This window comes from Patagioenas fasciata, chromosome 9, assembly GCF_037038585.1.
Source record: "Patagioenas fasciata isolate bPatFas1 chromosome 9, bPatFas1.hap1, whole genome shotgun sequence".
In the NCBI taxonomy this organism is placed as follows: Eukaryota; Metazoa; Chordata; class Aves; order Columbiformes; family Columbidae; genus Patagioenas; species Patagioenas fasciata.
The window spans coordinates 6,652,446-6,769,241 of NC_092528.1; the positions used below are offsets into that span (position 1 = coordinate 6,652,446).

The following is a 116,796-nucleotide window of genomic DNA, read 5'->3' on the forward strand; positions in this document are numbered from 1 at the left end:
AATGCTATCACGTTCCACAGTGGTGGCAGATTCTGCATCCCCCAGCTCTGCCTGGAGTGATGACATTAATTGAACCGGCTGCAGAGCTGCCAGGGCTGAGATCCAGGCCCCAGCTCCTCTGGACCTGCTGCTGACATGTTCCTCTCTGCTATTAAATATTCTCCCTCCTGCTCATTCCTTTCCATTCCTTCCACCCCATCACCACTAATCCAGGACCAGGGGGGCTGCCAGGCAGGAGCATCTTGCCCACTGTCCAATTTGGGGACGTGCCAGACCGAAGTATAAGATTCCTACCAACAGCACACATGCAAATCAGGTCTCCTTCTGCAGCCTTTAATAGCCCAAACCTGATTTAACTCTTCAAACACAAAGAGCAAAAATCCCTTTAAAAAACGTGCGCTACTGTTCCAAAAATTCTGGCTACTTTTGATATGCAAATACCGACCCAGCCTCCTTACAAACCTTGCCAAGTTCTTGATTTCATTTTCTTAATTTCATCCAGTAGCACCATGTTGCACGGAAAGATGCGAAGGGTTTCCTTCTAATTAATTCAACAACTGGTCCCTTCTGTTCTTTGTTTTCTGTCCTACTCCGTTTCAACCTGGTCGGTTGTTGGAGGTATCTAAGGTATCCATGAAAGGTAACGAGGCAGTAAAGCCACCGTGATGATTCTTCAATTAGCTGGACAAGGATGTGCACCATCGCAGAAAAATGTTTCTTCTGCTAATGAGAACTAACGATCCCATACCTGGGGGATTCTGCACTCTGATCAAAAGAGTCCAATCAAAACCTCTGCATATTTCCCATTAAACCAGACAAAGGAGGGGAGGAAGGCACCGAGTCAGATGCCAAAGAGATAATAAAATTCGCTTCCACTTTTCCTTCCCAGAAAACGGTAAATCTAATAGGCATGACTAAGCAGCTATGAGGGGAGACATGAACAAATTTGTAAAGCAAAGGGGAGTTTAAAGTTCATCTCATTTTCCCCTTCTGCAGCATCGCCTGCAATCTTATTATGATTTAAAGGCCACCTTTCCCCCAGCGGGAAGCGGGTGAGAAGGGTGGGATTCAATTTTGCATACCAAATGCGATGGGAGAAGGAGAAAGGCCAGGAGGCACAAGCAGAACAGCCACATCCCTTTGGCACTGTTAAATATGTGTTGCTTTTTCCAGTTCTTCAACATACAGGGAAAGAAATAATGGCACAGTGGCATTTTCTAAGTTTGTACATGGAAAGACCGCACCTTTCACTGCTGGGAACAAAGCCAGAACAAATCCTGATTCAACCAACACCAACCCCGTGAGAGCCTGGTCCGCCTTGAGAAGCCTCCTGGAAACCAAATTATGATCCCGCGCTTCTCCAGGAGCTGTGGCCATTCCCTGCAGCGTTCCCAGCTCAACAGAAAATGCTCCTGCTGCCGCTGGTTCACACCTTCCTCGCTTGAGGATTAACTCCTCTCCATGTTACAGGATGTTCCCATTTGAGGACATAGAATCACGGGATGGTTGGGGTTGAAGGGACGTTCCCAGCTCCCCCAGTGCCACCCCTGCCATGAGCAGGGGCATCTTCACCAGCTCAGGTTGCTCAGAGCCCCGTCCAGCCTGGCCTGGGATGTCTCCAGGGATGGATTATCCCAGAGGCTGCAGAGGAATGAAAACAAGCAGCATATCCCACTGCCTAGGGATGCTCTGTCTGCCCCTCTTGGCCCCCCCATCCCTTGATAAATCACTTTTTTCAAGTAATGTCCACTCATAAAGAAGGCTTCACATCAGTGAATGGCCATGGTGGTGTTGACCCATAAGAAGGGAGGTATAAATGGAGCAATGGAGTTGTTTGTGGCAGGGGAAAGGCTTGGAGGATTGTCACCAGCCAGATACAGCAATAAAAGTGCCAGTGAAAGGGATTCAAGAGTCAGTTGCCCCATTTAAGAGCAGCGCAGATCTGGATGCTGCTCCCTCCTCTGCCACTGACCTTCTGCAAGTCCATGGGCACATCACTTTGCCAGGCTCCACTTTTCCTGTGTGGGTTTGTCTTACGAGTAGCATGGCCCAAGGCAGGGGATGTCTCATCATGCCCAGGAACAGCTCAATTTATGCAGATGTGCGATGCTCAGAGTCCCCAGCGCCCGCCATCCTGCTGGGCTTTCCTCCAAGGGATGCTCGGAGGAGTCACCGCTGCGCCACCAAGAAAGCAACACCAAGAGCCAGGCGTGGGAGGAAGCAGCTCACACTCCCTGGCTCCACACACCTGTATCCTCCAGTTCAATAAAATGTCATAACAGCAGAGAAATTCCATGATAAACACAAATAGATCAATAGCATTAGAGCTACTCTTAATAGCTGCCTCAGGCTTTTCATACTACACCTTCAAAAATGTCCAGTAGCGAGTAATTAATGACCAAGCCAAGTAATTACTTTCTTGATTTTTCTCAAAACTAGAATTCACTGAAAGAACCTTGAGCTTTACCAGTGCTACATAGCAAATTAATTCAGTTAAGTGCTGATATTACACATCTGGGCTGCCTGTTAAAAACCAGCAGTGCTGCAAAGCCTGTCTTTCCTTGCTGGCTGCTGTAACCCTTCGTGTGCTTCTGCACCTGCCCAGGGGAAAGCAACTCAACCCTTGATTGCTCTGCACGTCAACCTTCACAAGTTGTGCTACAGCAGTCTTGGGCCAGGTAGGAGGGAGGTAGTTTGTGTTAGAGGAGCAGGGAATTGATCAGAGATGCCATCTGTGAAGGCAAGGACCTCTCTGTCTCCAACACATCACTCCTGGAGTCAGAGGACGGTTGTATGTCCAGTTTCTTGCCACCTCTCCTCTTCCATATGCTTGATTTCTGCTAAGGGTGAGGTGTCACCTCAAGCCTATCCATGGCTTGTCATCTGTGTCTGCTGCCCCACCCAAGAAAATCAGGACACAGCCATGGCACACCTGAAATAACCTTCACAAGGTATTTCAACAAGTCCGCTTTTACTCTCATAAATATATGTGGCTTCATTCACCAACTAACCCAACACCACGGGAGGAATTGCACGTAGGGCTCTTCCACAGGTAAACGGAGACACAAGAACTTGGGGCTATATTCAGCCTACCTGCTTGAGATGCTGGCACCACATTGGGTACCATCACAGCAACTCAGAGGAAGAGGATAATGAGCAAGGCGGGCAACCCATTACCCACAGCTGTCAGACAAACCCCAGAGAGAAACACACACAAAACTACAGGACCTCGGGTGGGAGGAGGGATGTGAGTCTGGGTCTTCCGAGACCTCTGGCCTTCCTCACTTGGCCCGTCCTTGTCCCTGCAGGGCATCTCAGACAGCAAACTATCTAAACAATCCTCGATTTCAATCATCTGCAGCACGAGATGCTGATAAAATGAGCATTGCAACTGCTTGTACGTGCCCACGTGAGAAAGAATACAAGTCAATGAGCAAATTACTGAAGTAATCTTTCCATCCCTACTGGTAATGAATTATTGTTTCCCTGCTCCCAAGAGCATGGTTGTAGCTTGGGAGCTTAACATGCAATCTGACACGGACCTCCAGCATGCACTTTTAATCCCTCTAAGCTCAGTGACAGCTCACAACGAACCCCTCGAGCAGGGGAAGCGCCGCGTTTCTTCCCCATCTTCCCATTACCATATTTTTAATTGGCTGGGAACATCCTTTGCTTTTGTCAAAACAAATTCTGCTATACTGGCACTTCAGATTTAAGCGAAGGAGCCAGGAACTGAGAGAGGGAAGCCAAGAAAATCCCCCTGCAGATGAAGAACTGGGGTGGTTGAGACAGGGCAGGGTCTGCTCACCCCTGGTTGCATGGCTGGTCTTATGAACCATCCCCGGTCCTGCAGCTGCTTCCGAGCCTTTAATGCAGGGTGGATGATGAAGAGCTGCCAACACAGATGGATCTGCTGACTTGAGAGGAACAGAAATGATTACGGTAAAAAAGGTATTAAAAGGAAAATACGGTGGTAAAAGCCCATCTAGAAGTTCAGAGGCCAACAGCTGAGCCAGACAGAGCTTGGAGTACGATGGACAAATAGCCAGCTATGGAGAAACCAATTTTCAGAACATGAGAACCAGAAGGCTCTGGGATATCCTGGTGAGAGGAGAAAGCAAAGGGAAATAGCATACAAATTATGCTCATACACACAAGTACGTGACGCAAGTTATATGCTTCTTCCCCCTTGCCTGGTTTCCTCTCTCCCCCCATATCAAGGGAAAATGGGGTTTTGACAAAGGCTAAAGTTTGTGAAAACTCTTCCAGTTCCCTGTTGCTTGCTTTGGGTTTTAAAGAAAACCCTCTCCTTTTTGACCATGAGAAAAAGGCTAAGCTCTTTCTTCCTAGGTAAAACATTTTTCAGAAGGATGCGATGGAAGACAAACAAAACTGAAGCTGCTGGAGCGGGGTGGGAGGCAGGTTTCTACCCAGCACCGTCTTCCCCAGGTCTTGGATCCCTCAGGCTGACTGCTCAGCAGGGCCAGCACAAACTGAGCAATTGTATTTCACCCACCTTCACAGCTGAGCTCAATAAGCAAAAATCTACTCATTCTTGCAGACAGAGAAGCTGGGACAGGGGAGAAGTTGTTTAAATACCTTCCAAGCTGTGAGCACACAACAAATTCCATTGCAGTCGGTGAGACAAGAGATGTATCCTAGATTAGTTCGTGCTGAAGGGACGTTCCCAGCACCCCCAGTGCCACCCCTGCCATGAGCAGGGACATCTTCACCAGCTCAGGTTGCTCTGAGCCCCGTCCAGCCTGGCCTGGGAAACCTCTCCCATGCCTCAGCATCCCACTGAGCACTTCCCTTGGGATGGGAGCAAGGATGGGATGCACTTGGTCTAAACAGGCTCATCACATTTTGGGAAGAGCCAAGATGGGAAGGTCAGAGCTCACCATGTTCCTCCCAGGATGGATGGACAGCATTGGACCGTGTCTTCGTTTGACTTCCATCCTCAATGCATCAACCAAAGCAGAGTCAAGTGGGGATTATATAATTTTCCTCAATGAATGCACTGTCCCCAGGGACAAGGGGGGACTTACAGCCCCTAATTTGTCTCCTGCTCTGCTCAAGACGCCTTGGTGCAGCAGAGGTTGTTGGATCAGATCCTAATCTAGGAAAGCGAATCCTGTCTTCAATCACACTGTGAAATGGGGAAAAAAAAACACACAAAGAACCAGACAACACAAGTGGAAGAATTATCATCAAGCCCAGGTTTCCAGGAGCTTCAGTGTATCAGCTTTAAGTCCGGGGAGGCTTGGCTTTGTTGTGTTGGAGTGGCCCTATTTTTGTTCATGCTTTGTTTAGTATAAAATGAAATCTAAATAAATCAGCAACGTACACGATGCGTACGAACCAAGCAGCAGAGCCTGTTCCACAAAGGTGCTGAATGGCTCCAGCTCCCCAGGGAAATGCCAAACAAGCTGCTTCGCCAGCCTGTTCCATCAAGTTAATTTTTCTGCCCTTTTATTACGGTGGGCAGTCCCTGCGCTCATTTGCAGCATCACACATCAAGGGCTATCCACAATAAGCTGAGTTTGGAGAATACTCAGTATCCCTCCCCTGGAATTAGGCAGCCTCGTGCAGTAATACGGGAAAGACCTCAGGATCTGTCCCTGCTCCAGGCGTCGTACCCAGCATCTTGCATCTGCGCTGCACCAAAACACTCGTCAGAGAGCTATAAAATACGGACATAATTCCCCTAATGTCTCCAGCATTTAAAGGCTGATGAGCGCTGCTTCTAAAAGAGCTGGGCCAGGGACTAAAGTGGCACGAGACATCTGGCCCAGAGTTTAAGTGCGGGTGTCAAAGGAGATGCCAATAGCACAGGCTCCATCCTCCTCCCTCTTCTCTTGGTTTCCACCCCAAGCCACCAGCAGACCCAGGGATGCCCGAGACACGAATCCTGCCCCTGCAGACCAGCTCTTGGACTCCTGCCGTGCCCAACAGGGTCCTGCTGAGACCATTTTGCACAAGGCTCAGTCATACAGCCCCGTATCAATGCCTCTGGATGTGCAGAACGCTCATACTTATAGATGGCTTGTTGTTTGGGGTTTTTTCTGTGGGGTTTGGTTGGTTTTGTTTGTGTGGGGTTTTTTGTTTGCCCCCTCATTTTATTTTTTCCGCCCTCTGTGTGTGTTGGGTTTTTGCTTGTTTTTTCCTCTTCAGGTAAGCCCAGGAAAACCATAAAACACACAGGGCAAGAAACACAACCGAGCCAGTTCATGGAAACTGCTGCAGAGCCCCAGAACACACCTCCAGCGACTACGACACAGAGGAATAACAAAACCTCCCAGCACAGCACAGAGGATACTTGCCATCCACTGACAAATCGCCCAGACAAGTTTCTTATCCAGGTTGCAAGAATGAAAACAGATAAGCTGGTATGTTATTAGACAGAGGAGAAAAAAAGCCAGATCTGCCTCTTCCCAGAGTTCCCCGAAATAAGGACATGACTTCATCAGCAGCTGAGTTACAAAGTGGACATTTGCCCTGCAGCAAAAAACTTAATACCCCCTCATCGGGACGGCAGACTTGTCTTTGGAGGGTCCTTGTGTCCCGGAACCACGTGCAGTTGAGGTTGGCAGGCGTCCCATCCCGTCCCACACCTGCACAAACGCACATCTGCTCTGCATCAGGGCAGCACAGAGCTCCACAGGTGGGTTTGGTTTGCATCTCAGTGACTGCCTGGGGGGGATTTCATCCTCCTACCCCCACCCCATTGAAAGCCAAGGAGTTGATGGAGCTGGGGTGGTTGCACCTCTTGGGGTGCCATTCGTAGGACAGCAGAACCTGAGCTTGAAGGACAAAAAGCCCGCGCTCAAGGTTTCTTGTCAATATTTTTCCTATCAAATCCAACGCTCAGCTGCTAATGCCGAGAGTTCAAGTACTTGGAAATTTAATCCTTCAGTTGAAGCTGAACACTGAGGAAAAGCAGCCAAACCCACTAACCTGGATTTTCAGAGTATGGGAAGCAAATCCTCTCCACCACCTCCAGAACTGGAGAGCACAGCCCGCCCTGCTTTGGCCGCCACCAACAAGGAGCTGCTCTGCCAACCCACACAACGTCATTTCCGACCATCCCCATCCTCTGCTATAGCCAACCTTGAGCAACCAGGGCTTGAATCACACACTCGGCTACATCCCAGCACTTCTCACTGTGCTGGGACCCCTCTGAGCATCCCACCACCAGCTGACAAAGCTCATGCGAGCCACTCACTGGTTCTCTGTGGTATCCTGTCATAGGACACCTGGGAATGCTTCAAACCTGCTCCAGAGAAGGATCTTTACCAAGAGGGTGGTCAGACACTGTAACGAGCTTCCTGGAGAGGTGGTCAACGCCCCAAACCTGTCGGTGTTTAAGGGGCATTTGGACAATGCCTTTAACAGCATGCTTTAACTTTTGGGCAGCCCTGAAGCAGTCAGGCAGTTGGACAAGATGATCATTGCAGGTCCCTTCCAACAGAAATATCCTATTCCATTCCACAACCACCACTTCAGGGTAACGAGCATTGCCAGGGAATGTAGTAGGAACCCAGTAGAACAGTCAGTGAGGCCAACCAAGCAAAACCCAAGATGTTCCAGGTTTGCTTTATTCTGAGTAAGCACCCAAGGTCTTAGTACCTACCTGGACCTTACAGGGGAGCATACAGACAGAAGAGATGGTCCTCAGCACTCTATGTACACCAGGTTTTAAATGGTTCCTGGGTTTAGCTTAGCAAAGCTGCAACAAGTCTGAAAACCAAGCAAAAAGAATGGGCCACAGATCAAGCCCAGTAGGTAGAGGATGGAATGAAATCCAGAGATACCATCCCATTCACTGCCACATAAGGTGAGCATACCCCAATTCACCAAGGTACAACCGGGTGAAAACCAACTACCAAAAGACCCAAGGAACAATCATAGAGGGAGGTTCTGCATTTTGTAACCCACAGGTTTTCGCTTTGGATTTTATTCAACTGTGTTAGATATTCCTATTCCTTGCTCACTTCTGCTATGAAAGGCTCCTAAATGGCTTTAAGCATGAATTTTTCTTTCTCTGGAAGACACTGGGTTGACTGCCTTAGAGAGAAATTCCCTGTGCACAGGAGGACCAGAGGAATCCCACGTCAGCCTAACACATGTTATTTTAGCCCCATTGTAGAGATTCAGGTCTCAGAGAAAAAAGATTGATGCCCAAATAGGCCTTGGGATCTCAACTGAGACCCCTCCAGAGTTTGAGAGATGCTGCACACGAAATCTCTTACCACAGCTGAGCTCTGTCCCCTCTTGCTGTCACAGGCTTTTCCATCACTTCTCCATCTCCTTTTTTTCAAGCCAAAACTACAGCTTCAGTTTTCTGCCTTCTGTAGCTCAAAGATTTGGCTCCTGACCCTACATCTTGCATTTCCAAACTCCAGTCACCTCCTGTCTTGATCTCGACTTCCCAAGCCATTTGGGAACTAGTCTGTGCTCTGACAGCAGCAATCTTGCACCGTTTGCTTTCCTGAATCTATCTTTGAGTCCTTTCTTTTTATTTGCTCTTCTGAGAATCAAATTCCTCCTTTTCCTTCTCTCAACAGCTATTCCTGTCTGCTTCAGAGACCACATCCACCCGTTCTGCTCTGCCGTCACAATGTCCCCAAATCCCAGCAGTTCACCCCAGGGAGCCCCTTTCTGCTCTCCAAACCCAGCACCCTGCAGAGCCAGGGCAGCTATAAAATTGATTTCTACAGTCCCTGCCTAAAAAAATAAAGCAAATCACACTTACCCACCTCACTTTAAGCACCTACCCAAAGGCTTCCTATATATCACTGATGGAGATGGGCAGCACCTGCCCACAATCCAGCCCCCTCAGGCTTAAATCACCAGGGCTGGGAGACCCTGGAGCAACCAGCTCCTCATTCCAGGTGCTGCAAGACTGAGTTGTATAAACCGCCAGGAAACAGTGACCCAAATGTCCCCAGCTGTGCTCAAGTCCCAAAGGACCCAACCTACCATTTGTCCTTAAAACCAATTCTTCCTTTCCAACCGCAGAGGTTTCAATCCACACTGCGATGACCAAGGTGGCAGCTGCCACCACCATCTTGCAGCCACTTAAAATGAAATGCATATGTATATAAAAATAAATATATAAATAAAGCTAAAATGAATAACTCTCTCAAGTGAGACAGGCTCCTCTCCTTCTCCAAAGTGCTAAATCTTCCCCTGTCCGCCGTGTCCATCACGCAGACCGTGGGATTCGGCAGCTGGAGATCTGTTTCCTATAAATTTTCCGCACGGTGCCTACAACACTTGTAGTTTCTCTGAAAAATAACGATTGGAGGGTGGATAGAAGAGAACAAACAGTTCGGATGAACAGTTTATCTGATGAATTCAGCCTCTTCTCCCGTTCCTGCAATATCAGGTGGACAAATCCAATTTCCGCAAACGCATTTGTTGTTTGAGTTTATTTGACAAATACTTCCCCAAACAATTGCCTCTACATTCACTTAGCAAATATTTAAAATATGAATTGTGCTGCTTAGTGAATCCCCTGCCATCGCACTGATCTCTAGTGGAGTGAGAAAGTTAGTTTTTTCCCCCCAATATTAGTTATTTCTGCATTTCAAATTGAATTTTTTTTGGCCGGTTCTCATTCTTTTTGCTGATAACACCAGATGATTTGGTGGTGCTTATTAGGAAAGGAGTTGGGCAGTTGGCTTCTGATGAAATAGAGTTTCAGGGAAAGCAATAACCCGTTGAAGCAGAGGCATTTCATCAGAAACAGCCCCCAATCCAAGGACTTGCAGCGGATAAGCCAGGACTGTGCAAAGCCAGCGCTCGGGAAGCTCTGCTGGTTGTTGTCCCAGGCTGTGGACCAAGTGAACAAGAATGATGGCTATACAGAGCGCCAGCAGAATTTGAGGGATATAACATCATACCTTGGCTAAAGTTTGCTTCTAGAATCGCCTGCTCATAGCAAAATTTGGGGGAAAAAAATCATTTTGTGTCCAAACTGGACCAAACCCGACATTTGAAGAAATACTGAGGGACCAACATGTGCATTTCAGCAAACTCAGCTGCAAAGATGCATCGTTTCAGGCCTAGAAAACAATAAATTTCTAGGCCCCACGATTACGAAGGAAAACTCAAGAGCCTTAAGAGTTCAGCCAGAACCAGAAGACAAATAAAAAGCAATCACAATTCATTATTCATCAAAATCTTCTCCCATCTGTTTGAAGACCATGTCAGGATATTTTAGCGCTGCAGGTATCAATAGAGGTAAAAAAAAAAAACAAACCTGCAACTGTGACTTTGAAATTTGCTTTTCACGATTTTTTTCTGCCAGTAAAAACCTCATTGCCTGAACATTACTGGAAAGGTACCAGGGAAAGGTTGGGAATATCGCCCAAGCAAATTCACTTAAGAATTCAAACAAACGCATCGGGACGGGATTTTGCTTTTGTCGCCTGGCTCTGGAGAAGAGCTGAGCAGTTAGGAAGAGGGCACTAAAAGAACAAATACTTCATTAAACCTGGTTTTGGGCAGAAGAACATCACGCAACCGGTTACTGGAAACAGCCTTTCCCGCTCTTTAGTCAACCGGGAGCCTTGGAACGCAACATTGATTTGGACAGCAGCTCTTCGTCTCCCCATTATTTATTTTGCCACCCAGAGGGATGCAGCCAGGACAACCCATCCTTCCGAGCTGCCACCAACACGGGAGAGGAGAAATGTCACGTTATAACTCCAAAAGCTCCCAACCACTGCGAAGAGCAGCAAACGACACACGGGCACATCGCGGAGGCAACAAGAATGAAACGGGAGACACAGTGAATTCCTTCCCTGACCACCAGAATGCTTTTTTCATTCCAGGAAAAGCCCCAAATGAAAACAAAAAGCATCAGGTGGTGGCCCTGGCAGGTGTTTTTTCCGTTTTGTGTTGGGTTTTTTTAACCTTCAGCCCAACGCTGTCAAACTTCCACAGGATAGGACTGGGTAAGGAGATGATGGTTGGGGTTTTAACTTGGATCTGTGGCTGGGGCTTGCTTTTGGATGCAGGTCCAAACCCCTTCCCTGCCTCGAGGGGGAGTAAAACACCAGCAAGCCTTCAAGAACCACCAGGTTTTGCTGGGCTGGGTTACCTGGCAGGTCTCCTACTGAAAGTTGCGTTGTCAGCCAGGTATGGAGCAGCACCGTAGAATCATAGAATGGTTTGTGTTGAAGGAACCTTCCCAGCTCCCCCAGTGCCCCCCCTGCCATGATCAGGGACATCTTCACCAGCTCAGGTTGCTCAGAGCCCCATTCAGCCTGGCCTGGGATGTCTCCAGGGATGCTTCATCCACCACCTCTCTGGCCAACCTGGGCCAGGCTCTCACCACCCTCAGGGACAACAATTTCCCTTTATCCAGCCTGAATCTCCCTCCTTTAGTTTAAAACCATCACCCCTTGTTCTCTTGAACCCATGTGAGCACCCAGATCTTCAGCTGAGCGCTCCTCATCTCCAGGGAGATATTAATTGGAAAAGCTCTTCTCTGGGTCTCACTGAATTAAAATAAATGAGACCTATAGCTCTGAGAAGAGATTATTTCCCGCTTCTCTGTCCCTGGGAATGACAGTTTTCATTAGGTGCCTTGGAGAATCCATGCTTTGTTCCAAGGGGCTGCTGTTGCTCCTGGATGTCCTCTAATTCCCCGCTCCATCCATGACTCAGCCTGCTCTCCAGAACACTCCTTAATGGACTGGCTCACTCCAGCCAAATGCTTTATATCTCTTTAGCTCCAGGAGCAGATGGAGTCAAGGGACGGCAGGATTTATATTTCTTGCTCGAGTTGCAGCTTGGCTCAGTGGAAATAAAAAAAAACCCACCAACACAGGAAAGAATGAGGAAATGGCATCATAACAGCATTTACCTCACGGGCTTTGGAGCCTATATATTCTACCTGGGTAGTGTTTGCTGTTGTCAGTGTTAATCCCATGCCTTCCTCCCCGGCTGAGGAGGAGGAGGAGGCCCGCAGGGATATTTCTGCTCTCCAACCCATCTGATGGATGGGATGGAGCTTCCAGAAGTGCAGCCAGATTCTCAGCTGGCGAAGTCTGTACATCAGCGCTGATTTAATGCCGGTGGATAATCTGGCCCGGAGCGTTTCCTTCGGGGCACGCAGAAGAAAACCAGGAAACGCCCCTGACCTCCGAGGGCTTCAACCAGAGAGAAAAGGAGGCAGAGGCAGGAAAGCGAGCGAGGAGATTGACGGGGGAAAAGGCAGCACAACAGGCTCACAGACTCCTCGCCTTTCTCTGCGTTTCGTGCAAGCCGAGGGGAAAAGAAAAAGCGAGAGGAGGAGGCAATTATAACGAACGCAAAAGCTTAATTACCCCCTTTTTTTTGTTTGTTTTGTGAAAAGGAGACTAGAAATATCCACGTCTGCTCTGCTTGGAAGGCAGCCCCGGCGCTTGCTCCGATCATCCCCCCCGCCCCGCCTGTGCGCAGGGATAATTAATCCATTACGGGGTGGAACATACCGCGCCGCCGCGAAAAAAATAATAATGAAAAAAAAGATCTATTTCTCCTTTGCTTTCCCCCTCCTCCCCAAAGAGACATCTGAAACGTATCATGTAATAAATGTTTCTTGGATGGAAGGAGAGGTATTGTTCTCTCGCCGTGGAAACAATCCGGGCGGTGGGGCCGGCCAGGAGGGACCGGGGCCGGATACTTCACTCAGTGGCTCCAGCTACATCCCGTACGGCAGGGCTGCCTCCGACAGACACACGTCATGATATTCCCCACGAAAAGCAGCACCCGGCTCAACACCAACCTCTGATCCACGGGACCTAGAGATGAGACGCAGCAGACTTGGGGTTTCCACCTATAATAGACTTCATTATCCTCCAACAAGTATCATATTGGGTTGGTGTGGTTGGTTTTCTATTCCTGGCCAGCCACGATCATTATTTCTTCACTGAAACTGGGGTGAGATATTTCCCCTTTACATACTTTTTCTGCTGCTCAGAATGGCAGGAGGTCCGTTTTGTTGTGCTCAATGCTCACACGGCACAGGAGATGGATTTTTCACGTCCTCTCTAATTAAAAAAACCCGCATGCCGTGCTCTTCGTGCCCCTTCGCTGGTATTTATATGGAGCACGCCAAGCTATTGCATTAAAGGTTTCTGGAAGAGGATGGGGGAGGCTGTTACCCACCCCAGACCCTTTGCTCGGCAGGGGTTTGGTACCCAAAAAGCATGGAAATCGCCCGAGATCAGAACTACCCGCCACTGATCTCACCCTCATCCCAGCATCCCATTTGCCTCAGTTCGCCAGAAACGTTTCTTCTTTCCGCTGACATTCAAATATTCTTGGCATGAAGGAGCTGCTGACATTTATTCCTGCGTTGCCACGTCGCAGGAGTTTTGGCTAAGACATCGGAAGAGCGAAGGGACCTTGTTACTTGGTGAGGAGATGTCTTCTGCAGTCTATCAGTCTAGATTAGGCTTGGGTCACTTCCTCCGTTCATTTCCCCAGCTGATTTGTTTTTTAAAGGCTCTTCCACAGAAACACTTAAGCTCAGTACAATGTTCTTGATTGCGACCAGAACTGAATGAAAAATGCTGAACTAATTGGAAGAAATTTTCTTTTTCAGTCCTCCCCCAAAGCATTTTCAGGGTGTTTGGTCAGTAGTTGGAACTGCAAAAGCCCTCCCTGGGCCTCCCTGTGCAGCAGCAACAGCTTTTTGCACAGTGTCAGCAGCATTTTGAAAGCCTGCAAGTTGATCTTAGGGCTGCAAAGTGACTCCTCTGTCTGTCAAAGACGGGGGGATGTCATAACATCTCTATTTTTTCCCCAAGACATCTCTCACACTGACCTTCAGGTCACAGAGAACAGTGTCCCCTGCCTCTCCATCCGCACATGCTCTGAGCAGATACCAGGAGAACATCATTACTATCTGCCACGTGGGGAAACTGAGGCACAGGTGGCAGCGGCTCCCACACCTGCCGCCTCCCAAGTCCCCATGCAGAACCCCACACGTTAAACCATCCTACAAAGCTTCACATCCACCTTCAAACACATGCCAGTCACCCCCACCCCAAAGCCACTACAGAGCCCAGTGACACCAGCCATCCCTCCACCCCATCGCACCTTCCTCCCCACCAGCACCTTCCTCTGCACCTCGCAGGAATATTTCACCTCAAACAAGCAGCAAAACAACCACCCGCCCACCCAAGATGCCCATTCTCTCTGACACGGGGAAAGTTTTCCGCCTCACTCGTTTTCTTCCTTGTTGAATTAACGCAAGCCAAACAATCTCCTTTCTTCCCCGTGCGTTTCTCCTCCAGGCAGCTCCCCCTGTTCTTTCTTTTCCATTTCAACCACCTCCAGCAGAAGGCCCTTGGAGGCACTAGCGACTTCAAAGGCACCAGGTCCAATGTGCGGCAAGTGATAAAAACCTACACAGCATGTGTTGGGCAAATTAATATCCCCTCCAGAGCCAGCGGCTCCTCGGTCCCAGCAGCACCATAATGAGATGTTCTGCTGAAGGGGAGGGGGGGCTGGATGCAGGAGGGGAGATGTATTTAATGTATGCAAATTGACTGGCATGCAAATTGCCATCGAGTTAAAAATAACACATTGCATAAGGAGTCCGTCTTTTAAACCATTTGTTTATTCATTAGGGTAATATCTATTATCAGGCTTCTCGTTTCCTTCCACATCAAGTGCTCGCTTTCAGGGAATTTTGTGTTTTGCACTTTTGGGGGGTAACTGTGATTTCCCACTGACCTCAGCCACCCCACAGCAACACTCGTTCCTTGCCCTTTGCTTCCTTCCTTCCTGCTCAGATTAAAGGGATTAAAGTCACCTTTCCTCATAGGGGAGATGCTCAAAGCAAAGCAACCAACTTCAAGGACCAAAGTCACTCCAGCCACCCACCTGGGCTCCCACAAGCCAGGACATTCTCCAGGGCTGGACCAGAGCACCTGTCCAGGCTGGGTTCAGGGCATCCAAAGTAGATTTAATTAGGGCTGGAACAGCTCTGCTGTGGGACAGGCTGAGACACTTGCGGTTGTTCAGCCTGGAGAAGAGAAGCTCCAGGGACACCTTATTGTGGCCTTTCTGGACTTAAAAGGGGATGATTAGAAAGATGGGGACAGACTTTTTTGCAGGGCTTGTTGCGACAGGACAAGGGGTGGTGGTTTTAAACTAAAGGAGGGAGAGTCAGCCTGGATAAATGGAATTATGGAAGGGGTGGTGAGAGCCTGGCCCGGGTTGGGCAGAGAGGTGGTGGCTGAACCATCCCTGGAGACATCCCAGGCCAGGCTGGACGGGGCTCTGAGCAACCTGAGCTGGTGAAGATGTCCCTGCTCATGGCAGGGGGGGCACTGGGGGAGCTGGGAACGTCCCTTCAACACAAACCTTCCTGTGATTTGATATTTTGATACCAAGACTTTCTGTTTGCAGTAGGTTTAGGAAGTGTCCCAAGTAGGAACTACTTGTCTCTTAGACCCTTCTAGAGAAGTTCTTCATCCAGCCTCACTGAAGTATGGTAACACCTTGCAGTCTTTAGACATTCAACGCCTTGGGAGACAGAGGTATGAGGTATTTCCACTGGACCGAAGCACAGAGACAGAGGGAGCCCTGGCAAGATGTGATGGTCTAACATGCAGTTAGTGATGTAGAAGAGGACCAGCAACTGGACAGAAGTTCCAGCCATCCCCAAGCAGGAGAGAAAAAACCAGCAAACCTCTGCTTTAGCTGTAACAAAGGGTCAGAGCTACCACAGCTGCACCATTTCCATGTCCCAGAGGAGCATGTTCTGAGTTCCTTTTTTGATCATTTATTATTACTCACACAAAGACCAACACAGCTACAGTGTTAGTACAACCCTCCAGCACCTGCCAATAAGCAGATTTATTACTTCACTAGTTAACTCTGCCCCTCACATTCTTCCACCTTGTGCACGTTAGTAGCTGTGAAAATCTTATAGAGACTAAAAGGAGTCTAACTACAGCAATTAGTGTTACTCATTTTATTTCAGCTAGAATCCTAAATCAGCATATAAACAGATATTCAGACTCCTCTGCCACACCAAGGGACAGACCTGTGCAGGGACAGGGGTGGAAATCCACCCACTTAGCAGTGAGGGTAGATTTAGAGAGATTAGGTTGAGCTGCATTAACCTCTGTGTGGACATGGTCACTCCAGATTCGAGTGGCCATTGCTCAGTTTAATGCCAGCCACTTCAATTTGAGCTAATTCGCTACCTGAGTAAATAAGCCCAAGCAAATAAAGGTTAATGAGTGAGCAACTGCCTCCCCAGAGGGGAGCAATGCACTCGGAGCTCACCTATTGAGTCACCGTGGATTAACAGCAGCCACTGGCAGGGACAATCCCTCATCCCACCACTTGAGCTCCGTCTTGGAAAAGCTGGGCTGTCAGGTGCCCCATTGTCACCAGCTCAGGTTGCTCAGAGCCCCGTCCAGCCTGGCCTGGGATGTCTCCAGGGATGGTTCATCCACCACCTCTCTGGCCAACCTGGGCCAGGCTCTCAGCACCCTCAGGGACAAGAATTCCTTCCTCATTTCTAGTTTGAAAGGAAGATGGAGGTAACACTGCAATGCTGGCCACCACCACTGCAACACCCGATCTCCTTTGCTGCAGAAAGCTGGAAGAGACAGGGTCTTCAACCCTTGTACAGATGTGACGGTACAACAACAACCATCACCTCATCTGGGATGGTGAATCAGGATAAAAACACAGGGCCACCAGGCAGCAAAATGGGATTAAGCACATTCATGGATGGGAGATGAAAAAAACCCCAACCAAACAAAAGAAAAAAAGCAACAAACCCAACAACCAGACTACAGGGACAAGGCAAAGAGATATCATATCTTCTAATCCCTCTCTTCTGATGGTGGCAGATGCTGGGCACAAGGGGAACAGACAGCAAGAGGGGCTGACAACGTGCTTTCTCCACAGGGCACCTGCTAATGACACACCAGTCCAGATAAACAACTGGTTTGGCTCAGCAAGGCCTTGCTTATGTCCCAAATGGTCCAGCGTGCGGGCTGCTCCTCCCCACACCGCTCCATCCATCTCCGAGCCCTCTGCCCCCCATGCAGCTCACCTCCGCTGCTGTGGCAGGCAGGAGCCTCTCGCATGTCTATTCAGAAGAGGATGGAGACCGGTACTTATGTGACAGCAGCTGCTCTTTCAAATTTCCATCAGCTCATCCCGGTCAGATGTTTGTTCCCTGCACTCCCCAGGCAATTCCCTTTCCCTACCCCATGCTCCTTCCCCCCCAGTTTGTCACATCCAGTGACGTGGCCCCGGTGGTGACCGAGAGCTGGTGGCCATCTCCTCCCATCCCTGCGGGTTGAGGTGAATGATCCTGCCAGGTGGTGCATTTTTCAGAGGATGCACCGTGACTGAGCAATGAGCAGCCCTGAATCCCAATGAGCTGCCACCCTACCACAAAGGTTCCCTGATGTTTCCCCAGTGTCAGTCACACAGAAATAGATCACCCTTCCCAGCCTGACGCACGCAGGCCACCTCGCTTTCCCATTCATTAATCCCCAGCAGCTGTCGGTGAGAAGATGCAGAATAAGGAGGACGCTTGGACATTGCGTGATGCTACACCTGCACCCTCGGGTTGGAGGTTCCTCCAGGAGGTGCAAGGAACAGCCTAATCCCACCACAGAGCTCATCTAATCCCAAAAGGTCATTGAATACAGTTTGCTCTCTGAGGTACCCGATTACTTTGTTTAGCCAACATCTAGCAGCAAGGGCTGCTCTTGACCTGTTTGTTGTGTGAAGATCACTTGGAGCTGCTAAGCAATTTGTTTCTCCATTAACTCAGTGTCCTCCATCAGCTAAGTCCTGCTTCAATTCCTTGACCTAACGCACAGCCAGCTGTCCCAGGCCAAGGACAGACCAACTTCTGCTCTTAGATTAATATTATTTTCTTTTTTTCCATGCACTAGTGCCAACGATTGCAGTAGGGGCTGCAATCTTGAGACTTAAAGGTCACAGCATGTTGACTGGTGAATTTAAGCTCATCCCAAATTAGGTAGCGGTATCAGGAGTTGCTACTTTTCTCCGTGAGGTCTGTTCCCTGCTAGAATTGCTGAACAGCCTGGATACGTTCCCCACCAAACGGCGCAAACTGGAATGCTTCCTAATTAACTGCACAGGAGAAGATTAAAATTCCCCAATCCTGCAAAAGTCAGAGATTAAAAAAAAAAATGGAAAAGCTGCCGCACAAGCCTGATACCAGGGCACGGGAGATGGAGCAGCTGTGGCGAAACGCGTACTCACCATCGCGATAATTTTAGCTTAATCATCCAGGGCACGTTAGGTGGCAATTTTCATAAGGTGGAGCATGCCCACAGGACCAAATAGCAGGGCCTGAAAACGAGGAGCGTCACAGCTCGAAGCACAGGGACACGCTCCGCGGAACTCTAATTGCACGACGCCGGGCAGCAGGCAGGATGGTCCAACAGCTGGTGGAGCAAACCCGGTCACCTCCAGGCCCGCTGGGACCCGACCCAGGCGCTGCAACCACGGCGTGCTGCTCCAGACCCATCCATTCCTGCCAAAAACCGCAGTTCTGAAGAATGGCAGAAAGGAAACAACGCGGCTTGCTAATGCCCAGCACATCCCACAGCCTGAAGCTCTCCACCAGCCCCATGCCTAACTCGCAGCTGCTACATTCAGAGAGGATCTTATTTTTTAAAGGATCTGCTGCAGCCCATGACCCTGTGCTTGGGATCACAAAGCTCACAGCTAAAGGAGACCAGGGCTCCTCACGCCGTTCCATCGCGGCCGCTCTGGTTGCAGGACTTGTTCCTGGGTTCAGCCCCAGCTTTGCTTCCCGCTGCACGGCCGCTGCGATGGGGAAATCAAGGCACCGCAGCAGGGGTGAATTATTGCTCACAAAGAGTGAATCGCGCCCCGAAGCTCCAGGGCGAAGTCACCTCCATGAACACCTTCACTTTGAGGAGTCGGTGCCTGAGCACCAAGGCTGCACAGTAAACCCAAGATTAAGCAGAGCAGAACAGAGTATTCCTGGGTGAGAACACAATGCAGAACAAAAGGTTACCTTGTCATGCCTTCAGCTCCTTTCCCATGCTTTTATTTATTTTAGGGAAAAAAACTTCCTGTGCCCAACTCCCAGCTTTCAACCCCAACTTTGCAGAATGTAAGAACACTATCGTAGCCTCCATGCTTTGCAGGAGACCAAAGGTCCTGGAGAGCCAAGGCCTCAGCAGACTTTCCAGGCAACCAACATGCTTTCCTGCATGGTAGTTCCAGAAGATGGAGCCGGGCAGAGTCACTTGGGAAAGCTACCCCTTAATGCTGGTCATCTGCACCTGGGTTTAGAAATCCCTTCAACTACTCCGACCCTCAGCAGGAGCCAGGGAAGATATTTTGGGATCACTGTTCCACCTGGTTTCAAAATGCAGCCAGAGAAGCGGGAAAGCAGAGCGGAGTGGTGGGTTTCACCTTCCATCTCAGTGAAGAACATTTATGCAAGTCCTTCTCAAGTATCCGCATTGCCTTACTCTGCTTGTAAAACACTGAAGGCCAGTCACAAGCCGTTGCTAGAGAATATTGTTTTACTTTCTGAATAACGTTTTCAAGGTCTTCCCCTTGCATCCACATGGAATTATCTCCCAGAAACCACTGGCAGATCTTCACACGCGCTGTCATGTGCCACAGCAGGAGCTACCACCACACCGTGGGGGCCAAGCCAAGAACTGGCACTAACAGGGGTAGCTGAGGATGTGCTGCCCAAAAACTTCGTTTTATTGAGCGTCCCTCATCCGTGTTTCACAGCCAAGCACGCTGCAGAGCACCTATGGCAAAGATAACACAGATTTTTAAGCTTTTTTGTCCGTTTTAATGGAGAAGAAGTGAGGTGCAACTTGCACTGGACAGGCTGTGGAAGGTGGAGCATCCCTGGTCCATGTGAGGAGGAACCAAGGTGAACCCAGGAGGATGTGGAGCTGCAAGGCAGCCTGGCTGCAGCACACGTTGAGCACTGGAGAGATGATAAACCAAGGGCAACACAGAAACACAAAAGCACTTGTATCTATTTTTTAAGTTACAGCAAAGGGTAGAAAGCGTTCTCATGGACTTCAGCATCGGAGGAGTTCGCATACCAATACAGAGGTTGGTTCTGACCTACTGACATTTCTGCAGGTCCACGATTCATACGTGGGACTGTCACTTTAAATTTGAATTGTCGGCTTTATCCATCACAACAGCCTGGGTTTTGGTGGGTTTTTTTCGCTAGTGGAGAATAAATATTTACAAACCTTAACTCTCGCCAACAAAGACATCCTGTTCCAGAATTTTCGAGGGGTTTTGTTCTGTTTTTAAACAGTTTCAGAAATCATCGCTTCAATTTCTGTTATTAAAACAAGCAACACGGTAGAAAGATATATGAAAGAGGGGATGGGCCACGAAAGTTCACTGTTAACATTCAAGGGTTTTCAGCGGCGCGTTGGAAAACGTCTGAGAGCATTTGCAGGGAACACGGATGATAATAGCACAGTAACTCCAGACAAGGACAGGTCACCAATCTGCGGGAAGCGCTCAACTAATGGGGGCTCAACAATTCCATGCAAGAAAATGTGAGGTTGTAAACAGGCAGAAAATGAAAAGATTCAGGGCAAACAGTCAGTGGAGGCGGCAGCACCTCTCCTCCAGCCACAGGAGCTGACTCGGCGCTCCTCCAGCATCTGGAGAGCTGCAAACAAAACCCCCGAGCCCAGGGAAGAAGCCACCAGCTCGTCATCGAACGAGTGTTTGTTGTCCCCAAGTGCTTGACAACCCACGTGTGTGCGACATCGTCTCCAAGTGCAACGCACTTCACTGGGATGGAGAGGAGGGTTGAGCGAGCCCTGCTTGGGGCAGCGAGCAAGGGTCAGGGTAGACATCCGACTAAACACGAGCTTCCAGCGTCACGCTGAGGCCAATCACGCTTTACTAGTGGAGTATAAAGAGATACGTATTTCACATTGCTACCCGGAACACCGTGTCCAGCTTTTGTATTCACACTTAGAAAAAACCTGTCAAGAAACGGAGAGTTCGGGTAATAGCTACAATAATAATTTAGGGTGTGAAAAACCAGCCTTAAGGTGACAACCCTCAGGAGTTGCGTCAATTCGGTTTCCTAAGGTTAAAAAGCGACTTGACTCTGGTCCGTGCAGTCCTACACAAAACAATTTCTGGTATTAGTGGCTCTTTAATCTTGCTAACTGTGATCCGCTAGCCTGAGCTGGAGCTTGGAACATCCAAAACCAGACCTGAGGTGAAAATGATTACCATCTGAGTCCATGAGATATAGATGTCTTTCCAGAAGAGATGTTCCAGTTTGATTACAAGTGGTTGTCCACACGACCAGAATTTAGAGGGTCACATCGTCCTGCCTGAGTTATGCTGAAAGCAAAGCAGGTCTCCGTGATTTCCCATCCCAGCTCCAGAGGTGACGGTGGAAACCAGTTCAGCCCCTACCCAGCCTGCCCAAAGCGGGGCGAGAAGGTCTGGCACGTTTGCATGACAGTCACCGCAGAAAGGAGCAGCCAAAAGGCACAACCTGACAGCTCCTGCGGACAGAGAGATGGAGAGACCGGGCTGGAAGCAGAGAGATAAATACTGGAGATAGATGATGCATTGCGTACCCCCCACACAATATACAGCTGCTTGACTCTCTTAGGTAGATGGATGGCAGGGAATTTAAGAGGAGAAATAGATTTTTATTCTTTTTAACTAAGCTAATTAACTAAAAAGGCTTGTCTGGAAACACAGGGCCCATTGTCTGCTGACACACGGCTCAGAGCAACATTTTTCTTCCCTGTTATTGCTCTGCCTCCCAGAGCATCCCTCGCAGGCACAGAGTGGGTGGTGGTCCCTGCAGCAAACCTCAGGCACCCAAACCACCCCACGAGATGCTCAAGTGACACTGGAAATACACATATGTGTGTATACCTACACAGAGGCATACACTTGCATGTATATACATGCATTTACATATATACACAAACATATATTACTGATATATTCATACAGGGTGTATCAGAGTATATAAAAAAATAAAAACCACAAAAGAGCAAAGTTTGCAACCAAAACCAGCTGGCTGCTCCACACCAGCCCGCCCCTTAATTTAAAAGCAAAACAGGGGGTGTACTTGCTGAAACAGAAAGGCTGTAGATTTGAGAGAAATAAAAGAAAAATACGACTTGACCCAGCACGGTCACTTCTGGAATCCACTACCCCAGGAAGTCATGGAGACGCACACCGGTGGAACAGACGTTTTAAAGGACTGGATAATTTTATGAGCATTAATAACATTTGCAGCTATGCAAGCTAATAAAATGTTACAAGGGTAATCAAACTTCATGCTTCAATGTGTAAGTTGATCACCTGTGAGCATTGGGAAGGAATTTCCTCTCTGGTGCTGTTGCACTGAGCAAGTAGCCAGCTGCGCCACAGGGGTGCTTCTTAAAAACAAAATTAAAAATAAAAGAAAATAATATATAAAAAAGTCAGTGTCGTTCCTGACGCTAAATCTTTGATTTGGTTTTCTCCTGCAGCAGCTGGCACCCACCAAAACAGACTAAGCTCCCAACATCAGTGAGAATTTTGCTGTCGTCTTCCTAAGGTGCAGTTTAGGGACAACGTATCTGCCACATTTTGAAAATAATGTCACTTTACCCTTGGAGGGTTGTTCCTATGTGGCTTACACCAAGCTTAACCTGTCGTTCCAGGACCACGGATCCCACATTTACTCTTTAGTGCTTCCATGTGGCACAAGTTGCGATGGCCAGTGAAGCACTGGCTCTTCCATTGACGTTGCTCAGCCCCACCATGGCAGAGCTCCAGGTATTACCAGGTAAGCTTGGCAGTTTGAGCTGTCTCCACCAATTCAGAACTACCCGGTATGTTATTTATAATGGCTGAGATGCGACCTTGGTGTTTCCACTGTTTGCTAGTCACGGAAGTTAATGCCCTTGTAATTAATGAACTGACAGAAAATGCTGCAATCTGCTGCCACAGGCTTCGCAAAAAAAAATATATTAAAAAAATGAATAAATGACAGACTTTGCTCCTGTGCCTAACCTTCTGTTCAAGGGAACGCAGCCACGGTTCAGCCAGCTGGGGAGGAGGCTGCAGGGAGGATGGAACAAAGCAGAAGCATCACGATAATCCTTCCAGTTAAAAATAACCAGCAGAGGGGTTTACAGGTGGAAGCCCAAGGGGTTGAAGAGGACTGCTGTGTGCTGCCAGGTGTTGGTGACAGAACACCAAAGGCATGACAGTGCCAGCAATCAAGCAAGAGGCCTGTTCCAGGCACTTTCTCTCTCCAAAACAAAAAGAGGTGGAGTATATTAGTGTATTATTTAGAGAGCAGTGTAGGGAAAAAGGGACCTGGGGGTCCTGGGGACAGCAGGGTGACCATGAGCCAGCACTGGGCCCTTGTGGCCAGGAAGGCCAATGGTACCTGGGGTGGGTTAGAAGGGGGTGGTCAGTAGGTCAGAGAGGTTCTCCTGCCCCTCTGCTCCGCCCTGGGGAGACCACACCTGGAATATTGTGTCCAGTTGTGGCCCCTCAGTTCCAGAAGGACAGGGAACTGCTGCAGAGAGTCCAGCGCAGCCACCAAGATGCTGAAGGGAGTGGAGCATCTGCCGTGTGAGGAAAGGCTGAGGGAGCTGGGGCTCTGGAGCTGGAGAAGAGGAGACTGAGGGGGGACTCATTCCTGGGGATCAATATGGAAAGGGGCAGTGTCAGGAGGATGGAGCCAGGCTCTTCTCGGTGACAGCCAGTGACAGGACAAGGGGTAATGGGTGCAAACTGGATCACAGGAGGTTCCGCTTAAATTTGAGAAGAAACTTGTTTGGGGTGAGGGTGTCAGAGCCTGGCCCAGGCTGCCCAGGGAGGCTGTGGAGTCTCCTTCTCTGCAGACATTCAAACCCGCCTGGACACCTTCCTGTGGAACCTCAGCTGGGTGTTCCTGCTCCATGGGGGGATTGCACTGGATGAGCTTTCCAGGGCCCTTCCAGTCCCTGACACTCTGGGATTCTGTGATATTGGCAAGGCACCCACTCCGAGCTCACCATGGTCAGACCACGATGGGTCTGGTGTGTTCTCCAGTCAGGTATGGTCCTTGGAAGGCAGGATCCATCCCCGTGCATCCATCCATCATGGGTTTTTAAAAAAAAAAAAAAAAAAGTGCTTATCACCATGGTAACCACGTACCAACCTGCATCATTCAGTACACACGAGCAGCCAGCACCCAGGCCTGGCTTTGCTGCCTGTGTTCCACCTGCCCTTGGCAGCACATCTCCTTGGGTCCAAGAGCTGGGGGTCTTCCCTTTGGTGGAAGAGGCAACACACTTCCCCGGGATAGGAGGAAAATTATTTTATTAGAATTAAGAGGTAATCACTCATCACCCGGGGTCTTTTTTATTCACAAGATGCCTCGTTTGAGCAGAAGGTACATTCCAAGGAGAACCATGAAGTTCCATCAACCAACCATGCCCATATTTCCTCTCCTTCCTATTTGTCCTTAAACAACACCAGTTCAATATTCCTTTGGGAGAGGAGACCACGGATGAGAGGATTACATGCATCAATCGCCCTTTCATCCCTTAACAATCATTCTCACCCTGATGGTGACCTCCAGGCCACAAACCCAATATTTTTCTGAACACACAGCATATGAGAACTGCACTCACTGCCCTCCAAAGACCCTTCCAAATTATGCTCTCTCCTCAGCAGCAGTTGGCCCAGAACATGATATGCCCCAAGAAAGCAATAACTTACCCCATCAGGGCAGGGAAGCGCTTTAAATCACAATTAGCAGCGCGGTGTCATCAGAGACCAGAGCTGACACCACATGCAATGTCACGCACATGAACCCCAGCACGGTGACAACAGCCGTGGGCCCAGAAAGATTTTAAAATTATAGGCAATAAAGTATGACATCATGATGACATCATGGAAGGAGGAATTTAATTCCCAGCTCGGAGGCTATCAGTTACTCTTCTGTTCTAAAACCCGTCATTATCCGCGTGAGCAATGAGCAGAATCAATCATTTTCACGGGTCTTTATGGCCACCATAAATTCTGAACACTTATGTCTCAGCCACTTTCCCATATACGTACGAGCCCATCTGTCGGCTCTCGCGATGCTCCCGCCGCATCTCGGCACTACAACACCCACAAGCGCGTTTCAGGCGTAATCACGGCAAATAAAAGAAATTCACGGTCGGTATGGGATCACACACGTTTGGTTTCAGGGTGTTCAGGTACCTGTCAATTCCACGCGTGTTTTCCTTCCATCTGCGCTGACACAGATGGGTACACCCTAGGATAACCCTCTGACACTCGCATGACCTTAAAAAGCCACTTAAAAACCTGTTTTGACAAGCCAGATGCTTCAAGATCGCCTGTCGCAGACTGCCTGTCTCACCCCCGCTCTACTGAAGCACACAGTGATGTATGCTAATAAAATGGTATTTTCACCTATAGATAGAGCACGCAGCGCAGCAGGTCGCGGCAGAGGCAGAGGTGAACGTGCTCTGCCGCACAGCTGAAGCAGGGGGAATATTTGGGCATGTTTTTATGAGTAGATGATACTCATCTGGCGACTCTCACAGACACGATGTGGCTCATGTGGCCTTACAGACAGTTAACTCGCTCTTCATAAGACCTCCAGCAGTGATAAGGGATGGATTTCTCATAAGATTCTTGATATAGAAGAGATGCCCCTTGCCTCTGCCTCCTTTTTTTTTAGTATTTTTTTATTTTATGCATTCCTGCGAAAAACAAAACAGTGATACAACCCGATAGATATCTCCTGGAGTATCAAAGAATATCAGAGACCCTTTGACTCCGTTATTTCCAGTCATAAGCTTGGAAACTCCTCCATCGCGGTGAACTGCCATTTCTAATTTCCTGACCTCCACAGTATTAGATTAGGCCAAACAGCCTGATCTTTGCCAGATACCTTGGAAATACAGAAATATCCCCTCGTTCACTCCCACCAAGTTGCAAGATACCATTCACCGTATGTATTAAAATCGCAGGACTGGCTCGTTTTCATCAATTGCAACTGCACGCATCCTGCTAATTGCTTATACATCTCACGCAGAAAACTCATCATGTACAAAAGCGATTCCATGATGTTATTGGTGTGATGAGGAAATGATTGCCAGCTGCTTGGGACCATCAAGATAGCCTGGACCTATTCGCAAAGCCCCTGACAAGGATGCTTAATAGTGGTGCCTTTAAGGGAGTTCAGTTGCTAGGCAAACGTGATATCAAGTTTTGACACGTTTTTGGCTCTTTGTTGATATACGGAATAAACTTGTCAAGGTATAATCCCTGGAAAAAAAACCCAAATCACGGTGATAGTTGGGCACAAGACATTAGCTTCTGCTAAGGGAAACCTCAGTAGCAGTATCAGCTGGATCACAACTCAGTGCAGAGTTCACTTGGTTTTCAAGGTATTTCCTAAGATAGCCTTTACACAACCTCAATTCATTACTTCTGCGGAAAGATCAAGGATAAAACTGGGGTTTTGAGATGAAAGAACTCTGCGCATCGCCTTCTCCTTTCTCACAGGCAATGAATAACCCGAAGAACAAAGCACCCTCATTTAAGAAGGGCTGTTGGACAAGTCACTTTTGTGGGAATTTGAGGGAGGTTCTTGGTATTCAGGGAGGGCAAAGAGCTGCTAAAATTCCCCACTTCAATTCGCAGGTCTCGCAGTCACAAAAAATCACTGTATCATTTCAGATCCGCACCTCCGATTACTTGGAGGCTTTCTGGAAGTGTGACTTCGCACTAATACCCAGCATGGAGAACGATTTTCTAAAAGCCAGCGAGTTTTTCTTAACCCAATTTCCACAGCCCTCATCAGTAACACACGATTAGCAGGCAATTTTAGGCAACTTCTGAGACAGCAGCCTGTGTGCAACCCTCTCCATGCACGACATGCCTAACAAACCGTACAGCTACACATATTCCAACCAGGAGATGTAAAAATGGGCAAGGGATTGACTGTATTACCTAAAAGCTGCTGTATAAATGTAGCTCGGAGTTAAACATTCAGAGCTTATGCAGGGCTAGCAATTACTGAATTTGTTACTGCTTCAACTGTCATGACAGGCATTGAAATAAATCTCATTTATATGACATTCAGTCATCTAAAAATGCCTATTTTTTATTTTTTTTAAAGAAATTATTCTAGGATGTCAATGTGCTACACATGGCTCTGCTTTGAGACCTCTCCAGACTGGAGATCAGGCAAGATATACAAACCTTTCAGCCTGCCAAGCTTCATGCTTAAGATTAAGCCTAAATTCTGAACGTGTTCTATACGGGGCCTCCATGAATGAGATTAAGCAACCCCTCTTGCCATTAAATGTTGGCTGAGCACATGCAACACAAAAACCTCTCAATTGCTGCTGCAACCTTTGAATTCAGTGCGAGCAGGTCCCTGCCCGCCGCAGTGAGCAGAATACATGTGGGGAGAGGGTAAGATTAAATCAAATCTCCTTCCCTGGGTGCAGGGATTCAGAACCAGGTCTCACATCATCCCGCGGCGTTCCCTAAAGGTTGCGTTTGTCCCCTAGAATTGAATAGTTTGGGTTGGAAGGGACCTTTCTTTGGAGCCTAAGCCAGAGCCCAGGCGTTTCTCCATCACGAGCGGTGAGGGAAACCACCTGTTATGTTCCTCCATTTGAGCATCACGCTACCGCAAATTACAGCTCAATTAGTCTCTCCTGGAATCCATCACACGTCTCCATAGGAGCGCAGTCCCAGCTATCGCGCTATCCAGACAAGTTGAGACAGTAAACAGAAAAGTCTAATTGGGGAAGGGGAGGGGGAAAGATGCTTTTTCCTGATGTTAAAAATATCTGACACTTCCAGGAAATAATGGTATAAATAGAAAATGAAACCATTCCTCCTCCAAAAATATTTCATAATTACATGTCATAAAAATAATTAGGTTATGGCGAATTAGTACAAATGTTTACAAGAAAATTGCCATGCAAAACATTATGGGTAATAACATGCTAATTGCTGTAGAAGCAAAAGCTGATTATGTTTCAGCAATATTAAAAGTTGCCAACTCGGCGCTTCTCTCCAAGCTTCGATATCTCTCGACGGTATCTAGGGACACAAGGAAAACTGGTGACGAGTGGAGATGGCAGGTAGGCATGTCCATGCCCTCCTCACGGTTCTGATGTCCCTGCTGGGTGGGTTACTCAGGCTCTACACCAGCTCCCTCAGCACATCGCACTCCACCAAATATCTGCTCAACGGCTCTCCCAGTTGCTTCAGGTGTAGGACATGTTCCTCCTGCTCCAGCCCACCTGCCCAGAAGGGACCAGACCATGGATGGATGCTCTTAGCCCTTTGCTCAGCCTACTTCTACTTCTGCCGCCCAGCATAGCACCATGGTCCTATTTTGGGGCAAAGCTACAGCTGAGTAAGAGCAGAGGAGCACGCACGGATCTGCACGATGAGGAATGTTTTGCACAGAGGTGCCCTCAGCTCGATGGAGCACGCTGGCTGTTTGCTCAGGTGCGTATCTGGAGCTTTTGGACATGAGGACGAGCAACAGCACCTCATCTACACACAACCCAAAGCATTCCCCCTCCTGCTTTTGGGAAGAGGGGGATTGCCACAGGTTTGCTCCCACCAGCCACCACACGCCGAGGCCAAGAGGCAGCAGCAAACCCTTGTCCGCTCCTTCTCGCAGGTGCTCCTGTGCTGGCCACATCAGAGCAACCCCCTTAGTCACCTCCAGGCAGCCAGAGGAGTGACCTCTACCCATCGAGGGCTCAGGAGCTGCTTTTTCAGCCCACAAAAGCCCCACACCATGGAGCTCCTGCCATGCAGGACCGCACGTCTCCAAGGTGTCACCGAGTTCACGTGCTAGAAGGTTGTGATACGGTTTGCAGCAGCTGCTGCCTGAAGGTCTATTTTTGTGGGGCGTACATGTCCTCCTAGGAGCTGAACTGTCTGGAACCCACACTCCAACCTGCTGCTCAGCCAGCTCATGTGCCCAATGCACTTGATCCAAGTTACCTCAGAAGATAAGCAAAATCCTAGAATAATTTCGGTTGGAGGAGACCCTTAAGATCATCAAGTCCAACCATAACCTAGACCTAGCGCTAAACCATGTCCCTAAGAGCCTCATCTATACATCTTTTGAACCCCTCCAGTATTTCTAGAGCATGGGCAGAGACCTGTCACACATCCAAATAAATCTGTCACGCTCCTTAAGGGCCCGTTTTCTTGTCACCAGATGTGGTTAACCGCTGTGTCACAAGGAACGCCGGGTAAGGTTTGGACATGTTAGCTGAAGGTGTGAATCTAAAGCAGATTACTTCAAAGTTAGCAAATCTCTACAGGGTGTTCTCATTCAGAATTGGAGTGACATTAATTGGGTTTACCAAACTCATTTCCAAAGCAAATTGCGATAAACCGGATTACATTTGAATGAGGGCGTTCACATAGAAATTTAACATAGTTCAACTAATCCTCTTTAAGAACAAATTTAGCTTAAACCTTCTAAGTGCCCCATATTCCAGTTTCTCCTTCAGGGGAAGTGCTGAGTTTTAACTTTGAAAACTTTATCATCTTGGTCCCTTTTCTTTTTAGGTTGGAAATGGAGTGCTTTCCAAATGGCAGAAAAAAATCCTCGTCACCCTTTTACCAGCGCCCAGAGCCAATGCAAGTCTCAGACCATTCCAGTGGAGACACGACTTGAGTCAACGCTCCCAAAAGCAGGCAGAACCCATCTCCTCCGAGGAGCTGGGGACCACCCTGACACCCAACCCAAACCCCGCGCATCTCCGCGGCCTTTGGTTGTGCCCCTTGCACCGAAGCTGCTAAAGCATCTCATCCCAGCCTCCCAAGTTTGCAAATACTGAATGAAAGCAGCCATGGAAATGATTTTTTTTTTTAACAAAGCATCATTTCAGATGTTAATTCCAATGCTGGCTAATGAGAGGCTTTGCTGTGAATAGACTCAGCCTCCCGCTCAGCTCCGCGGTGTTAAACGTGTTTGGCCGCGCCGGAGCTCCACCATCTGCTGTGGCCCCTTCATTATGCACCGAGTCACACTGGGCAGCTCCCGGCAGAAAGCGAAGACGGAGGTAAACTCCTATTTGGAAACAAAGGAGGGCTCTCTCCATCCTAATTAGCGGCGGGTTGCGGGGAGCAGCGGCGGGAGGCGAAGGTCACTTCCCACAAGGCTCAGCTCGGGATGCCGAAACACCCACTTAATTCAAGCGGCTCAGCGGGCAGAGTCAGACCAGAGCAATTACGCTCCTGGGATTTCCCTAAGGGAGGTTTTAACAATGCAAGTCTTGGGAAAAGAAAAAAAATAGAAGAAAAAGAAAAGATGACTGCAGGAGCTCTTTATTCTGCCACCTTGGAGTGGATGGAAGCGCAGTCTGCGCTGCTACTGACTCTGCGAATGGCTCTTTGTGCAAGCTGGGAGGGTTGGCTTTTTATTGTTCCCCCTTAAAAAATGAATAAGAGCAAATTTTAACATTAAAAAAAAAAGCCTAAACCTCAAAAACCCACAAACATGAAGACGCTTTGTAGCAGGTTGGGTTCCCTCTGAGCACTCCAGGTTTCCTTCCAGATGCTGCCAGTGAGAATTAACCTTTAAAGGCACCGCAGCTCCTCTGCTGGGATAAACGCTGCCCGGCTCAGCCCAGGAATTCAGCTGTTGTGTTAAACGATTCCCTGCACCGCAGCCACCTCACACACACAGATCTTCCAGAAGGTTGAAGCAGCATTTTTAACCCCAGCTGGTATTTCCCCTTTGCACACACCCAGCGACCCTCCCTGCGAAAGGATCCGCGCGGCCCCTGACATCTGCCAATGGCAGGAACGTTTTCCAGGGATGCTCCACAGGGCGCCGAAGGAGTTGGGTTCATCCCTCCATCCATTCCAAAGGCTCCAGCAAGGGAAATTCATGGTGGTTTTCAGTGGGAAGTCAGAGATATATCTATTTTTTAAATTATTTTTACTCTGGATAACCAAGAGATAAAGACACCATCCGGATCCCTCCTCAGGGGCTTCAGATACAAAACGTTGCCCAGCTAAGAGCAACCGGTCACCATCACAAGCCATGCAGGACCCAGCCCAGCCTGCTCTCGGATGGGAACCTCCTTCAGCCAGCGGCTCCGCAGGAGGCAGAGCAGCCGTGGGCTCAGCGCAGTTTTCTTTAAATCGTTTGTAAAACGCTTTCCAGAAGACGACCTGCAGCGCTTTCCCTCTGCCGGTGCACACGCTGCTCAGCAATCAGCTCCAGCACCAAGGTGTCCGGCAGACCCGCTGTGTCCCAAGCACAGCTGACTCGTGCTGCATAAAGCCGCCCTCTGTGTGGTACCAGCAGCCCCAACAACCCAGGAAAAATCCTTCAGAGATGCAGTTTGCCCTTATTTCCTCCCCCAGCTACATCAACAGTAACTAATACTCAGCGCTGGCACTGAGGAGGCTTCCAACTGTTCGTAAGCAGCCCATAAAATAGCCAGCAGTGCTCGATGAGGCTCCGGTGTTTGTGCATCATGGCTTTGCCCGCTGTTTCCAGCAAACAGAGCTGGTGCGTGTTTGCCCTGGCACAAAGATGGGGACACCAGAGCGATGGGTTCGTGGCACTGGTCTCTGCGTGCCCCTCCTGCGTGCTCACAGGCTGCAAAACCTTCATCTGTCCCAGCATATCCCTTGGCATCAGATTGACTTTGCAGATATGGAGGCTGGAGGTGAAAAGTGGTTTTCTTTTTGCTCAGAGGTTTGCCAGGTCAGTTCTGACAGCACTAAGAGATGGTTTGAAGTGGAGGTTCAGCGGGGCCTGCCAGAAACAGCGATGTTCTGGGGTGTGGGGGTGCCACCAGGGATGTACAGCTCTCCACCAAGCTGGTGACCCCATTGTGCCTCCATCATCCGTATTAAAACGCTGCAGCATCCCGTTTGCTCTCTGGCTGCGCTCCCAGTCACCCCAACCACCGCTCTACTGGTGGATCCCATTGAGATGTCAGCTCCTGCCTCTTTTTCTGCTGCTCAGGTTTGCTCTGCACACACTTGCTAAGGGATAAAACCTACATCAGCACCACCTCCGTGCCACCCCAGCACACGGGGCACACATGTCATTACCTCCTGGGTTCATGGTGGTCAAAAAATCAACACTCACAACCAAAACCACAACGAGGGCACCCACGTGCTTGGCTGTTTGTGCCTTCTTGGTGTTAAACGCAAACTCATAAACACAGTAAGGGTCTTGAACCAGCAATTCAGCTGCCAAAGTCACTCTCTCCATCCTTCTTTCTCCTGACGCTCTCTGTCTGCAGAGAGCAGATAAAGTTTTAGCTGCTCCCTCTTTCTGCACAGAGTGGTTCTTTGCCCATTTTGTTCCTGGTCTGATGGTTTTTCAGGATATCACTCAAGGGATAAGCAGCTGCTCTGCTCACCAAACCTCCTCCAAGCATTCGGCAGAGCATCTGCTGAGTGCAACAGCCAGTCCCAGCACGGCTCACGCTGTTGTTTTTAAGGAGCACACCTCTCGCACCTGCCAGGCTGAAGGAGATGGTGCAGATGGAGCAGTGCAGTCCAGCTCGCTCCCTTTGCACACTGCCAGAGCCAGGGACAGAGGGTGCTGGCAGGACATGAGCTCCAGCAAGGAGAAACAGGTGCTGGCGTGTCCCCATGGCACCGAGCAGCACCACCAGCCTGGGGATATAGAAACGCAGAATAGTTTGGGGTGAAGGGACCTTAAAGCTCCCCCAGCGCCCCCCCTGCCATGAGCAGGGACATCTTCACCAGCTCAGGTTGCTCAGAGCCCCGTCCAGCCTGGCCTGGGATGTCTCCAGGGATGGTTCATCCACCACCTCTCTGGCCAACCTGGGCCAGGCTCTCACCACCCTCAGGGCCAACAATTTCTTCCTCATGTCCAGCCTGAATCTCCCTCCTTTAGTTTGAAACCATCACCCCTTGTCCTATCGCAACAGGCCCTGCTCAAAAGTCCGTCCCCACCTTTCTTATCGCCCCTGTTTAAGTACAGAAAGGCCACAATGAGGTTTCCCTGGAGTCTTCTCTTCTCCAGGCTGAACAACCCAACTCTCCCATCTATCTCAGCAGGATCTTCCTGCTCCAAAGCCACTGGCAACCACCCAGGACAGCAACTTGTGCTCCCACGGAAAACACTCTGACTGTGGTCTCCAGTATCTTCAGTGTTCTGCTGCCCAACACAACCCTCCACCCTGATGGACCCTCAGAAATGCCCCTTTACACCCCCAGCTATTAAGCTTTAGCTGCCTGGGCTGGGCAAGACAAACGGTGTTTGTTGGGATCACTTTCCTGCGTGCCAAGCATAAAGCAAAATGCCAATCGATGCAGCTGCCTCACCTGATGGTTTTATTTCTCTTATTCCCCCACCCCCACTTTTAATTTTGCTGTACGCCGGAGCTCTCGGTGGGGCTTGCACCGCGGTGATAAACCAACACATCCCCATTAACCCGCGGCCCGTGGGCGAGAGCAAGAATTCGCCTTTTCTCTCTCTTTCCCCCCCACACCCTTTTTTTTTTAACTCTCCCTCTATCAATATTTGATGAGGGCAATTTCAAAGACTTGTTTAGTATGATCTCCGCATAAGGAGTCCTTCGGAGTGTTTATCACGTTCGAGGTATAATTACATTCAAATCCTGAGACGCAGTTGCCAGGGTTACAGCTGCTGGCGGCTCCTCCAGCTTTTGTGTCTCAGGAGGTTCTCGCCGCCCCCCGCTCACACCTCCCTTTGCTGCTGGGGTAGGGGAGGAGGAGGATGATGATGGGCAGGTTGTGGACCGGGTCACCCCGAGCATCTCCCAGGCTGCAGGAGAATTCGGCATCACCACGCAGAGCATGTGGAGGGTCTTTGACGCCACCTGGGGTGGGTTGGGGTAGAACTGAGCAGAGGGTTGAACATTGCTGACAAAAATATTATAGTAAGAACATCAATGGCTGTAGAAGCTCCATGGAAGGAGAGATGCCAACACCTGTCCTTCAAGCCTTCAAGTCTAAAGAGGAAAGACATGAATTGCCAAGGGTAGAGGGTTCAATAATCCCAAGGGAGGGGGCCAAGACCTGTTGCCATGCCAGCCCAGGACCTCCTCGCACCCTCTGCATCCCCACCATGAGGGGTGGGACAACCACCCAGCCCTGGCACAAGCTCCTCTGCTCTAACCAGGCCAGGAGAAGCATCGATGTCCAGGAACAGCAGGTCTACATGCACCAAGAGGAGGACAAACTCCGTCTAACATGTTCTTGCAAGCATTCCTGGCATGAGCCTGGCTTAAAGCATATAGAATCATAGAATGGTTTGTGTTGAAGGGACCTTCACAGCTCATCTATTCCAACCCCCTGCCATGAGCAGGGACATCTTCACCAGCTCTGGTTGCTCAGAGCCCCGTCCAGCCTGGCCTGGGATGGCTCCAGGGATGGGGTGTGTATATATGTATATATGTTTATATACACCTCATGTAGTATCTGCTGGAGACCTGGGCTTGTGGAACTGGCCGTGCAGAAGTTTTTATCAAGTCAGGAAGATAAATAAAACCCTGAGCTTTTGCACTGCAACACCACGTCCCCTTCCTGCTCCACCAGCAGATCTATAGGTCAACAGCAGCACTTAGCGGGGCATTAATCACAACCGTCATTAAACAGGCAACCCCAAGAAAAGCCCTTCTCCCCTCCTACCCAAGCTCTGATGCTAAACCAAGGCTGTCCAGCCATATTTAATATATTTAACTCCTTTCCCTGGCCCTGAGATGGGCAGAAACTCAGCTCATACCTTACATTTCCTGGACAGTGTCTATAAATGCTATTTTACCCATACAGAGAGGAACTGGAATTGAATTGCCTTTGTTCTAGTTCCGATTTTAAATAATATGAACCTTCGTACAATAGGCAGTGTTATCGCTAATCCCCACAGTTGAGCCCGAAATAAGCTTACAAACCATGCAGCAGGCACTGTGGGAAGAACAATTATTCTAACAAAGGATGGAGAGGGGGGAAACAACCATGTGCTCCTTGGGTTATACGGAGGGTGAACACAATTGTTGTCAATTCACAACAAATAAATACTAAAATTTAAAAGAAAAAAAAAAGCAACTGCGATGCGAAGGCCTGGTAAAATATTTACAAATATTTCAATAACGGAAAAAGCTACCTTCTACAGGCAATAGGTTGTAAAACGAATTCAGATGGAAGCTACTGTTTACCCCTAAATCAGCTCTAATGCGCCAGCAAATGTGATTATCAGCATTCTGTGGGGAGAAGCAGCAGCATCAGCATTCATTACAGGTGTGCTCCGTAAAGGCTCTTTTGGCCACAGGTTCATTTGTAATTATTAAAATGCATCTTGTTAGCCTGCACCGAGCATGCAGCAAGTTCCAAGTTCCCAGGCACCGGCATGCAGTATTTGCTTTAATTTATTATGTGTATTTTAGGTATTATTTTACTGTGTCAATGCCACAGCACAAATGAGAAACCCCATCTCAAAGGCACCGAATGGAAAATACCTTAGCACTTTCTGTCACCCATGCACTCGGAGTTGGCACGTCCTCTGTTCCTAAGGGAAAGCTTTTACATCAAGGACAAGCAGCAGAAAGCTGGCAGCCGCGGTGGCTATTCCACTGCCAGGCGTGGGACAGGGACCAGCACAACCCCTGGGGGTACACCCAGGGGAAAATAATAATACAGAGGCAGGGAAGCCTTGTTATCTCCCTAAAGGCACAAACCAAACCATTGCTGGGCCACCCTGAGCAGTGTTGTTATCCAAAATAACAGCAAATACAGAGAATTTATAGAAAAACAGGAAGGCGGAGAAGCCCCAGGAGAGTTTGCAGCATCGGATGGTGATGCAGCACACCTCATCTCACTTATCCGGGAGAAAAGCGAGGACAAAACCACCCGAGGAAGCCTGGAGCAGGAGTGGGGTGGCTGGAGGATGGGGCTCTTGAGGAGCAGCTCTCCATGGGGCACACTGCGAGGGCAGCCTTGGCTCTGATGGGTAAAGGGACCAGCACAGGAAACATCGGGGATCCCATCACCTCACCCAAAACCCATGTGCCCATCCCTAAAGCAGATGGCCAGGCACAGATCCGATCCCGAGTGTTACCCCACACCAGGATGAGGACATTGGGATGAAGGTCCAGAGCGGCACGAGGAGCCTTGTTCTGTGTCTGACCTTCAGATATGGTGGTACAATGGATGCTGATATCAGAGGAAGGGAACGGGCATGAGATGACCACCGAGCATGTCTGAGTACTCAGGTGACAAGCAGGGCTTGTAAGGGACAGGATCTGACATTTAACGCCTCTGTTTGCAAAGTGCTTGACATTCACGATAAGAGGAGCGGCGCAGATCGGCTGCTGCCTGTCTGGGAAAGCACGTGCGCTGCTAAAACCAGCCTGGCTTTCCCCGTTCGGGTCCCTGCGAGATGCGGACGTGGGGAGCTGCATCTTACACAAGCGCCTGCCGCACCCCTGGGACGGGCTGACTCCAACCTCATGGAAAAGTCCCCTTGTGCCTTTGCTTTCCCCCCCAGAAGATGGATCATCTCTTCTGCATGACACATCGCGCTTGGGGAGCACACAGCCCAAAAGAGACGGGTTTTGATCTTCCCTGGGGCTCTGAGGAGCCATTTGAAGAAAACTAAAGCAGAGCACTCTCTCCTCTGCTGGAAAGCTGTGCGTTTCAGCGGGCTGGATGGAAATAACTTACTTAAAAAGTGCCTCGCCCGATAGCGGCAGAGGGGGAAGGAAACAATTAGTAGTTGATGTCTCAGGAAAGCCTGTGCTCGGCAGAACCCAGAGCCCTAGAACTAGATTTAAAGCAGGACGCAGCTTGGAGCAATGTAGTTGCCACCACTGGTGTGGGGTGCAAGGGGTCCCCAAGTCCCAGGAGGTGTCTGCTCCCCAAGGGGGTCTCAGTTTGAAAAACAAGATGAACCTGGTGAGCAAAATAGAGTAACAGAGACTGTTTATCAAGTAGGTTGAGCATCGCCAGTGCTCTCAGTTTCCTGTCCCACCTGATGTTGCTCTGAGGACTGCAAAACGCAAGATTTCCACCCAGAGCCGATGCTGCCCTGAGAGCTGGCTCGTCCTTCCTCATTCTCATCCTCACCCTCACCCTCATCCTTCACCAGTAGAGCTCTCAATCCCACGCTGATCTCCAGAAGCTCTGCTGAGATGTGGCTGGAGAGCGATCAGGTCTCAGGGGTGGTCCTCCAATGGTCCCAGGCTTTACAAGGCAGGTCCTGGCAAGGCTGGGCTCAGGAAGGCCAATAAAACTAATTAGTATTGCCACATAATACTAATGTCACAACACATAAATAAAAACGTATTACCACAGTGTTAATACCTTGCCCAGTGAGGAGACAGGAAACGGGTGGGGACAGAGAAGGGAGCAGATCCCAAGGTCCCCAGGGCACAGCAGAGATCCCTGCCCTCCATCCCATCCATCCAGCTGTATCTTCTCTTAATTACATTAAAGTAACACTCTCCCACCTCATTTTTTTTATTATTAGAAACGAACAGATTTAAAGCTTTTCCCCTCAAATTATGCTTCACCTGAGTAGATAATTAAAAGACTGTAAAGGAGATACATTTTTATATGCAATTACGCCTACTTCTGCTGCTGTATTAGGGCTTCAAAAATATTTGCAAAACAACTCAAAACTTTTATTTTGTCAGCGCGATAATTGCCGCTTGTCACGGCCATCCGCGCCCGTGTCTCTGCTCTAATGAGAGCGGCGTCTCGCGGGCAGCTTTGCTGGGAAAGGGGGGTGGGCGCTGGGCATATGGAGCATCATGGCCGTGGTGCCGGTGGGACAGCTGTGCCCGGTGTGACACTGAGATGGGCTGGCCCGGAGCTCAGCCAGGGCTCAGGTACCAGCTGCAGAAAGGAGAAGGATGTCTGTTCGCATGTTATGTGGGATGGAGAGCAGGATGCTCAGAGCCTTCCCATGGATGGTGCAAGGTTTCTTCTCTGTCCATCATGGTGGGGACACACATGACCCCGTGCTGCTGGATGCACCTGAAGGCTCAGGATAGAATCACAGAACAGTTTGGGTTGAAGGGCCCTTCCCAGCTCCCCCAGTGCCCCCCCTGCCATGAGCAGGGACATCTTCACCAGCTCAGGTTGCTCAGAGCCCCGTCCAGCCTGGCCTGGGATGTCTCCAGTGATGGTTCAGCCACCACCTCTCTGCCCAACCCGGGCCAGGCTCTCACCACCCTCAGGGACAACAATTTCCCTTTATCCAGCCTTAATCTTCCCTCCTTTAATTTAAAACCACCACCCCTTGCCCTATGGCTACAGACACCGCCGCACCACAGCCCGGCAACACTAATTACAGAATCACAGGATCCCAGAATGTCAGGGGTTGGAAGGGCCCTGGAAAGCTCATCCAGTGCAATCCCCCCATGGAGCAGGAACACCCAGCTGAGGTTCCACAGGAAGGTGTCCAGGCGGGTTTGAATGTCTGCACAGAAGGAGACTCCACAGCCTCCCTGGGCAGCCTGGGCCAGGCTCTGGGAAGAAGTTTCCTCTCATATTTAAGCGGAACGTCCTGTGTTCCAGTTTGCACCCATTGCCCCTTGTCCTGTCACTGGTTGTCACCCAGAAGAGCCTGGCTCCATCCTCCTGACACTGCCCCTTTCCATATTGATCCCCAGGAATGAGTCCCCCCTCAGTCTCCTCTTCTCCAGCTCCAGAGCCCCAGCTCCCTCAGCCTTTCCTCACACGGGAGATGCTCCACTCCCTTCAGCATCTTCGTTGCCCTAATTACTTGGGGCTCACAGACCTTTCCTGTCACTTAAGCTTATTAAACCCACCTGAGCAGGGTCCAGCGCTCCCAGCCCCGAGCTGGTTTCTGGCTACACCAGCATCCCACCGCAGGTAATAAACCCTCCCTGAGCTAAAACTGGTGCTGAGCTGACACCTCCTGCCATGGTACCCACATGGTGCTCCCCTCCACAGGTCACTTGGGACTCAGCAGGAGGGAAAAACTCAAATAAATGGGTCTGGCAGAGAGACATGCACAGCGAAGCCAACAAGAACAGAACGTGGCAAAAAAAATGCTGACTCAGCACACTGAGGTTTGTCCTGGGTCAAACCAAAAAAAATCCCACAGTGGTGGACGAAGCTGCTGAGTTGGTTTTACGCTTCATGTGGTTGTGCTTGTTTTATGGAATGGCGTGTGGGTTGTCTGGTGACCCTGGGAATTGTCCTCCCCGTGCTGGGACAGCTGGAGCTGGCTGGGTGCTCATAGGGTGCATGGGACACGCTGGGTGACAAATACAACCTCTCCACGGCAAACCAGTCCTCATGGCTTTGAAGTCCCCGAATCCGTGCTAGAACTCGCTGTGTATAAAGAAGATATAATACCCCATCTCCCTTGTAAGGGCATCGGGAAATAAATTCATTAGTCTTTATAAAGAACTAAGAAACTCTGATTAGAGAGCCATGGAAAAAGCCCACGGGGGAAATGAATAATTTGGCGTGCAGCGCGGTGCTGGGGAGACACAGGGTAAATAATGCATGGGCTGTGCGTGGAGATGGGGGATAAGGGACTGGGGAGCAGCTCCAGCATCATGTGCTGCTGGTGGTGGGGCCCCAGGGGGGCAAAACCTCCCCTGGGCTGGGGTGTTAAGGGCTCTGGAGCCAGGCACTGTGGGTATTTGGGGGTTTTGGGAGCCCAGGTTTGCACTTTGCATGTTCCTTTAGTGCTGGTTGACTGGGGAGCAGGCAGCAGCCTGTGCTGGGGGTGCTGCAGCCTGACAGACCCCTTGCTGCCGCCCCAGGCTTTCAGCTCTCCTGCTTGTGCATCACCAGAAATAAAGGCTTCCACATGTTTCTCCTACACAGAACCACTTCAGTTGGAAAAGATCACTGAGTCCAACCGTTCCCCCACCCCTGGCACTGCCCCATGTCCTGAGAACCTCATGTCCGTCTGTCCAACCCTCCAGGGATGGTGACTCCAGCACTGCCCTGGGCAGCCTGTTCCAATGCCCCACAGCCCTTTGGGGAAGAAATTGTTCCCCACATCCAACCTCAACCTCCCCTGGCGCAACTTGAGGCCGTTTCCTCTGCTCCTGGCACTTGTTCCTGGGGAGCAGAGCCCGACCTCCCTGGCTCCAAGCTCCTTTCAGGCAGTTCAGAGATCAGAAGGTCTTCCCTCAGCTCCTGTTCTCCAGCTGAACCCCCAGGTCCCTCAGCCGCTCCCATCACACTCGTGTTCCAGCCCAAACCACGCCATGAGCACCAGTCAGACTGGTGACTGCTACTGGGAGCTTCATGCAAAATCCCCAGAGACACGCTCTGCAGAGGAGCGGTGCTGCAAGGTGAAGGTGTTGCTAACGATTTGCTCATTCCATGCTCATCATGCCCAGGGTGCCAGCAGAGAAGATGCTGTGGGTGATCCCATCGCTTGGAGGAGGTAACTGGAAACCAGCTAAAAGCAATGGATTGGGGTAAATTCTGTTGTGTCCCAAGCACTCTGGGGTGCAAGCTGGTGCACGTTGCTTCAGGGGCGCACGCGGTGTGACCTGATAAACAAGCAGTTTGGCTGAGGACAGGGGGTGACTTTCTTGGGAGCATCCCCCAAAACCTGTCCCACGGGGCCTGGGGGGATTTCACCCCATCAGCAGCCTCAACCTTGCCCCATCCCAGCCCTCCCGGCTCCAACACCTGCCCGGCTCGTCCTCCAGGAAAAAAAATCCACTTTTAATAGGCGCTGAGGCACCTCCAGTAATTCCAGCAGATGCTGCCACTTAACACGGGTTGGCACATAACTTTATAATCAGCCCATATTGCTCCAATTACAATTTAGCCTATAGTCCCCTTGGGCTTGGCTTTTATTTGTGTTTCATTGCCAAGCGCGGGAGGGAGGGGAGGTGGGAGAGGACGGGGATGTGCGTGTCTATGACCTCCCTGTCCCTCGCTGCCACGTCTCTTTGTGCAGCCGACACTGTCCCGGCCACCTCCTTGTCCTGTGCCCTGTTTGCAGGGAGCATCTTACCCCTCTACGATCAAGTGTCTCCCATGGGTAAGCACCCCATGGAGCATCCTGCTGTCTCAACAGCCGTCCCAGCTCAATTTTCTGCTTGCAGTGGGGTAAATCAGGAGTTACTCTACTCGCCGCCGATTGAGTCAGGCTGGCATCAAGCCGGAGTATCAGGTATATTGAAATTTCTGCGAGCTGCTGCAGAGTAATTGGAGCCAACACGCTGCTTCCATTTTTCAAACCTGATAGCCATGAAGGAAAGATTTTTCATTCTGAGAGGTCGTCTCTGTTCCAGCTGTGACAGCTGCCTGTATCTATATTCAAAGCTCGGGGAAAGTTTTGCGGCTCTGTGTGGCCTTGGTAAATGACAGCTTGTTTGCACCGGGGGGTGGGCGAAACTGCTGGCTGGTTACCCTTGGGGAAAGAAGAAATAGTAACACAGAGCTGTATAAACCCGGATCAGTGAGGGCAGGACCACTGCTGTGCTCCAGATGTGCTCAGGCCCCCGCACATCTGCCCAGGCTTCTCAGCCCCCATGGAAAGGCTGTTCCCAGCTTTGGGAACACCAAACACTGGCTGCAAACGCTCCTTAAAGGCAAAACCCTGGACGTACCAAATCCCATTAAATCCCAGTGGCCCATTAAATCCATTATCTCCTCAATTAAGGACGCACACAGAACTTCAGCTCTGCCCCATCAGCTGCTGCCCATTTGCATCTAGCACATCCAAAATCCCGGATTTTATGGCAGAGGTGCTCCAGTTTCCTTTGGCATGATGGGATTGGCCAAAAAAAACCTGGAATAACAGTTACTTTGGGTTTGCCATCTGTGTACAAAGAGAGGCAAACCCCACTGTGTGTATGTGAGTCCGGCCTGCAGGGACCTGGAGCGTCATGAGCACATTGAGCTTGCTCAAAAACCCCTATCGCAAACAAAATAAATAAAACGGGTCTTTGTGATGCTGGAGACATAGGGAGAATTCAGAAAGATCTCACACCAAACCCCACACCAAGAATCACAGGGCAGCAAAGACCTTGGGGATGTGCCAGCCCCACCTGCAACACCCAGGGGACGCTCCATCGCTATAAGATCACCCCAAAACCACAGGGCGTGGGGAGCCCATACCCCCCTTCCTTAAAAGCTCTCCTTTTTCTGAGCCCAAAAATACAAGGCTGATGGTTGCTAAAGCTATCCATTTACAAAACTTCCTATGTTTAGCCATCCCCATGGTTGCTCAAGGCTGCAGGGTCATGTCCCCTTGGGTCCCATCACCCGGACGGGCCGTGTGGTCCCGGCTGGATAAAACGCGGCCGATGCAAAAGGAAAACTCCATTTTCCTACAATCATATACCAAAATCCTTCAGGTGAGCAGGTTCAGCACTTCCAGCCTGGCTTCCCCCAGTGATCCCTTCGAAAAAAACATACCCGTGCCAAGAAAATCCCTTCTCCCGATAATAAAGTCGCTCCGTTTACAAACCGGAGAGCCAAATCTGATAGACAGCAAAATGCGAGGGAAGTCAAGGAGGGCTGGAGCGCTGCCAGCTCCCCACATGAATATTCATGGCAAATATTCACCCGGCTCCGAGCCGGAGCCGCAAGGAAGGGGAAGGAGAGGGATCAGGCTCATTTCATCATTTTTATTGAGTGCAATTTTCCCTTTAGTACAATATTCTCTGAAAGTTACTGTTACAAACTCCGACAATTTCAACACAATCAACAAATCAGGGAACTGGGGGAAAAAAGAAAAATTACAAGGGGTAGAATCTTTTACAGACATGTCACTGGTTATGTACAGGACAGGGGACAAGCACGGCGGGGACACGGGGCTCCCGGATCATCGTCTGGTGGGTGGCGGGGGGACGGTCCCCAGGGACCGGTGTCTGTCCCCTCTTGGTCACTGCGACGCTGGACCCGACGTCCCTGCAGAACAAGAGGGAGGGAAAGGAAAAGAGGGTGAGAATGAGGATGTGCCAGGTTGGGAGATGCAGAGTCTCCCCAAAAACACAGGCTGTAGCAAAGATGCTTTTATCTTCCCCCCTCCCATTGCAATATGAGCACCCTCGGGTCTAAAGCAGGAGCAAACTATGAAATCACTATTTCCAACGTAACAAAAAACACCTGTTTTCTCCTCTGCTAGAAGGTCTCTGAACCAAAAGAGCATCTCCTTTCTCAGCCCGCAACCACCCAGTGCCGCGCAGCAGCATAACCCTGTTATTCAACCGCTTCGGAGAGGCAAAGATGCTTTAAATATACAATTGCACCTTGGAAACGTGAAGGCAGCACATTAAATAACAAAGCCATTGACCGCTGCGTCCCTTCACTGGGCCACCAATAACTGGGTGTAATTATTGCCGGGTGTCCCTGTGCCGCTCCGAACGTAGCGATGCTTCCAAAGAACAACCCCGGCTGTGTCTGACATTTCACTCCGATTAAAATTCATCATCCTCCTGAATGAAAAATATCGTGGTGTTTTTTTTAGCAAATCCAGGTAGTAATGAAACTTTTATTTCGTAATTTAGAGTTTGGAAGAAAAAGGGGCACGGGAGAAAGGGTAAGAGAAATCAAGATTATCTTTAAAAAGTAAAAAAAGAAGAGCATTAGCTAAGGGAAAATGTATCACTGCATAAATCTTACGCACCAGGGTCCATTTTTGGTGCTGCATGGGGACGTTTATTCCCCTGCAGCCCTTCCCTTTGTCCCGGCAAAAGCAATCTGGCCAACCTGAATGGTTTGGGCTGAGCCCAATGGATCGATCCCAAAGGACCCAAGGGATGGGGTGCTCGAGCATCCCCCAGGTCTGCAGCCACCGCATCACCCCCTGATCATCCTCCTCCTCGAGCCCCTGCGAAGCAGCACGGAGGGCTTTGATCTCAGCCCCGGAGTGCTGGCGTGACACAAACAGCGATAAAAAGGTCGCGCTGGTGAGATGAGAAGGTGTCTTGTAAGGGGAGGTGAGATCCCCTCAGTTCCAGAAGGACAGGGAACTGCTGCAGAGAGTCCAGCACAGCCACCAAGATGCTGAAGGGAGTGGAGCATCTCCCGTGTGAGGAAAGGCTGAGGGAGCTGGGGCTCTGGAGCTGGAGAAGAGGAGACTGAGGGGGGACTCATTCCTGGGGATCAATATGGAAAGGGGCAGTGTCAGGAGGATGGAGCCAGGCTCTTCTGGGTGACAACCAGTGACAGGACAAGGGGCAATGGGTTCAAACCGGAACACAGGAGGTTCCACTTAAATATGAGAAGAAACTTGTTTGGGGTGAGGGTGTCAGAGCCTGGCCCAGGCTGCCCAGGGAGGCTGTGGAGTCTCCTTCTGTGCAGACATTCAAACCCGCCTGGACACCTTCCTGTGGAACCTCAGCTGGGTGTTCCTGCTCCATGGGGGGATTGCACTGGATGAGCTTTCCAGGGCCCTTCCAGCCCCTGACGTTCTGGGATTCTGTGATTCTGTGATCAGCATCGGCGCGGCCGCGGTGGCTGAGCGGTGTGTGTGGGATGCGGGCAGTGCTGGCCTCACAGCATCCTCCCTGCCTGCAGCTGTGGGAACGGGGCAGCCCGGCCGAAATGGCAAATACCCCAAGGATGGATGGTCCTGCTGCTGTTCCTGAGCGCTGCTGTGGGAAAGGGGAGAAGAGATGGGAGCGGGGAAGGGATGGAGGCACACACGGATCTGCTCCCAGTGCTGGGAACATCCCAAAACCATCGCTGTGTCACCAGCCACTCCCAGCTGCTGTCCTCACCCAACCAAGCCTTTCACAAAGGGGAGTCACATCTCACCCCCAGGACATCGGAGCAGGAGCATCCCAGCACCTCATCCCCGTCTGGGATGAGGACACGGAGCTGCTGCTCCAGCCAAACCCGCAGAGCCCAGTCCCTGGCTGTGGGCACCTCCCCAAAATACTTACACTGGGGAACACAAAAAGAGTTTACCCAAAGCCTGGTGAGGAAAAATAAGCAAATAACCCACTGTGCACGTGTTTCACGGCCCGTGGAAGCCCCCGCGAGGCTGCAGCCCGTGATTCCAACACGAAGCTCACCTGGCTCCTTAGGCAGCGCTTGGTGCAGGCTGCGCCTCCCGTCAGTCCCGCTTAGCACTAATTAGCATGGATAATTGCATTGATGGTGACCATAATTTCCCTGCACTCTCTCCCCTATCTCCGCACGGGTTCAATTACCTAATGAGACCCCTGAGGATAATTGTCTAGAGAGGAGCGAGGTCACCCCCAGTGCGGTCTCAGCACTAGGGACACATGTGGGGACAGGAGAGCAAAGTGAAAGCCACAGCCTGGGCGGACGGGGAAAGCCGCCCACCCTTCTTTACGTGGGGACACAGGGAAAAGTTTGCTCCAATTAATTTTTTTAAGTGGATAGGCATTAATCCCTTTAACACTTATCTAGAATTAGCGCAGCCTTAAGGAGATTTTTGCCTAATCCACTTCCACGCTGCCCCAAAAGGGCGCATCTGTTTTGGGAACGAGCAGATTTCTGCTAATCCACTTAAAACTCAGGCCGCTGGTTTGTTCAGATTAACCTCCTCCAGCGCTTTCCCTCCCGAGACCTCGGTACCATCGCGCCTCTGCCACCGTCGGGCAGCGCATCCATGGTCACCTCACCTAGCAATGGCCCTGGTTTCTCCTCCACTTTCTGTCTGTGTGCTCAGGGGCATTCAGACCCAGTGATGACCTCGAAATGGCCACTAAAGCTGACCGCACAGCCCTGGGATGACAACACCACCTGCCAGCCTGCAAGGACAGACAGAAGCCAGCAGACCTCCCTGAGGTGTGCATGCAGAGCCAAAACTCAAGGGCATCAAACATGGGAGAGAGACGGGTTTTGGAGGAGGCTGAGATCAGCAGAGACACGTGCTGGATCTTTAAGGGTTTAAGACCCGCCCGGATCTTTAAGGATTCCTTCCAACCCAAAATAATTCTAAGAAAAATATAAGCCGACATGGGCTTGAAGCATCCCCGGTGTGGACTTCGCCTCTTCTCCATCATTGTTCTGGAAGCTTCTGGCTTTTCCAAAATCAGGAGGAACCTCACTGGGAACCACTGGAGAAGGTCTCCTTCAAGCTCTATGAAAAGAATTTGGAAGGCACCCAAGTTGTGATTAGACCACCATTCATCCCCGCATGATCTTCCATTCGAGAGACACCAAAGCAGATGATGACGCAGGCGTTAAACAACCCCCTGTGGCTCCTCGGGCAGCGGGGACATCATGGGAACCTGGATGGACGTGAAACCCTGACCCAACCACCTGCCTTTCATCCAGTGTCATGAGGACGGGTGGCCTTGCAGCCACCTTCCTGAGAGCTTGAAGATCCACCGCAGGGTCTGTAAATCCATCCCTCATCTTAGAAACTCATTGATCCTTCTTCTTTTCTTAGCAGTCAAATTCAACATTTAAGAGTAATCATTTCCAAGTGAACACAGAGCGGCTCAAATGTATCAGCAGCTTTTATGGCTCAGAGGCCAAAGCCTTAATTCAGGCTTTAACGAACACAAATGTGTAATCTCATCTGTGCGTGTAACCTCATCTGGGTGTTCCTGCTCCATGGGGGGATTGCACTGGATGAGCTTTCCAGGTCCCTTCCAGTCTCTGACGTTCTGGGATTCTGTGATTCTGTGTTTGTCCCCACTGGAGCCAAAAAACCTTCATGGGTGATGCCCGGTGACCTATCCCAGGCCAGTTGGGATGCTCCCATAGGGATGTCCTCCGGCAGGCAGGGATGCAGGCAGCTTTTTAAATGAAAACTCTGCAAACCAACCTCAAAACAAACCAATAACAAACCAAACACCCCGGGGCAGCATCCTCTCCACGTGGGGAAGATGCTGTCACTCCACGGCAGAGCAGAGGGACAATCCCATGGGATGTCCAAGCGTGGGGATGGATTAGCAGCCCCGTTCCCTCCCAGGGAACAGAGCACCAAAGGCTGCCAGGCTCAGAAATAATGGCCTGAACTCGCTCTTATTTAAAAACCAGCTGCCTGCTGTTTTCATCGCAAGCCCCGCTCTGACTCGCAGCAACATTTAAAATTAAATATACATAAGTGCTTTCAAAGAACTGTTAATTTGAAGGTCATTAAATGGCGCAAAACACATTCCTTTTTTTCCCTTCTTTTTTCTAGAAAGAGGCACATAATAACGCTATTAATACACGCTCCTCTTCCCCGCTCAAAAGCTCGCCCTGGATGTGCGAGCGGCTGAGCTCACCTTCGCTTGCAGCGGCACCGCGGCTCGTTTTAATTACCGCTATTGAGAGAGCTGCCGCCTCCTCCACCGCGCTCCACGGCGAGGGGCTTGCACAAAAGACATGGCAAAGCCTGGGGGAAATGGTGCAGATGAATTACCAACGGGGATTTTTCATTTGGAGGGGGGGACAAGAGGAGTAACACAGCGGGGATGCTGATGGGAGGGGACAACCTGAATTTAGTTGGCAATACCCACTCTGGACACAAGCGACTTGCCCACCAAGCTAGGAGCAAGGGCTTTGTAGCAAAAAGTCCCTTTTTTGATGGAACGCTACACGCGAAAAGACAAAGCCAACACAGATGCATTAAAAAAAAACCCCTACAAAAGACACAAAAGGGCTGAGATTTTTGCAGTTGCCATAGAAATGCCGAGAAGGAGCTGACAACTGCAAAGTGTTTCTGCGACAGGACGGGATCGGGCGAGCGCGAGGTGGGATCAGCCACATCCATCCATTGCTGCTCCCTGCAGACGTGGGACACAGCATGGGAGCCACCAAGGACCTTCTGTGGTGGTTGGGGGGCCAGGACCCTCCCCAGAGGGCTCCAGCAGCCAAGACCACCTCCCGGCACCAGCACGTGGTGGATGAAGCCACCAGGACCTTGTGTGATGGATGGATCCCAAGCCTGGAGGAAAGATCTGTGGAGTTGGTTCAACTGTGATCAGAAACACGTTTTTCCTCCTCATATTCCTGTGCCAACCAGAACCTTGGGGCGGAAAACTAATTTTTGAGCCATCCCTTCCCCTCCGGGATCAAAGAAAGGAACGCCAACGCGGACCACAACATGGATCAGAAGAAGGCATGAAATGGGAGCTTTCTTATTCAAACCACACTCAGTGGTTTCATTTTTCTTCTTTTTCCACTGTTTTTTTCCCCATGTTTGGCAAAGCCCCTCTATGTTGGCAAAGCATCCAATGGACCCAAACCTGCATCACAGCTTGGTCCACAAAACGAGCACAGGAACTGAGGCAGAACCTCCTGCACAAGGCAATGCTGGAGCATTCAAACAGCTTCTCCATCACGTCACCCATGGAAGGGACTTCTGGAGTGACCTGAGCATCCAAACAGCTTCTCCATCACGTCACCCATGGAAGGGACTTCTGGAGTGACCTGAGCATCCAAACAGCTTCTCCATCACGTCGCCCATGGAAGGGACTTCTGAATTGGCCTGGAGGGCTACAGCCAAGAGCCCAGGAGGCTCCTGTTGATGCCAAAAAGCCAACACTGGCAGCAAGTCTTGACTTGGATGTTTTCAATGGTGCCCTGCACCTCCTCCTCCTGGGCATCTGATGAAGGTGAAGAGCCAGTCCAAGGACACACAATACTACCGTCATGGCCAGGCAGGGATAACACGGCCACGCCTGGATGGAAAGGCTTTGCAATCTGGAAAACTTATTTTCGTTGAAAGAAATTGCCCTAAAGAAACAAAACAGTCCAACAGAAGTCATCTGAATTTTTCATGTTCTGGTTTTTCAATTAAAAAAAAAAAACCAAACCTGGCTATTTTGCACTTTGCCCCTGGTTTTCCATTATCAGATCAGATTCCCACCCCAGGAAATCAAACCAAGCAGGACTCAGCATCTCTGAGAGCATCCGAGCAGCCGGTTCATCCACTCAGTCTGCTGGGTTGGACAGGCAGGACCAAACGCTTCATATTAGAGTGTTTTACATTAAAAAAGGGCTGTGGTGCCACCGCAACATCCCTCCAGCCCCGGCACGAGCAGGACCAGCTGCCTGGCAGGTGCTGGCACAGCCAGGGACTCATAAAGGCAGAGGTTTGATATTTAGCCCGTGTCACTGTCTTTCATTTCTTTAAGCGCCTTTAGCTCCCTTCTAATAAAAGAGAAATCATAAAACAACAAAAAAAAAGCCCCACAAAGAATCCTTCACTGCCGGTGAATATCAATGCGGCGAGGCAGTGGATTAGTATGCACGGCGCCCGCTCCATCTGCATGTTGTGTTTGGTGCGGCAACATCCCGGAATGCAGATTTGGGGCGCGAGGATCCCGAGGGGCAGCAGCAACGGGCTATCAGACAGGGCTCGGAGCAGTCCCTGCTGTTGTAAACACCGGGTGTTTTTCTCTGCCTCTTTCTCCGAGGGGAGCTCAGTGATTCGAAACAAGCTCATTCCTGCATCTTGTTCGCTCCTGTTCTCCAGCGGAGTGGTGGGTCGGCTTCCTTAGATGATTAAAGGAATAAAGTGGGAGGTGGAAAGAGCATCCTGTCCCCATCCGGTGAGGCGCATGGATGGACGTGGGGTAATCCCAAGGTGCAGAGTGATGTCGGGCAATCCCATGGTCAGGATAGATGTGGGAGGTTGAGGTTGGATCTGGGGAACAATTTCTTCCCCAAAGGGCTGTGGGGCATTGGAACAGGCTGCCCAGGGCAGTGCTGGAGTCACCATCCCTGGAGGGCTGGACAGACGGACATGAGGTTCTCAGGACATGGAGCAGTGCCAGGGGTGGGTTAGCAATTGGACTTGACGATCTTGAGGGTCTTTCCAAGCAAAATGATTCTATACAGGGCAATCCCACGGTGAGGATGGATGTGGGGCAATCCCACGGCAAGGACGGACAAGGGGAAAACCCACAGCACAGGTGGACGCGATGCATCCTCGTGGCATCGATGGACACAGGGCATCCCCATGGCACACACAGACACAAGTCACCCCCATGGCACAGCTGAGCGTGGGTTATCCCCATGGGCATCCCCATGGCACAGCTGGATGTGGGGCATCCCCAGGGCAGGTACAGGTAATTGAAGAGGACACCTGTGAGCCACCACACCACCGAATGACAACAGGCCAGCGCAGTGCCTGCGAGAGCGCGGTGATGGATCGTTACAACTCGCACACAACCGCCTAAGTAAAAGCCTTATTAAGAGTTCATTCATTTTATAAACTCTCGGCGCGATCCGCAGAGGGAAGTTAGATTGCCCGGTCTTACAATATTCTGTGTAAACACTGACAAGCGTCTTGTAATTTTAACTAGATCAATTTGCAAAGGAGACCAGCGGTGGAACAAAAAAAAATAAATGAAATTAAACACAGGGAAAAATTCACTGGGAGAAGCTTTAAGGAAGGGAAATGAAAATAAAAAAGGAGCAGGATGAATAGATGGATGGTTGGATGGATGGATGGATGGATGGATGGATGGATGGATGGATGGACAGAAAGGCAAATGGACACAAAACAAATGGACCTACCTCCAAAGCCACGAAACCTAAGTCCGTAATTCAATATCAAAATCCTTAGGTCCACAAGATGGGGAAATAAAAGTCCTCCACAGCCATCTCCACAGCTCCGGGGGCTTTAGCAGTCTGTTTCCCAGAGCACCTCTCCTCTTCCAGCATCATCAAGCGGTCACAGCCCCACGGCAGCTCCTCCGCTCCATCCCGTCCCCACCGCGGGATGCTGAGCCCTTGTGTCACCATCCCCGGGGCTGCAGGGACACCCCCTGGTCCCCCCATCTTCAGTGCCGGACAAGCAGTGAGTCCACGGGAGGGTGACAGGGTACACACGCGCACGAGCGCACACACACACACACGGGAAACACCTCTTCTCCATTTTCCAGGATGGATTGTTAGTTTTTTTTCTTTTTGCAAAAAAAATGCAAGCAAAAGAGAAAAGCAAAAAAAAAAACCAAAACCCAAGGTTTTTCTATTGAAGGTACATCTCTTCTTCAATATGAAGACATTAACTGGATTGAGTCGGATCCCCCATGCAGTGGTCAGCCAAGTCCTTTGGTAGTCGCCGGAGCGGCAGCCGGGTGGGATGGCGGGGAGCTGTGGGGACATCTGGGGACACTGCCACCGGTCCAGGAGCAGAGAGGGTGAGCAGGAAGGGCCAGGAAGAAGAAAAGAAAAGGAAGGTGGTTTCTCCAGCCAGGATGCTCCATTACGTGCCTCTCCCTTCCCCAACAGCCCCTTCCTCCTCCTCAGTTGCGACCACTGCTCACGTGGTGGGATTGGAGTCTGGTCTCTAGGGTTTGGGTTTGCTTCCCCAACACACATTGGTTTGTCTTCATTGTTTTTCGTCTTTTTTTTTTTCTTTTTTTTAAATATATGATTTGTACATATTTATACGTATTTATAAGCAGTTCCCCATGACATCAGTAAGTGTGCTTCTGTTGGTGAGGAACGGAAGTCACCGGTTAATGAGTCCCAGGGACATCCTTGGCCTGCGATGACAGTCCCCGGGCAGCGGTGGCACCTCTCCAGTCGCTGCCCCCCGGCGTCTGTCAGCTCGTCCCCTCCTGCCTCTGCCCTCCCGGTCCAGCAAGGGACGTCACGCCATTGAGGTCGGAGACTGGCTCATCTGGACTCGCATGGACTGGACGCTGTTCAGGATCTTCTTCTGGTGCCCAGCCAGAGTCACCCCTATTCTCAGGAGGTCTCTGCAAGACAGACAGACAGACAGAGGGTTGGTGTAGCTGTTCGGCTGGCTCCATGCAAGGCGAGGCAGAAGAACAGCCTCAAAGCCCAAGCGCAGCTCCCTGAGCATCATTGGGGCGAGAGGGGCACCAAGAGCAGGTGACAGCCACACGCTGATCCAGATGGTGAACCAGCTCCAGGCTGAGGGTGCTGCTGCGGGCCGGGGTGATGGATGCTCACACCCTTCCTCGCCTCACACCCACCTTCCCACCCCCAGCACAGCACCCAACTCACTCAGATGTCATCTGGGCAACCAGCTGCAGGGAGGTGAAGCCGGCGGTCAGGAAGCTGTCCCGGTACTGGCTCATCTTCACGGCGCTCAGCCAGTCGTCTACTGAGGTAAAGGCAGTGAAGTCGGGGATGGAGCGGTCAAGGAGGGGCTGAGAAGGCCTGCAATGGGACACAGCGCTGGGGACAAGCCCGGCTCATGCACAGCTACGTCCCAAATCCAACCCCCGTGCTCCCTCTAGCACTGCCCTGCTCCCAGCACACACCTGAGAGGAGAAAGACCATGAGGAAGGCTCATCCCATGGGAGTTCAGAGAAAGAAACGGAGCTGGTGAGGGGCTGGAGCACAAGTGTGATGGGAGCGGCTGAGGGACCTGGGGGGTTCAGCTGGAGAACAGGAGCTGAGGGGAGACCTTCTGATCTCTGAACTGCCTGAAAGGAGCTTGGAGCCAGGGGGGTCGGGCTCTGCTCCCCAGGAACAAGCGCCAGGAGCAGAGGAAACGGCCTCAAGTTGCACCAGGGGAGGTTGAGGTTGGATGTGGGGAACAATTTCTTCCCCAAAGGGCTGTGGGGCATTGGAACAGGCTGACCAGGGCAGTGCTGGAGTCACCATCCCTGGAGGGTTGGACAGACGGACGTGAGGTTCTCAGGGACACAGGGCAGTGCCAGGGGTGGGGGAATGGTTGGACTCGATGATCTTGAGGATCTTTTCCAACCAAAATGATTCTGTGATTCTATGAATACAGCTCTGCCAAGCATCGCTGTGTGTTAATCCAGCTGTGGGAGCTGCAGGGACGCAAGCGCCGGCAGAGCAGTCACCGCGTCGTGTGGTCACACGCCATAAAGAATCAATAGCAAAGAATTATTGCTGTTGCTCGGCTGAAAACTACATGTTCTTTGTCTGACTGTCAGGCAGAGCAAAGACAGAAACACCCTGTGCCTGGCGAATGATTGATGAATTCCTGTCCCTCCCCCCAGCAGAACGAGCCGCTCGGGGAGCGCTTCACCGACAAATTTGGGATGTCAACACAAGAGCCTCCCCCCGTGCGCCAGGAGACTCACACAGCGGTGATGGTAGCCACAGTTTTGAGGCTTGCCGGGTTGCGGATCATCTTGTCGAGGGTGTTGACGATCTCGGTGAAGCGCGGGCGGGTGTTGCGGTCCTTCTGCCAGCAATCCAGCATCAGCTGGTGCAGGGCGGCCGGACAGTCCATGGGCGGCGGGAGCCGGTAATCCTGCTCGATGGCGTTGATGACCTGCCAGGAAGTAGGGGGGGAAGCGAAATGTGAGGACGAGAGACTCGAAGGTGTCGTACAGAAAAACATGCGGGCAAAGCCGAGCTGCCTGTGCGGGCAGTGGTGTCACGGGCAGCGCTGCCAGCCCATTTGATCACGGGCAAAGGGAGCAGGAGGAGACGCTCCCCGCTCCGACGGAGCCAGGGCTCGGGGAGGTTAATCTCCGCTCTGATGCTCGGCGGTTCCTCCCGGCAGAGAGCTGCCACTCATTATCTCGGCGGCTGGCGTTGGAGTGCAGCAGTTCAACTAACAAAGCTCTTTCCCCCGCTCAAAAACCCTCTGAACATTTTTTCAAAGGCCCTGCAGCTTCCTGAAGTCCAATTACCAGCCCACTGCCTTTTCTTCCCAGTTTCCCTCCTCGCATCCTCCCGCTCGCCTGCCTGTTTCATCTCCAAAGCCCAGCACCGCTGTGAAGGAGCTGATAGTTGTTCAGACAAGGCTTTTTTTTGGGAACGAGCCCCCCCACACCCTCTAGAGCTGACCCCAAACTCATCCCCCGTGCTCACATCTTGGTTGGACATGTCCCAGTAGGGCCTCTCCCCGAACGACATCACCTCCCACATGACGATGCCGTAGCTCCAGACGTCGCTGGCCGAGGTGAACTTGCGGTAGGCGATGGCCTCCGGCGCCGTCCACCTCACGGGGATCTTCCCCCCCTGCGGAAAAAGTGAGAAAGTAGCTGAGAAATGGCAACGGTGGCAGAGGAGCCTGGACACCCAGCATCAGACACGTCACACACCCCCAGCCACTGGTCCCCAGGAGGACCTGGGACCCAACAGGATGAGGAGGCAGGAGCCAAAAACAACTCCATGGATTTATTTTTTACCTGCAGAAAAATATCTTACAATATCTTAAAATATCTTTATATTAGCTTGTAATATCTTAAAATAACTTTAGCTGGTATCTTATATCACCTAAACAAACCCAAAGGGTTTATCCCACTCAGGTGTCACCCCCAAGCGACACCTCCTCTTTCCAGCTGCCTTGCAGGACCCAGCACATCAGTGGCTTGTCCCCAGGTCCCTTCTCGGGGAGACATCAGGTAAGAACAAGGGCTACTTGGCCTTCAACAGGAACGAGGTCTAACCCAGAGTATCCTCCATGGCACCACCTGAGCTCTCACAGCTGCTGGAAGGTCCTTCCAGCCCCACTTTTGGGGTGGGAGGCAAAAACCAAAAGACCTCTAAGGCCCAAAGGAAGTTTGGAAAGCACTGGAATAGGGAAGCGTCTTTGGCAGAGAGCCCCTGGTTTCTCCTAAAAGCTCAAATAATAGCATGAAAAAAGCCCAGGGATGAAGAAAAACCACAGCCACGCACGGTAGTTACTCCAGGCAGAATTGCGCTGTAAATCGTTTAGCGCAATTGCTTTCCGTAGCCTTTCCGACGAAGCGTCAGCTTGCTCTTGAAGGATGAATGGCAAAAACTGTGATTTGAATAACTACGAATGGAGAAATTAACTGCTAGGTTGTTTTTCCTGCCTTTTCCCCAGAGCTAAAAACCTGCTGTGGGAGGCAGAGTGATGCAATCGCAGGCACAGCATCACTTCCCAGCTGCCGGGGAGATCTATTATGGCCTAAATTAAATAAAAACAGAGATGAGATAATCTCTTTTATCTCTAAAGGTGGGGAAAGGCTAATTCATGCCACATCCCCGCAGTAGCTGCTGGGATCTTGGAATAAAAAACGAATGATGGGTGTCTGGCTCAAAGGAGGGGTGTAGGCAGGTCTAGGGAGGGGGAAAGGTCCGGCAAGCAGGGGATGAAGAATGAGGGGCTGTGGTCGGGCTCTTCTAATTAATCAATTAGGTGAGGTCAACAGGTTGCTTGTCCTCTTCTCCTCTGTTCATTCTTACACCAGTAAGGTGTGGTGGGGAGGAAGGGGAGAGCGGGGCTGCTGTTACCGATGAAGGAGTTAATTAAGGATTAGAAGGTTGTCTGGGGAACAGCGGAGCTCCCGTTAGGCTCATCTCTTTAATTAATGCCTGGAACGAGTTTCCAGCAGAGGAAGGTGCAGGAATTCTGCGAGAGGTACGTACCAAAGAGCTGGTGTAGGTGGGGTCAGATGTGTCGTCCTGCAAGTAGCGCGAGAGGCCGAAGTCAGACACTTTGCACACCAGGTTGCTGTTGACCAGGATGTTCCTGGCAGCCAGGTCTCGGTGCACATAATTCATCTCCGCAAGGTACTTCATCCCAGCAGCAATGCCTCGGAGCATCCCCACCAGCTGGATCACCGTGAACTGCCCGTCGTTTTGCTGCCATGGGAAAGAGCAGATGCTGGGGTGAGCGTGAAGACCCCACCATGGGACCAGAGCTGCTCAGCCCAACCTTGGGAAGACGCTGCACCTCCCCAGAGTGCTACAGCTGCCTGCCCTGCCTGATTGAAGCATGGAATCATAGAACGCTTTGGGTTGAAGGGACCTTGAAAGCTCACCAACACTATCATGAGCAGGGACATCTTCACCAGCTCAGGTTGCTCAGAGCCCCGTCCAGCCTGGCCTGGGATGCCTCCAGGGATGGTTCAGCCACCACCTCTCTGGCCAACCTGGGCCAGGCTCTCACCACCCTCAGGGACAATAATTCCCCTCTATCCAGCCTGAATCTCCCTCCTTTAGTTTAAACCATCACCCCTTCTCCTATCACAACAGGCCATATGGCAGCAACAAATCATGTGTGTTTTGGGGATGTTCAGCACAGCCAAGGAGCTCCTGAGCTAAGGAAGCAGACTGGGATGTACAGGATGGGATGCCACCACCTTGTCCCCAGATCCCCTGGCCTTACCCGCAGAAATGAGTCCAGGGCCCCGTTCTCCATGAACTCAGTGATGATCATGACAGGTCGGCTCTTGGTCACCACCCCTTCCAGCCGAATGATGTTGGGGTGGTCAAACTGCCCCATGATGCTGGCCTCGCTCAGGAAATCCCGGCGCTGCTTCTCCGAGTAGCCGGCCTTAAGCGTTTTGATGGCCACGTAGATCTCCCGTTTGCCGGGCAACTTCAGGCGTCCTTTATAGACTTCTCCAAACTCCCCTGCAAGTGCAAGAGCATCCGCTGCCAGCTCCTCCTCCACATGAAACATTGCAAAGAGCAACGGTACCCTGAGCTGCTCAGCCTCCAAACCAACTGGCTGAGAAATATCAGCCAGTTATCGCTTTGGCGGTCCTCACCTCTCTAAATCTACTTGCCTATCCTCTTTAAAAGGGGCTAAATCTGTTGCTGAGGACATGGTTTGGGCTTGCAACCCTTTCCAGGGTGATGGAGCCCAGCACCAACCCAAGCAGAGGCTGAGGCCGCTCTTGCAAAACAGATTTGCAGAGCAAGAGCATCAACACTTAAGGACGAACTCAAATATCAAGTGTCAGTGCAGATAATCTCAATTGCCTTTTTGCACATCACTTATCTAGGAATGGAAAATAATTGGGCTGTTTTCATTGCTGCCCTCTGATTTAAAATCCAAAGAAAGCGTCCTCTCATTTTCAGCAGAAGAGCTTTTCCTTCACCGAGGCAGAATTTGCCTGTGGAGGGATTACGTTTAAGCCGGGTTTGCGGCCGCTTTGCCTTGATGAGCAGCAAAGGGCGGCTGATACATCGCTGAGCTTGATCCCAGCCAAACCAGCTCCTTCTCATTTTCTCTTCTACGAGTACGGCACAGTTATTTAAAGATGGCAATAAAAGCAGCACAGATGACACGCAGATACGTGCACGTGTGTGTGTGTGTGTATACATATGTATGGGAATATGGTACAGACTAGAGTGAGCTCTGGCTCTTCCTTGTTATCTCATGGAAAAGCCAACTAGGAAATCCCAGGAGGCTCCGCAGTCACCCAGCAAATACGTTCATAGAGTCTTTCCCACCCTTGAAGACATTGAGAGCAGAAACCAACCTCGTGCCCACCCTCATCCATCACAAACCCAGGAAAGCCTGAGGACTCAAGGCTGCCTTGAGGGTTTTCTGCTGAAGGACCACATGTGTCCCCCAGAAAATTGCTCTGGGTGGGTGCATGGCCACGCAGGAGCGGTCAAGAGGGCAGAGAGGGATGGGCGATGAGGGATGGTGTGACCTACCTGCTCCAATGACCTCCTCAATCTTCACGAAAGACACATCGATCTCCTTGGCGAACTCTCGCACTGCCTCGTTGGGGTCCTCATAGGTGAAGGGGTCAATGTAGATCTTCATCCCTGGAGACCCTTGTTGTGGGGAAGCGACAGCAAAAGGGAGAGAAAACCAAGAGCAGTTGGGCCATGGCCAAAAACTGGAGATCCTCGTGTCCTCACGCTCTCTGTACGCCCACTGAAACATCGGTTATCACTGTGCTCACCTGAGCCACCTCCAGAGACTCTTATTGTCCGCATTGGTCCCCTCTCATCCTCCTCTTCCTCTCCATCATCCTCCCCCTGTGATGGGGAGCAGCCACAGACCTGCACTACCATTAGCTGGCTTCACAGTGAGGGCTTTACGAGGCTCCACGCATTAACGAAGAAATATTTATTTACCCAAAAAGGCCTCTGATAGTTTTGTGGTCCCTACTAAATTGACAGAGCGTGGCAATTATACCCAACAACCTGCACGGAGCCATAAAATACAGCTTTGCAGGCCTCGGTGACAATTGTCCCCTGCACGGGGGCACCGCGTTGCAGCAGGACACGGCCACGTCGCGGGGAGATGCAGCAAGTGGGCTCTTGCCCTTTTCATTTTCAAACGGGGGGAGTAAAAGAACACCAAAACAGGCCCCCAAATGTTTCAAATGGGGTTTGCAGGTACTGTGTTGGGATGTCCTGGCGGTTGCAGAGCTGCTGGGGGCTGACATGCAGATGGACGCATGGACCGCAGCATCACCTTCGCGCCAGGAACCTCCATCAGCTCCCGGCTGCTTTGTAAGTTTGTCAGCAAGGAATTCGGGAGGAGGCCAAGGGCAAAATGCTCACAGGGCCCCCGGGACTTGGGAGGGACCGGGCAGGAGCATCCTCATCCCCAAAAGGGGTGTTTTGGGGGCAAAAGCTCTGTGCCTCGGAGGCAGGTGGGGAAGGCTGCAATGAAGCCATCTGCACATCTCCCACTTCATAAATCCCTTTACGGCTCTGTCTCGTACGCTTTAACCGCCCCATAAATTTTTTTACAAGAGCAGCTGATGCTCCAGCCAGGATTACAAAGGGATTTACAGGATCGTAACCAAGACTGACTCACTGATCAAAATATCGAAGAAGTAAAGGAGACAATAATGCCCAAGTTTCCCCACCCACTCCCAATACCGGCGGGTTTTCAAACACTCTCCGATGTGCCCGCAGGCTCAGCAAACACCAGTTCAGCTCCCTGCTGACCTCCTGCATTTCCCAACCCACTGAAGGAGCGGGATGAGGGCACCTAAACCCATCGCTCAGCCCTGCAAACCTCAGCCACTGGTTCGTCACCACCACACCGGCAAAATCTGGGTGAATCACCAGGTACCGGAGCACAGCATTGAAAGCAACCTGTGCTGAGCATGCCTGAAAACGGAGCTTTGTGCTTTTAAAATCACCCCCATGCTCCCAGGAACCAGATTAGGCCATTTATCACAACGGCAGACAACGGCAAATTATTTATCACTCTTCCGAAGTCGAAGCGCTCTGCACCGCGACCCTGACTCTCGCGTCACATCCCTCCCAACATCGTTTTTCCTCGGGAATAAATATTGTCCGGGCAGAGAAAAACCCTTATCTGCTGAATCACCACTGCTCAGCAGGGCTTTCTTTGTTTGCCCTATCTCAAAGCTCCTGGCAAAGCGGCGGCAGAGTTAAAGCACAAGAAATTACAGCCTGAGAGACCCCATTTCACCCCAAAAACCCACCTGGGGCAGCCCTTGTGAGCAGCTGGCAATCCCGGGTGGGCTCCTGGGGAGGCTGCGATTGCTGTGCAGCTAAACACAGGGGCGATTTGTTCCAGCAGATGCACTTGTTACTCCATTAGTCGCTCACCACAAATTTCCCACCTGTTTTGCTCTGGCATTCGCAATAACCGAGTGCCTGGAGGCTCAATAACCTTGAAAGGGTTTCGCTGCGTGTCCCCGGCGCTCTCGGCTTTTGGACACCGATCCTCACGTCACCCAGCTTTAAAAACTTAACACAGACACCTGGTTCATTGCTTTCCTACCTGGTTTGAGCACCCTGGGGCTTGGGGTGCTTGGGGCAAGGTCGGGATGCACGCGGGGTGCGGAATGTTTCAAAACAGGGGGGAAACAGGAAAAATAAGTCCACCTGCAACCCAACATGGGTTTAGCCATCAGGCATCAAATAAATCTTCCCCTCAGCACCCACAGTGTGGAAACACAAAGAAAAGTGGGAGAAAAACACAAGTCCATTGTATTTTAGTATCACCTGGTGATGCTTGGAAAAGTTTCTGGTTTGCTGGGAGGTTTACGCCCCAGCACAGCCCTGCTATTGCATTGGGAGGGTTCCGTATGACGCTGAGAAGGTCAGAAGAGATCCAGCATGCTGCTGCCAGCTCGCTGGGCTCTCCCGGTTGCCTGAAAACCCCGTCATGCCCTGTCCGCCCTCCCATTTGCTCCATCTCCGCGAATTTATCCTGGTGTGCAGTTCCAGGTGTCTTAGGGAGAGGACACCTCTTCTCCCACCCTATGGTCCTTCTCCATCCGCCCCCTGGGGCTTTTGTTCCCCCAGCTGTGCACGTTTGATGGTGGAGGAGTGGGGCACACGCCGGGTGCAGGTTTCGGAGCGTTTCCCGCCCGCTGTTCCCCGCTCACCTCGGCCGGTGCTGTAGTGCTGCAGTTTATCGCTGTACACGGCCTCCTTGCTGTAGGCGCGTTTCCTGGGAGGACAGGGGAGAAAACAGCCAGGTGTGAGTGACCAGCGGCTGGTCACCACCCCAAACCGCACCAGTGGCATCTCAGCGCTCTCTCCAGCAACAAGATTGTCCCCCATCACTCCCCTTCCTACCCTAAATCTCTCCCAGCTGCATCTTACCCCCTCCAGCCTTCCCAGGAGGACCCACCTGCTGCAGACGATGGAGATGGCCACCAGTGACACGATGAAGACCACGCCGGCCGCCGCCGAGCCCGCGATCAAAGGCAGCTGTTCCCTCAGCTCCGACTTGTAGTCATCTGCAAGAAAACAGGGACGGGGTGAGATTTCCCCCGCACGCCCGCGGGGTACGAGCATCCTCCTGGTATGCGGAAGGGTCCCATGGTGTCCCCTCCAATTGCATGGGTGCTGCTCCCATGGGAAGGTCGTGGGACAAGGGGGATCCATGATGCTGCGTTGCAGGGATTGTCACACTCAGCTCACACATGCTTTGGGTTAAAACTATGGAAGAGGAAGCCTTGGGAATAAAGCCAAATCAGCCTGCATGGGCCCAGTTTCACAAAGAGATGAGGTTTAAAAGGTGGATTTGATTGTGTCTCTAGGGTTTCTTGTCCTTCAACAATTTTAAACCTGCTGCTCATTTCGATTACATTTAATGCGGAGTCTCGCAGCCACAAGCAAGGGTTAAAACAAAACTCCTTCCAAAAGAAAGCATTGAGCACCCTTTTATCTGTATTTTTCTACTCTGCAGCTAATTACTAGCAACTAGATTTATCTCTTAAATCCTGAGAAATTCTCATCTAACAATCAATTATTATTTAATAATCTACACTACCCATTCTTATTAGATTTCAATTAATTGCTTATTTGAGGCAGGATTTTTCTTCTCACTTCCCCAGCCCTGAATATTCGAGGCATTGCAGGGGTTTGTTACCATTTCCTTCCCTTTGGTCACCCTGCGTGGTTTTCCTGTCCCACCCTGGCTGGCACTTGAGTGCAAGCACGGGGTGAACTGCTGTTAGGAAGGAAGGAAAGGTTTCAGAGAGACAGCCAGTGGGGCTGGGACCCAGGGGTGTCACCAGAGCAGGAACTGTGCCAGCAAAGCAAAAAAAGAGGCTTCTTGCAGGGACTTCAGCTCCCCCAGTGTCTGGAGGGGTGGGAGGACCACAAAAGGAGTCTTGCTTCATTCACTGCCTTCTAGATTCCTCCCAAAGTTGGGATTAATGAAAAACCCTCCCATGAGTTATTAATCTCTAAAGGGATCTAGTGTTTTGGATGCAGGGAAGGAGCTGGGGCCAGCAAAACGCAGTATGACCTTGGCAAGGAGGCTAGAATAAGCCATGAAGGTCATGAGCTTCATACCGCCATCCAACATACCACCTCGGGGCGGAGAATCAGCTCTTGGTGATGGGTTTGGCCCTTCCAGGTTTGCCCTGATGGCTCAGATGTGGCTCTGAGCATCGCTAGAGAGCATCCCGGGTCCTTCCTCCAGTCCCTGAGCATCCCTGGTCCTTCCTCCAGTCCCTGAGCATTCCTGGAGAGCATCCCTGGGTCCTTCCTCTAATTCATGAGCATCCCTGGAGAGCATCCCTGGTCCTTCCTCCAGTCTCCTGAGCATCCTAGTAGAGCATCCCTGGTCCTTCCTCCAGTCCCTGAGCATCCCTGGAGACCATCCCTGCTCCTTCCTCCAGTCCACAAACCCCGTTCCTACCCACCACACCATGCCAGACCCACAGCCGGTGACGGGGGCTCTGCCACTACTCTCCGAGACTGGCAAGACAAAACCGCAGCTCAATAGCAGGGGAGAAAACCGAGCTAAGAGATTTAAAGCAGATTACTCCTCCAGCTGGCGATTAATAAGACACTGCTGTAAATCACCTGGCTTTTGCCACGCTGCCTGCCGGGAGAGAGGTTTGCAGAGACGAGTTTGTTTAATCCAATTAGAGCCCAAAGCTGTCACTGGAAAGACTACCAGCCCCTTCTCCCCGCTGTCCCCCCGCCCGGGCTCACCGTCCGTCAGTGTCTGGAAGCACATCTTGCCGCTGTACTTGCCGTAGCCGGCCACGGTGCGGGCGCGGACCTGCACCACGTACACCATGCCAGGGCGCAGCCCCTCGATCCTGGCCGTGTTGGTCTGGCTGCGGGCCATGGAGGAGTTGTACTCGTTGTGGTCCTGCAAGAGAAGGGACGGTCAGGGGACAAGGGACGCTGCAGCCACACCGATGGCAGGGGATATGCGGGGGGATAAAGTCCCCACACCATGTGCGCCCCCTGGTCCCACCACAGTGAGCGCGGAGGAGCAACAATAAGAGCATCCAGAACAAAACCGCTCATGAGCAGCAAATTCCTCTTGGAACCATGGATGTCCCAGAACATTCCAGAAATGTCACGCAGTTACGGAAACGCTGTAACATGTCCCACAAGACCCTGCTCGAGGGGGTTCAAGTGCAACCGAGGCCTCAGCCCCTCCAGTCCTCGCAGGGGTCCTCGTGCTAAACCCTGGTGGAAATCTCATGTCTCAAATCTCATTTTTTGCAATGTGATTTGCCATAAAGGGGCCGCTGGTGAGATCATCTAATTATTCACATTCAGAGGAATTCATTAAAGCCGGCAAGAGACGGGAGGGATAGAACAGCTTGGGCTCGGCACGGTTCACTGCAAGGGTCTGGAGCATGTCCCTGCGGGGAAGGACCGCTGCCAGCGACAGGACATGGCGTGACGCGGTGACCCGGGACAGGGACAGCCCTGATAACCTTCGCTGGTCCTCGCCATCCCCCTCATTTCCCCCTGACGCTGTCCCCATGCTCTTAACCTAGAGCCATGGTAGCAACGGGCATTGATGTGCTGGAGAAAATGCTGCCGTGGGCAAGGAATTGGTATTTGCAGCCGCAACATCGCTCCCCTACTTGTCGTTGCACATTGCTCCCACCTTTCAGAGCCAGCACAAGTGACCTGGTAGCTCTCCCACCACCCTTCCCAGCAAAGAGCCTGGTCCAGAGCTCATCAGTGTTCTGCCTCTCCCAACAAGGAGCTGAACATCCTCCCCTGCAGCGCGGTACGAAGCTCCATGTCCCCTCAGCCCACCCTCTGTCGCACGCTTTCCAGCTCAACTCACCGCTGGTGGCCTGGAGCCCACAGCGTTGCCGACGTCAGGCGTGCAGATGCGGCTCACCTTCTCGTAGTAGCGGATCTCGTAGTCCAGGATGATGCCGTTGGGCTGCTCGGGCTGAGGCCAGGACAGCGTGATGCTCCTCATGGTGGCACTCACCTGGTGCATGACGGGGACAGTGGAGGGGGCTGCCAAGGAAGCGGGGAGGGAGGGAAAATTAATGGGGAGCAACCCAAATCTCCCATGTCTGCGGCTGTTCCCCCTATGGGACAAGCTCACGTGTTAGCAGTGGGAAAAGCAGCATCTCAGCAGCGTACATGGAGCCAGAGCTGTTAGCGATGAGGGAATTCTGGTATTTAAACCAATTACTCTTTTTAATTAGGGACTTAGAAATCCTCAGCGTTGCTTCTCCCTGGGATTGCTTGCTTCGGGGATGTCTCCCACAGGGGGGCAAAGACAGCAAAGCTCTCCCCAGTGGGGACAAACCAAGGCTTGGTGACAGTCTCCAGCTTTGCTTCCTATCGTCTGCAACAACAGCCTCTCCGGGGAATCCAGCGCCCGGCTGCACCCCCGTGTGCTGTCAGCAATAGGACATGGGTGCCAAAATCCACCCACCCTGAGGACAAGGATGGGAAACCCATGGGACACCCCAGCCCAATTAAATTAGCCAGGAGCCACTTTTCCAAAGGATTTTGCCCTCCAAGTTATACTTGAAAGAGGCAGAGCCAGCCAAAGCAGCTCAATCCTGTGCTTAATCCTACCAAAAAGCCTCCGAGAAAGGAACCCTGTGCACCCAAAGTGGTGCTGGCTCCATCTGCTCACAGCACTGGGACGGTCCGGCACCGCCTCTGTTTACCTGGTGTAATTAATCCTGTATTTTTGTTTCTAAACACTCCACATCCGCTCCAGGAAGATGCTCGTGGGCTGAAATTAAACACTTAGCTTGATGGCTGCTTTGTTAATTGCCGTGTTCCCCGCCCCGTTAGCATGCAGGCGGATGGGGCTGAGGGCAGAGATGCATTAACCAGCCCGGATCCAGCCCTGTGCAGGAAAAAGAGGCAGAAAAACCCGCTGCAAAGCCAAAGGGATTTTAGAGGCAAAACAAGGGACAGCACTGATCCTGATGCATTTCCATCAGGTTACCCCACAGCTCGCTCTGCAGCACTGGGAGCACTTCCACATTGATATTCAGTCTTTCCAAGACATAGAAGGAGCACGGGGTACGGACAGACGGACACGGCTGCTCCCAGCTCCCACCACCAGGGTGGGAGATGAGCAAAGAAACACTCCAAAAATCCTACCCCAGAAAAAAAAGGCCTGGAAACAAAAGGCAGGTTTGATTGCAGGTGGTTCAGGAGACAGCGCCGCCAGCCAGGCACGAGCACAGATTTGTATTCCCTGGAGCTGGAGACTGAAATATTTACACCCGGCTTCTCTGTCGTGCTCTCCTAAGGGAGCAGTTGGCAAAGGTTGCCGGCGTTACACCAGAAATTACCGTCCCCTTTCTCTGCCCAAAGCAGATGGGTTTCCATCCCCTCTGCTCTTCACTGCACCCAGGATCAGCCCTCCCTTGCCATCCACACACATCTTGGCTCAGCCCCAAGCTACCTGTGGCTGACCAGGAAAAGAGAAAGGGGCAGGAGAGCTTGGAAAAAGGAATGAGGAAAAGGATGGGAGAGGGATGTGCCAGAGGAGACAGAGCCTGAACTCAGCCCCGGGATGCTGGTGCAGCCCAGCTGTGTTTCAAGGCTGGATTCACCCCATCCCTGTTCCCACCTGGGAAAAGGGGGAAATGGTGATGCCGCTTCATCCCCGAGCTATGTAGAAGGGGAGAAAAAGCAGATATCGGTCCTCCTTGCTTTGCCCAGGCCTCCACCTCCCCAATCCCTCTTCCTTTCTCTTTTCTTGGCCTTTCTCCCCACTTTCCTGGAGAGAAAGCCTGGGTGCAGGTTTTCTGCAACCATGGCATCCCAGGAGCTTCTTCCTCTGGGGACAGAGCTCGCAACCACAGCGTACAGCTTCAAATCCGCCGTCCCCAGACTCACCGGCTTGGTTGGTGGTGATGTTGACGGAGACGTGCTGCGGTGGGAAGGGGCTCTTGTTGGAAACCCCGTTGACGGCCTGGATCTCGAAGGTGTAGGGCGTGTGTGCCCACAGGCTGCTGATGAAGACCCGGGTCCCCGTGAGCCCCAGCTGCCTGGGGACAAAGTCCACGTTGTCATCGCAGCGGGAGCAGGCGCGTCGGTCCGAGCGGCACTTCTTGCAGACGATGTTGTAGGTGACGTCGTCCCGACCGCCCGTCTCCCGCGGCGGGTGCCACTCCAGGATGATGGACGTCTCATTGACAATGGAGATGACGTTGCGGGGACCGGATGGGACACCTGAGAGAAAGGAGAGCGATTGAGATGGAGGAGGACACCCCATGGTTCTGTCCATCAGTCTACCCATCACCTCCCACCTCAAGAGGGATTTGGTCTCCATGGCTTTGCTCAATTCAAGCTCAGCCTCTGCCCGTGGGCAATACCAACCCCAGAGAGAAGGCTTCAAGGCTTGGGACAAGGACTCCCAATGCCACAAACCCACGTAGCCTCCAAAAAAACCCCATGCGGAGCGCATGTAGATCCACCTATGAAGACAGACCCATTTTAATGATGGGGAGATGCTGAGATAGCTCCAGTGCTCACATGGAGAAGCATCTCAAATAGATTATCGCAGCAAGAGAAACACCACTTAGCCAGCACTGCGGAGAAATGGAGGAGCAGCGGGCGACAAAAGAGTAAAAAATGGAAAGTGGTTATTAATCGTTTCATAACTCGAGCCGGGAGCCCAGGTTTCTAACGGTGTGGAGGAGAGCCGGCATCGCTCGCTGGTTCGCAAGCAGCTCAGATGCTGGATGAGAGCTTAAAATCACATTAAAATCCACCATCGCAAATGCTATGGAAGATGGGAACCGAATGCAGCTCCGCTTGCACGTGCTGCTGGAGCAGGGCCGGAGTCCAGAGGGAGCGATTCAGGAGGAATCCAGGCATCATCGAGGCACAAACATGTGTCTGCCCAGGTCTGGGCAAGGATTTGGGGTTAGCCAGGCTGGCTCCACAGCCAAAACCACAAAATCTGGCTGCTGGGTTATATTAAGTAAGGAAAGCAATTAATTACTCCTGCTGGCTGGGCTCAGTGCTGCACTTCCGAGGAAGAAAAAGGACTTTGCCACCATGGGGGGAGCAATAAAAATGATGGAGGACTTGACCCGCGAGGAAAGGTTAAGAGAGCAAAGCACACTCTGTCTTGGGGAAAAGCATCCCAAAGGGAGCTCTCCACGTTTGTGTGCTGGGGAGCATCGTTAGTGCCTGCAGATAAATTAGCCCCATTAATGTCTGAGGATGGGATGGGCAAGGCGGCTTCATCTGCGTTGGGGTGACACAGGATGGGGAGGTCACCCTGCTCCCTGAGCCTGTGCTACAGATACTGCAGATAAAAGCGTTTTGTTCAAATGCCTAGAAAAAAATGCCTTTAAAAAAGAAAAAAAAAGAATAAAATTTAAAAATTCCATTCGCTTTAATTCTCCAGCTACCAGTGTGGGGTCCTCGCTTTCATGGAGTTGAGGCTCTATGGACATCCCACTGTAGGGCTGACATCCCATTGTAGGGCTCCCCAAAATTGCAGTAGCACATAGTGGAGATGTCAAAGAAGGTTTATAAAAGGGGGACACGCTGGGGGCAGGACACCAGTTCCCCAGGGAGACTCAGCCTGGAGGACTCGCACAGGCTGCGAATGAAAATCAATAAATAGCGAGTTGTTACCCCTCCAAAAAAGCTGCCACCCATCTCAAGGAACCTTAATCCAATCCCCGTCTTGGTACCTTAAGCAGACAATATATCCTCAAGATTTTTTTCAAGAAAAAGGGAGAAAACTGCCTTTTTTCCCTGGCCTAGAGGCAAATCACTGCCTCCCCAATTAATTCCCTCCCCAGGCCAGGGCTGGGGGCCAGACCCGCAGGTATCGCCCTGGGGAAGGGCTCAGGTCCAGAGCAGCATCACGCTGTGATTTAACTCCTCCGACACGGAGAAACCTTGTGGGCGAACAGCTGGCACCTCGAATTAGAGGGCTGTAAAATTAAACGTCGACGAGAAGGAATAAAAATCAGCAAATGAACTTTTTCGTGCTGTATTCCCGTAGCGCAGCGATACTGTAAATCCGCTATGTAACGAGACGTAATAAAGATATATAGATTTATCTGCAGTTGTGCTACCTGCTGACTACCTCCGCTCTGACAGCTGAAAGGATCCAGTAAAATATGCAAATCCTTCCCCTGTTTTTGACCTGCATTTTGGGCACTCCCCAGGGTGCAGAGCATCCTTGCGCTAAAGCTTCTGATGGGCTGATTCAACAGGCTGGAGCATATTTGGGGGGGCGATGCTGAGGTTGAGACTCATGTCCCCAGTGAGGTGAAAAGCACAGCAGCTCTTTATTCTCTCCTGGGCTTTTTTCTCTCCAAAAAGCCAGGTTTGAGGCCGCTGTGCCATTGACGGCGGCTCAGCAGCCAGCTGTGCAGCGATGCGTCGCACACGCCGCCGCGCTGAATATCAATGCTTAATGTAATAAACAACAAATTCAATGGGAGAGGTGGGTTGTGGGGCTGTCCCATTGCTCAGCGTTTGGGGAAAGGGACCTGGGGGTCCTGGGGACAGCAGGGTGACCATGAGCCAGCACTGGGCCCTTGTGGCCAGGAAGGCCAATGGTACCTGGGGTGGGTTAGAAGGGGGTGGTCAGTAGGTCAGAGAGGTTCTCCTGCCCCTCTGCTCTGCCCTGGGGAGACCACACCTGGAATATTGTGTCCAGTTGTGGCCCCTCAGCTCCAGAAGGACAGGGAACTGCTGCAGAGAGTCCAGCGCAGCCACCAAGATGCTGGAGGGAGTGGAGCATCTCCCGTGTGAGGAAAGGCTGAGGGAGCTGGGGCTCTGGAGCTGGAGAAGAGGACACTGAGGGGGAACTCATTCATGGGGATCAATATGGAAAGGGGGGAGTGTCAGGAGGATGGAGCCAGGCTCTTCTCGGTGACAATCAGTGATAGGACAAGAGGCAATGGGTGCAAACTGAACACAAGGCTGTGGAGTCTCCTTCTGTGCAGACATTCAAACCCGCCTGGACACCTTCCTGTGGAACCTCAGCTGGGTGTTCCTGCTCCATGGGGGGATTGCACTGGATGAGCTTTCCAGGTCCCTTCCAACCCCTGACATTCTGGGATTTTGTGAAAACCAAGGGATCGAGACTTCATTCCCCCGCAGTGGGGATGAGTGAGACCCCACCATGTCCCCCACCACCCCCGAGTTGTTACTCACTGGTGCAGGCAGCGGCCGGCGGGTCGAAATCCGCGCGGTAGTAGCCGTTGCGGCAGGTGCAGAGCGGAGAGGCCTCGGAGGTGGAGCGGCTGTTGGGGGGGCACAGCGTGCAGACCCCCGCGCCCTGGCTGGCCTTGAACGTCCCCGCCGGGCAGGCTGTGGAGAGAGGAGAGGAGAGGTGGGGGCTGTGCCCTGGGGAGGGGGCAGAGGGAAAGGGAAAAGGGGAAAAAAAGGGGAAAGAAAAGGGGAGGAAAATGGGGGAAAAAAAGGGGGGGAAAAGGGGGAAAGAAGGGGAGCAAAGGGGGAAAAAAGGGGGAAAAAGAGGAAAAATGTCCCTCTCCAACATCCCAACATCACAGCTCAGGTCTTTTTCCATGCAAAATTTAAATGCTTGAGGTAAAATTTGACGCAACACCCATGACAGTGTCTGATGGGTCCATCTCGTTAATCCCGCGCAGCCTGGGGCTGGGGTTAATCACCTTCCTGAATGGGAACGGGTTCATAAAGGAGAAGATGCTCCAGTTACAGCTTTAATCAGTGCCAGGGGGAGGTGTCATTCATCAGCTGTCTGCTCTGTGGTTAGAGGGGGAAGATGCGTTGACAACTATAGGTCCCTTGTTCCTGCCCCACCAACAAAGGGATGCTCATCCATGCTTTCACAAAACCCCAAGGAAACCCAAGGCTCCAGAAGGCCGCAGCTGTATTTTGGCACAGAGGGACCAGATGTCCCTCCATCCAGCCCCACCACCCGGTCGGGGGTGATGGCTCCTGCCCTCACACACACCATGGTCCCATCTCCGTGTGGCCCCCAGCTCTGCTGTCACCTCCAAGGCACGGCTCGCCGGAGAAACGCCCTAAGTGTCTCATAAACACAGCGATCATCGAGATAATGGAAAGTGCCTCTTAGCCCCTGTCTGCTGCATCAGGATATGAGGCATCTCCGAGCAGCCGCAAAGAGGAAATTAATAGGAGCAAGCAGGAGGAACCACTTTGATGCAATTTCCTTGGGAGATAGTGGACCATCTAATCTTTATTGGAGCCCTTTAACCTGTCATTCAAAACTCATGAAGGCCTCTTGCTCGCACAGCCTTTTCAGATATTAAAAGATGATAAAAAGGGATAAATCAAAACAATATTTTACAATTTTATTATGCAGGAGATCTGCCCCCCTCCCCACCTTAGGCACAAAACCAGCAGCGATGAACCGTCTCTTTCCAACCGCGCTAAGAGCCAGGTGGGGACATGGCATCCCAGAGGGACCAGTCACCATCTCATGCTGCCCTCCATCCTCCCCACCATGGGAGGACATCTCCATCCTTATGGAAGCACCTCATGGGCCATCACCCACTGTGTTGTGCAGACATATAGGACCACCGCACATTGCAGGACATGCGGTGGGGACATGAGGGCCTTGGGGTGACAACTTGGAGATGCCAATATAGACCCTTCCCTGAGCCCCATGGACATGCAAGTTCCCATGGACGCTGCAAACCCTGCACCCTGGAGACACCAAGTTCCACCAGACACACAAGGCAGGAGACAAAACCATATGTGGCCACCAAGACTTGTAGGCGGATCTCCATTGCTTCACCTCTCCCCACCAGCAACTCTCCACACTGTCCCAGTGGCGTTGTGGTCCCACCAGCAAGCGTTAGCATCCAAGAGACCTGCAACTTGTGGGCTCTGGAGCTGGAGAACGTGCTCAGAAACGTGCTGGGTTCTTTGGAGGAATAGGACGGAGAGGGCAGCAGTACCGGGATGGGACACAGGGGAGGACAAGGGGGTGACAGCACTACAGACACACTTAGCCCACCTGGCTGTGGTAGGATGCGGAGGACTTGTTTGTTAATGTTTAATTACAATTAATCCAAGTGATGCTTCATCAAAACACCTGAGCAAAGTACACTCTGCAACCCAGCGCCCTCAGGTTCCTTTCATCACTTCGCTTATCCGTAAATTCCTGTAATCTGCAGGCACGTGCCTCTTAATTGCTATTATTACCAATTAGCTTTTCTCTCCTGTAATTACCCCGTGCTTGCCTCAAGTCCCCCGCAGTTTCAGGGCAGGTTGATGTCCCCTCCTTCCTCCCGAAGCTGCAGCCTCCGCTCTCACCACTGCCCAGGTCCCCCCTCTTTTCGGGGGAGCTGAACTATGAACCTAAAGCCAAAACCAAAGCCAAACCCCACCAAGCCCCCATGGGATTTATGGACACCCGCGTGCTGTGGGATCCATAACCCTTTGGATGGTAAACGCGCAGTCTGGGCGTAAAGGCTCAGACAGAGGGCTCGAGCCCGGGAGGGAGCAATAAATCATGCCACTAACAGCAAGTGCAGCATCTGCTATGATTTAAGGGCCGCTGCAAAAAAGTTTCCCGGAGCTGGCAAGGTCTGGAGCCGCAATAACGCCTGGGACCAAGCGCAGGACAAGGCTCTGCCTCGGTATTCCCTGCAGGAACATGCTCCTTCTGCAACCCGCAACCCTCATCCCTTCTGCCTGGAGGAGAATTAATTGATTGTTGATTGTGTGGGCTGAGTATGATTAATGATGTGCTTAACTATCTATTTTCTCGTGTTTAAGCACCAAGGGTGAGTTTGTAAATGATGAAGCAGGAAAGCCCTTTCCCAGGGTGACGCAGGCGTTTGGAGATGAGATGGAGCATCGCTGCAGGGCTGCTTCAACCCAGGCTTCTTGCAGCGAGATGTCATCGCTGGAGGGGTTTTTTTGGGAAAAAATATAGATGCAAGTCTCTCCCATGCCTAAAGAGTGATGGTGGGGATGGCAGCAGATTTGCAGCACCCCACAGGGCTGGATAACCCCCCAAGAGCTTTGGGGTTGTGGCCAGGTCCCACCTGGCAAAGGCGCCGCAGACCTGCATCCCCATCACCACCTTGCACGGGGTTGGATGTATTATTGAACAAGCAGCGAGGCTTTTTGCTGCTGAAAACTCTGCTGTCTTAACAGCGTGTACCCCACACCCTTATATTTCAGGTGCCGGGGCTCCAAAAAGAGCCGGAGGTAAGCGGGACCTGTCTGCTCATCCAGCCCCAGGCAAACCGCCACCAACAGACCAGAGCCTCAGCACAAAGAGTGCAAGCGCGGGGGCATCCAAGCGTTTCATTTTTCAGAATAAATCCTCTCGGATAACGCCTGGAACTTGCACTTTTTAATTACTCTCTCAGGGAAGCTTCAGTCAAAAAAAAAAAGAAGAAAGAAAGAAAGAAAGGAGACATCTCTTCTGTATTAACTCGCTGTAAAGCTCCCTGGGGATGCAGAGTGGCATTTTTTCTTTACTGGGTTTTAAAATACGAGCTTCTGCAAAGAATGAAAGACTTCAGCTTGCGATTCCCCACCCCGGCTCCCTTCACTCGCAGAAACGCAAGGCTGCACCATCTCATCATTCCCATGGCCCCGACGTCACCGCTGGGGCACAGTTAAACACATTTGCTGGGTTTTCCCAAATTCATGCTCGTTTTGGGTGCCCGTTTGGGTACAACACCTTTGGAGAGCAAAACCTGTGTCTTTAAGCATGTGCCCATGGTCATGTCAGTACAGCAGGTGATGAAAAGATGGCTTAGAAGTAATAGTGCTACACAAGATGATGGCCTTAAGGAAGATGGTGGCATGGAGAGGAATGTCAGCCTCAAAGGCTCTAGAAAAGCCTAGAAAATCCAGCCTTGCTCCAAAAAGACATGTGGCTGGCACCTACCAGCACCCCTGGGAGATGGGCAGCGGGGAAGGTGCCCTCTTGGGTTTGAGGACACCGTGGGTCGCAAAAGGAGGAACCACAGCTTGTTGCACTTGCAGCCCGCTGGAAACGGATTCAGGGCCATTTCCCCACTTTCTGCAAACAATTTTTCATTAAGAGAAATAAAACTTGTCTCCTAAACCAAATACTTTGTGCACGAAGCTTACAATTTTGGATGAAAACTAAAAAAAGAGAGGAGACACTTGCTAGAAACCCCCTGTACATTCTGCAGATGCTTTTGACACAGAATATAATTATCTTTAAGCACACCAAAAAAAACCCTATCAATTTTTCATCTTTCCAAATGACGGGTATTTTAGCGGCAAGACCATGCAGGCAGCGCTGAGGGGACCGGTGGCACCGTGTCCCCGGGGGACACACGCACCAGGCTGCAGAGCCCCAGTGTCACCATGGGCTGTGACACAACCGATGCTTTTGGGTTTGCATCACTTTGATGTGCTGATGACACCAGGGGTGCAGTTTAAGGGGAAAAAACCAGCAGTATCGGGCAAACTGTCACTCTCATGTCACCGGCGGGGGCTGCGATGTCCCCATCTTCAAAGGATGACAAGGGTGCCCTCATCATCCCCTCCGCAAACATCCAAGCAGGGAGCAGGCGCTCGTTGCCAGAGATTTAATTGCATCCCTACTTGATGCTCTCCCGTCATCCCTCCTGCATCTCTCTTGGGGGTTTGTTTTGTGGGTTTTCTTCCTTTATTTTGACTTTCTAATGATCTGATTCCCTTTCACATCAAGCACATAAAGCTGTTCTCTGGAGAGGAGGGGAGGGAGGGTACCCAGAAATGCCCCATCAGCCACCAAACATCATTTTGGTGCAAATTTCACCAAACGCACAAATTCCCACCATTTCAGATCACCCAGAGCGCTCACCCAACCTAATTACAACCAGCACCGTCTCGTCGCATTGTTTCCCTATTTTGGGTTCTGTCGAGGTAGAAATCCATGAGATAAACACGAGTTTCCCAGAGCCTTGGTTCGCATCCTGCGGGAAATGGGTCTCGTCTCTCCCCAACGTGCAGAGGGAAGAGGCCCCGGCTCCTCGTTACACAGCCAGTTAATTAAACCAGCCCTTCACCTCCGGAGGAATAGGTTTAGATCTGCCTTGGGATACATGTAAATTAAAATCAGCGGCTGCCGTGCTTGGCTCGCCATGATTTATTCGTGGAGGGAAAGTCAAATTCAACGTGGTTTCTCCTTTTTCAGGGTTTTTGGGTTTGTTTTTGTTTTCTCATGGATGGGAACCAAATCGAAGCGGGAAGGTGTGGGGCAGGATTTGAAAGGCACTTGGGTTAAGAAGCAGCATTTCTCCTCCAGGAAGGTGGACTTGGGAAAATTAAGGGTCTCTGGCTGCAAAAGAGCTTTGATAACAACTCTTTAGCTGGTACCTGACCCTAAAGAGTGGGTTTAAGCCCAGATTAAGGCACGACAGAAGCTGGGTTTGGCTCCCTGCTGTGGCACCCACCTTTCCAGGCTTGCCCATTTAAGCAGCACTCTGGGCTTGGCTGTCCCTGTTTTTCACGGCTGGGGGGATTTTGGAGGTCTAAGGAGGAAATCTGTCCCAAATCTGTTTGTTGGATGACAACGGGAGCGCACAGGCCCTGGGCAGACGGTGCCGCGGGGCTGCCAGCTCGCTCCAAAACGGTCAGCAGGGCAGAAAAATTAGACAAAACAAAACAACCAACTTTCAAGGTCACTTTTGCAAATCACTTTTCACCCACTCAGGTTTTGCTTTCCTTTAGTTTCCACCTTGTACCGGGCCGAGGTTGCCCCATCTCTCACCGCAGCTCTGTCTGTCAGCAGCTGCCGCTCCTTTCCATAAACCAGACGGCAAAATAGTGATGCACACTACATAAATATATATAAAATATAAATAACAACGACCTTCTGCTCCAGCACTTTTGCACAAGAAATCGGGGTGAAACACGGCTGGTGCAGCTCATGGAGACCCCCAGCCCATCTCCATTTCTCCTCAGTGTTTCAGCTCTTCCCACTAGGAATTAAAGCATCACGACAGAAGGAGGCATTGCAGGGAAGGATGAGGCGCGCACTGCCCCTCCGAGCACCCACTTTTATTGACCAAACACTACATAATTTGATCAAACACTGACAATTCATCCATATATGCAAGGAGGCTTACAGTGGAGTGACCAGCCCCGTGTGCCCATAGCGGTGATTGGCACCAGATGCTTCTCATCATCCTAACGCTGCCCAAGCTTATTATTCTGATTCAACCAATGAAGGGGGATGGAGTTCTTGGTGATGATTTGCGGCTATTTAGCCTCCTTATACTCTTCTTTAAAAGCATATTTAGCGGCCACAGCCTCTTCCCTCTGGCGGGGCTGCCAGGATGGGGCTGGTTTTGTCACCACCGGGTTTGTCACCACTGCTCCAAATCCTGAGGGGCAGCGGGGCCGGGAGCTATCTGAATAGTAGCCACAAATTAAATGCCACGACATAACTCTCCCCAGGGATGAAAGGGGAGATTGATTTACCGCTAAACAGACACCGATGTCCAACCCCCTATCCCAGGCTTCCCCGCCCCGACTGGCGCTAGACGAACATTTACATCTCTGCTGTACATTAAAACCAGAGCTCAGGGCTGGGAGCAAGCCAAGAAATCCATCCTACACCAGTGACGAAAAGCAATTTAAGGATAGGATGAGTGAGCGGGGCAGGAGCGGTGCTGGCGAGCTGGACGGCACTGGGAGCAGAGCAGGAAAGCAGAGCTCTGCCCAGGGGTTTCAGATGCTGCCCCAGTCCCACCGCTTCACCCATTTCTGAAAACCGGGTTGGTTTATCAGAGCTGGGTGCCCTGTCTTAACCACAAGCACAGCCATAAACTGAATTTCAGGAAACCCTTGCAACCCAGGGCAGGTTTGGTTTTACTGAGGGGGATACAACTAAAGCTGAGCTTAGGTTGGCTGGCACCACTAAGGCAAGCGATGCTCACGGGCCACCTTGGCGATGCTGTTGTATCACAGTATCACAGTATCACAGTATGTTTGGGATTGGAAGGGACCTCAAAAGATCATCTAGTCCAATCCCCCTGCTGGAGCAGGAACGCCTAGGTGAGGTCGCACAGGAAGGTGTCCAGGCGGGCTTTGAAAGTCTCCAGGTAAGGAGACTCCACCAACCTCCCTGGGCAGCCTGGGCCAGTGCTCAGTGCTCAGTGCTCCAGTGTGTCAGATCACACCGGTTCTGGTCAACGGGGCCAAGCAGAGGGGACCACCAGGACAATGTCACCTGCAATGAACCTCCTGATGAGTTTGGAGCAAACAACTTGGAGGAGGGGGGATCAAAATTCAGGCATGTCCCAAAAACACAAGCTCCAGAAGATGCTCTACACCCACCCCAGGCAGCAGGCTCAACAGAGGAGACACCGAATGAGATTATTTCCCCTGTGAACCGCAGCAATGTGAGACTCCAGGGGTCGATGGACATGGGCTGGAGGTCGTACGCAAGAGTCGATACTTTCATGTACCACTTAGCACAGCGTGTTCACCCCTCAACACCCTCGATAGCTCACGCTATCGAGCCACCGACCGAGCAAGGAAAGCGAGCTGCCACCAAACTCATGGTGGGTCTATCTCAGGGAGCAGCTCTTCCCCCAGGTACAGCAGTTAGAAACCCCTTGGAAATTATGCTGAGCCATTCTGGGGATATTTCAGGAACCACCGATGTTGCTCTGCAACTCCAACGCCTCTTCTGATTGGGAAATCGGGGTGGCATCTGAAGCACAAACCCCTCCTGCCTGGGAAACAAATATCTCCCCTTCCTAAGAGCAACTAATCAAGCACTTTTTCCTCCTCATGCCACGCAGTGTCCCCTCCATCTAGAGAACATCAAGTGCTTATTAATTACGTCTGAAGCGGTTCTCATTAGTGCTGATGCTGCAAAAGGTTGAGTCACCCCTGGATGGGGCTGGGGGAGTTTTAGCTATGGGGTGGGGACGTGGACATACAGCCTCCTCGTGGCCGTGCCACGGCACTGGAGAACATCGCGCCTTGGGTGGCACTGGAGTGGTGGGATGTCCCACCATGGAGCGGGACCCTTCCCATCCCAGCAGAGATGAGCCCCAGGGGCTGCGGTTTGGCTGATTGCTTGAGGACCGTGCCAAGGAATGGATTCGGCAAGGGAGGATGGATTCGGCAAGGGGAAGACGTCCCGACCAAGGTGCAACCACTCTCCCCACATCCCTCACCGACCACAAGAGCCTCACGCATGGAATTAATTAGAAAAGTAATTAAGAGAGCTCCCCTGCGAATATTTATAACAGAACGAGGCATAATTACTATTCCTCGGAGGAAAGGCACCTCCATACCGGCCACGGTACCACCCAGGGACCGGTGGCACCGACTGCTCCCATTGTCACACATCCCAGTGATCTGCCACCATCATCCCACGAGGCCTCAGCAAAGCTCCCTTTCCACCCCGGGGTGGCACTTTCAGCAGCAAAACGTATTTTCGGCAGCCAGGTGCAATTTACTATTATTTCTATACATGAGCATCACATCCATATATTTTGTGCAATTTCTCTCTTTTAATAACACCTCCTTTCCCACCCACTGCCATTGACTTGCCCTGCTCCTGCCAAGCGGCTCTTATCAGCCCTAACCTCCGGGAGCCAGAAAACACCTAAAAAAGCAATTTCTGAAAGTTTTACCCATTTCCCTTCCACTTATTTATTTTTCCATGCCCACACTCTCCCCCTCCACTCTATTCTTGACATTTTCCAACCCAAACCATTCCGTGATTCTACGAGCCCTGCACCAGCTCAACCCCGTGCCATGGCAGGTAACCTGCTCAAAAAACACCAGACTTTGGGAAAAAACTTTCTGTAAATGGCATGACCAAGCTGGCGCTGTGTTGGTGCCACCACTGGGGACAAGACTGATGCCCAAGGCAGAGGCTGCGGGGTGGAGAGCACCCAAAATCCCAGCACTAAGAACCAGCAGTGTCTCCCCATCAACAGCAGCAACAACTGGGGAAAAAGAAATAGTAACGGTCTCCTCCATCCTCAACATCTGCTACGCATAAGTCAAAGCCACCCGAGATTGCGGGGATTTACTGTACAGAGGCAGCTCTGGAAGCTTTTCTTAGCTGGGAACTATAATTTGCACCTTGGGCTCTCTAAGAATAAGTTGTCTTAAATAATAATAATATGTGATGAAGAGCTCGGGAGCGGGTGGGATGTGGAGACGGGAGGTGTGCGATAGCTCCAGGTCTGACCCTGATGCCCCCATCCCAGCCCTGCTCACCCACCGTGTTCAAACTGATGCCTATGGCAAAATAGGGACGTTTGGGTTTAGCCAGACGATGACCGACCCCAGCAGCGCCCAGAGAACCTTCTCGCTGTGCCCAGCACCATTTCAAGCTTTTGAACAGAATCCCCATTTTACAGCAGAGCAAAACCCACAAGCACCAAAATAATCCTTGTTCCCAAGGAGGGTGACAGGCCACCAAGGAGACACATGCCAACATGCATCAACCTGTCCCAAAGCTACAGCCAAAGCAGGTTTATTGAGCTAATGGTTTGAAGCACCTTGGTGTTATCACACCTGGATGCAGGTAGGTAATATAATAAAGTAAATAATTAAAAAATCAGATCAAAATATGCCAATATCAAGTCCCACCTCACAGGCAATTTAGCATCCAGGCTGCAGACCCAGCAGAGTCAAGCTACGGTAGAAACTAAATTCCCCATTCCCCTTGTATATTAGTTCCCCAGGTCACCTCTGCTTTTACGGATGAGTTTTAGACAGCAAACCCCAGAAAGCAGCGCTGAGGTGGGAGCCTCGTGCCCTGCGCTTTGCCACCTTCACCCCAAAAAGCAAGGAGAGGGCGAAGCTTTGCCCGCACGGACCAGAGCATCACGGTCAGCGATGGCCACGGCCACACCGAGCATCAAGGTGACCAGCTCACAGTTCCCTCATCCTAAAAAACCCACTTTCACAAAACAAATATCACACAAGTAGGGCTTAATGTGAAAAGTAAGCGATGCGGTTCACAACCACTTTTAACATACTGGGGGGTGACGCCCAGGGCATCACTCCATTTGTCACCACGGGGGGAAAATTAAAACCTCAATAATTTGCACTGATCTAGCTTTCTTTTTCCCCTCCATCCTTCCTCGACTCGTCCCACCAACTCCACGGCTTTTTCACGGCTTCTATTTACACCACGCACTAAAACACCATCAGCCAAGGCCTTTTTCACAAAGCAGGAGACCCACAAAGCCCGAATGCAACCCCAGGGCACAGCTCCCAAACACTGAGGGATGCCAGTGAGTTACTGCATGGCTTGCAAGCGGGGAAAACCTCTTTTTTTCCCTTTATTACCTGCCAACCACAGTAAAAAACACTCATTTTTCTGATTATTATTATTACTAACCAGCTAGGGTAAAAAAAATCTCCATTTTTAATTATTATTGCCTGCTGCAGCACAGCCCCAAACACAACTGAGATGCCCATCCCTTGCAAACAAACAGCAGCAAAACAGCACCGGCTGGGGCTGTTCCCGAAAGAGCTCTCCTGTGACTTTAAAAAAAATAAAGGAAAAAGTTATAGAAAGGCTTTAAAACTCAGCAGGCTGAGTCAGTGGCTTTGCCAGGTGCTGGCGGTTTGCAAACAGGGCTGGAACAATGCGGGCGCCCGGATCCAGCGCTTCCTCCGGCTCTGCCATTGTCCTGGAGAACAATCCCGGCCCTGGACGTGATGCTGCTGGGGTGGGAACCCGGACTGGGGACAAAAGGGGAGGTTAAAAACCCGGGTGGGTTTTGTGGGGATGCTCGTGGCCATGGCAGCTCCTCCAAGAGCACGTTTTTCTTCCTGCTTTAGTACTGGATGATCTTTTGAGGTCCCTTCCAATCCCAATCACATTCTGTGATTCTGTGATACCGCTCAGAAATTCTCATTATAAACCAGGGAGAAATACATAAATGGCCCATGGTACAATTTGAGGAGGAAAAATATAAAACCACCATGCAGAAAAATCAAACCCTAAGCGACAGCTCAGGGGCTGCTCCGTAACCCCTCTGAGGCCCCTGCTCACCCCATCCCCGGAGCTATTTCCAGGTTTCTCCCTCCTTTCTGCTCTGGAGGGGGCTGGATGGTGGTGCTGAGCCCCTGGACCCCACTGGGGATTTGGGGGGCAGAGCCAGAGAGCAAGGCCTGGGCCTCTCCAAAGCCACAGCCAGGACAGACAGACAGACAGACAGTCCTTCCCCATCGCCGTGCTGGGGGAGAGAAAAGGGCTTGAATCCACCAGAGGAACATTTTGGCTAATAACATCTAATTAAGACTTCCATTAAAACCCAACACACTCCTTAAAAAAAAAAAAAGAAATTAACAAGGTTTTCCTGGACATTTCCCACACAAAATTATTACAGGGGTTAATGGATGCCTTCATTAAGGCATAATTTAAGAAAAATCACACTTTTTTTTCCGTTTTCTTTCCAATTTTCTTCTTTTTTTTTTTTGAGGCGTAGCTATTCAAACTCTTCTCCCCTGCAGTGTGGCCGTGGTAAAACTGGGCTGCCTGTTCCACCCAGTGGCAGAAGCGGGGAGATGGTTGCCAGGAGAAGGCAAAGCCCCTGCGACAAAGGGGAGCATCGCCCCGTCCCTCCAGCATCGCCCCGTCCCTCCAGCATCGCCCCGTCCCTCCAGCATCGCCCCGTCCCTCCAGCATCGCCTTGTCCCTCCAGCATCGCCCCATCCCTCCAGCACCGCCCCGTCCCTCCAGCATCGCCCTGTCCCTCCAGCATCACCTTGTCCCTCCAGCATCACCCCGTCCCTCCAGCACCACCCTGTCCCTCCAGCACCACCCTGTCCCTCCAGTGTCACCCCATCCCTACAGCGTCACCCTGTCCCCCCAGCATCACCTTGTACCTCTGTCATTACCCTGTCCCTCCAGCATCACCTTGTCCCTACAGCATCACCTTGTCCCTACACCATCACCCCGTCCCTCCAGCATCACCTTGTCCCTACAGCATCACGCTGTCCCTACAGCGTCACCCTGTCCCTCCAGCATCACCTTGTCCCTACAGCATCATGCTGTTCCTCCAGCATCGCCCTGTCCCTCCAGGACCAAACCCTGTCCCTTCAGTATCACACCCTTTCCCTCCAGCACCACCCCATCCCTCCAACGTCACCTTGTCCCTACAGCATCACCTTGTCCCTACAGCATCACCTTGTCCCTACAGCATCGCCCCGTCCCTCCAGGACCAAACCCTGTCCCTCCAGCATCACACCCTTTCCCTCCAGAACCACCCCGTCCCTTCAGTGTCACCTTGTCCCTACAGCATCATGCTGCCCCCACAGCATCACTCCGTCCCTCCAGCATCACCCCAGATTCGGGAAAAGCTGGGAGAGCTGTCACTTCCCAGCACAGTTCGGGAGGGAGACAGGGCAGGAAACCTGATATTGTGCAAAAACACATTAAAAAAAGAGGAAAAGGTCTGTTTTGAGCAAGGTTTTTGACTCGGCTAAACGTGGAATAAAACACCCCGTGAATGTTTCGGCTGTTGCTAAAGTGCCCCGGCTGTGTGGATGCTCTCACTTGGGGCTAAAAGCAGATTTTTGGATGGTTCTTGTGGCCCAGGCACCCAAGCGATGCCCAGGGAGGAGCAGCCCCAACACACCGGCCACCCCATCCTGTGCCACCAAACAAGCTTCTTTAAGGAGAAATACTTGAAATCCTACTTGAAATCCTACTGCCAAAACATTTTTGCTTCAAAACCAGAGAAGGATGCTCTTCCCAGCGAGCTGGGATGGCTCAGCTCCGCTAAAGCAAATCCAAGAGCAGGGGAAGTACATGGACCAGCAGCATGGAGAAAACAAACAACAAAAAAACCCCAAACAAACAAACACACACACTAAAAAACCCAAAAAAGGGCCTTTCTGCAGGCCCTGCAATACAAAGGCACAGGCAAAGAGAGCAAAGAAAGCCAGTTCCCAGCACAAGCAACAGTTTGAGTGGGAAAACTTCAAGTCTCCCTTTTTTGAAGAGTTAGCAAGTTATTCTGCTAACGATCATAAAATGCTTGTAGTTATTATTATTTTTAAAAAATCACTTTATAAATTCTGCGCTCTGCTATTGTTTGCAGCCTCCTGTGATGGATAAATGGAGGAAATGGACAATTATCACCAGGGCTGCTGGGCGGGAGGGGAGGATGACAGGGGAACCGGCACAGGGCTGCTTACTGCTGGACTTTCCACTGGTGGGACGTGTCCTCCCCGCTGCCCCCTTCCCCAAATCCAGCCCTCCACACACAAGGCAGGAGGGAGGGACAAATGGAGGAAGGAGATAAAGAAACCGAAAGGATGGACAAGGCCAAAATAAACCCCCCAGCTCTGGTGCATCAGCCAGCAGCTGAAGCAGGGCTGGGGGACTGGGATGCAGGGGATGCTCGGGATGCAGGGGATGCTCAAGATGCGGGGGACACTCGGGATGCAGGGGATGCTTGGGATGCAATGGATGTTCAGGATGCAGGGGACGCTCGGGATGCAGGGGACGCTCAAAGAGCAGCCTCTGCATTGCAGCCCAGCTTTGATCTTATTTTGTGAGGTTTTTTTCTTTAATTTTGCCATCCCCGCTAGCTCAGATTTCCAGCTGTTGCGAGCACACAGGTGGGTTCATTATCCTGACCATGCTATGGCAGAAATTTGCCAGGAGGGGAAAATGAAAGCGAGACAAGCCCGGGAAGCAGCCAGACCGCTCTCTCGCTCCTTCTCCTGTAGTTTATAAATACAAAGTAAAAATTCAGCATAACGCTGATTTAGACCCCAAAATTTTCCTTCACTTGCTTCTCTGTGAAACTGAGTTATTGCCTGGTACTGGGAAGGCCAGGTTGATTCCAGCAGACACAAACTCAGTGCCCCATCCTCAGAGTCCAAAGGGATAAAGGCTGAGAGACCCACAACTACTGTCATTGTCTAGTGAGGTGTTACCTTGCCATCATTAGGTTTCAGAGTGAAACACCAGCAGATAAAGGGTTTAATAATTTTGCTGAAGGAGACGCAGTGAAATCGACCCAGCTCATCCAAAGTCTTGAACAATTTCCTCGGCCTCCCAACGATCCCCACTCCTGCTTTTCCTCCCACCTCGATGATGCATTGAACCTTGACCACGCGAGGAAGCCATAAAGCAAGGCAGAGCAAGACGAATGGATTTAATATCAACCCGAATGGAGCACAGGCTATCGCAACCCAATGAATTATTCATTTTCGGATTCAATACCAGCCTCCATCTCGCATTGACCCACAGCTCTGACGGGCACGAGGTGATGGAGAGGACGGGGCGGGCAGTCCCGACGGGTTTTCGGATACAACGGAGAGCAACGCGGTTTCGTGCCAGCCAGGAGCTCGGCGCCAAATCCCAACCAGCAAACACATAAAGCGGCAAATCGATATAGAAAACCTCCCTCCATCTCATGGAGGGAACAATTCCCCCCGTGACTGACGGTAAAACACAGCGGCAATCTCTTCGGGCTTCGAGATGCCCCTGATGAACACCGCACTCTGTCTGCGCCTCCCGCAAGCGCCTAAGTGCCGATAAAAGCCGGGATTAATGAGTCCCCGAGCGGCCCCGAGCTCGGCTGTTAGCGCAGACCTGCTCCGGTCTAACAGCCCCATGATGGGCACAGCCGGTGTCCCAGGGGTGCAGGAGCTCAACAATCCAACCCTCTTCTTTTCCCCACTGCTGAGAAATTAAGCCCATTTTCTCAGCCTTAAAATACCGAGGGATTTTTTAATTATTTCTTTTTTTCCTTTCCTTGGTGACAATTCCTGCAGGTTCATTAAGTGGTTCATCTCAGGCTGACGAAGGCTTTGAGACAATGTCAGGAGCACGTGGCTCCCGGCAGTGTCCCAGTGAGGCAGAGCCAGCGGGAGAGCACGAGCCCTTTGACGGAGCAAAGACAAGGACGAAACCCAACAAACCATCATTTCTAAACCTCACCATGTGCCACCTCCTGCCCACAGACCTTTGGGAAGGGCTGCAATGGGCTCAGTTCTTCCCTCCTGGTCTCCAAAGTCCACGGGGATACAAGGAGAAGCTTTATGGCAAAAAGGTGCACACAAACTCCCAAGAAGCTGGAGTCCAACCCAAGGTCAGATTTTCCAAAGTCCTAACAAGGAGCGGGAACACAGCCAGAGACATCGCCACGGGACAGAAAACTCAGCAGTTGCCCAAAGCACAGGGGTCTGCTGGGTGCAGCTTTGGTGGCATGAACGCATCATGAGCAGTTTGGGTGTTGCACGAGAAGAAGAAACAAAAAAAGCCACAGGGACGGGTCTAACACCAACAGTTTTGCTCCTGTGCCTCCCGTGTCCTGCTGTCCCTGTCCATCTGTCCTGCCCAACAACAAGAGCTGGGTAAATGCATCATGCTCCTCCCGAAGCACCCAAGACCTTGGCCACATCCACCACCCCAGCCAGTGGCAGGTAGAAAGGTCAACACCACCAAAAGCTGCCGCAGTTTTACATTATCACCGTTTCCCTACATTTCTGGCAAAACATTATTTCCCAATGCCAGTCTTTAGCTAAAATGATTATTTATGTTTTTTCCATGATGAGAAAATGTCGTTTTGCCATAAAACCATGTGCGCTTTCCGTTTGTTTAGTCAACAGCAGAGGAACGTCTCGCCAGAAACGCTCTGTTTTGCGAAGAGTCCTCCCTCCAATGGAGCATCTCAAGGACAAATCACCTCCTGTGAAACTCAGAGGAACCCACTGGTGATTCTGCTCGACGTGAAATCACACAGATGCTGGTGGTTTCCCAGTTTTTGGAGCCCTGGCATGGAAGGCACCACCATCCCCACCCTGACAAGGTGGGAATGTTTATTTTCACACTGAAAACTAACACACGCTCCCAGGTTTAAAGCAAAAGAACCAACCAGTTTGTCCACAGCTTGAATCCCAGGCTTGCTATTTGCATGTGTCTGGAATTACAGGCCACCATAGTGGCCACCCCATGGAGCATCACAGCCAAGCCTGGTGCCATCTGCACCATAAGAGGTCCAAGTCAGACCTCCTCTTGACACGTCCTTCCCCAAAACCTGTGCTAAAGCACTTTAACATAACCCTTCGAGCTTCTCCTTCTTCCCAACCCTTCCTCAACCTGGTGGTGCCCATTTTCTATTTGAAAAGCGCCAACAAAATCAGGTTAGTTTCTCATGCAAAACCCCTCCCTCTTCCAAGCAGCGTGCGAAAACAACACCTTAATTTGGGAGAGGAGAAGGAACGGGCAGCAAGTCAAGATAACAGAAAAAATAAATAAAATAAAATAAAATAAAATCCTCCAATGGTATTTGGGAAATATTCATCAGAACGGCGAAAGGAGATGAAAAGCAGCAAGCGCCATTTCCATATTCATAAGCCCGCGCTGCAGAGGACTCCAGCAGGCAGCAGCACCCTGGCGGTGTGGCTGGGGAACCCAAAATAAAACAACAAAAAAAATCATTTCCAATTAATGCCAAGAAGCAGAGCAGCTCCGCTGCAGCCGGGCCCGACGGCGGCCGCCCGGCTCCCGCAGCTTGGCCGGGGAAATAACGAGGCAGATGAAAGCGGCTCGGGTGGCGCTTTGAAGGCAGCGGATCAGACGGGAGGTTCCCCACGAGCACCAGCGTCCCAGCCACGCTTTGGCTGCTTGCCGAGAAGCCACGGGTTGCCCACCGCTCCCAAATCCCGCTCCCAAAACTGCGCCAGGGCATGTTCAGAGCCAGTTTCAAAACGGTTGTTTCCCCGAAACAGCTCGTTTGAGGACCAACATTTTGTTAAGCTGTCATGATTTAACCCGAGTTAGTAATACAACCATGATAGCCGCTCACTCACCCCCTATCCCTCCCAATATGGGAGAGAATAGAAAGAGAAGGGAGAAAATCAGATTCAGATAAACACAGTTTAATAAAATAACAAAATACTAATACACTACTAGTAAATATATATATAAAATAGAAATAAAATATACTCGAGGCGATTCCTCATGAACTCCGTCCACCACTCAGCAGCCAGTCCCAGGGAGCCACACTCCAGTCCCGAAAAGAGGTAAAAAGGAAAAAGGCAGAAAGACTCAGAGGTCTCTGCAAAATGGCAAAAAGCCGAACTAAACGTCCCAAACCAAAACTCCCCTGGCACCAACAAAAAGAGCAAAGGAAAAAGTGCACGCAAGAGAAAACGCCTGAGAGAGAGAGCTGGGAAGGTCCCCACTCTTCTTACATATGGAGTATGATGCTAATGGGCTGGAATACTCTGATTGATCAGTCTGGGTGTCAGTCCAGCTCTGTCCCATCCATCCCCCCTTCCTCAATGCCTCACACCTGTGGGCAGAGTGCTCAGAACATCCTTGGCTCTCAGACATTAAAATTAAGAACATGAACTCTGTGCTGGGGTGTTACCTCTTGTTCTCAAACTAAGCCCAAATAATGAGAGTGCTAGCTATGAAAAAGAAAGGCTTCTAACTGCATGAAGAATATTAACTCATTTTCAGTCAAACCAGCACATAAGCAAAGCTTGAAGACAAACAAGAGCACCTCGTTAGCCAAGGCCAAGCTTACCTTTGCAGGCCACGTTGTTCTCCGGCTCGTAGCCAGCCTTGCAGGTGCAGCGGCCGATGGGGACCATCCACTCGCCATCCCCGTTGCAGTACAGTTTGATGGGCACGTCCACCTCCTCGGCGTTGGGGATGCAGGTGCCGCGGGCGGTCACCAGAGAGGTGCTCTCCGCTCCCGTCATCGTCTCCGGGAAGATGGCGAAGTTCTGCACCACGCTGGGGCACTTCTTGAAGAAGACCCTGACAGACAGCAGAGACATGCAAGCCCCGTAGTCCTGGAACGCCAGGTAGAAGCCGTTGCGGGTCAGGGGCCCGAAGCTTCTCACTTCTGTGTTCACCTTCATCAACCTGCCACCAAAGTCCACCTGAGAGAAGCTCTCGTCAGCAGCAATGGTGTCCACTTTGAGGTAGGGTGCCTCTGTCCAAAAGGTGGACTTCTTGGTGGCAATGACAGAGTCCGTCTCGTAGTAGTAGAGGTTGAAGGTCTCCTTGCAGGAGCCGGGGACGTTGGGGAGGCTGCTGCAGTCCCGCACCGTGAAGCGCATCTCGGTGTAGATGCGATGAGCCCCGCGCCGGTTGATGAAGGTGGTGAGGAGCCAGTTGTTCTGGTTGGGCTCGAAGACATTGCACACCTGGTAGGTACGGATGGTGTTGAGGTTTTCGTCGTAGCCGCTGACTTCTTCCCACTGGGGAAAGAAGGGAGAAGCGATGAGAGGGGGACAGAGGGACCAGTGGTGACCCATGAACTCACCCTGCACAAGGCAGGGCTGGAAGGAGAATCCCAAAGCCCCAAAGGGGACTAGGAACATCGTCAGGGACACACAACTCATGCAGAAACACCCCTTGGGCCAACATCAGAAGAAATCCTCACCCTCTTGCCCCTGCACGCCTCTCCCCACCTGATGCTAAAACATCTTTTCCATGTGGGCAACCACCTTAGTTTCCCTGAGAAGATGTAAAAATGAGATGAAAGCTGGTCCGGGCACCCCAAGATGGCAAGGAAAGCAGTACATGAGGCTATGGCTTCATTAGAGCCCGACCAGCATGTGGGCTGGAGAGCGAGCCTGACCCCGGGCTCTCGGCATGACAGGATCATTTTCCCCGGCAAAGAAAACTAACTAAATAAAACATTACCGCCACGGAGAGAGGGAATATAGATTTGCAATTCGATTTATAGAAGGGCATTAATATAATCCAGGCTACAATTTCAATTAAGGGACAGCGGCAAACTGTGAATAGTCTATGATGGCATTAGAGTCCTACAGACAGATTTACAACCTCATAATCCATTCATTTTAACTAATCCATGTTTACAGTCTCCTCATAACAGCATTATTCATATGGCAATCTTTAAGCAGCAAGCTGAATATCATGCATAATTTCCAGGAGCGATGCTATAGCAGCACTTGTGTTTATTTGTGCTTACGTGAGGACACAACGGCAGAGGGGTGACACCAATCTGCCCCGGGGTGTTGAGTCTCCCCAAAGAGCTGATGCATCACAACCAACCCTACAACCAGATCTTGCCCTCTTCCATTTTCTGTTAAACAACCACCTTCCTCACCTGGCTTCTCCCCTGGAAACCGCAGCCCTGATCGCAGGTTTTAGTTTTGTTTTCAAAGCAGGGTTCTCTACACGCTGCCAACAAGCGCAGCAGGACGTTTGCTCCCGGGTCCACCTCCTCGGCTCCGCTCAGTTTAAGCAAAGATCAGAGCTCAAGTTTGCGCGCTGTTGTTGAGCAATGTTTACCAGAGCAGCAATCAAACCTCACGCATCCAGCCGAGCGCTCTCCTTTCTCATCCCACGCTGCAAAAAAAACCCTCTCCACCCTGGGTAAGATGTGTGGATTCAATGCCCTTTCATTACCAGACGCCTTTTCACATCAGGGTCCTCCCCGAGCAAGGGGGTTGCATTGTTTCTATTCCCACTTGGGCTTTGAATTCCGGCCCTGCCATCCAATTAACGTCAGACGAGTTCTCTTCCAGCGCTCGTGAAAAGCCACTTGGAAATCTCGTGAGGGTTTGGGGCCGGATCCTGATGCCTCCTTGGGTTGAGCGCTCCTGCAACCGGGCCCTGAAGAGCAGCAGGTCCCCGTGACTGAAAGCCCCCTGGTGACATTGATGCTCTAACAGTGACAAATGCATCATTTTGACAAGATCCCGCTAAATCATTCACAGAGAGCCAGGGATTAAGACAATGTTTTCCTCCATCTCCGCTGAGATTTAAAGCACGCCCGGTGAGGAGAGCAGCAGGAGAGCTCAGGTCCCACCACGGCCAGTCCCTGGGGACCATGCCAGACATGGGTGATGATCTGCAAACCCTCCCTGGACAAGCCTCACACGAATATTGACCGTTACCACCAGACAAGCCAAGGAACAGCACAAATCTGCCCTCAAATATTTGTTGTGAACAGGACAAACCCTGAAACCCAGTGCTGCGACGGGGCCGCTTGTAAAGACCACTGCACGCCCTTCCATGGCTGGGACATGATGCCTGCAGGGGTGTTCGCTCGAGGAGTCCCAAATGCACCTTAAGATGCTCCATATCCACCCATCAAAGCACCTGGCGGTACTCAAAAAAGCCCAGTCCACAAGCAAGGGGACTTCACAGGGGAAGTCATGTACTCCAACATGCGCTACAGACTAACTCTGTCTTTAAATAAAGGACTTGGTATTTTAAAATACTTTGTCGAAGATCTAAAATATGCTCCTGTAAAGGAGAAGACTCACCAGTAACTCTGAGAGGAGCAAGAGACAGAGGATTAATGCCTGATCAGCACACGGACAGGCTTAGGTCACCCGGCAAGGCAGGGCAGGGGCAGGGATGGGGAGCTGCGGTGTGCAGAGGGATGCGGGGATGCGCAGAGGGATGCAGGGATGCATATGGAGGGATGCACAGAGGGATGCAGGGATGCATAGGGAGGGATGCGCAGAGGGATGCAGGGATGCATAGGGAGGGATGTGCAGAGGGATGCAGGGATGCATAGGGAGGGATGCGCAGAGGGATGCAGGGATGCATATGGAGGGATCCGCAGAGGGACGCAGGGATGCATATGGAGGGATGCACAGAGGGATGCAGGGAAGCACACAAAGGAATGCAGGGATGTGCAGAGAGATACAGGGATGTGCACAGAGGGATGCAGGGATGCGCACAGAGGGACGCCCAAAGGGATGCAGTGATGTGCAGAGGGATGCAGGGATGCGCAGAGGGTTACAGGGATGTGTGGACTGATGCAGGGATGTGCAGAGGGACGCAGGGATGTGCACAGAGGGACCCAGGGATGTGCAGAGGAACACGTGGATGTGCACAAAGGGATGCAGGGATGTTGGCTGGGAAGAGGCTTCGCTCTGCCGCTCCGCAGAGGACGAGACTGCTGTGGCCTTACAACACAAGCTCCCTGTCTGCCTTGCCCGGGTTTTCAGCAATAGCAGCTGCGGGCAGCTATTCACGCAGTCCCTCACATTTTGCCAGCATTTTATTTGGGCCCAGATTTTTCTCAACCAATTCAAGGGCCTCTGATGTGCCTGGAGAGGATTTTGCACCCGCTGCATGTGTGGTTCAGCTCTGGTGCCGCTGTGCAACCTCAATTCTCTGGAGGACCTGGCCAAGACAGTCATGGCCTAACAAAGCCAGGGGTTGGCATCCTTCCCCTTTTTGTGCCACGTCCTGGAGGCCACAGGGACGGTCCCTGTGGCTGTCCCCATCCCTGCCCGTCCCACCACAATGCCCATCCATCAACCCACATCCCTCCCACCACCGCTCCTCTCCACACCAACTCCATCTCTCACTTTCCCTGTCAGGGGAATGTGAGTCAGGTTATTTTATGCTTCCATTCCTCAAAGGCTCGTATTATATAAAAAAAAGATGTTTTAAGTGCCTCGGGGTGTTTTGTTCCTCATTACTTCATAAAAGTGACATTAATAGCCAGGGAAGAGCACTGCCGAGTGCAATTACAGATGATGTTCCAGGTATGAAAGCTGTTTTGAGCTTGCTAATGCTTCCTAATTACAAGCCTTTTGGCACAGGGAGAGGAAAGGCGTGAGAGAGGGGACAGAGAGCGGTGACAAGGCCGGACCCTTCACTTGGGAGAAGGACAGGCAGGGGGGAAGAGAGCATAGGGATGGAGGAAAGCTCCATTTTCACCAAGATCCCAGGACGTTGCTGCTCCTGCTGTGAATTTCCCAGCTCCCCAGCAGTGTTTCAAGAGGAATAACATGAACCTCGCGAGATGACATTTGGATCGAGGGGCACTTACCCCCGAGGGAGGGTTGGCGGTCCAGCCCAGCTCGGCCGTCGCCGTCCGCGTATCCATCAGGGTTTCTGAGGAAACACAAGAAAAGCAAAGCAGATTAGTTTCTCCCCATGTTTTTGATGACGTTATAAGCGCGGAGCCACAGAAAAACATTCGGTTGCCTTCAGGGAGCGCGCATCCGATCCTTGAAGTTGCTCAGAAATAAAGCAGCAGGTGCCCTAATGCATCTAATGAACCAAGGGCAAGACAAGAGTCGACGAGCTGTACCACAGCTGACTTTTCCCTACTTTCGTTCTTTAAAAACAAAAAAACGGAACACACAACAAGAATAATGGCTGGAGTAACAACATACAGAAACAGATGGGGAAAAATCCTCCAGGTTTTATTTATTTGTTTGCAGCAAGCAGACATGCAGATTGATTTCCTCGATTCCCGTGTCTCGACCAAACAGGGGATGTGTCACTGGCGGCTGGCACGGCCGAGCATCCCCCGTCCCTCCGTGGTCCCAGGTACTCAGGGCAGTTTTGCAGTGCCAGGAAAAGGGGCCCAACCAGAGAAATAAAGGTCAGGAAATAAAACTCAGCCCAGGAACACGAGCTGCTTTTAATCTCTCCACACCCAATCACGGTGATCACAAGCGGGAAACGAGGCTCCTATTAATCTTCCCACCCCTCCCTTTGCCGCTGCAGGAGCGTGACCGGGAACTCCCTGCCCTGGCACCAGCGATAAACCTTTCCCCCTCCCAAAATCCACCACCCAGCCTGGCTCCCTGGGGTGAGCAGAGGCCAGAGACGGAGCAAAAGGCTGCAGGGGGGGCTTGCAAAGCTTCTGCACCCCTAAATCGGTCCCGGGATGCTGCTTCAAAGCCCCCCAGCCCGTTACAGGCGTGCTTTGCGGGGTCCAAACCTCCAGTGAGCTTCTGCTCCCATCACCACCAAGCCTTCTTTCCCTTGCCAACAGCCCCGCGCCTCGTTACACAGCCATTAATTAAACCCCCTTCAAACGAGCAGGCAGGCGCGCCCATGCACAAATCAATGCAAAGGTGGAAGCGAATGGCCAGGCAAACATCTCCCGGTGGGGTTATGTGGGAGGGATGCCCGGAGAGCCCCCCAAATCCTTGGCGTTTCTCCCTGTGGAAAGCAGGGTATCCTCGTGCTTTGCAGGGGAAACTGAGGCAATAAGTAAGGATAGACCCAGCTACAGGAAAGTCCCTTCTTGCAAGGGTCGGTTCAGACAGGATTTTCGCTCCATCATCTCCCTTCCTGTCCCGTGCACTTACAGCTTCCTTCCCTGGGCGTTGTTTTTTGGCTTTTTTGGTGGGGTGATGACAGAGGAATGTTACTGTTGATAAAACACGGCTGCGGTGCGGGGCGGCGGCACGTGAGGACCGGCTCTGCTCCCAAGCGCCACCGCGCCCCTCCCAAAATCTCACCCCATCCCTCCCCAAAGGCTCCAGAATTGGGAAACAAAGCAGGAAAGCACAGCAGCAAAGCCGGCATGGCACCGACACCTCCCGAAGCAGGAGGCTTCAAAATAACAAGATAAATAGAGAAAAACATTAATAAATTGAAAAGAACCACAGAGAAGCTTTCACCACGGAGATTTCCTGAGACCGTACGGCCTGCGGCCAGGGAGGTCACAACTTGGAAAGTTTTCACTGCAGATGCATAGAAACACGTCAACAACCCCAGATGTTGCTGAAGGAGTTTGCCAAGCAAAGGAAAAAGATCCGAGAGCCACCCACCGCTAAAATCCTGACCCTCTGCAGAACAGCTCCTGCCTCGGCTCCCAAGGACTGTGCCATAAACAACAGCAGCCATAACCTGGCAAAATAGCGTGGTTTGGTTGTTTTTTTTTAATGAAATAAAACAGTTAAATCCCCCTTTCAGCTCGGCTTCCTGCTGAGCTCACCCAAACCCCCACAACTGCAGAGGTTCTGGCACTAAAAGGACTGGGCTGAGCAACTTCCCATTGATCTCCGATGTTTCCTCTTGGAGGAAACCTTGGGTTTTACTTAATTTTCTGTGTACTTTGGGGGAAACCCCGCAGGGACAATCTATAGCCAGGCCCCTCGGGGCTGAGGCTGCCGAGCACCCTCCTGCAGGAAGGGGAGGGTTTGCAGACACCGGTGTCCCTCGCCCCAAGATCCTGCAGAGAAAGTGGGGACACGATGGGACTCCCAGCACTCACATCTCCATCTAGGGGCTGCAAAACACCAGTTGGGGGACAAAGTGATCACCCCCAACTCCAGCGAGCCATCAGTTGGGAGCGGGCACATGAGTGGCAGGTAGGAACACCCCTTTGCTCTGCACGCTAACAAAGGGATTAACATGGACCAGAGCCTGAGCATCGTTAATCAAGCAGAGAAGCTGCACAGACACCTCGCACCTCTCCTACGTCCTGCTGCGAAGACCAGCCCTCATTATTTGGCGCTGGGTATTAATTAAAGCCCCCGCCTTGCCTGCTCAAGGTACCGCTCCTGCCAGGATGCCCAGGGGATGCTCTGATGGGGAAGGAGCTCAACGCATTCCCTTAGAGGAGATTTTGGGACCTGAGGCTGCACCAAAGGCAGCGGAACAGGCTGCGATGGCTGCAGCCCTTGTTAGGGAGAAGATGAGCTCTGCTACGGCGAGCTGAGCTCTCTCAGAGTGAAGAATCTTCAGCTATATACAGTAGATTTTCTTTAATGGACACATTACTTTAAACTAAGCCTTCGCCATCTGTTCCAGTCCCTAATTATCAATACAAAAACAAACGTCTACTCACAATTACACTCGTAACGAGTAAAGATGCCAGCAATTAGAATGCACCAGCACCCTCGCCGCCGAGCAGCACGCCCATCTGTGACAGCACTGGCATGATGCGGGCGGGAGGACCGGGGCACAGGGGTGCGAGATGCGGCCGATGCCCGCGGAGGGATGAGCTGCATCCCAGAGGAGCAAAGGGTGGGCTGGTATCATGCAAGCGGCGAGGGGAACGTAAGATATTTGGGGTGAGAGTAGCCAGGCGTAGAGCAAGGCAATGCAGGATCCACCACAGGAGCCATCGTTTCACACCGGATGATGCCACTTTGCCAAACACCCTTCCCAAGAGGATTTAAGGATTTCAACCATTCCAAACTACCCCAAAACAAAGCTGAGCTTGTTTCCCAAAATCCCCGCTCCGAAAGCAAGTTCCAGACCTCCCCAGCATGGAGGGCTCCTGCCGAGTCCCACCACGAGAATATGTGATTTCTCCCCAGCAAGAAGAGAGCTCTGGCTATGGGCAGAGAGAAACAGAGGCAAGGAGGCCAACCTTCTTGTCATATGGAAAGAAACAGATATAACAACAAATTTTCTGCTTGGGGAGGCCACGAAGAAACTTCTGCTCCTCAAGAGATGCCTCGGGGACATGGTCCCTCTCCCAAAGCCAGCGAGCAGCAGCTCTCGCTCCTGCAAGAAGATAACGGCAGGAGCCAGCCGCAGGCACTCGAAAGCAAATGCTTGGGCATATGTAGAGAGACGCAGGCATGCCTAAGACAACCAAGAGGAAAGAGACAGAAATTAAGCAAAATAAGGAGAGAGGAGGCTTGCTAACAACAGATGGGAAGAGGGAGATTTGGCAAGGGTGCCAGCTGCTGGAAATAAGCCCCCCCCGAGATGCATGGGGAGCGTGCGTGCTGATGGCCGAACCTTCAGAGGGAGAGGGGAGACAGGGAACTGGGGGCAGAGGATCCTCCATGGGTGGTTTCTTGAGACCGATCCCGATGAGGCTGAGCAAGCAGCGATGGGTTCAGGGCAAGGTCCAGCCCCCTAGGCAGTGAAAACCCCATAGCACAACTTTCTGAAGGCAAACAACAGCTAGACTTTTTCCCCCCATGAGCAAAGCACCGTGTTTCCCCCTGAGTTTCATGCTCAGAAACACCAAGCTTTCTCTCTACCCCCTCTTTCTCTCGCAAAAGCTTCAGCAAAAAAATCAGCCCAAGGCAAGCGCACAGCTTGGGAAGCTTCTGTCCAAGTTTGGTGACATTACCGGGGAAAGGGAACAATAGAGAAACAGAGCCAAGACGCTTTATTACAAAGACTACTGCTAAGTAACATTAACCGCTATGATGCCACAAGCTCTGCCTCCCCCCGGCTGCCGTGGCTTAAAGCCGAGCCCAGATCGCATCACGCTTTTCATCACTGCTACCCGTGGTTTGCATCACACCGCTCGATGCCAAGGGAAATAAAGTCCCGCGGGTGCCGGGGGAATAATTTCCATTTAAAATCTTATGATTGCCTATAGATGTAGGGGTCCACACACACACCAGGAGGCTGCTCGAGTAACTGCAGGTTGCTCCCCATGACCACGCTTCTGACCAAAACATCTAAGGTTTCAATAAACCCAGAACTTGGGGTTAAGCTGGGAAAAAGCAGAAACATCAGATCTGTGTGGTGATGAGCTGCTGGGCGCACATCCCACCCCAAAAATTCTCTTCTGCAGCGGTTTCCCCATCGGGTTCTTGCCTCTAAGTGGGATGGAGCGTTGCTGCTTGCCCTGGTGCCGTGAATGTCGTGACATCTCCAGAGGGTTTAATGACGGTGTTGGAGAGGCGGGTAAAGCAGGACCATCCTCTCCCTTTGATAAGTCCTGATGCTCTTCACAGTTCCCCGAGAGCTGCCAAAAGCGCCGCTGACAGTGTCTGCACGCTTTCAATCAAAAATATTACAGCAACAACTAATTACATCCCATCATTCCCACGGCTCTCTGCCTTTAATGGTGGATTTCGCTGCTACAGAACGAGGGTGAAACTGCTCTGGAAGTGCATAACAAGCTCTCCCCATCAATCTCCCGCAGGTTCGTTATGAGGAATTACCCGCCGAGTAACAAACCCGCTTGAGAAGGGAGAGGATGCGCTAAACAACAACAAAGCGAGTCAACACAAAATATGTATTTTAAAGGGAAATGCTGATGCTTTGGGGTCTGTATGAACCTTTTGGGTGAGAGGAGCAGCTGTGCCCGCTCTGCAAAGACATCTCAGGCATGACACCACCAGCCAGCGGGAGAAGATCTGCGGTGGCCAAAAAAAACACCCGCTTTCCATTGGAAAAGGAAGGAATTAATACATATATTAGCCAAGGCCAAGCGTGCTGTGTGGATCTACAAGGGGATGCATTAAGCTGTGGCCGCACAGCACAGCCCCGGCCCTCCTCCGGGATCCCCCGTCAATGCCATGGATTTCATGAAGATGCATCGCAGCAGGGCGGGCAATAACTTAATGAAGCTCAGATTTGGGGGGGGGTGTTTGCTCAGCAACTATATAACAACTTTATCAATAAGCCACTGCCTGCTGTGACTGCCAGATGAAACGTTCTAATTACAAGCGGTAAACACCATCCATATCAGGATATAGTAAATTGGAATATGTTGGGTGATGTGTCTGAAAGCGCCCAATAAAATACCTTCCTAAATTTTTGCAAGTCTACATGCAGACACGCAGCAAAGCCAGCACATCAAGTAAGAAGAAACCATTGACAAAAACCCCTCCACCGAGCCCCACGCCTAACAAAAAAAAATCGGGAGGTGATGTAAAGTGTGGATTGTAAGGACCAAGTCCCATTTAGCAACAGATGAGCCCCAACCCCAGCATCTCCCCTCGGTTTTCACGCTTGACCCAGCGCAGGTACATGGTGTCGGACGAGCTCAGCCGGAGCCACACAATCCATTTATCATAATCCTACCGAGGAGAGATACAGTAAATCAAAGAGACAACCTGCCTGCAAATAAATTACAGGGAGGAGGGTGAGGGGGAGAGGAATAGAGAGGAAAAGAGAGAGAACTGCAAAGGGAGAGATAAGAGAGAGGGAAGGAAACGACAGAGAATTACCAAAAAGAGCAGGCGTTATGGGGAAGAAAGACAAAGGGGACCAAATCAAATAGAAAGATAAGAGAGAGAAGATAGGGCTTTCAATACCTTTTGTTTTCCAAATTGTAAATGTCTTTTAGAAAATTTGGGAACAAGTTTTTAATCCACCGAGCTCAAACGAGACATCCGAGGCAATGGGGAAAATCTCAGGGTGGCATGTTAAGGGTAACCCAATATTTTCCAAACACAAAGAGCTCATTTGCTGTCACAGTGACAAAGCCAGTTGCCAATATTGCACTTTTTATACTCACACACAGGCCACGGATATAAAAAAAATCCATGCATACGATACGCACAGATAATAGTCCATACCCAACTATTTACAGGTAAGTGCAGATGTGTGTGGTAACTCAAAGTCCAGCAGCATCAAGGGCTGAGAGAGGATTTTAGTGGACACCCTGGCCCAAGACAGACCCAGCTCCTCCACTGTGCCACCTCCAGATCCAGGGCTGGAAGATAAGACTATCTTGCAGGAGAACATTTTCCAGAACAATGTCACTATCCATTTAAATCCTCATCTTTGCTTTCACAAGCCTGGGTTGCCAGCAAACACCATGGAACGCCGCAGCCTGCCCTAAAAATCACCATATGTCAAGTTTGGCAGCTGCTCGTTTCATCCTCTGGAAGATGTGGAATGGGAACTCAGCCACCCAGAGGCTTTCCCAGAAATCCTGCCCTCCAAAAAGCTTGTGAGGAGCAATCGCACCCTCCAACTCGAGGTCCAGCTACGTGGTGTGAGAAGGTCTGGCCTGAATGAGGGATTGCTGAGGTTGGGGAAGGGCAGCTGTCCACTCTTCACCATCCAACGCTGTCACCAGCCAGGAGCACTCACCAAAGCAGACGAAGGCTGAAGATGAGGAGCCTGAGGACGCTCTATCCCTTGTCACACAGCCAGGTGGCTTCGGCACGAGTTGGGCACAGCAGCTTCATGCCACTGGACATCTTGAGTGGAGACCAGTTGGCTTGGACAACCATCTCACCAGCCAAGTGAGCTAAGAGGCTCCAGTACCCCAAACCTATCGTTCATCCCAGCAGGAGCACAGCGCCTTAAGGGACGGCAAGGACAAACCAAACATTGAGGAGCAACACCAACAATTTCTGCTACTTATCTGTACCTCGCTTCTTGGTCAACAGCCACATACCAGTGTTGGCTGCTCATAGAATGGAATTATAGAACCGCTTTGGTCAGAAGAGACCCTCAAGATCATTGAGTCCAACTGTTGACCCAACTCTGGCACTAAACCATGTCCCATGTGTGCTCCAGCCAGGCTGAATGGAAGCAAGTGAGCTCACTCAAGAGAACAACGTTCTGCCAGGAGCTCTTCTCTTAGGAAAAGGAGTCTTGGTCTTCAATGAGAAAGCAAGGAGCCCCAAAAAGAGGAGAAAAAAATAATAAGAGTGGGGTTGAGATTTCACAGACAAGGGCCATGGAAGCCTAACAGGTTCAGTGGAACGGGGCTCCTAACCAACTGGGAATGATACAGAATTAATCAACTGAGAAGACAGAGCAGCCATAAACACCAACAACGTGCTAGGATAAATTAAAAGGGTGTGCAGTGTTCACGTCTGGATATACACTGGATATTCGCTCACGGGATTGCAGTGGGATGTCCCCGCAGCCCGTTCACATGTGTCTTAGAGCTGCACCGTGCTCGGCTACAAAGCCAACAACCTCCAAGGCAACACTGGAGCAGGTACAAGACGCTTTGCTGAGCCCATGTGGCCCTGCTTTCCCTGCGGCCCCCATTCCTGCTGGATTTATTTTGCCTCATTCTGGGATAGCACCACCTATGAGGAAAGCTCAAAAAAAAAAAACCCAAACATTTATGCTGCGTTTCCCTATCACTTCTTTAGAGATTCAGGATGAGTCACCGCCTTGGACCGCGTTCTCCAGAAAAGCTTCGAGCTCGCTACAAAAACACGCATTTCACAGAGCCCTAAATCTAAAGCGCCAGCCGTGCTGTCAAAGAGCCCTCACTACGAGAGATGCACCTGGCGTCGTCCAGCTCCTATTTACTAGATCTTATTTTAAAATGTCAAAGGGATTCTGCATGAGCGACGAGCGTGACAGACGGCTCAGCGAGCACCGCGGGGGCGCGAGGTGAGCGATGGGCATCCCTTCGCCCAGGCACTCCTCCCAGCTCAGCCAAGCGCTCGGTGCTTCCCCAGACACCAAAATTTGGGGGAAAGACCTCCCTTTTTACCCTGACAGTCCCCCCCAGATGCCGAGAGCCAAGGCCAGACCACCTGGTCAAGCCAGACACCAAACTCCCCACCAAAATTAGAAGTTTGCAAATTAAAATCCCACTCAAGCAACAAGCGAGCATGGGGTGAGATTCCCGGCACAGCCCCAGCACAGATCAACCCTGTACTTTTTTCCTGCACCTAGATCGACCCTGTATTTTTTAATGCAGCACCTGACACATCCTAAAGCCTTCGGGGACGCCAACCAATTATTTTCAGAACCAAACAACAGCATCGCTGGTCCAAGGATACGTCCTGATGATGCCCTGCTCGTGTGTTGGGGGTCTCAGGGGAAAGGCAGTGGAGCGAGAGCAGAAAAGCTCAGGGATGCTGCTGGAGACGAGCTCAGCCCCGGCCGTCAAGGGGAGGAGGTGGAAATATTGAACCTCAAAAGGAAGAAACTGCAAAAGCTCGTCGGCAAGCAGCTACTTGCGCCACCTCCCGCCACGCCGAGCGTCGTCTCTCCGGTTTTTGCACCATATGGAGTCAGCTCGCAAGTGCAAATCAGGCAAAGAGTGCGAGAGGGAAAGGAAATAAATCGGAGCCGTCACGGCAGCGTGGGGAAGCTTCCGTCAGGACGGGGAAGGCTCTGCCAAGGATGCCAGGGCACAGAGACTCGTCACCTGCCCAGCCCTCCCTGCCATGGGGCTGCATGCGTGGGAAAGCAAGGGGAAAAGGGATAGGGAAAAGGGGGAAAAGGGATGGGGAAACGGGGGGGAAAAGGGATGGGGAAACGGGATGGGGAAACGGGATGGGGAAACGGGATGGGGAAACGGGATGGGGAAACGGGATGGGGAAAAGGGATGGGGAAAAGGGATGGGGAAAAGGGATGGGGAAAAGGGATGGGGAAATGGGGGGGAAAAGGGATGGGGAAACGGGGGGGAAAAGGGATGGGGAAAAGGGATGGGGAAACGGGGGAAAAAGGATGGGGAAACGGGGGGAAAAGGGATGGGGAAACGGGGGGAAAAGGGATGGGGAAACGGGGGGGAAAAGGGATGGGGAAAGCCTTGGCAAGGGACCCCGTGAGCAGACCCCACATCCAAATGCCGCTTCCCAAAATGCCCTGCAAACCCACCCCTTGGCTCTCCCAAATTCACCTGGGACTTATTTTCTTCTCCGCTTTCAGATTTGGTCAGAACAGCCAATGGCCGGGATCTATAACTACCCTGCATCCTCTCCTGAAAATTTCACTATCAGTCCGAGCTGTCTTTATACACGCCTTGTGCATACAAGTCAGCCGGCTGGTTGAGCAAATAACAAAATGCAATTGTCCCGATTGCCTGTTGCCCGCTCACGCCAGGTGCTGCACCAGCTCTGCCGGCCCAGCGGGGCCGTGTCAAACCCTCACCCCAGCACACCAAGGGCCACCAGCGACCGCTCCACCGCCCCTTTGCACAATGCCCCTCAATAGGAGGGCGCTTGGGGACCCCCCTTTGCAAACTGCTGTCCCACCACATTCCCTTGAGCCAGGATGTGGATTCTGGGAGAAGAAAAAACAAGAGCTGCTGTGAGTTGACCTTAAATCACAAGGGAGGTGAGCAAGGAGAAGTCCCCAAGGCCAGTCAAACCCTGGGAGATGCCACCACACGTGAGGGACGGTCCCGGTGCGACTGGCATGGCTCCATTTCACGCAACGCCAGTTCTGCTCATTTCTAAAGCGGCGCCGGTTGATGATAAACTTCCCCCTAAGCTCATCTCCATCCCCACCTCTTCTCCTGATGACACTGACCCATCCTCCCTGATTGTGGTTTCCTTACGGAAATAAATCACTTTAAGTGCACGGTGTGCTCTGGGTCTCATTACTGTTCATCATCTTCTGCGCAACGGAGCTGTCACATCCTCACAAACTCTGTCACCGGGAGCGATTTGGGAGGGCAGGCAGGTGAGGAGAGAGCACCCGCAGCTCCATGGGGTACCAGGAGCTCCCCATCCCTCTTCTCCGCAGCTTTCGGATGGTGGGCTCACACCTTCAGCCCCACACACCCCTCATGGCACAAAAGCTCAGGAGAACAAAACGAAGAAGGTGCAACACGCGCAAGACCCAGAAGATGGCAGGAATGGTGGCAGATGCACCTTGATGGCCAAGAGGGTCAGCAAGGTACGTCCCTGCAGGGAAACCTCCTCCAGAAAGGGTGGCAAAAACTCTCTCTCCTCCCCAAATTTAAAAAAGAAACACCTAAGAGAAGGAAGGAGGAAGAGCTGGGCACGGGGGCACCAAGATGGTCACCAAACCAGTGGCAGATCCCGTGCGGCACCACATTCAACTCCTCATCACAGACAGGCGCTTCCAACTCCACAAAGTTACTCCAGATTAACCCAGAACAAAAGATCGCGGTCGTTGCACTTCACACAGTAAATTAAAAGCTCTGTGCCAAAACCCCACGAGGACCGTTCAGGCGACAGCCACACAAAGGCAGCGTTTGCCTGTCACGTCGCTTGCGAAAAGCCAAACACTCAAAAAGCGAGAAAGGGAGCAATTAAAGCTGCCACTAATCTGCTAGTGTCCACAAAGACAGGCCTGTTTTTCTCAAGGAGGGAGCTGAAGTGCCACCATCTTCCAGATAGCCAGTGGCCCCAGGAGAGGCTGGACCTGCTTGGCATGAACAGCCAACCCAGCCGGCTCGGAAGGAGCCGCTCGCCCATCGCCACGTGGCTGATTCCTGCATCCCTGCACCCAGCACAGCTCCCTCGGAAAAGGAGTTGTTTCCCGGCATGGTATTTGGGAGGGTGCAAAGGTTGGCTTCCCACCAAAGACAACAGCTACGTACACCCTTGAGTGTGGCCAAGGAGAAGACGCGCTGCTCTCATGCCTTCTATAAGGTCAACGCTCGTGTTTGTCTCCCCATCCCATCACAACTTCATAGGAAAACACCTCTCGCTGCCGTGGTGACCATGGCAGGAGGAGAAGACCCTGGGGATAGAGGAAGAGGAGACCCAGGGGATGGAGGAAGAGGAGACCCCTGGCAATAGAGGACGAGGAGACCCCTGGCGATGGAGGACGAGGAGACCCCTGGCGATGGAGGACGAGGAGACCCCTGGCGATGGAGGACGAGGAGACCCTGGAGATGCAGAAGGAGAAGACCGCTGAGGATGGAGGAAGAGGAGACCCCTGGGGATGAAGGAAGAGGAGACCCCTGGGGATGAAGGAAGAGGAGACCCCTGGGGATGCAGGAGGTGAAGACCCCTGGGGATGCACATGACAGGACATCCATCACTGCCTGGAAGGTCACCCCAGTTGGTCCCACAGCATCCCATCCCTCCCCAAAACCCCACGCAGCCTCCTCCATCCCAACGGGGAGCCCCCAGGTCCCCCCCGTTGCCCAGGGCACTTGCACACGTGTTCGCACACGCCGGCACCGAGCAGCGGGGGAAGCCGCGCTGCAGAAATAACACAGGCACACAAACAAAAGAGCACAAGCCATTAATCTGGGTGAACTGGAGGAAATGAAATCATTATGTCTGCAGCTACAACATCCCGAAGAACAAATTTCCTGCCTGGATAATAAATGGATTCTTTTGTTTCACGTTGGCCCCAGCCACGTGACTCCCTTGGCCTATTCCCCATCCAAAACATCTTGCTGTATAAATACCCAAACGGGCTCAAATTTCAGCTGCTAAAAATGTTTTAATTATAATAATATATAATAATAACAACAACAAAAATCGACATCTACAGGCTCCCCTTGCCTCTGACGGCTTTCCAGCACACAGGCAAGCGAACAAAAAGTCCAAAAGTTGCCAATTCCAGCTGAACGGCACAATTGTGATTTTGGAAAGAAAGACCGAGGCACCCAAATGACGGCCCTGGGTTAATGCCCACAATAAATACCCCCCTCAGAAAGAGAAACAAGGGGTGCATGAGCATTTGAAGCACCAAAGGCTCCAGAAATACCTTATAAGTATCTTCCAGCAGCAGGATGGGGACCAAAGCCACACGGCGCATCAGTGACCACTCCTGTCCTCCAAACCTCGGGTCTGCGCAGGTTTTCTTCTGTTGCCTTGCTAGGGCTTGGGATTTATCCATTAGATGGATAGGAAACACAGGTTCTCACCTCCTCTGGCTTAGCGAGGGTGTTTTTTGGCTGTAGGAACAATCTGAGGGTCTCCAGGGATGGAGACCTCCAGGGAAGTCACACGAATTATTGGTTTCAACTGTTCCTTTAATCCGTGACTCCACCAGATCGCTGGGTCAAAACCATTTTTGCATCTAAACTACGTGTGTTGCTTCTGATCTCGGCTTCTTCGCGCCCGCCTCCCCAGCTTTGCAAACACATAACAGCAAATGCCGCAACGAGTTTCAAAACAAGACACGGTTTTGAATCCAAACATCAAAGCGCCTCAGTGCAAAAAGTCTAAATTGTTTGGATGTGAAGAAGAGATCTCCGTGAGCAGAAATTGGCTCAAAAATCCCCCCAGAGGTAGCGGGCAGAAGATGCAACCAAGGCCACCCTGCCGTACTCCATGTGAAAAGACTCCTTGGTGCAGCCCAGGAGGAGATCAGCCCGTTTTGACCTCATATGGGTCCCCCAGACACCTCCTCCTCTTATCTGGTGTTGGGGAAAGTGTTGTGGGCACAAACTCACCTCCAGCTCCCCCTCCTCAGGGAGGCAAATCCCAGAGGGGGTCCTGGTCCTTCCTCCCACCCACCAGCATCATCTCAGGTGGGCAGGGGGCAGCCAAGCTTCTTCCAGAGAGTTCCTCAGAAAGGAGCATTTTTCACCCCAACACTGAATGAAGGTGCTTTGGAATCACAGAATCCCAGAATGTCAGGGACTGGAAGGGCACTGGAAAGCTCATCCAGTGCAATCCCCCCATGGAGCAGGAACACCCAGCTGAGGTTCCACAGGAAGGTGTCCAGGCGGGTTTGAATGGCTGCAGAGAAGGAGACTCCACAACCTCCCTGGGCAGCCTGGGCCAGGCTCTGACACCCTCACCAGGAACAAGCTTCTTCTCAAATTTAAGTGGAACCTCCTGTGTTCCAGTTTGTACCCATTGCCCCTTGTCCTATCACTGGTTGTCACCGAGAAGAGCCTGGCTCCATCCTCCTGACACTGCCCCTTTCCATCTTGATCCCCAGGAATGAGTCCCCCCTCAGTCTCCTCTTCTCCAGCTCCAGAGCCCCAGCTCCCTCAGCCTTTCCTCACACGGGAGATGCTCCACTCCCTTCAGCATCTTGGTGGCTGCGCTGGACTCTCTCCAGCAGTTCCCTGTCCTTCTGGAGCTGAGGGGCCACAACTGGACACAATATTCCAGGTGTGGTCTCCCCAGGGCAGAGCAGAGGGGCAGGAGAACCTCTCTGACCTACTGACCACCCCCTTCTAACCCACCCCAGGTACCATTGGCCTTCCTGGCCACAAGGGCCCAGTGCTGGCTCATGCTCACCCTGCTGTTCCCAGGACCTCCAGGCTCCTTTCCCCTACACTGCACTCAACAGGTCATTCCCCAAATAACAGTAGAACCTGCAAAGGCCAAGATTTTTCACCGAACGGGAATTTTGTTTCTCTCCAAAATATTAGTTCAGCACAACACACAAAAGGGGCTGAACAAAAGCAACGCCCAAGCCAGCTGCTCCAAGTCCTGCCCTCAGCCCACCAACCCATCCTCAACCAAAGCTCTCAATGGTTCCAGTTTGTGCTTGTTCTCCATCACCCAGAGGCAAAACCTCGTCTCTTCAACTTCAAATATAAGTGGAGGAAATCCTCGTTTTGAAAGGCGGCCTGGTGCATTGTGCCAGCAGAACTTCAATTTCGTTTTCCTTTGCGGGTCATCTTTAATTTCAATTATACTTTGTACGCTGGGGAAAGTGTCCAAGCATAGCTGCTGCCTCATTTCAATCACTTATTGTTGCTGTTTCTTCAAGGAAGGGGAAGGAAAAAAAAAAGTCCTTGGAAACTAAATATTTACACACCCACAAACACTAATCCCAGCAGATCCAAGGGTGGGAAGCCTAGTTAAAAAAACACATCCCTAATCACTTTCCCATTTTAAAGGGAATAATCTGGCGATTAGCTAGAACGCTTTGCTTAAGTAATCATGTATTTTTTGAAGAGGAATAATCTGCCAGCACGCGTGCAGACAGGACAGGGGTCTGACAAATGGCTTTGATACACATCCAGCTGCCAACAGCTGGAGGCACCGCGGGTGGCTGGGGGGGTCATTAAATGGCACCCTGTGGTGACACCCACCAGGGAGAGGGACACCAGAGCCAGAGATGTGTCACCAATCCCTGGATGGCACCCCAAGGAAAAAAGCTTATTCTCCTATCAGATGGTTTCTGCTTGGGAAAATAAGAAGTCTAAATAATCCAAAGCAGGGGATGTGCGTAAGGATTTCCAAGGTCCCCCCTGCCACAGCAAGGCAAATAGCAGCTATTTGCTAATCAGCAACAGCCGCTGCGTCGCCCAAGGAAAGGGTTGAAGTCTCCAGGATGGGTGAAAGTTTGATTATGAGACTCGCATGGCAGATCATTTAGAAAGATAAAACCACGTCCGCTCCGCCGCAGCCAGCTATTAAAAGTGGAGAATGTTATTTCAGGTAATAAAGAGCAAGACCTGAGGACCAGCCTGGGAATTCAAATTTACAGCTTGTATCAAATTCATATGCTGTAAAACTTCACCTAGTTTATAAGTTTCTCGCCAACTTCATAAAACATGTTTTATTATTATTGTTTTCTGACTCTCCTGCCTTAATAAAAATCCCTCTCCCAGCCTGTGTGGGTGTTGCATTATAAACATTTGCACTTTGATTCATTCAAGACTGAAGAAAGCTTTCAAGGTAACCTATTAGGAATACTTTAAACGTTTCAAAGACATCCCACTTTCCCCTGAACATCGCCAGGCTTTAGAGAAATAAATAAAAACGTGTTGGGCTGCTGACTCAAGAGATGGTGTTTGGGAGCATCCCGGTGGGCTCCGTGCCTGGCACGGGGTGAGAACACCCCGGATTTTTGGGGTGCAGCCCCAGGGATGCTGCCCAGAGGCAGTCGGACCATTTTCTCACAAATTAAGGATCGGACCGTGCAAAAATAGGGGTTTCCCCATCCCCGGTGAGCAAAGCCCAGCCCCGGCACACAAAGTCAGAGCAGGAGGGTGCCCTAAGCAGCATCTTTCTCAAAGCAGCACATTTTCTCTGGCTCCGGCCAAAGCCCATTGAAGTTAACGAGCATCTTTTTATGTCCTTGGGTGGGTTTTCAGCCAGCCTTTCAACGCGGCAGCCTCCCGACAGTGCCGGCCATTTCGGTAATAACCCACGCACGGTGCAAGGAGGGATAATAAAAGGTGGTTTTTAGAAAGATATCGAACATAAGTAGCTCACGACCTCTCAGCTCCCACCAGCCTGTATCCATCTCCTTGGTAATTCGGCTTCGGCATCCGTGGGTCTTGGGGACATCAGCAACCGATGGCCAGAGCTTGGGGGCCCTGCCAAAGCTGGCACCAAAACAAAAATGGAATCGGTGCCTTTAATTCCTGTAGAATCGATGCTTTTCCCCATTTTGCTGAGCAAGAGTAATGTTACTGGTGTGATGCACGTGGCCCACGGAGCCACACGTACCTCCCCAGGAAACGTGGCATGAAGCTGATCTTTCTATACTTCATTATACCAGAAATTACCACGTTACAGCGCCGTATCTGATCCCAGTGACACCATTATACGTGACCTCACGGTGCCTCTGCCAAGAGCCTGACAAGCTTGAACGACTCCAAGCCCCAGCAGTGATTCCATCTCAAGAGGAATAGCACGGACAACAGCAAAGGCCACACATCTCCGGGGGGTCCACCCGCTCGCGTGAAGCTTCTGGACGGCTTCAACCAAACCCCAGGGGCTGGGGAGCAGCTCTGTGCTTCTCGGGGTCACCCCGTGCCCGTCATTTCCAGCATTTAAAATCGCTGCTTTAAAAATAACCACGGCAGGAGCGCAGGGATGGAGCGGCCGGGCAGTGGGGGCATCTCCATGCTGGCACCCTACGCGAGGAAAAGGTACCGAGTGACTCAAAACCACGCTCCTGCCCATCTTCTTCCTCGGGAGTTTGGAAATAGGAAGATACAGGCGCCAAGGGAAGAAAATAGAATAAAATTAAGGTGTCAAGGCACCTACCAAGCCAGCTCCCAGTTCCCCCAGTCAGACCAGACCCCGCAGTCGGCCCCATTCCCCTCCGGCCTCCCCAGGACTCCGGTTCATTTTCAACTCTTCCGCTGGGTTCTCGGTTTTCCTGGGGAAGATGTAATTCACACCCCTCCGCCTCTTCCGCAGTGATTTAATGTCTTTTGAGCAGAAAGCAATTATCCTCATATCAACAGGACCCTAGCGAGGATAATAATGAGTCGGCTCCGACCCCGCGGCTAAGGAAGCAAGTGGAGGCCTCCAGTAATCAAAGGCCCATCCCCGGCCTCTGATTGCACAAAAAAAAAGACAAAAAGTAGAAAAAAAACTCCATAAAAGTTCAATTGTCGCTGCTCCTTGCTCCATCCACCCACCCACACCATGGATTTTAGCACCTGGAGGAAGGGGAACAACATCAGCCCCGGGTCTCTCCTGCTTTGGGTGCATTTTGGGTGCTGCTCACCCCCAGCACCCCACGGCAGGGAGGGTTGAATTTCTGCTGCAAAGCAGACACCACAGTCCTGTTTTCTCCGCTTTTGGGGCTCAAGAAGCATCCTCATATCCAAATTTAAGCCTGGCAACCTCTCATGCCCCAGGATGGCCACATAGGGCCAGTTGAAAAAAGGCAAGATGTTAATTGGGTTTGAATAATGCAAAATTTGTGCCCTGTTGGTGCTGGGATGCGGCGCACGGGGCCTGGTGCATTGGAGAGGATGGTGAGGACTTTTTGGCAGAAAATACCCTGAAATGATCTTAGACGAAGCCTCCATCTCAGGTGGGAGCAAACAGCCTACAATCGAGGATTTCCACAGCCTATTCCCAGCCACCGCTTTTATTTGCTGCATAACAAAGCAAAGCTTAATCAGCTTCAAATACCAGCAAAATTGATTGGATGCCTCCCCAAATATTAAACGTTCTACTCGCTACACTAACAAGCACACAAGCACATACCTGAGGCTTCACTATGCCCTAATTACTTGGCATGGCCATTTCCATATTAAAAAAACACAAACCAAAAATACCAAAAATAAACGTAATACTGTATTTTTTTCACCACCCCTCCACCATCTGCAAAGACCCTGAAGGGACTCCACTTGCTTATTAAGGGGTACAACTTAGAAAAGGAAAACAAGGAAAAAATCACCTTCCACCTGCCCCCAAAAGTGGATGGCACAGAGATGCTGACCCCAGGGATGCTCTGAGGGCTGCAAGGACCAGCTGCTCTCAGGCTCCTCTGCTCCCCCTGGAAGCAGCCCATCCAAACCTGGGAACATAGCCCCCAAACCTGGGAGCAGCCCCCCCCAAACCTGGGAACACAGCCCCCCCAAAAACCTGGGAGCAATCCTACCCAAACTTGAGAGCATCCCATCCAAATCTGCGAGCAGCTCCCCCAAATCTGGGAGCATCCCACTAAACCTGGGTGCATCCATCCCCAAACCGGGGAGCATCCCCCCCAAAAAATCTGGGAGCATCCACCAAAATTTGGGAGCAGCCCACCCAAATCTGGGAGCATCCCCACCCAAACGTGAGAGCATCCCCACCCAAAAATCTGGGAGTAGCCCAACCAAACCTGGGAGCATCCCACCCAAATCTGGACGCATCCCCCCCAAAAAATCTGGGAGCAGCCCTACCCACATCTAGAAGCATCCCACCCAAACCTGGGAGCATCCCCCCCCAAACTTGGGAGCATCCCCCCCCAAAACTTGGGAGCAGCCCCCAAAAATCTGGGAGCAGCCCCCCAAATCTGGGAGCATCTCCCCCAAGCCTGGGAGCAATCCCACCCAAATTTGGGAGCATCCCCCCCAAACCTGGGAGCAGCCTCACCCCCAGGTTTAGTTTGGAAACAGCGAGGCCGAAGCAAAGTCCCTTCCCCTTTGAACTGCTGTCTCTGTGATTTTTCCCCGCGAGGCTCCCAGCAGGAACTTATTAAAGCCAGACCTAAGCATGTACGCTTTAATAGTAATTAGGTCACCCTGGGTTGTGGGCTTAGCAGGCAAAACTATAATTATTTAGAAACATCAAGTTTAAATGCCAAAGAGTCTTAATGGAGCTGAGCTAATTAACAAATTTCAACTGAATAACTGATTAGCTTAAAAGAAAAAAAAAAGAAAAATCAATGATCACAGACAACATTTTCTTTTAACAGGTTGTTTTCTTGCAGTAATTTTCGATTGCACAAAAGGAGAGCAACAACCCCCGCTAACCAAATATTATTGTAATTAAATATTCAACAGAAAGCCTCTTCAATTATTCAAAAGACTGATAACACTTGTTTATAATTGGGGTGGTGGGAGAGCAGGGGATTTTGCACATCATCGGGCTCCGGTTGCAGATGCAAACCCAGGCGGCATCGCTCCCATTCATCGGCGGGGATGGATGTGGTCCAGCCCAAACAAACAGGCCATATGGTCTATACGTTTTTCCGGATTTTTGTTATTAGACCAAAAAAATTTGGGGGGCCGATGGCCGTTTTCCAGGTTTCACACCATTTTCTGGTGGTGGCGTTATTCCCCGGGCAGAGAACGGGAGGAAAAGCAGTGTATCATTATAATTCACTAAGTGGCATTACCATAGGAAATTACAAATTAGCTTTTCAGCAAAGGATACGGGGATATTTAGATTAGCTACAGAGAAACTACAGAACCTTTCAGTCCATTTATCAAAGCTCTCGTAGCTCCAACTTCCAGGGAAATGAAACAATAATAAATATTGAGCAGGGAAAGTTAATCTCTGCTGAACGCACTTTAATAATTCAAAAGTTATAAGAAATAAATAAGTAAAGCGCGGGCCCTTTCGCTCCTACAAACACACGTCCTGTGCGTCGCTTGTGATGTGAATGCGGGGAAAATAGTGGGTGGGAGCGACCACATCTACAGCGCAGGAGGGAGCCCAACCACCTATCTGGAAAGCTGAAGAGCTGATTTGGGTGAGATTTTACTCTTGTTGTCCCCCAAAAAAGGGTTGTGTTGCCTCTACTGGGTGGTGTTTGCATCAGCCCCATGCCCACTCCCAAGCAGCCGCTTGCTTTTGGAAAAAGCTGCGTTTTTAGTCCCTAAAACTGGTCTGTGCATCAACCAGCTTGGTATCCCATGGGCACCCAGGGTCCCAGCTCCCCGCTGACATTGCCCCATCCTTTTCTGCGCATTTCTGCTCCCACACCGACCTTCTCCATTCACGTTCATTCCCCCAGCACCCGGCATCACTTTGCAAGGTGCTGCCGGTCACCAGCCGACCCAAATTCCCACCTCACCGCTTCCATCGCATCCAGCGACCTCCGTGAGCAACGTGCACGTGGGTTCCAAACGCACCAACCCAAATCGCTCCCCAGGAAATATCCCAGCTTCACATTTGCCTGGCGCCAGTATTGCCCGGTAGCTCAAATGTTTGCAGCAAAACAAAGTCAAACGGTAACACATTTCCCAATTCTAGTGAATATTTGGGGAAAACATTGCTTCCCCCAACCAACTATTTACTCACCCTCGCCGTGCTGTTAAACGACTCCCTACAATGACTGTGTCTGTTTAGAGGGAACGGAGCCTCCAAAACTCTGCTGACCTGATTAGAATTGAGTTACCCGTTGCCCAAGGTCCTATTTTCCCCATTTCTCACTAAATCCGAGTCTTTCTTTAGCTTGCAGAACCCATCTCTGCTAGAAACATCTATTATTCAGCACCATGGCCTGGATCCAGAGCCAGGTGAGGATAGTCAGGCTACTTCATCACCAAACATCAATATTTTCTTGTGATTTCTAAGGTTTCTGCTCTGCCATGGGATGGGCGAGAGGCCACCTTGCAAACCCCCCCATGACAGCAAACAGGCCACTAAGCACATGGGAGCACAGGGCAGCAATCCAATTTCCACGTGGAGATGGTAAGCAGAAAGAGTAGGAAAATACATTATATATATTTATACATATATATATATACACACACACACCGCAGACTCCACCTTCTCCGCTCCTGCCTTCGCCAGAGCTCCTTCAGGGGTCTTATTTGCACTAACTGCTCCAAGACCATCTTCAGCATCAAATAAATACTAATAACAACAGCCCAACAAGCAGGCTTCTCATTTTCAGCGCTGTTCTTCTATCCCTCCGTCATTGCCGGCGCTCGTTTTCATCTCTAATGGGCTTCCCTGGCCCTGCTGCCAGAGCACTGTAAGTTACCCAACTTTCAGTTGCGTTACGTTCAGAGAAAGCAAAATTCAAAGCTTTAATTAAGGCAAGAAAACAAATCAAAGAGACCAACATGAAATCAAGGTGAAGCATCCATGAGACAGGTTCGAGTGGGATCGCTGCCGATTGAGGGATAGCCACACTACAGCCATCTCCACCAGGACCTGAGCCACATTCGCACATCCCAGGGACAAAAATCCTCCTTTTTGGGTTTTCCATTTGTCACACTGCGTGGCCCGAGCCACCGAGGTCACCAGCAGCTCTGGGCCAGCAGGACCTATGGAGACGTCGCCTTTACTTCACCTGCATCTCCGAGCCCGAAGCACAAGAGAATTGCGAAAGGAGGAGGAAAACCGAGGCATAATGAGTCAGTGATACCAGCAGATAGTTTGCGCAAAAGATGTGAAAGCCCGGCTGGATAACAGCACTTGAAAATTCTCTCTCAAAACACTTATTCTTCACAAACCGCCCTGCTGGGGATGAAGCGGCCGGGCCAAAGGCGGGAGCCCTGGGCAGGCACCGCTCTGGCGCCGGGCGGCAGCGGAGGAAGCCCAGAGGATGCCGGCAAACAGATGGGAGCATCCCCAGCCAAAACAGGAGCAGAGAGGGCACGCAAGGGACGCCCCCCCAGCCCCGCTCTTCTCCCGGGGTTTTGTTTCCAAAGGAAGCCAGTTGGATAAGCACGGGAAGCAAAACTAAGCTGGATCCGCCAGCCCCGAGCTGAGCTTTTCGCCTCCCTCCCCTGTGGTTTTGCTTATCACGATGCGGCGAGGAGACGGAGAGAAAAAGCTGGTTTTTAAAAACCTGGGCTTAAAAGAGCAGGCGCGAGGCGGGGGGATGATGGATAGGTGAGCAGATTACATGGAGAAGCTGCACCAAAATGGACATCAGCCCCTTCTGACCTACCGACACCTCAAACTCCAGCAGCTTCCGAGTTAAAATGTAGATTGGCGGCACGTTACCACCCTCTCTATATGCTAAATGTGATTATATTTGGTTCAGCTAACACGAGAGAGAGCACACGAGCAGCTCCTGAGTGATCGCAGGGTGTGGGAGAGACGGAGTATTAATATTTGTTCCTGTCATCTTCTCGTGTCCCTCTTCCTCTGCACAAGCCACAAAAAAATAAAACCATTTAAAAAATGACAATAAGCATCCATGCGTCGGGCAGAAAATGGTCAGTTAAGCCACAGGATTTGGTAAAAAATATTAGGTAAGCGTAAGAAAACTCAGATAAGCAACTCTGCTATCTCCAGGTTTGCGTTCCGCAGGCAGTGAGTTAGCAAGGTTTTATGGAGGATAAAGAGGTTTTTACAGGCAGCCTTGGCCCTGACCCTGGTGGCATCCTCCTCCCCTTTTAGCTGGGTCCAGACCCCAAACATCTGCCCCCCGCTATCCCAGAAAAACAGACGTTTTGTCTGGACGGCTGCTTTGGGATGCAGGAGTCATCCCTCCCTGTCCCAGCTGCTCCTGCAGAGCCGGGCTGCAGCCGCGGCTTTGCCGAGCTGCCGGAGAGTTGCTGGCAAAACCGGTCTCGTGGCTGCCCCAGGGAAAGCCAGACCCTGGGGTAGGTCAGGAAACAGGAGATGCTTCGGCTTGGGTGGAGAAACCCACGTTTAAACCTAGGAAATCCAACCCCTGCACCAGGAGGATCCATAAGATTTCAATAAGCTCCGCAAAAAGGTGTTTTCTTTGTACGACCACAGCAGGAGACTGTTGCCTTAACTCCAAATCGGACTCAATTGCTCTGCCTCAGAAATTCCCCGTGCACGATTTTCCCTTAAATCTGAGATCTTTCCCAGGATACAACTTTGCTATGCCAGTAATTTCCTCAGTAGAGTAGAAAGAGTAGCAATTTTCAACAGGTTCGGTCCCAGGCAGGGATGGAGGCTCTGCCAGCCCAGCGTGTGGTTTGGGGCGAGACACGGGGCCACAGCCACATCACCCACGAGCGCTCTCAGACAGAGACCCAGCCGAGGTTTCCCAGCCAGCCCTGATTTCGGCAGCGCCTCAAGCAGCTGACGCTGCAAAAGCCGGCCAGCAAAGCGCTGCTAACAGGTCTTGCTTCTCCACACGCGGCTTCGCAACCCGGCAAACACGCACCCGTTTGCATCACGCTCAGGCAAGGCACTCGCGTTTCCACATCCAAGTTATCTCCACAGGGATGCAATGAGGGACAAAGCCCGAGAAATAAGAAAAGCGAACGCCTGGATCAGCCAAAAGCCGTCGGAATGCAGACGCCGTGGCGAGTGGGCCTGCCTGCACGCTTGCCAACGAAGGGTAACCACAGCCAACACCGCTCCCACCTCACCGGGGAACATCACAGCCGCGTTTCAGCTCCTGAACCAGCTCCACAACACCCGGAGCCGACCTGCTGCTCTCCAGCCGGCTCCGGCAGCTTCCAGCTCAGCCACAACCGTGCTCGCATCAGCTAAATCCCCCCCAAGGAGGAGCCAGGCCCCACACCGGCCGGCAGCTCAGTTCGCCCACGAGCCCCTGCGCATCATCTCTCCGCAACCACGCGTTTCTCGCTGCCAACAGCCGAGGGGCTGCACCGCAGCCCCTGCTCGCAGCCAGCGCTCGAGCGCTGGGCAAGCTCTGCTGCAAGCCTTCTGGCTTGCGTTGTACTGGAAAAACAGGAGGCAGCAGTGCAAAAAAAAGGGAAAAATAATAATATAAGCAATACTTCTGAAAGCCGACAAGAGAGCAGAGAGCAACGGGAGCCTGGGGCGAGCTGATGGTCCTGCCAGGCCCAGTGGGACCATCCTGGTGCACCCCGAGTCCCAGGACCAGGCAGGTGATGGGAAAAGCCCGATGGCACCAGCCTTGCTGAAGCGATGGCCACGCATCTGCGCCGCGGCTCCATCGCCGGGCCAAGTAGCCCTGGCCCGCCCGGCCCCAGGGATGGAACCCCCCAGTGTATCCATCCTCCTCCTCCACAAAGCTCCCACGGGCGGCGGGAGGCACAGATGACCGGAGCGGTTCCCCCACGGCCCCTGGAGGCGTCCCCCGGAGAGGGCTCTGCCGGGAGGGGCTGCACAGGGGCCGCCCGTCCCACGCACACCCGGACGGGCTCCCAGCGCCGTTCCCTGTGCCTTCCCGAGCCCGCGGGCCGGTTCCAGGGGGGTCTCCGGGTGCCAGTGCGCGGCCCCCGGTCCACTGCGCGGCGGGGGAACCGGTTCGCGGTGCGCTCAGCATCCCGTCCCGGCGCCGCCTCACCTTCCACGGCGGCCGCGGCGGCGGCCAGGCAGAGCAGCACCACCAGATCCGCAGCCATCGCCTCCCCGGGCCCCGCGCCTCGCTGCTCCGCAGGCGTCAGCCGCTGCCGGCGGGCGGCCGTGAGCGGGCATGGGGGTGCGTCCGCGGGCCGGGACGGGGCCGGGCCGGGCAGGGCCGGACGGGACCGCGCCGCTCCCCGCGCCGCCCGGGTCACATCGCCGCCGCGAGTGGGGAGCGCGGCCACGCCGCCGCCGGCCCCCGCGCCGCCCGGCCCCGCCCCCAGCGCCGCCCCGCCAATCCCCGGGCTGCGGGCCCGCCCCCTCCCCGCCCCCAGCACCGCCCCGCCAATCCCCGCGCCGCGGGGCCGCCCCCGCCCCGCCCCCGCCGCGGACCGCCTGCCCGTTCGAAGGGGGACGGCGCCCCCTGGCGGTTCGACGCTGCCCCCGCCACCCCCCGTGTCCCCGACCCCGACGGGGCGGACACCGGCTGGCCCGGGCCACCGCAGTCCAAACAGCCTCTTTTGCCCCCAAAAGCGGAGCAAACAGGCAGCCCCACGACGAAGCGTGACCCCCTCGACCGCCCAAAACACGGCCACTCCCACCTCGGGGCCACGCAAATCAGTGCTGGGGACTCCTCTCCCCGCACTGTCCCCCGGCACCATCACCCTTCGCAGGGCATCGCTCCAGCGCCTGAGGCCAGGCAGCAGGCTGCCCTCCCTTCCTCGGGTGACACCAGTGTCCCCCCAAAACCGCCAGCTCACCAAGGCCACCCATCCGCCACCACAGCTGGACCAGCAACCACTGACCACTGGAAAATCATCAGCTTCTCAGCAAAAGAAAGCACACACACAAAAATTCAGCGGCGCCACAGGAACAGGAGTTTTCTTTCGCAGTTGTGCAAAAAATACATTTCAAGCAGCTCCTTATTCAGCTGAGCAAATAACAGAAAAAATTGCCAAGAACATTCTGGCTAAGTTTTAAGGGAATTTGCTTTCATCTTGACAACCCTTCTTCATTTCCTTCCCATGAATATCTCAGCAAACCAGTTTACTCACTCAGAGGATCACAGAAAGAAAACTGTGAAGTAAATGTCAGTATTATTTGCATCTTTATCCAGTCTGCCACAAAAGCAACACCATGTTATTTATCTGATCCAGCACAACTCGGTAACAGCTCAAGTATAGAATATTCATGATGTGCAAAGCAAAAAATGTTAATCATTTGAGAATACAAGAGGCGAAGAGCTGAGTTATCCAGGCCTCAGTTCGCTGGGGTTTTTTTCCCGCAAATAATTGTTATCAACTGAAAAAGTTGCATTCAGAAACTAACGTTTCACCAAAAAAAGCCTGACAATTTTTGTATGGGGTGGAAAAAAAATAATAATGCATCAATATTCTTCTGATTTCTTTTCATCTGGCCAAAGAGTCGGCTCTGCTGGGCGAAAGCCAGCTGTGTTTGTTCAAACAGCTTTCTATTCCCTCAGCTTCGCTCCTCCTGGAGAAGCTGCTCAGAAAAAGCCTCTCTGCACGTCGCCGTCCAGAGGGCAGGTCCTTCCCGTGGGACTGCAGCCACCCCAGAGCTGTCCCCACAGTCGTCCCTTTGGAGTTAGCTCCAAGGACACTGAATCCTCTCCCACAGCATCGCCCGCTCCCCACCACAGGACCACAGAGCCACCAGGGATGCCCCATCTCCATTCCTTCTCCCCAGGCCCCCCGTGTGCCCAAGCTGCCCCCATCCCCGTCAGATCACAAGTCCCCAAACCCCAGGCAGCAGCAGCAGCAACCTGCAGAAGGCAAAACCACCCCCTTGGACCACAAATAACCTCCGGTCCTGCCCACCAGGCACCTGTGCAGGAAGGACATGGGGCAAAGCCCTGGCCAGAGCAGGGACAACCCCCAAGAAGGTTTTTGGCAGCCCTGTGCACGGTTCCTCTGTTCCCACAGCCGGCGGCACGTGGGGATGGCGGCAGTCGGCTGCCAGAATTAGCTCTGTCTTAATTAACAGCCTTCGCCTTTGTTCTCTGATGATGCTTCAGGCGATGCCGAAGCCTTTCTGGAGGATGAAGATCTGGGATCCCAGCGAAAGGCAACATCAAGAGTTATCATGCGCCGTGGCACAGATCTCCTCAAAAATAAAACATCCCTTGAAAGTGCTTTCAGGACCAAAGATGTCACAGCGTGTGACTGTCCCCATCCTCCCCCAGCACACTGCACCAGCCAAAGCACCGAGGTGAATCCCGAGCAGGCATCGCTGTCTGTGCAGCAGTGGGTACCACACTGCAAGGGGGTTCTGGAGGGGGTCACCCCAAATCCTTGGAGCTGTGAAGCAACAAGCTCCATTCCTGGGAGCCTGACACCTCGTGTGACATGAGCCGTGTCACCCAAAGGGTGACCAAGGCTCCTGTCCCTCACCAGAGCTAAACCTGTCTCAGTTCAGGGGCTCGCAGGGAAGGTGTCCTTGGTGGCAAGAGGTCACAACAGGCCGCTCGCTAACGCAGGAGCAGCACAAAGGTCAGAAGAAGCTTCCCTTGCACCATCCCCGTGGAGCAGAGAGGTTGGCAGAGGCCACAGGAGCCTCCCCCAGCCAGCACAAGCACTAAAGCTGCTCCTGGTTTATTTTCTAAGCTGAGGCCAGGAAGATTTCTGCACAGCACAAAGCCCGTCCTAGGCAGAGCTCTCGCATCCCTGACCCTGCCAAGGCGGCACAGGCTGCTCCCAGCTCTGTTAATCGCAGAGAAAAAGCCTGCACCTACAGCAACCTCCCAGGAGTCGAAGCCTGAGGAGCTGACAAATCCACTCCTTGATAAGAAAAGCAGATTCCTCCAATTTCCCAGCCTTCCAGACTCGTTTAGTGTGCTGCAGCGCACGAGAAGGGTGAGACAGGTAAGGACGGGCAGCGCTGCATCCAGCCCCTGCAGTCAAACCCCCTCCTGCGAGTCCAAATAAATGTAATATGATGTAATAACATTAATTAGCACCAGTAAACGCTCAGTGTATTCAGGGCACAACTCAGTCACTTGGCGCAGTGCGGTCCAAACCGCTCACTGTGCTCCCAGGGGAAACAACCTCAGGGAGACTTCTGGACTTAAAATACCCTGGGGAAACTAAAGGGAGGGAGATGAGTTATTCACAGAAAATTCAG

At 51.6% G+C, this 116,796-nt stretch overlaps 1 protein-coding gene across 2 annotated transcripts; it reads right to left on the bottom strand.

Annotated features, from left to right (window-relative positions):
* Positions 1-42,656: 42,656 nt before the first annotated feature.
* EPHB1 (EPH receptor B1) lies at positions 42,657-113,878 on the bottom strand. 2 transcript variants are annotated; one of them, XM_065845057.2, is made up of 17 exons: positions 113,657-113,878; positions 90,036-90,100; positions 85,785-86,466; positions 68,467-68,622; positions 65,173-65,508; positions 63,134-63,315; positions 62,029-62,191; positions 60,209-60,317; positions 59,961-60,025; positions 57,289-57,411; positions 56,006-56,253; positions 55,264-55,479; positions 53,737-53,886; positions 52,998-53,191; positions 51,943-52,098; positions 50,482-51,671; positions 42,657-42,954 (listed from the first exon to the last, which is right to left on the bottom strand). In XM_065845057.2, exons 1-16 carry the CDS (start codon positions 113,712-113,714, stop codon positions 51,563-51,565), a joined length of 3,012 nt encoding a protein of 1,003 aa, XP_065701129.1. In that variant the 5' UTR covers positions 113,715-113,878; the 3' UTR covers positions 42,657-42,954; positions 50,482-51,562. The 2 variants fall into 2 exon arrangements, with proteins under 2 accessions (XP_065701129.1, XP_071668474.1); XM_071812373.1 differs by lacking the exon at positions 113,657-113,878 and adding an exon at positions 102,056-102,302.
* Between the last annotated feature and the right edge of the window lie 2,918 nt (positions 113,879-116,796).

What these genes read in the sequence shown, in the direction of transcription:
- EPHB1 (XM_065845057.2), bottom strand. Translation starts at nt 113,714, where the DNA reads ATGGCTGCGGATCTGGTGGTGCTGCTCTGCCTGGCCGCCGCCGCGGCC. An exon ending in GAACAACGTGGCCTGCAAAG is followed by an intron (nt 68,623 to 85,784) that starts GTAAGCTTGGCC and finishes CTCTCTCCACAG; the next exon opens with CCTGCCCGGCGGGGACGTTC. An exon ending in CCACCTACACCAGCTCTTTG is followed by an intron (nt 53,887 to 55,263) that starts GTACGTACCTCT and finishes CTTTTTCCGCAG; the next exon opens with GGGGGGAAGATCCCCGTGAG.